The sequence below is a fragment of the Leopardus geoffroyi genome, chromosome B2 (genome assembly GCF_018350155.1).
Source record: "Leopardus geoffroyi isolate Oge1 chromosome B2, O.geoffroyi_Oge1_pat1.0, whole genome shotgun sequence".
NCBI lineage: Eukaryota > Metazoa > Chordata > Mammalia > Carnivora > Felidae > Leopardus > Leopardus geoffroyi.
In genome coordinates, this window is record NC_059332.1 from 89,496,955 (window position 1) to 89,618,850 (window position 121,896).

General features: G+C 43.5%; 1 protein-coding gene and 1 pseudogene across 6 annotated transcripts; one reads left to right on the forward strand and one right to left on the reverse strand.

The window, feature by feature from the left end:
* Positions 1-35,817: 35,817 nt before the first annotated feature.
* On the forward strand, positions 35,818-35,906 carry LOC123610026 (annotated as a pseudogene).
* An 11,314-nt stretch (positions 35,907-47,220) lies between these two features.
* Positions 47,221-119,761, reverse strand: FAXC (failed axon connections homolog, metaxin like GST domain containing). 6 transcript variants are annotated; one of them, XM_045499107.1, is made up of 8 exons: positions 119,687-119,702; positions 118,783-118,904; positions 112,888-113,023; positions 108,400-108,480; positions 98,435-98,631; positions 89,436-89,659; positions 56,733-56,849; positions 47,221-48,625 (listed from the first exon to the last, which is right to left on the reverse strand). In XM_045499107.1, the coding sequence occupies exons 2-8, from the start codon at positions 118,887-118,889 to the stop codon at positions 48,336-48,338; spliced, it is 1,152 nt and encodes a 383-aa protein (XP_045355063.1). In that variant the 5' UTR covers positions 118,890-118,904; positions 119,687-119,702; the 3' UTR covers positions 47,221-48,335. The 6 variants fall into 6 exon arrangements, with proteins under 6 accessions (XP_045355063.1, XP_045355062.1, XP_045355065.1 ...); XM_045499106.1 differs by lacking the exon at positions 119,687-119,702 and adding an exon at positions 119,402-119,508; XM_045499109.1 differs by lacking the exon at positions 118,783-118,904 and having other exon boundaries at positions 119,687-119,761.
* Between the last annotated feature and the right edge of the window lie 2,135 nt (positions 119,762-121,896).

Sequence of the window (121,896 nt, forward strand, 5' to 3'; positions counted from 1 at the left end):
TGGGGTAAGAGAATGTGGGTGGGGTACCCAGCATATGCTATGCAAGTCTTCATGGAGAGTCAGTACTTGAGCAGGTCTGTCTTTAGTCCATTTGGGCCGCTATAACAGTTATACCACAAACCTGAGTGCCTTATAAACAACAAACATTTATTTCTCACAATTCTGCAGGCTGAGAAGTCCAAGATCAAGGTTGTCTGTAGATTTGATGCCTGGTGAGAGCTCACTTCCTGGCTCATTGGCAGCCATCTTTTTGCTGTGTCCTCACATGGGAAGGACAAGGGAGCTCCATCAGACCTCTTTCAGGAGGGCACTAATTCCATTCATGAGGGCTCCACCCTTGACCTATTCATCTCCCAAAGATCCCACCTCACAATACTGTCATGTTGGGCATTATGTTTCCACGTATGCAGTTGGGGATGACACAAATATTCAGCCCATAGCAGGGTCTTAAAAGAAAGATAAGATTTGGCTTGTGGAGATGCTATAAGATCAATATGCAGGATGGATGGTTTGAAATAATTTTTTAAATATGGATGACATTTTAAAGATTCAATCCCTGCTTGAAGAACCTTATTCTATCTCAGTGACGAACTACTTGACTTGACCAAGAGACTAGCTCAAATGGAATCTACTTGGTCTTTGTGTCTGTGGGTGGCCTCCAATATTGGTTGTGAAATGCTCCTGCTCCTCAGCTACAGTTATCTTTATGATCCACAAAAGATGCTTCAACTACGTCAGTGGCATGGCTCTCAGCATTGGTAAATAAGTACTTCAAAGCAATGAAAAGAGGTTGAATTTTATAGCCGAACAGTAAATAACCTGCCTCATCTCTTATATTTTAGAAATTCTCTTCCCTGGGTGTATCACCTTTCTACTGAGGACTTGCCTCTGCCTCTTGACTGCTCTGGAAGCAGATCATCTCCCAACAGCCCAAGCACACACAGGGACATTCAGCTCTCGTAGAGGAGAACGCTCGCACTGAGAATCACCGGGGCCTGAAAGCCAAGGACTCAGATACAGCACCACCTGCTGTCCAGGGACTGCCTGTCCCCACGACTGCTGTTCCGCTGCATGACCCAAGGCACAGAGACAAGTGGGTGAATTGGAGAAATGCTTCGAATTCTGGTCTTAGGAATTTAGGTTTTAGGTCCACAGCAAAATTAGGGAAGTTCTTCTCCTTCGGGGTCAGGGCACCACACATTTTCTGACACCTTAAGGAAAATCAAACTTTTTTTTTTAATGGCTTTACTAGAAACAGAAGTACCTGAGTTCCTTAGTTCATGAAACTAACATGTCCTTAAAAGAAACGTGAAGATGAATTGCCCAAAGTTAAATCTTATTTTTAATTCAACATGGGAGCTTCCTCTTTAAACACATTTTTACTATGTAAGTAAGAAACCATTCGTAGTCTGAATTTTAACTTCCCTCACATCCAAACCAGCCCCACCATCTTATATATCTGCTTCCTAAACCTCGATGGTCTTGGGCTCTCTTAATTTGCAGCACATTCAATTAAAACTGTTGTTTTTCAGGAAACTTTTGAAGGTGTGTTTATTACCTTGATTTGTGCTGAGGGCAACAAGTTGTATACATTAGATACGTGCAGTTTTTTGTATATCAATTATACCTCAATAAAGCTGTAAAATAAAATAAATATAAATAAGTGAAATTTAGTTAATTAAAAAGAATAAAAGAATGTCGTTTGTCACTTGGCTCAGCTCCACAACTCTTTACTGAAGGCCTGCTGGGAGGAGGGAAGCCCTAGGCTGAGACAGAGAGGCAGAGGGGAATATGGTTCACTTCCTGTAGGCTGCCATCAGTAGTTGGCATCATTCTTTTATTTTCACTGAATGTCACAGTGGGCATTATCTCAGGACTATAGAAAAGCTAGATATTTTTTTTTAACTAAAAAAATTTTTTTAATTTTTTTAATGTTTATTTATTTTTGAAGGAGAGAGAGAGAGAGTGGGGGGGGGGGGGTTGGGCAGAGAAAGAGGGAGACATAGAATCTGAAGCAGGTTCCAGGCTCTGAGCTGTCAGCACAGAGCCCGACGCAGGGCTCGAATCCATGAACCGCGAGATCGTGACCTGAGCCGAAGTCGGACGCTCAACCGACTGAGCCACCCAGGCACCCCTTTAAAAAAATTTTTTTAATGTTTATTTATTTTTGAGAGAGAGAGGGTGTGAGCAGGGGAGGGGTGTAGACAGAGGGGTACACAGAATCTGAAGCAGACTCCAGGCTCCAAGCTGTCAGCACAGAGCCCCATGCAGAGCTCGAACCCCACAAACCATGAGATCATGACCTAAGCTGAAGTCCAGTGTTTAACTGACTGAGCCACCCAGATGCCCCGAAAAGCTGGAATTTTTTAATGCAGTGCTGAAAGGGTTACAATGATAGTAATTCTACAAAGTAATGAAAAAAATATTGACCTCAATAAATCTTTTTAGATTATTTGCAAAGTGTCTAAAACCACAAGAATAGGCCCCTACTCATTTTCCTTAACTGAAATTAGAAGGCAATGTGTCAGATGAACAATAATCTTTACATTTTCATTGTCTCTCTCCATAGACATTTATAATTTTATTTATTTGCAAGAATTCCTGCCACATCTTAGAATTCTTTCCACAAGTCCAACTTCTGTTGGACAATCCTCATTCTTTTCTAATCATCTCAGACATAATCAGTCATATCAAAGTCCTTGACCTCGCACAGGGAAGTCATTAGAAAAGAATTTAGGAAACCCAGCAGGAACGCTTTCCTCAAACCCCTTCAACAGTGTGAGACCCAGGCTGGCTCTGGGCCTCAGCACAACAGGTCACCCCAGTTGGGCTACTTGTTCTCCATTTGCAAGCCCAGCCCCATTCCTGGTTCTAATTCCCAGATGGGGCAAAAGAGATCTAAGAAAGTCCCTTTGCACGTCTACTCTGTTCTGAATGCATTATACAATTTATTCAACGTATTTAATTGTTGCACCTCCCCCCCCCTCCCCCGCCGAGCTAGGTGGTGTTAGCTCTACTTGAAGGTAGAACAGACCTGGAGGCTTTTACCAACAGCACAAGCCAGTCAGCAGTGAGGCCAGGATCGAACTGAGGTCTGTCTGGCTCCAAAGCCTATGCCCCTCCAGCTGTACCACATGGCCAGTGCTAGACCCTTTCCATGCTCTTGTGCTGTATGTTCTAAGCATCCGGCATCTCTAAACCCTCACCCTCTGACACCCTGCTACCCACTGACTGGCTACTCACTGGAAATTCAGAACACTGAATAACTCTTTCTGCTGGGATCTGCCTCTCCGTTGGGGCCCCCAGCTACCTTTGTCTTGGATCCCCATTGCTGACTGCATGGCTGGGCTGGGCCGGACCATGCCCTGTTCCTTGGACTCTGTGCTGCTCTGGCCCGACCAGTCCTCTCGTGGCCTCTGCCGCTGACCGGGAGCTATTCCCAGCCTCTATCCAGTTCTCCTCAATCTGCCCCATCTGCATGTGAGCGTGTGACCCTGGGCGGTGTGAGTCTCAAACAAGGACAGGAGGGGCGCCTGGGTGGCTCAGTGGGTTAAGCATCCGACTTCGGCTCAGGTCATGATCTCACGGTTTGTGAGTTTGAGCCCTGTATCAGGTTTTTTGCTGACAGCTCGGAGCCTGGGGCCTGCTTCAGATTCCGTGTCTCCCTCTTGCTCTGCACCTCCCCCCCTCAAATAAATAAACAGTTTAAAAAATTTAAAAAAAAAAAAAAAAGGACAGGAAACACCAGGGCACCAGAGATGTCAGGTTAACAGCCTCCGTGATAGCACCATGTCAAGAGGCTAAGCAAAAGCCAACTTCCAAAAAAGTGAACGGGCTTTTGCCCAGAGCTTTCTGGATTTCTAGCCTCAGACTCAAGAAAAGTATTCAACTTTGTTCCAACTTTGCTTAGAATTTCACTGACCACAGACAGCCAGGGCCAGACTGGCAGTGAGGAGAACTAGAGAACGAAAGCAATTTTCTTGAGTAGCAGCCAGCAGGCTTTGCAAGTGAGGCCCCACACCAGGCTGCTCCCCGCTGACACTCAGGCATGGGTGAGGAGGCACCCCCTCATCTCAGGGGGTGGGGAAGCGCACCGACTCTCAATGGAAACCACATGCTGCAGGTCCTACCCCAATTTAGAAGATGCTTCTGTTCAAAGCTGACTCATTCCGTCTCAGAAGCACTCTGGCCTCGGATTGTCTCAAGCCGTGGCTATAGAATAAAGCGATCTGTTGAACTGAGGCAATTCTCTAAATACCTCAGAGCATCCCACAGTCTTGTCTTTAAGACCCAGATAAGGAAGACCAAAGCAGGATGTTCCTTTTCGAGCATGATCAGAAATCACACATTTTCTCGTGTATCAAGGACAGCAAAGCCCATGATTCACACAAAAAGTGGTTCAGAATGATTTTCTCCAAGTTGAAGAAGATAATGAGGACGATCATATGGTCCCTACTATAGCCGTGAGCACCCTCTAAGTACAATGTTTCCTCAGTCCTAATGTGCTTAATTTTCTTTTCTTATTGTTAATATTATATATTTATAGTAAAGAATTTAAAAAGTACAGAAAAGCACAAAAACCTGAAATCAATCATTATCCAGTAATTCAGAGATAACTGCTATTAGCATTTTAGTGAATATATTCCAGTCTTTTATATTATACGCATACACATTTCTCTCTTCTGTTTTTGTGGTTTTACAAAAATGGAAACATATTATATATGCTATTTGTATCCTGTTTATTTCTCTTAATGATCTATCTGAAATATTTTCCTATGACATTAATTTTTCTTCTATAAAATAATTATAAGGGTTACATAGTATTTACTGTCACATATTTAAGTTGTTTCTAATTTTCTCTGTTAAAAATAACATCAGTAGTAAAAGTTCTTCTGGGTAATTCTCCTTGTGCATCTCTACTTATTAGTTTCTTAAGATAAATTCCTTAAAGTAGACAAAGTCAGGAAATATGAATGTTTTTAAGCTTTTGACTTATATTCACAAGTTGCCAAACAAAAGTTGTACACATTTGTAGAATACACCCTATTCCTTTTTTTTTTTTTTTTTTAATATGCCCTGTCCCATATATCTTTGTCAATTGTGGACATTTCCCTTTTTTTGGCCAATTTAATATATGAAATTGAGAGCACTCTGTTTTGTTTTAATGTTTGTTTATTTTTGAGAGGGAGAGAGCCCGCTCATGGGGGAGGGACAGAGAAAGGAAGACAGAGGATCTGAAGCCACCTCTGCCCTGACAGCAGAAAGCCTGTCACAGGGCTCGAACTCATGAGCCATGAGCTCATGACCCGAGCCAAAGTTGGTTGCTTAACCGACTGAGCCACCCAGGCTCCCCAAAGAGCACGCTGTTCTAATTGGCATTTCTTTGTTTACTAGTGAGATTGAATATTTTATCGTATGCTCTTTGGACATTCACTTAAGTATGTATAACTTTTATCTATTTTTTTATATTGTAGTATTTATTTTTATTTATTTTGAAGAGCTCTTTATGCACTAAAAATATCCATCTTTGGTCTAGCATATTGTCACCAGTATTTCCCAGAGGCTATCTATCATTTGCTTCTTAATATCACTTAGGGCATTTTTTGTATTAGTTACAATTTATTTATTAGTTACAATTTAATTTGGAAAGTGTTCCAAGAAGGAGGTAAGAACCCTAACATCCACTGGTGGGAACAACTCCACCATGTCACCCAAGCGCATCCACGCTGAAAGCTATCTGAACAACACCCCCGGTATGCACAGGGGCATGCAGTCATCCTGGGTTGTCCATAGAGATTGCAAACAAACAAATGAAAAGGAGCTGAGACTTAGACTGAGATCCTACCTGAGTTGATTTCTGACCAACGATACAGGACACGGTGCAGCAAACTTTTTCTGTAAAAGGCCAGACAGTAAATATTTTAGGCTTTGCAGGCCATACAGTCTCTGTCACCACCATTCTTTTCTGCCACCGGAGCATGAAAGCAGCCGTAGACAATAAACAAATGAGTGCTTTTGTCCAAGTGAAACTTTATTTACAAAAACACGACAATCTGACTTTCATGTAATTTTCATGTATCACAGATATTTTTCTTTCAAGCTTTTTCAACCTTTTGCAAATCTAACCATTCTTAGCTTACAAGCCATGCAAAAACAAGCAGTGGCCCGTGAGCATTAGTCTGCCAACCCCTAATGCGGGATGAATATCTGGTTCATACGGATCTTCTAGAGAAGCCTGAGATAAAGGACATGTTTTGATTTGTGAGAAGAGATGTGTAGCACTTCCAAGTAGGATCTTTAAAACGCATCACATGACTGCACCATATTATCTTTTTCTCACTCCTAGCAATGTCCCTGCGGTCAGTCGGGATCCCAGAGGGAAAATATATGGAGCAGGACCAGAGTCAACATGCAATGAACATGGAACGTGATTGAGAAATAAACCTTTGCTGATACAAGCCACCAAGATTTGGGGATCGCTTTATTACTGCAAATACCTTAGTGTGTGCTGACTGATACATACCCGAAAAGATTAATTTGTATTTGTATTTACAGGCATTTGAGTTTAAAAGTCTGTTTTAAGCTATTTGAGCTTAAGTTTCTTCATCTATAAACTTGAAGTATTATTTACACTAGCAGGTTGTCGGGAGATAAGATGTGTGAAAAATGCTTTATAAATCACAAAGCACTATGGGAAGGTTGTTATTATTTTTATTATCAAAAAGCCACAAAATAAGGGGTGCCTGGGAGGCTCAGTCGGTTAAGCATCTGATTTTGGCTCAGGTCATGAACTCACAGTTTGTGAGTTTGAGTCCCACATCAGGCTCTGTGTTGACAGCTCAGAGCCTGGAGCCTGCTTCAGATTCTGTGTCTCCCTCTCTCTCTGCCTCTCTCTCTACCTCTCCCCCACTCACACTCTGTCTCTCTCCCTCTCTCTCAAAAATAAATAAACACTTTTTAAAAAGCTATAAAATAAGACAGATTTTACAGAGTTCTACTACAGAAGTAAAAGGGACTCTACCACAGAATCAGGGAGGGACTCAAGGTAATTCCAATCACAGAATTTTTTTTAAGAGAAAGTGACATTTGAATAAGATGTTGAAAGATCAGCAAGATTCTAGTAGAAACGTGCACATAGACAGGCGGGGACAGCTCTACCTTAGCACAGTCTTGAATTCCCTGTGTCTCTACCCTTGTTCTAGGTCCTAAGACTGGTCTCTGTTCATTAAATTTTGAGAAGGAAAAAAAGAAGTTACATGACAGGTAAACAGTGTGTAACAGAAGAATGTTCATTCTGAATGCTAGACTTTGGGGTTCAGAAGCCAATCTAGGTGTGAACGGCTAGTATGATCCTCTGCTTGGGTCTATAACAGAGATTAGTGGTTAAGACCTCAGCCTCAGTTTCTTAGCCTCTGAAATGGGGATAATACCAGTACCTACTTCATAGTATTGTTCCAAAACTAAAATGGATATGTATGTTTGTTTAGCTATAAAGCTCTCTCTCACATATGTATGAATATGTATACATATATATACTATATATATTCATTAGAACAGGGAACCTGGCAAATACTAAATTCTAGGTATGTGTCCGGTATTATTATTTTTTTGGGGGGGGGGTAATATTTCAGCATCCCTGTTGACGAGTTTCATGTCCTTTGGATATGGCTAAACAGTCATATTTAATTCATTCTTTGGATTTTATAGACTAAAAATAAGAATGATTCTCATTTCCCCCAACAGCTAGAGACCTGTTTCCTAACTGTACCCCAAACAGAAAGAAGGCATCGGGTGGAATAAAAGGTCCACAATCTGGGCTCCAGTAAGCACCTCCTCAAGAACGAAGCTTGTTTCTTCCATGGCCTTCCCCTGGCATCCAGGAACTGAGAATCTTGCCCATTAGAGCACCAGGAACAGTGATTAAGATGGACATCCTCTGAAACAAATCGGAAACTTTTTCTAAAGGGGAAAAAGGCTGAACTTCCACAGTATAAATATTACTAGATGGCCTCGGGCTCAGATGCCATTCACAAACTCCTCAAGCTGCGCTCTCGCAATTTCTGACATTTAACAGAGCCCCTGGAGAGAGCTTCAGTCCTGCCTTCGCTCTAGAGCCAAATATTAGCCTCCTTGTGTTAATGAGGCTGAGTCAGGGAAGAGTAAGAAGGGAGATCATTTGAGTGATTTTGCTTGTTAACTTTCAGGCCTGTCCTCTCTCCCGTGCTCCAGAGAGAATGCTGAAAGCTTTCAGGATGAGGACTCAGTGTCCCCCTTCACCAGGCGCCAATGCTCAGCCATAACAAAACTCATCGCCCCAAGTGTCCTGGGCTGCCGGAACCCCAAACCCCAGGTCACAGCTGGGAGGGGAAGAGGACAGGATGACACGCAGGGAAGAGGCAGGCACAGTGGGTGGCACAGGGCCACTGGCCTAACCAAGGCCTGCCCCTTCTAGCCCCTCTCGTGCGAGCACCTAAACAGGTGTGGCTCTGATATAAGCATGTAGGCCTACAGCAAAGGGAGGCTTTGTACTGTTATACAATGTAGGCGGCCAAGGTCCATTTCTGGGCGGGAGGCTATTCATTCAAATCAGCCCCATACCTCCTCCTACACCACAGCAGCCGTGACCTCCTCTTGAGTAGGGCAGCTATGCTCCCTAGGCCTAAGGTTGTCAGATTCAGTAAAGGTGAATAATATTTTTTAAATTTATTGTAATGTTTATTTCTAAGAGAGACGGAGAAAGAGCGCGAGCGGGGAAGGGGCAGACACAGGATCCGAAGCAGGCTCCAGGCTCTGAGCTGTCAGCACAGGGCCTGATGCGGGGCTCGAACTCACAAACCGTGAGATCATGACCTGAGCCGAAGTCAGACACCCAACCGACCGAGCCACCCAGGCGCCCCAAAAGTAAATAATTTTTAACATAAATATGTGCCGTGCAATATTTGAGATACACTAAAAAAAATTCTTCTTTGTTCATTTGAAATTCAAATTTGACTGGGTATCCTACATTTTATCTGGCAACCCTATCAAGGCCTCAGTTTCCCCATCTAAATGGAATATTAAGCCAGATCACTGATTTTCAAGCTCCTTTAAGGACAAAGTTCTTCTGTCAAAAGAACCCTTCCCCAGATGCACAATAAGAGAAATAGGTAAGAACAGAGCTGCCGTGGTTGGTGTGGAGGTGGGCAGCCAGAGCCCTCCTCCCACCTGTCCCTGAACTCAGATCTGCACTGGCTTCTGTTTCAAAACCAAGAGAGTCTGTCATCTTCCCCCCTCCCCTCTCTGACCCTCTGTTTCCACCAGCCCGGGTTTCCAGGGGCCTTCACAAACAAAGATCTTGCAAAATTTCGGGCCACTAGTGTCTGTTTGCCCCGGCACTAGAATCCTTCACATGTCCACGGTGGTGGGAGGTAAGAGGCTCGTCTTCAGATCTTTAGGTCATGATTCCAGGCTCACAAACCCATGAGACACGGGCTCGGCCCCTGCTCTTAGACTCGTGCCATGGCGACGTAGCACTTCAGAGACTGTGCGTGCTGTGAGGGTGTCCCAGCCAGGCTGTGCACGGCAATGGGGAAAGCCTGGGCTCCACTGCCACTGTTCAGCTGGGTGACCTTGAGACTTAGCCTCTCTGGATATCAGTTTCATGGTAATAGAGTTATCCACATAATAATTAGATAAGATAATGTATATAAAAGAGCTTCGTGAATGAAGACAAATTTCCTCCACAAAAGAATACAATATTGTATGATTCCATAGACATAAAACTAAAAAATACAAACTGGTCCACAGGAACAAAAAGCAGATGAGAGGTTGCCCAGGGAGGAGGTGCCAGAGAGGGACTCCCAGGAAGCATAAGAGGACATTTGGGGGTGATGGATATGTTCAGTATCTTGATTGTTGTGGTGTCGTGGTTGTATATACAGGTCAAAGCTTATGAAATGTATAGTCTTTAAATATATGCAGTGTACTGAATGTCATTTATATATTAATAAAGCTATGTCAAAATAAATAAGCACTAAATATTGAAAAAGTAATATACAAATGTTATTATCATCACTGTCATGCTTACTTTTCTGCTGGCTTTGAGAATTCCTCCAGGGTTGGAGGAGTGTCATTTTCTCCCTACAGCCAAGGGCATTTCTAACAAAAAGTTTTCAAGTTTGTGTGACCTTGTATATGCCCAAGGCTTATGGAATGTTATCACTTCAGAGGAGCAACGGACTCTGAATGTCATCTAGGCCAACCTTGTTTCAAACGCACCCGTTACTCTTCTCGCACCCCCGCATCCAAGTCCTGTTGGTTCTCTCTCCTGCCCGTCTCCCGTGTCTCTCCCCATTTCTCTACCTCCACTGTGCTCACCTGGTCCAGACACTACCCTGCCTTGCTAGACCATGGCAACAGCCTCCTGCTAAATTGCACACTCTAGTCTTGCTCATTTCCTACCCATTATCTGCACTTCAGCTGGAGGGGTCTTTTAAAATGCAAATATAGGGGCGCCTGGGTGGCTCAGCGGGGTAAGCATCCCACTCTTGGTTTCAGCTCAAGTCACGACCTCACGGGTTCGTGAGTTAGAGCCCCGCTTCGGGCTGGCACTGACAATGCGGAGCCTGCTTAGGATTCTTTCTCTCCCTCTTTCTCTTCCCACCGCCTCCCCCCCCCCACCACCTCATGCTGTCTCTGTCTCTCTCAAAATAAATAAATAAACTTAAAAAATAATAATACATAAGAATAAATAAATAAAATGTATTATAATCGTGTCACTTTGCTGCTGGAAACCTTTCCCCATGCCTTTAGAAAAAGACTCAAACTGTCTAGCATGGCCCACAAGGCCTACAGGATCTGGCCCCTGCCTAACCGTCTGGCAACAACCTGTACCACTCTTGTTTCGTCTGTACCAGCCAAACTGGGTTTCTTTAAATGGGTCCTTCTCAGTTCAAGTCCTCCCCATGTTTCCCATAAGCTACTTCTCCTGCCTGGAATATTCTCTGTCCTTGCTCCTATAGCCAACTTATCCTTTGGGTTTCAATAGGAATGTCACTTTCTCAAACAAGCTTAATTAATTCTCCAGACAAGCCCTGGTCCCCCTATTTTAAATACCAATGCATCCTATTTTCCTTTTGGTAATCAATTGTTCAATATCCATTGTCCTTCCTGAAGGAAAAGGACAGGAATCATATCTACCTTAATCACTTCTACACCTTTACTACTGAACATAGTGGCTTACACATTGTAGGTTCTCAATAAATTGTTGCTGAATGAATTAATAAATGCAGAAATGTCTGCTACATGCTACAGTCATGTACTATTCTGTTGTGACTCATGTGCAAACCTTCAAAATCCTTAAAATGTTACCATATTAACCCAAATTTGCGTGAAATTACAGAAGTGATCATTGGCCCTATAAGCCAGGATCACCTTGTGGCAAGACTTGAAGAAAAATTGAAGAACTTGGTCAATAGTGATTATGATTATAACATGAAAATATATTTTATCTCTTGGATTGGCAGAAATTAAGAAAATAGACACGCCTCTTGTTGATGAAGTTGTAGGGAAGCAAGCCCTCTCAATCACTGCCAGAGGGAATATAAACTCGTACAACTTTTTGATGAGTCACTTGACATCATATATTTATATTTGAAATGAATATACCCTTTGTTATGGACTGAATGCTTGTGTTCTCCCAAAAGTCCTATTTTGAAATCCTAACCTCTAATGTGACTGTATTAGGAGGAGGGGCTTTGAGGTGATTACGGTAGGTGATTAGGTCATAAGGATGGAGCCCTTATGAATGGGATTAGTGCTTTTTACATAAAGGAGGCTCCAGAAAGATCCCTAGATCCCTTCCACCATATGAGGATACAATGAAAAATCTGCAACCCAGAAGAGGGCCCTCCCCAGACCATGCTGACACCTGATCTTGGACTTCCAGCCCCCCAGAACTATAAGCAGTACATTTCTGTTCTTTATATTATTTCATTATAACAGCTCAACAGTAGATAGAATTTTATGAAACAAATATTGGGGAAGAAAGCCTAGAAGATATCTACTAAATTGGAGATTAGGTAAAACCTTCCCTCTTTTACATCATAAATTTGTGTATTGTTTTAATTTTTACACCAACATATATTACTTTGGGAATCAGGTAAGTCAATACAGTTTTGTTTTGTTTGTTTGTTTGTTTGTGTTCTTTTTTTTAATATTTATTTATTCTTGAAAGAGAGACAGAGTGCACAAGTGGGGGAGGGACAGAGAGAGGGGACAGAGGACCCAAAGCAAGTTCTGTGCTAACAGTAGAAAGCCCAACATGGGGCTTGAACTCACAAACCATGAGATCATGACCTGAGCTGAAGTCAGACTCTTAACAGACTGAGCCACCCAGGTGTGTCCCCAGTTTTATTTTTTTTATTTAGAGATTTTTTTCATCCAATTTCTTTGTCTTACTATTGAAGAAACTGGAGCCCAGAGAGTCAAGGAATGATTTCTGTCTTCCACATTTACTTTTTTGTCTGTCCAGCTTTTTCTTTGGGTAGCTTCCCTTCTGTCTGATGGAATTTTCAAACCCAGAAATGGGCACATGGTTCTGGCTGGCCAATCAGAATATACATCGCCCAGGACATAGAGTTTGACTCATGGGTGGAAATATGACATAAACACAATCAATTAGAATCATTTTCAGGAATTGGTGTGGATATGGAGGGAAGAAGATTTCACGTCTTTCACCCTAGATTATTATTCATGAAAAATATTAAACAGTAATTTTAAAAATCTGTCGCATGTTTATGGTTTTTAATGACAGGAAAAATGCCAAGATTGAGTGAAAAGGTAACGTTTATTTTACCTCTTCCATTTTACTACATCTAACATAGCTCAGAAATGTTTCACTAAAACTATCTCTAACTTGGGAAGGAAACTGACACAAGATAGCCAAGAGTTAGATTTGTGGAAGAGAACTACAGTGGCAAATTATTATTATTTAGTTGAAATAATATCAGTACATGCAATATACATCAGTGAACACATTTTCAGTCATATCAAATATCCCTCACATCCTAGCTACTAGAGTCCCCATGAATTGTTTACACAAAATCTTCGAACGAGTAGCCCCAGAATGATGCCCTTGAGGCAAACGACTGAGCGAGATGACAAGAGTGTATGTCGAATTACGTGAAGCGTCCCCACAGGCGATTTTGGTTCTTCCAGACCAGTTACCCGAAGTCAGGCACACAGGAGCTCCCACATAACTAACTGAGGATATTTCCTCTTTAAAATGAATATTCAGTGTGTCCCTTGAGATGCACTCATAACCAACGGGGAATATTTCTGTCCTGCTTCCTGCCTTCTGCATCAGTGACTGACATACAACTCATCACCTTACTATGTTTCTCTGGCAAGAACTCCATGTTTCACCAGGCAATCTTACCTTTAATTCTGCTCTTGAGAAGTAGATTAAAGATGTCATTAGTAAGGTAAAGATTTAGGAAGTATTGTTTACTTGGTTTACTGTAGAAACTATCCAAGAGTTATACTTAGAAGCAGCTCGGTGCAGTGGGAAAAGCTTGTGTTTTAGAGTAACAGAAACCAGAGTTCAAATCCTGGCTGAGCCTCTTTTGAGATATTTAGCCTGACCACACCTCAGTTTCCTCACAATATAATGCTCAAATACCCCTTTGCTGGGTGGTGATGAATTTGAGCCCTGTGCAGTGCCTGGCACACTATGGAAGTCATCAATTGTGAATGAATCACCTTACGATGCTTCGTCAAGTGCCTTTCCGTGCCATTCAGTGCTTCCCAAATTTTAAAGTTCACGGTGAAGTATTTTGGGATCTTGATAAAATGCAGATCAAGTCTGGAATGGGGCCCAAGGGTTCTGCCTGGCTCCCAGGTGATACCAATACTGCTGGGATGCAGACCAAGACCTGAGTAGATTGTACACCACGGGCTCCCAAAGCTGACCCTGGAACCTTGCCAAGACACTTTTAAAAATACTAATGACTGGGCCCCACTCCCAGAGATTCTCACTTAATTGGTCTAGGGTGTGGCCTGGGCATTGGGATTTGTAAAAGCTCCCTTGGTAATTCTGAGGAGCACCCAAGTTTGAAAACCACTCTATGACCAATGGTAATTGTAAATTTGACAATTGTAAGTATTTGTAATTGTAAGTATGACCAATGGTAATTGTAAATTTGCTGAGGATCCAGATGATGGTGGTCACATTTAGGTAACATGTACTATAACACTTTTCTATAACAAATAATGTATATCATGGTGTAATAAAGAGCAGAGAGAGCCATATAACTTAGCAGGTAGGTCTTAGCTAAACAATTTGCCAAAAGAGCAGAAGAGGGTAAACCATTCAGAGTCTATGCGGACTTCAGAGTTTTCTAGACTTGAAATTAAACTACTTTAAATGAATAATATGCAATGCTCTAAAGAAGAGGGATTTTTTAAGGGTGCCTCATCAGATGAATTCCAGTGCATGGCACAAATAGGGAGGTTTCTGTCCTGTCTTATTAACTAAAATGTTTGGGTTTCTTTTCACTGTGCATTCTCCTTTCCAACAGAGAGCGGGAGCATGAGACACATGATACAATAGGGAAAATATCGAGGCCACGTTTTCAAACATAATCATCCAAATGTGAAGGGACACGCAGTTCAGAGGAAACAGAGAAAGATGATATAGCAAGGAGAGAAGAGAGCAGGTGACGCAATCTGATGTGACGCTGACATGCCAGATCAAAGACTCTGACGGGTAAGAAACATTTCATTTGGGAATCAAGTGAATTGTTATCAAGTTAACAGAGAGAAGGAGGACTGTGGAGATAATAGAACTGGCTTTCAGCCACCACATCTAAGGACTTTGCCCAGAGGAACTATTCAAGTACTTGTTCAGAACACACGGTCTGGAAGCTTAAATGAAAGTGCCCAGGATTCCAGTGGGGTCCACTTGCTTTAAATGTCTCCACCCTAATCCCCAGGACCTCTGACCTGCCAGAAAATGTCACCCATAGTCCAACAATCTTCCTTAGAAAGGACCAATCTCCTCACCTGAGATCTTTATGTATTCTACCAGTTCACTGAGTTTAGCACTTAATTTGCATGTTAGCACTTGCTATTGGACTAATTTGTTATACACGCCACTAATTTTTGTAACTTTAAAAAAAAAATTCCTTCACCACGTTTTCAGATTGTTAAGTGTCTTTTCCTGCTCCTTCAAACCAACTAATTTTGTTATGTCTCCTTAATTTCTTAACTCTTTTCTACCATTTGACTGTTTTGCAGAACAAATTTACCACTTCAAAGAAAATAATGTTAAACGATTGATTTGCAAAGCTGAACAATAATTACCTTTGAGGAGTCTGAAGAGAGAGCAGTGAATGGCTTTCTCTCTGATCTTGCTCTCTGAGGTTGCCTGAGTTGGGCAAGACACTCCTTTTCACCTTGTTTTTTTCTGTGTTTTCCACAACTTTTTCCGTAAGTGTCTTTAAAATATGAGAGATTTTGACAAAACGGTATAAAATTTCTCAGAAGGACACATTAAAATTTATCAAGGTGAAAGTAGGAGTGGAATTAATATGAACTAATTGCACAACTTAGAAGGAGTTTGAACATACCTGAAATAAGAGAATCATGTTTACATTGACCAGAGTCTGACTCTTAATAAACTTCAAGGCATACCACAGAGTTAGTAATAATTGAATTCAAAATGTTAAACTAAATATGTTTATATGGTGATCAGAATCATAAAGAAAGAATGAAAAAGCTGAATTGAAGGCCCTGTCATGAATGGTAAAATAAGAAATCTCACTAAAGTGGGGCACCTGGGTGGTTCAGTCAGGTTGAGCGTCCAGCTTCGGCTCAGGTCATGATCTCACAGTTTATGAGTTCAAGCCCCACGTCAGGCTCTGTGCTGACAGCTCGGAACCTGGATGGAGCCTGCTTCACATTCTGTGTCTCCCCGTCTCTCAGCCCCTCCCCTGCTCATGCTCTGTCTCTGTCTCTCAATAATAAATAAAGTTAAAAAAAATTTTTTTAAGAAATCTCAATAAAGTATAACTAGACAGAGCAGCTGGAGGGGCCTGACATCAGGGAAGAATGTCCCATGACTGAATCCCTATAATGGAAATGAAGGATAGACCTAGTTATAAGCACTGGAAGGAAATATGGCCCACTGGGTGCAATGTGTTCTTTAAAGAGTATAGTTACAGAAGATGAGGGGCACATGGGTGGTTCAGTCAGTTAAGCATCTGACTTCAGCTCAGGTCATGATCTCACGGTTCATAAGTTCAAGCCCCACATCAGGCTCTCTGCTGTTAACTCAGAGCCCACTTCATATCCTCTGTCCTCCTCTCCCTCTGCCCCTCTCCTCTCTCTCTCTCTCTCTCTCTCTCTCTCTCTCTCTCATCCTCTCTCTCTCTCTCTTTCTCTTGCATGGTCACAGAAAATGATGCCTGGCACACAGTAGACACTCAGTAACTCCTAGATGGATGGAGGAAGGAATGAGTGGATGGATGGATGGATGAGTGAGTGCATGGGTGGTTGGGTGGGTAGGTGGAAGGATGGATGGATGGGCATTTAGTCAGAGTCTGTAAAGAGATAGTATGCTACCAATAAAGGTACCCAATTAGGGGACATGAGGAACACAAAAGAAACTCAGCAGCTCCAACAGGCAGGCAGCACCAGAGCTATCCATCAGCAGGTAGAAGGTTTTTAGGGAGAAAGAACAGGGAGGCATCTAATAAGAGAAGAGCTCACATCCTGGAGAAACCAAAACAAATGGCAGATTGTCGACACAATAATTTGTAAGAGGCAAATAACACAAAAACTAAACTCTCCAATGAAAAAGCAACAACTACCAGACAGAAGATCAATTCTCAGACCTAGGGCACAGAGTGAGACGTTGTCTCTGGACCAGCATACAACTTCAGGTTATCAGAATTGGTCATGGCTGTACTCGCACCAAAGGCCACTCATGCTGAAACATGAAACTCATTAAATCTCTCCTACCTGGAAATGGGATTCGTCCTAGGGCCCAGGGGAGAGCTGAGACTACAGATGTGTTCAGGAAGATCCAGCCTGGGGGAGAGTAGCCAACAGAGGCTGGAAATTAAACAACGTGGAAAGCAAACAGGACCCTAATGACTCAAGTAAGAAGAAAGGAGAACTGAGATCAGGTTCCAGAAAAACGCAAACACCAACATCTCATGGGCAATTCCAACAAGCACCAACAAGCATCTGAAAACATATCCACCTGACAAATAGCTCTATAGTTGAGAAGCTTGAACCCTCATGTGGTCCCACTTCTATGTGCCCAATTACGTCAGTAACCTAGTGACATTAGTAACCTAATAACACAAGTGCCACCAGCCATCAACATTCCCTGACTCCCTTCCGTGCAAAGAGGCCCTGTCCCAGGCCTCTGTCAGAAAAGAGAATTCCTGTGATTTAGAATAAACTGCTGACAGGAATGCTAAGACTGAGCAAGGATTATGTGAAAGATATCCAAGGATTTCTCTTTTCCAAACTCGAGACATAGGCCATTCACTCAAGTAGCCGGGATTTCTGCCATCCATTGAAAGCAATGGGAAATGGTCCATTGGGCTCACAGGAATTCGGCTTGCTGAAATCAAGAAGCCAGAATGTACAGAAGGCATTTGCCTTTCCACTCAATAGTCCTCTTATACCCTCATCCAAGTTGGTCTCAGAGCCTGGGCCTCTCTCCAGCCACAAAGACAGAGCAGAAAAGCTGAAAGTCTGAGTCGGCGCCCCAGGATGTGAGCAATTTGCTCAGAGGGAAAGGAGCGCCTTCTCCTACTCCTCCAGCCTGCGGTTTCAAGACACCTTCCCCACATCAGTATTCTAAAGGGGTCCTCCAGACGCAGTGGCATTGAGGCTGAGCGGTTGTTTTGGTTTTAGTCCATTCCATATTTTTCGCCCTCAGCATTGCCTCCAGCCACTTGCACTTGCTTAAGAGGATCATTTGCTACTGATGTTTGCTCGGAGCATCAGCAAGATGTGATGGTGCTGCCTTTGCTTAGCAAATAATCCCAGTTTCAAAGGAGGGAGACAAGCTGCCTTGCAAACCCAGAGCCGCTATGGAGAATTCCAGAAGGAAGACTCGACTTTTCAGAACCAGGGTCTGTGGTGCCTCACCTCGCGGCTCCGTGAGGCACCGTGCAGCAGCACACTTCCCCCCGCCCCCCCCCCCCCGGGGCACACTGTAGATGTGACAAAGGAAAGGAAGGGCCTCCCCCAAAGTCTGGATCCCTGTATTGAAAACAAAGTGAAAAAACTATCTGAATTCTGAATGCTAATGAGATAGAAGCCACTGACCCAGAATTCAAGAATAGGAGAGTGCCCCCTACACTTATGCAAGATTCTTGTATCTTCCACCCCATAGCATCCTTGGTGCTGGCAATGATGCCAAAGACAGCTGGCCCCAGGGAGCCTCTCCTCCATTCCTGCCCTCCTGCCATTCACCAGGCAAAGAAGACTGGGTCTTCTTTGGCTGGGCCATTCGTGTCTCCTTCCTGTGAAAAAATGGGCCTAGAGGATCCAGATGGGGCAACTCTATTCCATTCATCTCCACTCTCAGTCTGTGCAGTCTTTTCTTAGCTTAAACCACTAACATCATTCTCTTTCTCTGCTCCTTCCCCCTCTTCAAATCTTGCCCTCCTTGCATTCCCCCAGGGAAAAAGCAGGGTCGGGTGGGTGGAGGGGAAGGCTCGAAGGCAGGACAAAGAAGCTGAAAGGATAGATGAGGCTGGAGGTGGAGACCGATCCAATTGCTATTTTGTCACTGTTAAAGCTAGCCATATTGACAAGACCTTCCATTGTCGTCCTGGCAGAAAGTTGAAGATCTCTCTTCTCCAGGCTGTAGCTTTCTCTATTGGGAAATGGGGATGATCATGCCTATCTTGCAGGGCTACTGAGGGAATGAAATGAGATGATGAGTACAAGGAGCCCAGCATTCAGTAAGCGTACAATAAATAGTAGCAGTTACCATTGATTTTCTCCCCAACAGGGCATGCACATCGGCGCTCTGTACGCCATTCTCCGTAACTGGCTACCACAACCACCCCACGCAGTTCAACTCAGCCAGATGAGGCAGATGTAGCATTACTTCAACCTGACTGCCTTCAGCTGTGGCCCCTGGAGCTGTGGCCCTGTTTCTCATCACGGCCGGGTGAGCCCCAGAGGACAAACTAAGCTTTGCCTTTGGAGAGGACTAACTTGAAGCTGAAATGGAAATTAAAGTTCCTTTTAGAGTTCAGAACATCCAGATATCTGTCCTTTCCATCTTATAACACTGCTCAGTATTTGCAATTACAGGCTGGCTTCAAGGAGCCACGCTGTAATTTGAAGGACAGGCTGTATCAATATTTTTGATCCACCTGAACCCATGTAAGTGCCTAAGAAGCTCCCGAACCCTGTAAGATTTACAGACCAATTTTCTCAACCAAAGTGGTTTGCATAGGCTTTGGATAAGAATCTGAAATCATGTTTCCTTATCTAAACTGGACCACTTTAAAAGAAGAAGATACAGAATCAGCTTTCTAGGGAGTGGTTTGTGGCAATACAAGACCAAGGAAAACAACTATCTGGAAAATGAGTGTCACAAATCAACAGTTCCTATACAGGAAAGACACAAGACCACATTTCATAGAGCTTGGGAGAGTACACGTGAAATAACTACTATGATAGAAAAATCACTAATTGAACTCAAGTGGTATTATTTATCTGGACCCAGGTCACTATCTCCCACGTTATAACAGAAGAGATGTGATAAGAAGAGATATTGTCTACCTGAACAGTAACTTGGGGTGGTTGGAGGTCATAAATCGGCACAGGTATTAACCTCCCATTACAGTCTATAACAGCCCGCACCATGGAAGTGATAATGGTGGCCATGCACCCATCCATCTCAGATAGAATAGAGACACAGAACTCCATGTAGCTACAGTGGAGGCCAGTGGTTTCTCGGGTATAATATCCCCTGTAGTCCATCAGTATTGAGTGCCCCTATGATCAACAGCATTGTATTGGGAGCCTAAAAGCATATTCTTAAAAGTAGAAGTATGGTAACTTCAAATGATTACCATACTGAACTGAAAAAAGTTAAAGTCTTGGGGCGCCTGGGTGGCGCAGTCGGTTAAGCGTCCGACCTCAGCCAGGTCACGATCTCGCGGTCCGGGAGTTCGAGCCCCGCGTCGGGCTCTGGGCTGATGGCTCAGAGCCTGGAGCCTGTTTCTGATTCTGTGTCTCCCTCTCTCTCTGCCCCTCCCCCGTTCATGCTCTGTCTCTCTCTGTCCCAAAAATAAATAAACATTGAAAAAAAAAATTTAAAAAAAAAAAAAAAGTTAAAGTCTTGCCATGCAGGAAAAATGAAAACAAATAATAACCTTAAATAGGAAATGGTCTTTCAATAGATTTTTCAAGCATTTCTCATCTTTTCGACCATCTGAGGTCTTGATACATCATTTTCATCTTCAAATGGATTTGGGGCTATCATAGGATCTGTCCATAATCTCTCAGCAGTACCAAAATTAGCAAATTCCCTATTGCCCCCCAGGAATGAATCCCTGAGACCATTTGACAGGTAATACGAGAAAAATCGAATCCCAATATACTGGGGAGTGCGGAGCAAGGAATATTTAAGAAAATATCTGAATTCAACTTGCTGGTGTTATACGAAATAAAAAGACAAAACTCGAGACAGTACTCTCCCATTCACTCCCACACAGCTTTCTTCCAGAAGGGTGTTGCCTCATGATGTCTCACAGTCCTGCTACAGAAGTGTTCCTAAGGTAAGAGCTGTCCACAGAAAAGTGATTCCATTAGCAGGATCCTCTAGCAACACCTCCAAACTTCACCTCCTTTTCTCCATCCTGAAAACTTTTCTGATTTTTCTTCTCTGCATCGATCCTTCTTGGCAGCATCAGCAAGAGCTGGGAACTTGTTCAAAATGCAGACTTTCGGACCCCACCCCACATGACTAAATAAGAATTTGTTTTTTATCAGGGCTTCCTCCCCATTTCCCTGCACACACAACTTGGAGAAGGCTGAGCCACGCTACATTCTCCCTATTCCTACACTCACTTGGCCCTCCTGAGTTCTCTCCCTTTTTACGAGCATCCCTGAAGATTTTCTTAGTGATCCTGTCCTGATTTCAGTCTCAAGTTTTTCCCTTGGGGCTATTTTGTCCTCTCATAGAATATGAAGCTGTGTGTAGGAAGACATTATGTTTTCTTTTGTCTCTTGTGCTTGTCATTATCCATGCTTGCCCAGGTTTGCCCTGTCTCATTCCTTATACTGGTGGCTCGGTGAAAACCAATTAACCGCTTGTCTACTCAGGAAGAGCCTGTGTCCGGGGCTATGGTTACAAGGGTAGGTGAGAGGCCCTGTCCTCTAGGAGATGCAGTCTAAATGGGGACAGCTAGACTCTCTCTTCTCATTCACCCCAGCGGAGGCTCTGCTGTGAGCTCTCCGAGGGCACCAACACTTGAGAAAAGGGCTTCACCAGCCAAAACACAGCAAAAATGACAAAAAAAAAATGATAGCTATTAGAGGTAAGATCTCATTGTCAATTAGGAAAAGTGCCTACGTTTCCTTTCTGTACTTAGATTAGATGGTCAATGCCCGAAGCAAAGAGACACGAAATATCCTTTTCACCCACTACACTTTCCTATTTCTTCTTAATAAAACATTTGCCAGTGGACACAGACCCATTTGGCATCTTTACCAAAGCAAGAATAGAGAAGCCATTCACACCCTAACATCCTTGGGGTCAGATCTATCTCTTGGCCTACGTTCACCCATATCACTACGCAAAGCGTGAACGTATGTGGTAGACTAAAGACAGCAGAAAGTGCTTTGTAACTCCCTCCATAAAAGTGTCATTTATTAACCACTCCTTGCATCTATACTGGCCCTCTAACTAACATTTCTAATGATTAGATATGACACTAGGCCAGTTCCAGGCCTAAGCCTTGAGAAAGCCAGGAACTTCCATCTTTGTTCTTTTGAGATCCCTGAGTCACCATGTAGGTAATCTGTCTACCCTGGTGGAGAATCTCCATGAACAGGTGAGGCTCTGAGACTATGGAGAGAGAGGGAAGGTCAGTCCTACCAGCTTCCAAGTCTAGCTTCAGATGACTCCAGTTCCATTTACCATCTGGCGACAGTCACAAGAGAGACTCCAAGTGACACATGCAGAACTGCTCAGCTGAGTCCAGTCAACGTACAAAACCAAACGAGAGCTAATAAATTGGCCTTTGTCTCAAGCTCCTAAATTTTGGGGGAGGGGAAGTTGTTATACAACAATAAATAACCCAAACAATGTATTTCTGCTAAATCAGGAATGGTCTTGGAATCTCAAGATGCTAGCCCTACCTATTAGTAATCTACTTCCTGTGAAAGAAAATAAGCAACACGTCCACGTGACCCACCAACAGTTGAATGATGTCTCAGTTGTGGTCCCAGTGCATGCGGGAAAATCCTGTAATACCCAGACCAACAGATGAGGATTGATAAAGGACAGGGAGGTTGGGGTCCAGCTACACTTACTTCAGAGTGAGGTACTGACTGTTTTCAGGTATGACCAACCAGACCCTCAAGCAGCTGAGATAACCTGCCACCTTCCCCCCTAAACTATAAACTTTGCCACTTTCATTAACGTCTGAACTCCCAGCCTTCAGAAGAGAAGGAAAGGCTCTACCAGAAACTGGTCAGGCTTCTTGTAGAAGTGCCAAGATCTGGGGGTGCCTGGGTGGCTCAGTCGGTTGGGCGGCCGACTTCGGCTCAGGTCATGATCTCACGGTCTGTGAGTTCGAGCCCCACGTCGGGCTCTGTGCTGGCAGCTCAGAGCCTGGAGCCTGTTTCAGATTCTGTGTCTCCCTCTCTCTGACCCTCCCCCATTCATGCTCTGTCTCTCTCTGTCTCAAAAATAAATAAACGTTAAAAAAATAAAAAATAAAAAATAAAAAAAAGAAGTGCCAAGATCTGATCAGGGATCATGCATGAGGAACATCTACAGATGTTTGCAGTGAAAACACTTGGCTCTGTCAGAATCAAAAAGCCCCAGCAACTGTTTCCTGATCACCAAGTGCGCCCAGCCTTCAGGTCACAACCATCCACTCACTTTCCGATGCTCGATGGGAAGCAATGCACCCGAGACCTGAATCACTATGCAACCAGTAGTCATTAGTCCCAGAGAGCGGCCGAGTGAGTGCAGAGCGGAGGACCATCCGAGGCCGGCCGACCTGAGACCTGACAGGCTGGACAAAGAAAGCAGCCATGTGCAGCCGATCGGCATCCCACCATCCACAGAGTTCATCATGAAGTGGTGAAATGCAAAAGCTCTACAAGAGGCCTGCGAGGTCGCAGCCTCAATCTCACACCGGACACATGAGAACCAGTGGGGGTGGTTTAACGGAATCACTGGCTGTAAAATAGTCAGCACCTAATGTATGGTTGGCAGTGCCCTGGGAAAAGGCACATATAAAAACCTGCATCAAGATATAATCAACTAAAATTAGGGGAGTAATTAAAGTAATTAGGGCATATTTATATGAAACTTAATCTTGCCATTACAAATTACATTGAGGCAGAATATTGACGGTACGGTAAACACTCATGTGCCTGCCTGCCTGGATGATCTTGGACACTCACCTTCCCTCGCCTCCATTTCCTCATCTATTAAGGGAAATAACAACACCATGCTTCATTAATTTTGAGATGCATGTTTTCTCACATTTTAACATCTCTGAAAAAAAAAAAACCATCATTTAAAGGGACGTACAACTAGTTGGTAGTGTTTTTTTTCTTTCTTTCTTAGCGTACATAAAATGATGGTGCATCTTAGAACCCACAGCATCTTAGACTCGATGAAGAGGTAGGGCCCTACTGTGTTAGCTTGTTGCAAGGATTAAAAGCGTTAATAATGGTCAAAATGTAAAACTGCCTTACAAGGGGCCAGTGCTTGAAAAGAATGTTATTGTCACTGTTACCAAAGGGGAGCTTTTTTTGCATGTAAGTACCCACCTCCACAGGAACAGTCAACTATCTGCTGGAGAGGGGTGTGCAACACCCCTGATCGCTACGTAAACAAGTGTACCCTTCTCTTCATTTGGCTGCCTGGACTTCACATCACCTATCCCTTCCTGTCCACAAGGGCTGGGCTTCTCAACTCTGGCTGCACACAGGACTCACCTGGGGAGCTTTTTTACATGTCAGTGCCTATGACATCACCCCGTCCACACACCTACACACACACACACACACACACACACACACCCCTTTAACTGGCCTGGGATAGGACCCTGGCCATTGGGATTTTTAAAAGCTCTCCAGGGGCGCCTGGGTGGCTCAGTCGGTTGAGCGTCCGACTTCGGCTCAGGTCACGATCTCGCGGTTCATGGATTCGAGCCCCACATCGGACTCTGTGCTGATGGCTCAGAGGCTGGAGCCTGCTTCGGATTCTGTGTCTCCCTCTCACTCTGCCCCTCCCCTGCTCACACCCTGTCTCTCTCTCTCTCTCTCTCTCTCAAAAATAAATAAACATTTAAAAAAAAACTTTTAAAAGCCCTCCAGATGATTCTGATGTGCACTCAAGTGGAAAACCACCACATTAAATTACAAGGTCTTTGAGACTAAAGGCCTTTCTAGGAAGAAAACCAATGGGCACCCCAGTTAGGGTACTGGAGTCAGCCACACGTAGGTTCGAATTCCTGCTCCTCCCCTGGGCTAGCTAAGTGACAAACTGCTTAACTTCTCACAGCCTCGATTCCTTCATCTATAAACTTAGAATAATACCTACCTCATAGGGTTGTTTAGGGGATTCATTAAACATCATGATATCAGCTGGGCATACACAAATGTGTATAAATAAATAAGTTGTTGTTATTAGTGTCATTTGAGCACCTACCCAGTGGAGGTGCTTAATAAATATTTGTTGGTTTGGACCCGGAGACCACAGAAAGCCCCTCTCATGAGAAAGAAGGGCAGAGAGAAGGAGGTGATCAAAGGATGCCGGGTTAGGCCATCTCACAACTGAACTGAGGCCTGAGTCTCACCCTGCGGGCACACGGGAATAATCACACTCCATTCACCAACAGGGCAGTATTCCTCATGATGACCAATGAGGGAAAGTCCTCTGGCCTGGAGACATCTCTACCTGTTCAGTCTCCTGTTTGGGCACATTGGCAACTGACCAGCATCTGATAATTTGGGCCGAAGCACAAACTGAGGAATCTTTCACAACAAGGAGGTTGAAACAAGAAAAATACCAAATGCAGGTCTGTGTTGTTCCTTTCCTCAGGAACAAATCCTGACCTTGAATGCTGAGCAGAGAGGAAGGCCAGGTCCCACAGGCCTCCCCATCCTGCCTGCTCGGGCCAGGAGACCACCAGCCGGGACTTGCCACACTCCAGCAGTAAGCCGTACTAACAAGGGTACATGAGAATTGTGCAAAAGCTGCACAGGGAAATGAACCCCGGGCCCCATTCCTCCCGTCAGCATCAAATTTTTATTTCTTGACTAAATAGAAGCTCTGTGGCAGAGAAACAAAACTGGAATGGAAATCATTTGCTGCCCTCTTGTGGGTGACTTGGTATCCTTTCCGCCTGGTTTCTGAGATTAGAGACCTGTAAAAGCAGGGGGTGGGGGGATAAATATGATGTCCAAAAGCCCTGCTCACCTCTTCAAAGGACTGGAAAAACTGCACGTCTGCCTGGTCCCCAACCATCCTGCGTGCCCAGAAATCGGCCTAGTTCTGGATGGGGCCTTGGGTACCCATAGGAAGTCTGGGTATATCCTTAGCTTTGGAGGAAAAGGGGAAGGAAGAGAAACAAAAACAAAACAAAACAAACAAACAGAAAAGCTCTGATTTGTCATGGTGTATAATTTTCCTATGGTACCGATCTGGATCTGGACTCTTGGCCTAACCCTAGGCCAGTCAAGGCGGCTGGGGGTTGGGACAGATAGCAGGATGAGGTATTCCACGACCGATTTCTGAGGGTTACATCTTCTCTAGAGTAGCGGAGATCAGGGGCTTAGGCCTGTCATGAAATCCTGAACTAGATCAACCAAACCAGGCTCCAGGGAACAGGAGGGGAGGTGAATTCACACTGTAGTCTGGGTGGGAAGTCGACACCATGCCCCCGCCGCAGCCCGAGTCCCACCCCATGTGGGCCAAACAAGACCTTAGCGCTTCAGGGGCTAAAAGGATTTCTTTGTTTTGTTTTTAGGAATGTTGAAAGATATCTTCCCTAGCTTGGAATATATCCAAAATGTGTGTTGAAGTCACAGTCTCTCTGGAGACTATCCTGTGCTAATGAAAGATTTAAGATTTCCCTGTTAGCCACCACGTAATTTGCAACTTAACTAGTGACAGATAAATGAACTAGGATGGATTTTTTTTAATTATTACATTCTTAATATATACATGAAATTTCAGAAACCTTACAGAAATGCAGCATTCTAACAATCTAAGGAAAGAAGGGGACCTTAATAAAACAGTGTTTATGGGGTAGCTGGCTGCCTCAGTCAGTAGAGCTTGCAATTCTTGATCTCAGGGTCATGAGTTCAAGCCCCATGTTGGACACGCAGCTTACTTTAGAAAAAAAATAATAACGTAAGTTTTAACAGTATTTTATGTGCCATTATCTTTTTATTGATATGTCACAATACAATGGCTACTAACACTATTACTGGAGCATTCCTTCTGATCCCAGGAGTATACGCATTAGAAGAGCCTATTTTTTGAGCTTCCTCCAAACCAAAATCATCATTGTTTTCATTTTAAGGCTAGTTGATACAAAAATCAATGAATTTATTTTTTCCTTATTTGATTGTCGTAGAATTGCATAAATATAGCTTCATGGTAATAATTCCTCCGTTGGAGGAATCATTAAACACATATCTAATTGTATCACTCACCTACCTAGAACTGCTTACGGCCCCACACGTTCTAAAGTTGCACTGTCTAATAGGATGGCCACTAACTGTGTGTGTCTATTAAAATTTACATTTTAATTCACTAAAATCAAAATCCCTCCAATGCACTGGTCACATTTCAAGCACTCAGTAGCTAAAAAGAAAAAAAAAAAAAAAACTCGAGGGCTCAGGAGCTACATGTGGCTGCCATATCGGACAGCACAAATATCAAACGTGTCCAAGATCACAGACAGTGATCAGTAGTTTTGAACAGCATTTTTCTATAGGATGGCTAAAAGCCTTTGGCAAAACAAACAAGGCTCTTAACACCCTAGTCCTATCTGCCTTCCTACTCTCCTGTCTGGCTTCTTTCTCCAAACTTCCCTAATACGTAGTCCCCTAACCCATCGCTTACACTAGTCTCTCCAGGATGCCTCTCCTGTACTTCCCACCTCCACTACATCAGTCAATTACTACTTTTCCTTTAAGACACAGGTTAATCATCAGCTCCTCCCTGCAGTTTCCCATGATCCACTTTCCCACTCCCCACCACTATAAAGTCAATTGGCCCTTTGAGTAATTCCGTAACTGTTTAATAGTTTTATAACATATTCGTCACTTATTAATTGTTCTCAATAATATATTTTACTGACCTATACAATATTTGATTATAAAACAGTTTCTTATCTAATACTAATTTCATCTTTAGAAGTTTTATGAAATAATTATTTTTAACACTAAATGTGAACCTGGATCCCACCCTAGTTTGAAATGCAGTTCTCAAAAAACACCCCTGTAGCTTCAGGGCCAGGGTGATCTGAAAGAATGAGGACTGAACCAGGGAACAGAAAACCTGAGTCAAATCCGCAGAGGAAGCCCTAACTACCTGTGTGATCTTAGACAAGGCAACTAACCTCTCAGTTTTCTCATTTATCAAATGCAGATTTTGGCAGGCTGATCTCTGAGAACTCTCTGAGTCCTTCCAGAACCTGTGTCTAAGGAGGGAGCCAATGGGAAAATGGAGGACAACGCAGGGCAGTGCAATTGAGGGGGGGTGGGATCAGAACTTCCCACTCTTCATTATGAAGCTTTGGGAAGCTAAATCTAAATTTCTGCCTATTCTTCATACATCCATACCAAGCTGGGTAACTCCAAGGACTACTGCCTCATTCACACCACCAAAGCCACCATGTTCTCAGAGCCACATCAAGAGTCATCACCTGATAGCGATGTACCTACAGCTGGGCCCTCAGACGTGCTGTGTTTATGATTCACTTTCAAATACTAGAATTACTGGGGAGGACTCAACACTAAACAAGTCAGATACCACTATTCCCCCCAAATCAATACATGGCAGTCTCCTGAGATGTTCAGACCTCGGCTCAACCGTCATCTTCTCAGAACGGCTTTCCCAGACCATGCGCCAGGCCAGTTGTCCTTCTTAACACTACCCCATTTTGTGTTCTTTATAACATTTACTGTTATCCGGTTTCCTTGTCTATTATATGCCCATACACACACTAAATGATAAGCCCCACCAGAGCAAGACTATATCTACCTTATTCACCATGGTTTTCCTAACCCTGTAGTAATGACTCACACATGGTAAACACATAATAAGCATTTGATGACTGTTTGCTGAGCGAATGAGGTCAGCAAAATTATGGCAGAATCACCCCTACAGTAAAACTCCATTTGGTAGCGTCTTTAAACCTGCCACTACTCCCACGTTTGCCCTCCAGCACTGCAGAGCTGTTTGCAAAAGTCTTTTTACTGTCCTGACCTTGCTGTGTTACACACTAATGAAGCTCCATTCTCATATATTCCAGTGAGCACACTCTCTTCCTTTGGCACTCTCTTTATACTTTGCTGTCCCCTTAGTAGGCCTCAGTGGGGCTTACCAGCCTATACTGTTCCCTCTTTGCTAGGAAGTCAAGGGCACAGGAGCTGGGTCCTGATAGCTCTGTGTATATGGAACACAATTTTGTACCTCTGACTCCATGACTCAGAGCATAGTGAGTCAACCAAGAGTGGGGGGTCCAGGGACCAAGACAGCTCCAGGGACCTCAATGGCACCCAAGTGGGATCAATTAGATGTTTTTCATGAAGACTTTTGAAAGATAAAATGAAAAAACCCAGAGACTAGGAGTCACCAATCTCTAGAAGACATCACAAACACTCACCTGTAGAATTGCCCATTCTGAGATTTGGTTGTCCCATTCTTCCTTTAACTCTGTGAGATATAATGGTTTTTCTAGTTGATTTCCATTGCTTATAATCAAATGAACCTTAACTGATACAGGCAAAGGAGTACTCCATTCCACTCTGTATCAAGTGACTCTGTCACCAACATCCTATCTGGCAGATATCACTGTTGTTAGAAATAAATTAATTGTAGTTAAAAATAAACTTACACCTTGATTGAAGTTGGCTGTTCAGCAGGAAGCTGCCAGCACACTGTAAAACGTGGGAATGTGGATGAAGGCTACCAATCCAGAAAGAACCGAGGTTGCTGGGGAAAATTGTACAAAACCAAAATGATCAAATTTGATGGGAATAGCGATTAAGACTTAATGTTATAATCATCTACATAATCAGATATGAGGAGCTGGAAAGATCTGGCTTGTTGGCTGTGTAAATGGAGAAGACATGAGGGTTTCAGCTGAGTCTAATCTCCCAATAAGCTAACATGATGAGCACTAATAAACTGATCAAATTTCCAGATCTTGATAGGTAATGATGACACTGCAGTCTGTGTGGATTAAATATTGTTTGAAGTATTGTGTCTAAATCTGTTGCCATTCTCTAAGGGTGACATTGACTAGAAATCACCAAGGGGAGGGCTCTAAAGCGGTAAGAGATAAAGCGTAACCCATGTGACAGGAGGAACCATTAACACAATCAGGGGTGTTTGGTTTACAGAAGATAAGGCTTACAAAGTGCAGTTCCTTCATCACAAATTTAAAGACCAAACACAGGAAAGGAAACCTTCATTGAAACTCAGTAGACAGAAGTAGGAACAGTGGAAGAAAATGGAAGGGAATCAGAATTTAATCTAAAGCATAGCTTTCTATCAGAATGTTCCAACAACAGAATAACATGTCTAACCAAGAAGTAGGCTACCTTCCCTGGAAATATTCTCCACCAGGCTAACTCTAGATATTTTAGAACATGCTCCTGCATTGGTTGGATGAGTGGCAAGGATGACATCCCAGGCCCTTTCGATACTGAAATGGGATGCTTCCCAGGCAGATGCTATCACTCATTGGCTGGCTTGAGTGAGGAAGTTAATTCCTCTTGGGCTTTTTAGCCTCATCTATGAGAAGGAGGAGACTAAATTAGATGGTCTCAAGGTCCCTCAAATTGCAAAACTCTGTAACTTACAACAGAGAGGGAATAGGACGGCTGAGGAGGGAAGGTAGGCTCGCAGGGTAGGAAAGATGAGAGAGAGGAGAGAGGACAGGCTGATGTTTACAACAGGAGAGAAAAGAAGGAATCAAAAATTGGAAGGAGAAGGATGAAAAGAAAATGGAGAGTTTCTGCCTTTCCCCAGCCCCTCCTCAGTCTATTTAATAGCTCCAGCTCCACCTTCATCATTGTTCAGCTATCTTGATAAATTTCAGCTGGCGTTAACATAAAGCATGTGGTTAATATCATAGTTTTAACTTCCAATTCAATTTTATTACTGAAAGCGTCTTTTTTTCCAAACAAGGATTTCTCTGAGACCCACTGCATTTTCCTTTTGTATTCATCACATATTAAAGGTTTCCAGGAGCCCCTAAATTTCCCATTTATGCTGATGCTCCCATTTGGTATGCTGAGGGTACTTCATCGCCATTCGTTATGAATGAGCTACAACAGTATTGCAACAGCGCTCAGCAAACAGCTCCTGACTTTCAGGTGTCATTACATGCAAGTTAAACTAAATGGATGAATTTTTAGCAGGAATAATGTAGTTCATGTTGACATTATTCACAGCTTTCCCAAGAAGACAGGTATTAATCAGACAACACTCGTGTAGGTCTCAGTATATAAATATTTGGGCGTCTGGCTAAACAGTGCCCTAACCTTTAAAAGGCATATAGACCTTATGCTTTAAATAGGATCATCAGTATAAAGGGCAATTTAGGACAAATAAAAGGAAGAATTTCTTTGCACAGGAGTATGGATGTATATGGAACCCATTATCTCAAGAGTTTAAACAGCATACAAATAAAAATAGGCCCCCAAGAAGGATCTCAATAACTCAGTAATCACAAAGTTCTGTGAATTCTTCCTTCAAAATCATTCATGCATCTGTATCTTCCCCTCTACTTCCACTGTCTTTACCTTGGACAACATACATTTACTGAGGCCTAGAGGAAAATTTTTTAAATATGGAAACTCAGGTGTCATCTCTGGAAGTTTATAATCTAGAATGTAGGACGTGGTATCCAACACGAGATAAATAGAAAAGCATATAGGCACATGCTAGGTGTGCTCAATGGACCGACAAACAGTGAGTACTTCAGAAATTAAAAAGAAGGAACCATTTCTCAAAGCAGGAAGACTTCCTGGAGAAGGATGAATTTGATATGGCCATAAGGCATGGAATGGAAACACACAAGCCATTAAGGATGAAAACTCTATAAACCAAGGCATGAAGGTAGCCAAGGATATGACACAATTTTGAATAATGCAGCTTTTTAGGTGGAGAATACAGTTCATATCAAAAAGCTTCACATAGAGGAGCACAAAAATAATAATTTAGGAACCAGATATCGGAAGCCTTTGACAATCAAGCTACTGAGTTGAGATAACTCTGTAGGGGGGTAAGGAATCATCAGAGCAAGAAATTCTGACAAGAAGCAATAAGGACCCAAGTTGAGAAGTTGAGAGCAACAATGTGAATAAAAAGGAAGGAACACTCTGCTCTATAAGACACTCTATTCTTCCCTTCTAAAACCCAGTGCTGCTGGATTAATCTTCCTTTATCGTTTTGCTGATCTTCCTTCCGCTTGAAAGTCCCCGTTGCATCCCACACCAAGTCCAAACTCCTCCTTTTGGCATCCACCATGCTCTAGTGTCTTTCACAGACCTGGTTACAAACCCATTTGCCACTTACTCTCACCAGGACCCCTCCACCGCATTCAACTAGTCAGGGGCACCACTATGGCACCCAGCACATAACACCCAGACTTTAAAAGCATCGATTTCTACTATTTTTATAAGTCTTAGATTAACCTTCATCTAATACATAGGCATAATTAAAACACAAATCATTTCAATTTCCCCGAATCACAATTTGGGAATAAACCTCTATGAAAAATTTGTCCTTCATTCTTGGCTTTAGATGAGAAATTTTAATAACGAATCTTTCCCATCAAATTCCACCAGCTTTCCATAAGGCCAAGGGCTCCTACTAGTCACCAACCCAGGCCCCCCGACAGCCCCCCTTGCCCACTTGCCAGATACTTTTCACATATACATAGTTTATATTCTCATATATATTTAGCCCCTCCAAATCACTAGCACAGAACAAAGCACAAGGTGAACAATAGATACCCATAGATTGATTATATGATTAATTTTTATATATGGTTGTTAATTTCATTCTAAGTTACTGAAAGAAAAGGACACTTGGAAATATGCCTGTATACCAAGGGGATACATAGCTTCAGAGTTCCTCAGGATCTGAGAGCAAGATCAACCAGTTCACTGGACTAACAGAGAATATTTCATTCTCTTATTTTGCAGTGATTCTCTTATTTTGCAGGAGCCCATGAGAAGGAACAGGAAAGGTGCAGCTGCTTGGAGCACAGCCATTGTGATAAAAGCCTCCTACATCCAGCCTGAGGAGAGACACCAAAGTCCTGCCCATTTAGGTGAGGACATCGGTGGCTTATGACTAGCAAGCCCACATAAAAATTATTTGATTCTCTTTCACACGTACATGCCACGTTTTACAGGACGTAAAATTGGGAGCATACCCTCACTTTCTACTGAGGCCCCAGGACAGTAGGCTCCAACGAATCCCACTCTGCAGTGGAGTCTCAAACCACGTAAGCAGGTCTAGCAGAGGTGGGGGAAGGGTGGGAGTAGTTTCCAATCACCCTTGGGGTTTGGTAGAGAGCTCAACATTTTAGTGGAGATGTCTACATTTTAGTATAAAGAGAGACAGAGATAATGGCACCATCTTCAAGGCACTTTGCTCAAGACACTTTTGGAAAAGCGGTAGAGTTCCAACCAAGGGGAGATGAATTTGCCTGTCATGGGAACTGCCAGATGAAAGATTCCCAGTACCAGGGAGGTCTCCAAAATTTCTGTGAAAGTGCCCACCACAGAGGCATCTTTACACATCTACAAATATCTGCAACCATTTTGGTGGCAGTCAAGTTAGACATGTTTTCCTCTGCATTCCTCTGCTCTAACCCTAGAATGGTCAGAAGTTATGGCTAACCAATGCACGTATGGGGTGGGAAAGGGGTCAGGAGGTACAGGTCGACAGAAGACGCAAAATAAAAGTACCATGCTCTCTTCTGGTGGAGATTTGAGCAAAGCAAGGGAGCAGCTTCAGTGTTGAATGCAATTCAGAGTTTTGATTATTACACAACTACACATATCCATAACAGAACTGCACCTGTTTTGAGAGACTAAAGAGACCCCCAACTTTTCACCATGCAAGAGTAAGCAGATAAACAATGACACTTGCCTAAAATTTCACCCAGTGTTAGGGGGGCAACTAGTCCTACTGTGGCTAACTTTGCAAGGCCAGTTTAAAAAAAAAAAAAACAATAAGTTGCTTTATAACTGTACCTGACATGTCTGCTTTTAAACTACTAGCTGCATATGTATAAAACCATCTATAGGAAAGAGAGCTAACAACAATAGCTATTCAATTACAATGAATTCAAATTCCTCATATCAGCGAAGGCTTGAAGCAGGAGAGGAAAAAAGTAAAGAAGAAGGCTTATCTCCTACCTACCAGGGATTTCTCCCTCTATTTTTGTGTGCAGAGATCAGGTTAAGTCCATACATGCTAATACTTGAGCAAAGAAAGCACCACTAACATCACTCTGCTTCCTATAGGATTCAAAAGCTGGTAGCTAAAAGGAATAAACTTCCAAGACCCCATAAGAAAGCCAGTTTTATTGGATGTAGTCTCCTTAATAAGTTAAATACACTATAATACAGAAAAACAATATAAGACAAAGAGGAGGTGAATGTACCTCACACTCGAGAGGTACATACAAAAGATTTTGTTGGGCAGCATAAGACTGCAAGGGTGGAGAAAAACGCAGTATACCAACCATGGCAGGATTTGGGATTCAGATCCATGGTCTGTGTGTCAAGGAAATGGGAGCTATTTGAATTACGGGGCTATAATTCCATCGAGAGATCCTGAGGACTGCATAAACCACTTGAGCTTACAAAAATTACTACCCCATATTTCAGTCACTTGTGGTTTGTTCTATGAGTAATTTACTGGCTGCCTCTGCACAGTATGTCATTGCAAACTTCAAACTTTGGATATTTCTTAGCAATTTGATTTGTCTTTTACCCGAGGATGTGTCCATTCCTGTAACCAGTCTTTATTGAGCATTTACTATGTGTATCATGGGCCTCCACCTACTGCACACGAATCTTAAAGTTATCCAACACCCGAAATTGGACACTCTACAACCACTGGAGAGCCCTGCCTGGGGAATAAATACCCAGCAACAGCAAGTAAAGCGAATGTTTGCTAAGGATGCAACCGCAAGCGTTTGTGGGCGGCGCTCCGTCCTAAGAGTGTCCCAAAGCGAATATGCACTCATAGGAAAAGCTTCGGGACAGTGACTTGCAAAAGCTGCTTTTAAGGAGAAGGGGTTGATCTAGCTGATGCTAAGACATAGGGCACATCCACCCAGTCAGCCCACACCACCTGCCTCCGAGCAGCTGGTGTAATGCCCTGTCCTTCCCTGCCACAGATGTGTTCCACGTCCACTTTCACTCTTTAAAGACACCTCTTTGCCTCCTTTATCCCTTCAGCACTAATGTCATCTACCTGTCTGAGATGCTAATGGTGGAGAGAGGGTCCTTGACAGTGGGAGTTGTCTCAGAAAGATGAGGATCCAGCCGTACTGGTGCTCCTTACGCCTATTACAACTCAGATCACACGGTCTGTGGACCACCATTTTTAAGCCCCCAGATTCCTGAAAGCGTTGTTAGCCAAAGAAAGACACTGTGTCCTCCTTTCTGTGCTGGGAAGAGGGCCCCTCGGGAAGTGTCGTGACTTGGAAAAGTGAGTTACCTTCAGGACTGCGAGAGCAGGGGACAGTGGAGAGAGGCACAGTGGGCTCCATCTCTTGCATTCCTGGGCCGGAAGGACTCTCCCCACCACAGGGTCCAAGCCATCTTATTTGTCCCTCTCTTGGGGTATTTATCAGCATTTATCTTTTACCCGAGCTTTTATGTGTTCATGTCTCACCTACCGCTGAGGGTAGCGTCAGTGTCTGATTTATCATTCTATCCCCCACCACGTCGGGAGACGAAAGAGAACACCTTTCTCCTTGGCTGTCTCTCCTTGGGGAAAGTCTGGCAAAAGGAAGCACTCAGCAGAGAAAACAGAAAAAAATCAACTACAGTCAACCATTTATTATCAGTGTAAAGAGACAAAAGATGCCAGTAAAAATTTTTTTTGACACAGCGTCATTCCCTCAGTGGTGGGATGACAGGTAAAACAAAGTGGCAATTTCATATCTTGGTAGATCTGGAGTTTGGTGTGTGAAGATGGGAAGGGCAGCGGCGGGAAATACGGCGGGTGAGGGAGGCGGGTTCCAGGTCACGGAGAGCCATTTGTGCCCGTACTTCGTCCTGAATGCTACAGAAGCAACACGGACAGTTTCCCTTTTTGAGTAGCTTGACGGCGTTGGCTTCGGCGGCACACGTACTAAAATTGGAAGGATACAGAGAAGACTAGCACGGCCCCTGCACAAGGATGACGCCCAAATTCTCGACTCGCCTGGCAGCAAGGTGGAGAATGGGTACGGGGGAAGCAGGCCAGAAGGAAGGAACCTAGTGGGAGGCCGCAGCCCCGGAAGTTCAGGCCGAGCTGAGGAAGGAGATGCATTTAAACTGTTTTCAGGAAGCAGAAGCCACAGGACTGGGTGACTACAGGGGTCTTGCTTAGACATTCGGTGGCTTGGAAACACTGAGAAATGGTAGACTGGGAGAAAGAGAGTTGACAGCTCACATCTGGACACGTGGAGACACCCACAGGCAGCGTCCCACGGGCATATGTGTACGTGGGTCTGGAGAATGAGGAGCAAGGTCTGGGGTGAGAGGTGGAGACGTGTGCAGCATCTGCTTATAGGCAGTGGAGAACAATGTGCGCGGTGAGCTCCTCTGGGCAGCAGGCAGTAGGCACCCTAAGAATCCTGCCTTTTTCAGTCATTTGCCCAGGAATCCCCTCTGTGAGGACTCAAGGTGAACGAGGTGTGTGGGGCCAATGGCCATGACCACCAGAAGCAATGCGAATTGACCAGGGAAACCAGACAGCTCCCCACAGAGAACCGAAGTCTGTCTGAACATGGATCAGGGACCTGATGACAGGGTCTGTGTGTGTTCTGTAAGAAGGCAAACCCCACAGGGCTGGCTGGGAATGATTCGGGAGAAGTGAGTTAAGTCAAGCCATTTCTGGTTCAACACAAGCACCCTGCATCTTCACAGCCTTGTACTCGAGAGGTTGTGTGGTCTGGGGGTGCAAATGCTAGAATGGTGTAGAGCTAGCGGGGCACAGCGGTGTCATAGCCAGGCTCTTAAACACAGACCGTGCACTTGAACCCCAGCTCTGCTGTTCACTTGGCAGAGATCCGGGGTTAAGTTACTTAAACCCCTCTTTGCTTCAGTTCCTCATCTATAAACTACAGATGGTGATGATGGTGACACTGAGGAGGAAGGTGGTGGCAGTTATTATGATGGCGGCAGTGGTGACAGTGACAGTACCTATCTCACCAGGCTGCCGTGAAGGTTAAATGAGTTGCTGCACATAGGTTGCCAAGAACACAGTGCTTGGCACATAGTAAGTGATCTGTAAATGTCAGCTATTGCTGGCTGACTTGGTCACTAAATTCGTCTTTCCAACACTATGAGAATCAACAAAGCAGGAGGTGGAATCGGTGTTTATTGGTATTAAGTGGTATTCAGCCATCGGGAACAATGAAAGGAGGTTTGAGCGAGGAGGGGCTTGAAGATCAAACTGCAAGACCCCTCATCTTATATACGAGGACACCAGGGGACATGGTCAAGGAGTTACTGAGAGACTAACCCTAAAGACAGTGGAACATACAAATGCAGGGTGCTAAAGACTTTTGTTTCAAGTTACTTACTTATTTTGAGAGAGAAACAGAGCACACAACAGAAGAGGGGCGGAGGGAGAGGGGGAGAGAGAATCCCAAGCAGGCTTCATGCTGTCAGCTCAAAGCCCAAGGCGGGGCTCCAATTCACAAACCACGAGATCATGACCTAAGCCCAAATCGAGAGTCCAACACTTAACTGACTGAGCCACCCAGGCGCCCCAGGTGCTAAAGACTTTCACTCTCTCTCTCCAGCCCATTTGCTTCCACTTTTACCCCCTTCACAAGTTCCAGCCCTGCACCCCCTACTGGTTCCTCACATTCAGCACGGCTAAAATCAAACACAGCTTTTCCCCGGACCCGTGTCCCTTTTCCGCATTTCCTACACCTGGCAGCCCCCAGCTCCCAGCAAGACCTCATTACCTTGGCCCTCTCCCTCCCTGCATCCAAGACTCGGCATGTCCTTGTGCTCTGTGGCTGGCATCTCCCCCTCCCCGCTCCCCCTGCGCCCCCTGCCCCACTTCTGACTTCTCTGGGAACCACTGAGATTGCCCAGCTGCTCTGTTGCGGCCTCCTCTCTGAGGTGTACTGTGTCCAGGTTGTCATCAGATAAACCTGAATTAAATATCCTCTCCTCGTGTGAGTCCCCTGCTCAGAAAACCTCCTCACCCTTATAGGGATGACTTCCACACAGTGTGGCCCAGGCTGCCTCCCCACTTACCTCCCGTCTTACACTTGTACCACTGGTGAATCTGGACTATTTGACATCCCTGAGCAGCCCTAAGATTTCCACTATTTGCCTTTAAATGCACCAGCTAGTTGGAGGGAGATGTGTGAGGGTGGAGAAGGAAGCAGCAGCACACAATAAACGTGTGGATACAGTAGGGCTGGGGAAGGGGTCCGGGGCTGCTCCCTGCCACCCACAGCCCTTCCCTCAACTCTCCTCCTCCCTTTCGAGGCTCCCTGTGATGCTGTTTCAATCAGGGTTTACCTGGATACATGTTGAGCATGAGTCACTTAGGGTCCCATCCTGGGTAAGGTGAACCTTCAATTCTAACAGGCCCTCAACTGGAGAGGACCCCTAAGCCTTCACAATGAGTGCACCACCATGAAAACAGACCAGGTACCTCTTGGACACACAAGGCAGCCACACTGTGAGGGAGGACGCTGGTTCTCTTCCCTTCGTTTTCCAGAGTTTGCTTTCATCCACAGCATAAGCGACTTTAACCTTGGTAGGTTTCAAAAGAAGAGTCTGTTGCTAATGGGAACGAGCCCAGGCTGGGAAGTGTTTAATGGGTGCTGACAGTGGCATCCTGTGCAAACAAAACAGGCGGCCCCTGAGAGAGCCAGGACACCAACTGCTCTGCCTCTCCTCTAAAAGGAAAGGAGGACAAAAATATGAAAAATCAAGTCATGGAATATTCAGGACAACTGGCAACAAGATACTTCTCTTAACACTTCTGAGCACAGCATGTTGGAAAGGCAAACACCCCCCTTCCCTCTGATGCCTCTGAAAGCAAGGAGAGCAAGCTTCCCTAGTGGGACAGACACCAGGCTTGAGTCCAAAGCCCCCATACAAGTTCTAGAAGGGTCCGGAGCTCATTTAAGTTGAAGTGGATACACATTGTCTCAAAGCATTTTCAATTATGGGCCTATGTAATAAGGGTCTATGTTAATAAGCAGTGCTGAATGGTTGGGATTTATTAGTCAAGAGAGAATGGGGGTCTGAAAGCCAAACTGTTACCTCTAGAATGTGGGATTAGGGGGTTCTCTCATCTTCCACTTAATAGATAGTCCCATGGTTTGGGAAGTTTGGGATTTTAGATGTTACCTTATTGCAATCTGCCCTAAATGCTAAGAAGCTAATGTTTGGATAATAGTTGCTCAAATTTCTAGATAGGATTTCAAACACCCTAAATGTCTCCATCAATCCTGACATGCCTTTAGATCCAGCTGTCTTTCATGGTTCATCGCCAGGCACATATGGACAGAACACTAGGAAGTAAGATTTGTATTTCTAAAACCTCACTGCAAATCAATGACTTGAGCATGTCTTAGCCACTGTACCCTAATTTACCCCCCAAGCCTCTTTCCTCATCTACAAAACGGACATCACAATTACTTCACTGGAGAGGTACAAAAACTAATTTAGACACTATTAACAGAAGGGGAAGTTGCTCTATCATCAGGCCTCATACCCACAGCAAAGGTCTTAGCGTGTGTCCTGCTCCCCTCCCCCTTTTCTTCTCTCTAATAGTGGGTATCACTCCCCAAAAGCTCTGAGGGGCACACTGGGCAAGAACTAAAAGGCAGGAGAGGGTAGGAGAGCATATTCAAAGACCTGTTTTCTACTTAAAAAACATTCCGTTGAATTTCTATCTGAAAATTATATGCCTAAAAAATTAATTACCTCTGCTTTAATTATACAAGAACCTTACAAGAAAAATATCTTCCCGATCATCTAAGAGACTACCACTTAACAGTATGTTCGATGCAAAGATTTCAGATTTCCCTCATGAGTGTAAAGTTAAAACATTCAAATCTGCAAAGAGAGAAGCAAATTGGAATAAAGACATTCACAGCAAGCTATTTCATAACCATTAGTTATCATTTACACATCAAATACATACAGCATGAAGACCAAATGTACAGAATTTCCACATTTATATACAGTAATCAACATAGTGCACAATTCAAATCTATCTTACAATCAAGTATACAAGTTTAAATATGGCTTTATAAACTACTAACAATAACTGTGCTAAAGTAACTCATAGGTCCAGAAATAAACACTGGAATGCCACCTCGACACTGAGGCCCTTGTTCAGCAAGATGCTATTCATGGTGTTTGCAAAACAGGTGGTGCAGGTAAATGCTTCCGGGCAGTGTCCATCCATCAGCCCCCAAGCAGCTGAAATGTGGGTTCAAATTATACCAACATTGGTCCTTCCCATCTCGGATCTCTGAAAATAAATCTGTGCACCTCCCACACATTTGGTGACATTGGATTATAAACAAACAGAAGAGAGATTTATAATCAGTGAGATGTTGGTTACCAGGAATTATCAAAACATGCTTTTCCGATTGGTATTGAAATTCTGAAGCAATGCATCCCGTATTTGCATTATTTGCTTTTTCCCCTCCTATCTTTTCTTATTTTGCTTAAGTCCATGTACTGTGAAATCTTTCAGAAATTTTCAAAACATTCTAGATCATGTGGTCCCAAAAACAGAATTAAAATAGCTCTTGTAAAGGGGACATCTATTTATTCACCATTCTCTTCCCCAACCGCAAATGCCCATTTTAAGTAAAAATACTTACATACATACACACATACATACATACATACATACATACATTCGTTGACCTAAAATCATGCGCCCATGCCTATTTTACATCCACTTTGCCACAAATGTTACATACACATTCTTTAATCAGTTGCAGCTTTCTAGGTGCTGCCTGTAAGTACTCCTTGCCCCATTCCCTAAACTCTACTGAGTCCAGAACAACAGCCTTTGAAAATTTCTATGTTTGCCATGGTTTTTAATGTACACATCAGTACTGCAGTATGAGCACTCTGTGTGTGTGTGTGTGTGTGTGTGTGTGTGTTTATAAATAAATATGCTAAAGGGCATGCTCAGAAAGTTTTACTGATGAGGTGAATGAGCACAAAGGTTTGGAGACCACTACCTAAATACGAATGATTTGGGGTGTCTCCACTTAAAGGGCATCTATAAAACAAATATACGTTACTTTGTACATTTTATATTCATGAGATGGAAACCATATGCCACGAACCCTTTTGAGAGAATAGAAGGAAGTTCCAGAATCAAAGGAACTGAGCAGAGGCCATCGCTGTCAGCTGCTCTCCCATTTCCCAGGCTTGGCTTCAGATGGCACAATCCCAGCACTTGAGCATATAAATTAAGACAAAGATCAACATTATTTCAGTGCTTCCTGCACCGGTCTTTCATACATCCACAAACAATCCTTCCCTACAAATTGCATTTGTTTTTGATTTGTAAACCTGGATTTTGTATTATGTTACTGACGCCACCCCTTAGACAACTTGCGAGGTGCCTGACACGTCTCCAACACAGCCGTACCACGTGCTGCCTGAAGAGGCCACCTTTGTCACCCTTTCCTTCTCTCCTCCCACTCAGTGAAATCTTAGCATCGCCAAATGAAGGATTCAGACCCTCCTCTTCCCAGCCATCATTACCGTTTGAGTCGTGAGACACGCTGCATGATGCACATTCCTGGGGAAAACACATGTTTACAATAAGCACGATCCCATGAGACTGATCACATGAGGTAATCATTTTGACAGGAGTAACACAAACATGTCGCCCCTACTGAAGCAGAGATTCCTTGAAAATTTGATACCGTTTTTAATCTTATTGCTGCAAAAGAATTCAGATACAATTTGTTTAAGGTAAAAATACAATCATCTGGACATGGTTTGTGTTTGAATAAGCCAAATGCGATCTCTTGTGGAGAGACAGAAGCAAATATGACAGAACACTTTCAATTCTGAACAACTGTTGAAGGGAAAAGTCCACAGATTGTTGTTTGGGGTTTGTTTTGTTTTTTAAGAGGAGGGGGATGGTAAATATCCAAAGCAGTTCTCTTTCCTAGCCCTCCACTGAACAACTGTACTCCCTCTGCTACCTGTTCAGTCACAGCTAATTAACATGGCAATTCAGCAGCTGACTCCTATTGGTTTTAAAGACATAGGTAGGTGTATGAAATACTAAAGAAAGACCAAAGGTTTAAATATTATTGATAAATGAAAGTTATTCTATTCCAGAGTCATAAAGTAAAAAAAAAAAAAATTGCTTGCTATGGGGAGGGAGGGAGGTGAATGGTCATATGTAGCAATACTACTCTTTATAAAATTAACCAGTATCATAAATATATATTGCTCTACAATTAGTGGATTGTTTCAAAATATAAAGTTGTAATTAGGGACAACCAGAATTTTTTAAACTTCATGAAGGCCATCACTTTCATTGATGACATTATTTAATTGTGTACAGAACACCAAAGCACTGTATCAATCTTTTACTCTAACTTGTTTCTTCCACTAAAATGATCAGGAGTGTGAGTGCTGGCTAGACCACATTCATAAGTTACTTTATTACTGTGATGGGACCCTTTATCTATCTACACGTTTTACAATTTGGGGCATGATCTTCTTGAAATTTGAACATCACCACTTTGTCATAATCTAGCCAACAACAGAAACTTCAGAGAGCCTTGCTGTGGGGACAGGTTCCCTGCCTTGGCAGGAGCCAGCATGGTTAAGGAGGTCCCACTGTCAGCCCCAAAAGAGCTGAGTCACTTTCCTTTTAAGCGTTTTTTTAGTTTCCTCTGTAACCATGTCTAAGGAGCAAGGCCAGTAAGTTATCCATTCCAGTTATCTTATCCTAAACATTAAGGAACTGTAAATATCTTTTTTTTTTTTTTAATGTTTATTTTTGAGAGACAGAGAGTGAGCAGGGGAGGGGCATAGAGAGAGGAAGACACAGAATCCAAAGCAGGCTCCAGGCTCTGAGCAGTCAGCACAGAGCCTGACCCAGGGCTTGAACTCAGGAACAGCGAAATCATGACCTGAGCTGACACTGGACGCTTAACCGACTGAGCCACCCAGGCGCCCCTGGAACTTTAAATGTCTTTAGGATATCCTTTAAATTCAGGGACTAAAAACTCAAGTTTCTTGTAAGGAATTCAAATGAAGAAAATATTCATCATCTGTTGACATTTACTGGTACTAGCAAAAGAACTCTGGGAAAGAGGGACCTCCTGCCCCACCTACCAAGGGGATCCTTTCAAACTTCACCCAGTTTCACCACTGGAAGCAATTGAAAAAAGGTCAAGCACTCCACAATCACACATTAATTGATGGCCGGACCCATTAAAGATGTGTTGCCAGAGTTCAGCATTCAGACTTGGAAGTATCTGTCATCGAATGTATTTTCACTGGTTCTTGTTCAACTTAAACAGCACTGCACATAAAGGAGAACAAAGGATCCTGGATCATAGTCAGGAGCAATAAAAATAACTTCACCCTGTAAAAAAACAAAAAGAAGAAGAAGAAGACGACGACGACGACAAAGAAGAACCTGAGTAGTTACCTATCAACAAAGGCACCATCCTTTTATTGAAAATACACTCAACAGTTATCCTATGAATGAATTAATGAATGATGAATACAGGAAAACTTGACTGTGCCGATCTTTTTCCTACAAGGAAAAATCCAGCCTCTTCTCTCCTACCTTAATAACCCTAGGCCAAAGCCTACTCATGCAGAAGTGGTGGGTTTGAGGCCTGAAATGAAGCTTACCTGGCTCTGAATTAATTTTGATAAATCAACTTTTTGGATGGTTAACAGATAACCAAGAACAATAACAATAAAACCTTGTCAGTTTCAAAATGCCAAGCCTGTCAAAACAAAGATATTCTCTCAATTAACGTAAGACAGCTCTTCTTCCTTCCTTCCCTGTCACTCAACACACACCCAACACGGATAATAACAGAGATTGCTTTTGCATGCACATCCCATACCAATTTTCTACTCTCTGCATATGTCAAAGGCAAGAAAGAATGAACACTAACAACAGTAGCTTTTAAAGACTCTTTAGAAGGCTTCTTCCACTGGGGTCCATGAGCCCCCTAAAGAATCCATGGATGATTTCAGGTCTCTAAATCCGAAGTTACATGTAAAATTTTGTATATTTGCATATATGTATTTTTCTGGTAATAAGGTATAGGACTTTCATTAGATTATCAAAGGAATCCCTGACGCAAACAGTTTAAAAGCACTACTTTCTAGTGTGTGGCCTGCTTTCTAGGCATACCTTTCCCATGCAGCCAGCAGGGAAGCCAACGATGTGTGCTGTGTTTCTAGAGGAAGGGGAGATTATAATGAGCTGGGAAGTCTTCTTGCAGAACTGATGAAGTGGGGCCTTGGGAGGTGGGCATGAGTTGGGCCAGTGGACAGGAAGGGCAGGGCTTTCAGGAGGGAGGCTAGCATAAGCAAAAGCAGAGTGGGGATATGAGGCATGTTTAGGCAATGGCAAGGAGACCAACCAGGATGCACTGGATGGCTCATATGGAGAAGCCCTGGGAGACGTCCCAGGAAACAAGATGAAGGAAGAGCTGAGAATACCACGGCCCAGAGAGTGACCCTCATCCTGAGGCAATATGGCACCCCATCAGGGCCAGAAATTCTTTTAAAAATTAATGGTGTAGGGTGGAATGGATCAGGGAAGTGACCAAGCATTTAGAAGAGGCCATTGCATTAGTCTGGGCAAAAGCGGATGCCCTAAAATCAGGGTGCCATGTCTGTTCTGTTCACCCTCTAGATCTCCTGTGGATCTCAGGGCCAGGAACAGGATAGGTGCTCAGTAAATACGCAAGGAGTGATAATATGGCATAGATTCTTTAAAAGATAAAAAACAAAGAATATGGAGTCTTGGTGACTTGGTATCATTCAGAGTCTAGCAGTGCCTTGCACAGAGTAAATTCTTGAATTGGTCTGGACTGGGCTGAACAGACATGGAGAGCAAGAGTGGGAGATTCCAAGCACTCTTTGAGAGAGGCTGGGGATGTGCTGATGGACACATGGACTGATTTCTCAGGGAATGTGGGTTTTAAAAAGAAACAAAGTCAAAGTAACGTAACGGCAAGAACCATCTAAGGCAAGGTGAAAGACTTCAGTTCAGGTCTTGCCTACAAATGAATATGCATGTGATATGGAGCCAATAAGAACCTCAGAGGCTCTCTTGTAAGGGGCTTTTTACAACTAATCCATTACCCAGCTATATACATTCTTATGATTTTATGTTTTCTCTTAAACAACCTAGGCAAGACCCATGAAGCTAAAATTCCTAGCTCTTCCCTTCCTTGAACTCTATTTCAAGCAAACGTATCCTAATACCTAATGCCACAGTATACACAGGCCGGGCTCACTGGAGAGCCAGACTACAGCTATGATTCAAGTTCTTGTGTCTGTGGTCAGTCACCAGGGTAGCTAGCTCATGGCCTCAACAATAGCATCACTGTTCACAATTCATTATGTCACAACAACAAAATGGTCAACTCTGACAATATAGCTTACCTCTGCCTAGCTGACATAGGCAGATTAAATCACACTGCTGCTGCTCCTTAATCCTGATGAGTGGGGACGAGGGGCGAAGGGAAGTGGATAGAGGGGCAGAATTTATTTTTACACTGAGAGGTAAAAAATAAAACAAACACACAAACAAAAAAACCGGACAGCTAGTGGGGCTTCTGTCCAACCAAAAAACATCTGTTAACATTAAAGATCACACCTCCTTAAGTCACTTTCCAGGAAAAAAAGAAACACAACTTGAATAAGTAAGCCAGATGACCAAAATGTCCCCTAATTTCTTGTTATATTTTCTTTTAAGTAGCACCTGTTCACCGTATTGGAGAACACTTCAAATCTGGGGAACTTAGGAACAAACCAGGTAAAATTAAAGCCCTTCCAATAAAGACTACCTAGGTCATCCACCCAACAGTGATTTTGTCTTGGTCATTTTGTGTCCATAACCCACATTGGGAAGGTAAAACCTGGGTGTATTCCAGGGTTCCAAATCAAGTTACACCTTCGGAATGTTGAGTGCCCAGTCATGAGCTGGCAGGCTAGTACCCAAGACTCCAAGTGGTAATGTCCATTTAAGCCTCTGTGAGAGGCACCTGGAAAGAATGACTTATTTTACAACTTCACGATGAACACTGGCTCTCTATGTACTTGCCCTGCAAGCAATGCACAGTAAAACGATATGTGACTCTGCACAGCCATAACTTAAATCCTTCTTGACGCGAGGACACAACACCCTTTGTGCTATACAGTGAGAATAAATTGCAGGCAAGATTGCAAACACAACTTTTTCCAGCTATGGATGGGGATAGGTCAACTCGGTCTTTGTGTGGCCGGGTCCACAGCCTAGCTGGTTATGACATTCACATTTGCAAGCCAGAAGTTTCCCTAGTCACACAGAACTACCACCAGCTGACCTTGGAACACACGTGTTAGAGACAGGCGAGGTGAAGAGTCCTCCCAAGTGTCGCCGGAGATACAACACGCTCATCCATTCATATCTTCTCCCCCACATTTTCATTAGGCACCAAACGGTCCTCTCAAAGATGAATGCTTTTAATAAGAAACTAACGACTGAGTTTCCTGTGCAATGAGAATCTCTAACTGAGGGTATCTCAGCATCTGTCCCCAGTTACACAGGTCCTACACTGTGGCTCCAATGGTAAACAGCCTCAGCAATTCTCCCCCTTTACCTCTTTGTGAATCCGCAGCATTTTAGGATTGTTTTGCAAAAGCCATATTCAAAGAGAGTCTTTTTCAAGCAAATACACGAACTTCTCAGCAGAAATTGCTGTCTCTTTTGAAAAATGCCTCTTTGGCCCCACCACGAATAACCATTACCCAGTGAATCCGTTGAGATCAGAAGCAAAGCAGCTCTGCTTGCGGTTGTAAATCGTAACACCGACTCTCCTAGCCCAAATCCATGGCCGTCACCCCAGCATCTTCACCCCATATTTCACTGGAAAATGTTCTAAGTCAACAAAAAGGATGTCTTCAGAGATAGAGCGCTTTAGTAAGTACAGTAACCCCAAGGGTCCGTGTGCTCTACAGGGACAGAGAGGGAGCACAGGGCAGCTACGGGAGATCCTTAAGAAACATTAAGATTTGTCCCCAGCATTGCCTTCCTCTCACGGGGCAATGGCTGAGAACGCCAGAAAAGTTGCATTAGTAAAACTGCATAGAGTCTACACTGCACAAAGTGCTTTGATACCTGTCACGTGATCCTCTTCAGACTTCATCTTTTCGACACGTCTTGCAAGATTTGTTTTCAAAAAGATATTACGCGTTGGCAAGCATCTGCTTAAAAAACTCAGTCAAATCCTTTCCCCTTCACCTCTACGAAACCCATCATATTCCTGAGCTTTATTCCCTTCAAATAAATCAAACACAGGCAACTTAACACTCGGGAGTCTACAAAGGACAACATTCCAGCGTGCGGTCAGGCAACGGAAGAAAGACGTCTGCAAATACACAGAACTGAAGACTGTGTGTAGCTGTCGATGCTCTGTGAAAGCATTTTCAACGGTCTTTCAGCAAAAGATTTCCATTCAGGCAAGATCACAAAGAAGAATGGTGACAGAATCCTAACTGCGCCTTTGCGTGTGTTTCGTCTGCTCGGCTTTGGCGAGTGACTGTGGCTGCTGTTGGCTGGATATGGAATTCCTCTGCCCTCAAATGTTCATACGCAGGAAGCACAATAAAGAATAAAATGTTGTGTTTATGTCACACCTCTTCCAAGAGGTGCTACCACATGAATCCTCACAACACCCCTGTGAGGTAGGTAGGTGGAGAGTATCGTTATCCCCACCTTACAGGTGGGGGAATGAGGCACACAAGAATTAAGGGACTCGCCCGAAATCACACAGCTAGTCACTGGCAGGACTGAGAATAAATCTTATACTGATTAGCACCTAGCACAGTGCTTTGCACATAGTAGGTGTTCACTGAATATCTATGGATTTTTATTTGAATTATCTCAACATACAATATACACACATAAAATACAAGCAGCCACCATAGGATATTTGTCTCCTGGACATTTCCCCCGATGATTTCTCTCATTACTTGGAACCCCGGTGGGTGAAGGACGTTCGAGAATCCGGCTCACAAATAAGCCCTCGGGTTGAAGACGATCTACATAGACACAATCCGCAGACAATCTGCTCTTGCCCCTGCTCTGCCACACAGTGTTAGTTTTCTAATGAAAACAAAAATGGATTTCAGGAACCATGCTGACTTTTTTTTTTTTTTCCTTTTTGCCTGTTTGTTTTAAATGGAGCCATCCGAATGGTTCTGTGTCTCGTTTGTACAAAAAGAAATAAGGCTGCTATCGTCCAGTTAGCTCGTGAGAACTGTGTCGAGCACGAAGATCTCCTCCCAGCTCAGATGGATTTCCACCTGGGAAATCGGACCAACCCCAGGGAGTGGCCGCTCCGGCAGAAGAGGGTCAGCAAGGCTGAACGTCACTTGCACTGTTCGTGGTCTGTGTAGTCCTCCATGTCCACGTCAGAATCAAAGAGCGAGTGTCCGGTGAAATCCGTGTCTGGGGTTCTGGAAAAACTGTTCTCTGCTCCCTCATCTTCAAAGGTCTCTGTCCTTGAGTAAAAGCTGAAATCCAGCAGGGGCGTGTGGGTTTTGCTCCCTTCGCTGCTCTCCTCAGACTCATAGATGGTGTTGTCATCATCATGGTGCCACTCAGGCCAGAATTTCCTCCTTATCCTCTCACAGTACATGGCAAGGTTGATGAGCTCACCTGCGGGATGGTAAGGAAAGCCAGGGTTAATTCTCAAAGGCAGCAATCTGCCAGCAGCTTGGCCTTCTGCGGGGTTGGGAAGAACACGGTGGGGTAGACCTTAACAGTGTTTTTCCAAAGACTATCAGATATTTAGATTTTCACGTGCAGAAGAAAGGCGAGTGGAAAAAGTTAAGTGTGAGTGGGCTGGGTGAGTGAAGTGTGAGTGGGCAGGGAGTCGTAGGGTGATGGTGGGGGTGGGGGTGGCGGTGGTAATTTATCCAGAATGGCAGCTCAACTACCATCATTGGGCGTTGTCAAGCATTTTAGTATTTTGTGTTTGCTTATCAAAAGAACTGGAACTTCCACTGGTTCATATTTAAATTAAGTTATGCCCCATGTAAATCCACCAACTGTCAGCGAGGTCAGCCAGCCAGAAGTAATTCCTCATTCCACAAATATTGGTGGTGCTATTAAGGGCTGGGTTCTATGCCACGTCCTTGAAGAAAGTTATGTTAAGATGCAAATTTTGCCCTAAATGATCCTAAATAAAATGGATAATTCAGAATTGTCTACGGATGAGTGTGCCCCCCCAGGCACATTTAGTAAAACAGATTTTTTTTTTTTAAATAAAATTGAATGGCTATACTTATAATTAGGTTCCCAACTCAGTTACTGGGCTACTTCTTTTTCCTGTGAATCAAAGGAACACTTCTGTTAAGTTGCTAAAATTGTCCCGGCATTTGTCTGAAACGTGACACAGAACTGACTTTCATTTCCAAATTCCAAATGAAAAATAAAGAGGGTGAGTTTTTGCCTTTGATCCACCAGATGGCACTATTGCTTACGAATACATGATCTGGCACTCCCTTACCGGACTTCATTGCCCTAAGAATATTCCTTGGACTTTTTTTTTTTTTTAAGTTATATAAACATCTACTTATTATAGAGGTAACCCAGGTTTTATTGAAGAATATTAGAAAATACCAACACACAGAAAACAAAAGAATTACCAATAATCACATTCACCATATTAACATTCCCATTTATATTCTTGGATATACATTTACATATATTTACATTTGCTATTTAGCATTTACTATATATTGTCCCTTATGCTACTTTTTTCCACTTAACAACATATAATGAAAAACTCAATTTCACACTATCACCTTGATAACTGCACAGCAGTTCATTATTCAGATGTACCATAGTTTCATTTTGTTTTTACCACACCCCCTTCAAGGCCATTTAGGTTGTTTCTACATTAACAGGTCTACTGACTATAGTCTTTACTCTATTTTATTTTCTATCAAAGAAGATAATACATTCTCATTTGGGAAGATTAGAAGTTTGTATATAGAAACACCATAAAGAAGAAAACAAAAGCCCCCTATAATCTCGTCAATCCAAGGTAATCACAGTAGCGTTTTGATGTAATTTCTTTCAGTACGTTTTCTATTTATTGCCATTATTAATGTTTCCTGTTACTTCGTATGATGTTGTTATATACATTTTCCCATGAAAATTTTTCAAAACTTGATCGCTGTTCTGCTTACATAAGCACATCTCCTGTAAAATATAACGAAGCAAATCCCCCTTACTTCACAGATCCTATCAAGCAGTGAGCCAGGATTGGTTGCAGGTCACCATTTTCAGTTGTCTCAGATCATAACAGTTCAACTCATACCATATATGCGCCCATTCTGATTGCCCCTTCCTCGAAGAGTTTACACACACGCCCCGGAGCCAGAAGCCAAGGAGCCACAGGATTGCTCCTTAAAAAGATGCATGCCAAACCTTCACTTAGATCCTCCCTCAGGAAAGCAGTCATGAAACACCACAGCAGGTATGGCTCCCAGTCACGGGTAACCAAGAATCGGATAAAGATGTGGAGGCGGCAGCAAGGTTTGGTGGGAGGTGGTAATCAGAGATGGATTATGGTCACTTCATAGCAGGGTCTGGGGACAGCCGTGTTTGCCTCAATCACGTCCATTCCCTATGAGCTGTTTAGGGAGCAGCTAGAAAGTCAGAATCTATTCCCGATAGCCACAGGCTCTACACCATATACGATTCTATCCACTTCTTTTGTGGCTGTTTTTTCTACCACCTGTTTCTTCACTTTCCTTCCAGGAGAGCCGCCCTGCCTTTGTACTATGTGACATTAATACCACTTCAGCGTGCAATAATAAAAAGTAATAATAGCAAACATACAAATAGCCCTTACTGTGTACCGGGCGCTGTTTGAAGTGCTTTTATGCATCTGTTGAATTAGTCCTCGCAACAATCCTATGAGGCAGAAACTATCATTATCCCCATCTGTCATGAGAACACTGAAGCAACAGAGAGGTTAATTAACTTGCCTAAGGTCACACAGTAAGAAAGTGGCAGAGCCAAGATTTAAACACCAGCAGTCTCCAGACTCCATGCCCTTCACCACGAACCACCTCTCTCTCTCTCTCTCTCTCTCTCTCTCTCTCTCTCTCTCTCTCTCTCCCCCCTCCCCCTCTCCCCCCCGCCCCTTACTCGTGATCTCACAGCCTGACTTGAGAATTCATAGATGCACACTCCCTGTCACAGATTATTTTTCTCAAATTCTCTCTGGGATACTAAGAATTATGAGGGGATAGGTGCTGCCCCTCAAAGATAATGAGTTGTCAAGAAGTGATCATTCTATCATGCAGTCCAGAAAGAGTTTGCTTTGATAAGCAAAAACTAGGAGCTCACATACCCATCCTCATTTCCTGCCACTGATAAAAAAGAGTAGAACGAAGAATGAAATTTTATGTTTGACTTTGCCAATTCTGTCTGGCTTTGCCAATTCCTTCTGTGCCTAGATTCTCCATCAGCGGACTCAACATGTCCCAGCCAAAAGAATAGAAAAAAGTTGGCGTAGAAAATGGCTTTGTGTGTGTGTGCGAGATATTCCTTTGTCAACACAAATGCCTACGCTGAGGATGTAAACTTTGTGAAATAATGGAAAAACTGCATTTTTTACAGTGTACTCAATAATCAGGTAACAATTTCATCCACCAAACTGGTAAAAATTAAGATTTGATAACATCCAATGTGGAGGGTCAGGCATTGTAAGCACATGTCTGGTGGAATTATAAGATTGCTATAACCTTTTCTGGAAAGTAATCTGATGTCATCTATTGAAATTTTAAATGTACCTGTTGGCCCAAAACTCCACTTTTAGTTCTCTATTCTACTAAAATAAAAGCACTAGTATTATAAACATATATGTATACCAACGTCGACAGCATTATGTCAGTAAAAAAGAAAGAAATATGGAAACAGCCTGAATATCCATCAATAGGGACTGATTGAATAAATTATGGTGTATCAATTCTATATAATATTTTGCAGATCTTAAAAAGACACGATATTCTATTAAGTGAAAAAAGCAGGGCACCTGGGTGGCTCAGTCGGTTAAACACCTGACTTTGGCTCAGGTCATGATCTCACAGTTCACGGGTTTGAGCCCTGCATCGGGCTCTATGCTGACAGCTCAGAGCCTGGAGCCTGCTTCAGATTCTGTGTGTTCCTCTTTCTCTACCCCTCCCGTGCATTCTCTCTCTCTCTCCCTCTCTCTCTCAAAAATAAACATTAAAAAACAATTAAAAAAAAAAAGCAAGTTACAAAGTAATGTGTATAAAGCAATTCTACTGTTTGGTTTAAAAGTACTAAAAACAGAGGTGTCTGGGTGTTTCAGTCAGCTAAGTGTCTGACTTCAGCTCAGGTCATGATCTCGAGGTTGGTGGGTTCAAGCCCCTCATTAGGCTCTGTGCTGACAGCTGAGAGCTTGGAGCCTGCTTTGGATCCTGTGTCTCCCTCTTTCTGCCCCTCCTCCACTCATGCTCTGTCTCTCTAAGATAAACATTTAAAAATATTTAATAAAAAAATTTTTTTTAAGTTCAAAACAAACTTGAATGCTGTGATGAGGACACCACCTTCCCCTCATCTCCTTGAAGCTAAAGGATACAAATTCGTAGATCTCAAAATACAAATACCCACAAAAGTCATCTGAGCCATCCCCTTCCTGAGACCAGACCTCTTGCTGAACACTTCCAGACGGAGAACAGTAAGTGTGTGTGTGTGGGGGGGGGGGGGGGGGGGGGGGGGACAGACTCAGCTATTTCTCAAGGATATCCAGCATTTCTTCCACCTTTCAATTAATCAAATAAGAAGCAAAAAGTCACCCCAACAGTAACAAATGACTGCTGGTAAAAGAGCTAATGAATAAAGTGTTTCTCAGCACAAGAAGGTTGTGGTTCTCACACATCCAGAAAAATAGCATCGTGCTGTGGGCCTGCTACATGCTACAAGGCGGGCAGACAGGTCGCAGAACTCCTTCCCTTCTGGCACTTCTGTCCACTTTTCCACACTCTGTAGTGCTCCATGTCTGTTTCAAAGAGTGCCCAGATCCACGTGCAATTCCCTAATAAGGACACTCTGAACAAAAGGTCAAATGGGACTCTACAGGAGGAATTTGCTGAGAGTAAAACTGAGAGTCTTTACTGGAAAAATGGCAAAAATTTCAACATAAATTATATACAATCTTAATTGGGGAACAAAATTTGAGGTACTTTCAGACGGTACTCATAAGAATATAAACTGCTACAGTCTTTCTAGAAAACAGTTTAGCCATACAGACCAAGGGCTTATACCTTTTGAGACAGAAGTTCCCCAACTACAAATTTAGCTTAAGGAAATAACCAGAGATAAGCAAGAATATATATTTATACAATAGTCACTTCGGAATATTGGTAAACAAGTATGTGAAATAACCCATGAGACCAGAAAAAGATTAATCACATAAATTACACTGTAGCCATAGGATACAGGATATTATGCAACTACTAAACATATTGTTTTAAGGTATATTGAATGACAAGAGAAATGAAGACACAGTTAATTAAAATTTATAGGTTTATAACTGTATCAATACCATGATCCTGATTTTTAAAAATATATACATACATGTACTTGATGAAAGATGAGGATACATACCACAATATTAACAGTTGTCTGTGGGTGACAGGGACACAAGTTATTTTTTTTTAACTTTTCTATTTTTTCTAGATTCTCTCCAGCAAGGAAATAATATTTCATATATCTACATCTATATATATGCAAACACATACTTATGTATATTTTGAGAACTGTTGAATATTCAAAGTCTGTCCTCCTACTCACCTAAATTAAGGCAAGTTTCTCCCTACTTTAGATGGCTCCAGAAGCAGCCTCTGTGGCTCCCTACTGTAATTAATATCTAGGACCAAAAGCTAATATTTATGCATGTACACTCACACATTCACACATGTAGCAAGGCCAAAAGTGCCCTGGCTGTTCCAAAGCTAGGCAGAAAACTGCCTGATCTAAGTCATTCACATTCCTGGATTTGAGCCAGTTCTAAATCATACAGGTTCTTAGTTGTTTCTGCTTCTCCTTCCTCTTGTTACTTCTTGGGAAAGTCTCCACCACAGAAAGAACAAAGGCAGAGAAAGAAGTTGAGACCAAAATATTAGTCTATTAGCAGCTCCAATCAGAAGATTTAGAAGGGCATGAAATCAATGACCAAAATGAGATTTAAAGACCCTTTGTGGACTTTTTTTTAATGTTTATTCATTTTTGAGAGAGACAGACACCGAGCATGAGCAGAGTAGGGGCAGAGAGAGAGGGAGACACAGAATTTGAAGCAGGCTCTAGGCTCTGAGCTGTCAGCACAGAGCCGGATGCAGGGCTCGAACCCACGAACTATGAGATTATGACCTGAGCTGAAGTTGAATCCTTAACCAGACTCCCAGGTGCCCCTAGAGACCCTCTGTGGACTTTAATGACTCATGCTATACCAGTCCCCAGGGAGAATTGGAAGCTGCTACCTTATTTAAGAATCAAAGTACATGAAACTGTGTGCCAAAGTCCCTCACAGACGATGGTGTCAGATTCCCCCAGATGTGTGGGTCTTGGGTGGGACTCAAAATCAATCCTCTAATCTTCCAATCCTCCAAAAAGGCTGGCCATTTCTTTAAAAATAACATTAAATGTTTCAAGTCCTTCCAGGAAGTAAAAGAGAAAAGGGCCAAGTCACAAATAATTTAACATAAAGATGCTTCCTTCCTACAAGAAGGGATTCTATAGAATTTGAGAGTTCTACTGATAGTGAATACCTAAATGCTCTGACTAAATACCAGATGACCTCAGCCGCGCGCAAGCGCGCATATGTGTGTGTGTGTGTGTGTGTGTGCGCGTGCGCATGCACGCTTGGGTACAAATGTAAGTCTATGTGTACAAGTGTATGGGATATGTGTGTATAAAAGTATGTGAGCAGAGGTGGTGATGTGTGTACATAGGTGTGTAAGAGTGGTGTGCTAGGGAAATGGAGAGAGGGAGCAGGAAGTAATAGGAACAGAAAGTAGATATAAAACAAACCTCTAAATTAACTAAAGGGAACCAATATATTTTAGGTGACCTTGGAAAATCTGATTAAAATAAAGGGAAATTATTTTAAATACTATAAGTATCATTAAGTTCCAACACATCACAAGACAAGGAATATCTCCATGTTGATCATTTAGGAAATTAAGTATCAGTCCATACTATTCCTACCCTCACTCAGCTGAAGTTCTGGAAAACCTTCAGTCAATGCTTCCTCCATTTCAACCACGTTTGGTAATGTATCTAAAGCCTCACCACCACCAATATGAGGATCTGGAGAATGACTCCTGCTGTCCATGCCCTGGTCTGGGCTTCTGGGCCTCACATGAATAAACACACACACACACGCAGAACTTCAGCCTTCACCAACCTTCCTATCCACTCACCTATGACCACCACAGATGAGTGTTTACCTGCCTTAGTTTCTTATATGATTCTGCCTTGCTTGGTTCCAACCATCCATCCACCCAACATTAAAAGCATTCTATATACTATTCACTGGTGATCTCATCTATACCCCCAACCTACTCAGTTGGGGTATAAATACCTTGGTCAACTCTGTCACACCCTTTCCCAAACCCAAATATCGGACTTTGATCCCCACATCCCCGGGCCCGAGGCACTTAAGTGGAGATGACTCCAAACAGCTCCCATCTACCAACACAGGGGAAGACTCTCCCAGATGGCCCAGCTGCCATGTGCATCCCCCCACTTCAGTCTGCACCGCCCTCCCAACACACACATCAAGATCTGGTCCCTTGACATCAAACCACGTTGAGCTCACTTTCCCTGCTCCCTTGCTAACGTGAATTTTACTCCTGGCTTAACACCCCTACCTTCACCTCCACACATACATTCATCCTCTAGGCTGGTCCCATTCATCCTCACTTCCACCCCTCCAACTATAAGTTAACTCTGGTAGGCCTTACAGCCAAGATCACACAGCAGAGACACAAGGCTGTGTTTCTCTGGCTAAAATGTACTACTACTAGGGCTGCGGCTACTACTAACTACTACTAATAATAATAATAACAATATTTTGCATAGAACCAAGCTTACAAAACATTGGTTAACATTGCCTCCATTTTTACCACTTGAACTTACTAGCTCTACTGCTCTCAATGGATCATCTACAGACACCCACTGGAAGGGGAGAAAAGAATGTTTTGAAGTCAAATGACACAGAAACATATGTTCCTATACCTACATGCGAGATATGTGAGACCAGTTCAGACTCAAAAGGAGCCTCGAGATGGGCGGTGAGCCCCATCAGCCCCACCCCACCATGGTTACTGCAGCACTGGATATACCAGAAAGTGGTGAGCCACCACTGTCCAAAGGAAATTAAGGAAGACCAACAAGACAAGTGCATGAGGTGGAACACAAGCCCTGTTTCAACAAGTGTTAAGTCCACCATGTAAGGAGCTGAAAGAAAAACCCTGGTGTAAAACACGGTACGATTTGTGTCAACCTTGTTGACGCAAGATGGCAGGTAAGAAGCCCAGCGTCTCCTCAACCCCTACATATCCTAAGCACAATAAACTGACCCTGGCCCTGGACACGACAGCCTGATGTCTCCATAAAGCACAGTCAAGCTCACAGGCAATGGCCCAGAATTCTCTGTTGTGTTACCCCTGCCTTCACCCCACAGCGACTCCCAAGACCTGAAGAGGTTTGTAGGGCTTGCCTTTGATCAGCCGCTCAGGTCTTGTCCCAGGTAAGGTCCACATTGCCTGTGCCAAGTGTCCAAAGACAGTGGCATCGAGAGTAGAAAGCTTGGGCCCCATGATGTACTTCTTATCACCTGCAACAGACAGAGCACAGAGGTCATTGGGCTGGCCCACACTGCCCTACACAGTCACCATGGCATTCAGCACACATGAATTATAGGTTCATTTAACTGCATGTCAAAAGCTTTGCAGAGTCAAAATGCATGCACCCCCTTTCTCTTAAAAAAATTAGAAACAAAAGTAAAACAAATTAAATAATTTTATGATATGTCAACCCATACAATAGCAAAACAGGGAAGTAACTGGGAACATATCAAGAGAAGCAGATGAGGGAGGAGGTTCATGGGCAAAAGGGAGATCTGATCACCCCCAGCCCTCTGGAGCCACCTCCTTGTCTCAAACGCTAGAACTGAAAGCCTGAGATGCTTGAGAACACCTGGAAGTTTGCTTACATGGTCTCAAAAGTAACTCAAACCAAGAACACCAACCTCAGCACTTGCTTTTTTAGATTAATAATACATTTCCTCAGGAAAAACAAGAAGCCTAAAATAAGTTACTTAGGAAGTTTGGAGGCGAGGTTGTCCATGCTGCCCCACGTCTCGGCAACGCTCTCGCCACTGAGCACCAGCCTCCGCGAAAATTACAGAAAATAAACAGAAGCCATGAAGTTACAGGTCCAGCCCTGGGATCAGGCTCACATACGATGGTGTTTCGCACTGCTGCTCCCATCTCTCCTATTCCATCACTACTGAACTCGTTCAGTCCTCGCCACCTGGACTATCACACATAACCTGTTAAAATGGCCCCCGGACGTCTCCTCAGGTGCTGTGGCATACAGAGGCAGCACAGGTGGTTTATATGCTGGCAACATCATTATTCACTGTGGTAGGCTGGTCAGTACTTAACCTCTCAATGCCTCAGTTTGCCCACCTGGAAAATGGGGATATTACCAGTGCCCATCCCTTAGGGGTATTGTGAGGCTGAATGGCATAATGCACCGTATCTATGTACCTCACACATTAGCTTCCACAACAGCAGCCCCTCTGTTTCTCCAGCCCGTTCCATATCCCACCTGAACTTAAGTCACCATGACAAGACTTTTCACCATGTCACTCCCTTTCACAAATACCTTCAATAGGCTGTAAAATGGGTTATGAAATAAAGCCCGAACTCAGAATTCCAGGCTCAGGATGCTCTGCCTCCAACCCATGTTCCAGCTTTATCTGTCACTCCTCCCTTATTCTAGCACACCTGGGGAACACCTGCCATTCCCAAGCACGCTTCGTGCTTCCCAAGCCTACACTTTTGCCCATGCTGTGCCCACCCCTTTCCCTGCCCCCTACAACCTGTATGTGCCCCCCACTTCTCTCCATTTGGTAAATTCTATCCATCCTTCAAGGTCCAGCACCAGCCTCCTTTCAAAGCTTTCTCTATTCTTTCTGGTGGTAATGGGAGTTTTCAGTTCACACAGCTCTGTGTTCAAATCTCGCTATTACACACATGACCTTATAGGACTTTAAGGCCTTTTGCGCCTATTGACTTCAATTTATGAACCACAAAATGGGAGGAATTGCTGGTTGTTTAGACGAATAAATGAGGTGACCTGAGGAGAGCACACAGAAGATAGTTCTTCGGGCGCTTGGGTGGCTCAGTCAGTTAAGCGTCTTTTTTTTTTTTTTTTTTTTGAATGTTTATTTTGAGAGAGAGCACACATGTGCCAGCAGGAGAGGGGCAGACAGAGAGGGAGAGAGAGAGTCCCAAGCTGGCTTGTGCTGTCAGCGCAGAGCCTGAACCAGGGCTCAATTTCATGAACCATGAGATCATGACCCGAGCCAAATCAAGTTGGATGTTTAACCAACTGAGACACCCAGGCACCCCTAGCATCCTACTCTTGATTTTGGTTCAAGTCATGATCCGAAGTCATGAGATGGAGCCCCACATTGGGTTCTGTGCTGAGTGTGCAGCCTGCTTAAGATTCTGCTGCTGGGGCGCCTGGGTGGCTCAGTCGGTTGAGTGTCCGACTTCAGCTCAGGTCACAATCCCATGGTTTGTGAGTTCGAGCCCCATGTCAGGCTCTGTGCTGACAACTCAGAGCCTGGAGCCTGCTTTGGATTCTCTCTCTCTCTCTCTCTCTCTCTCTCTGCCCCTTCCCCACTAGTGCTCTGTCTCTCAAAAATAAATAAATGTAAAAAAAAAATTTTTTTTTAAAGATTCTCTCTCTCTTTCTCCTTCTGCCCCTCTCCCCCACTCACATGCTTGCTCTCTAGAGTAAAAAAATAAAAAACATTAAAAAAAGAAGAAGATAGGGTCTTGCCTCTTCTCACCCTGCCTCTTGAGTAGCATTTTTTTTTCCATAGTGTGCTCTGTGCTGGTGGGTTTTTATCTTTCCAACTATATGGTAAGTTCTTTGAAAGTAGGAAAAACTTCTTATTTTTATGAAACAAACTCAAATACAACGTTTACTACATGCCAGCATGGTTCTAGATGCTGTACTCTAAAAATATCCAACCACTTCACTGTTCTTGAGCAGCAAGCTGACAACACTAAGTATCCAATGACAGTAAACAAATTGGGAAGAGAAATGGCTGGAGGTGGGAATGTGACTTAACAGGCCAACATGGCACAAGTAAAGCTGGAGGCTAATGCTATGGCGCTACCCATAGGTAAATGTATCCAATCAACACTTTGTACACCTGACACAATGTTTCATGTCAATTACATCTCAATTTTAAAAGGAAGTTAAAAACAACAACACAAGGACCAAGGAAAGCCCTACAATTTGCTGAACATGCCCAAATTGTCTTTTCTGGTGAGGACGAGCAAGCTGTTCAGGCCAGAGCCCTCAGGGGTTTCCCACTGCCAACCAACGTCTCCCTTATTTGGGTCTTACCCTGGGATCTAAAAGCCCACTACCTGTATGCTGGGAACACACGGAAAAAATACTGTCTGGGCAAAAATAGCAAACCTGGGTAAATCATTTGTTCTCAAGAGTGTCAGTTATTTCTTAAATGGCGCTCCCTGCTGACTCCATGCCTTGGCATTAGTGCTGGCATGAGAGACGCAGGTTGGCCAAAGCACCCTGGCCCCAGAGCTCTCATGCCACTGTGCAGGGGCAAGAGAGGTGTGCCAGCCAATGGTCCCTCCAGGATTGTGCCAGGGCTCAGCCCATTCAAGGCCCTAACATAAGAAAACTCTTCTTCCCTCCAGAAAGAAGAAAAACAAGATAGAGGACAACTACAGTAGCTTCCTGATCAAAAGAAAGAAAAGAAACTGTGGATCCCCTTAGTTTGATTAAAAAAGAGAGAGAGAGAGAGTCTAAGGGAAATGCCAGAATGAAGTCAGTAAATTGTGATGGCTGTTGTAGAATCCAAAGACTCTGGGGGCAAGAGGCAAAAATGCATATGGATAAACAAAAAAAAAATTGGGGGGGCACCTGGGTGGCTCAGTGAGTTAGGCATCCAAGTCTTGATCTCAGCTCGTCATGATCTCATGGTTCGTGAGTTCAAGCCCCGCATCAGGCTCTGTGGTGACAGTGTGGAGCCTGAAGCCTGGTTGGAATTGTCTCTGTCCTTCTTTCCGCCCCTCACCTGTTTGTGCTCTCTCTCTCTCTCTCTCAAAATAGATAAATAAACTTAAAAAAAAAAAAACAAAAAACCTTGGGAAACCTAAAAACAGAGCACATGGGACCTTGATAAAAACAAAAAATTAATAAAAAAACTATAATCATTTGAGGGCGCCTGGGTGGCTCAGTTAAGCATCTGACTTCAGCTCAGGTCATGATCTCATGGTTTGTGTGTTCAAACCCTGTGTCAGGCTCTGTGCTGACAGCTCAGAGCCTGGAGCCTGCTTCTGATTCTGTGTCTCTGTCTCTCTCTGCCCCTCTCCTGTTTGTTCTCTGTCTCTCTCTCTCAAAAATAAACATTAAAAATTAAAAAGAATATATACATATAAAATCATTTGAATCCGTACATCAAGTAGTACATATAGTATTCAGCCCAAATTTCCCATTTAGTGTCAGAGCATTAAAACTAAAAGTTCACAGAGTTAGTAATAGAACCAGACTAATAAGGCTGGCATCAGATCTTTTTTTTTTTTTTTAATGTTTATTCACTTTTGAGAGACAGAGAGAGACAGAGCATGAGTGAGGGAGGAGCAGAGAGAGAGGGAGACACAGAATCTGAAGCAGGCTCCAGGCTCTAAGCTGTCAGCACAGAGCCCAACGCGGGGCCCAAACTCACTGACAGCAAGATCATGACCTGAGCTGAAGTCAGACATCCAACCGACTGAGCCACCCAGGTGCCCCTGACATTCAGATCTTCTGATCTCTGGCCTCATACTCTTTGCTCCCTGCAACATGCCTCATATACACAGATCATAGTCTCAGGGATGTTCCTTCTGGAACAGAAGGAGGGTTGAGCTGTGATCATTTACAAAAAAAAAAAAAGGCTTTAGTTAGGAATACAGAATATAGAAAAAACAAAAAAGGAAAGAAAAGAAGTCTAGGATTTTTAAAGGTGCCTCCAAAAAAAACGGATGGAGTTTACCATTTGTGGAAAATGCTGACTGACAGATACAACATTACAAGTGTATGCACACACACACACGTTATAAATTTAGAGAATATTAAAATATACTTTGCTATTAAAAAGTCCTCAAGTACCAAATGGCAGGAAGCTTTTTAAAACCTTTTTATTTTGAGGGGCACCTGGGTGGCTCAATCGGTTAAGCATCCAACCTTGGCTCAGGTCATGATCTCGTGGTTTGTGAGTTCAAGCCCCATGTCGGGCTCCGTACTCACAGTACAGAGCCTGCCTGGGATTCTCTCTCTCCTTCTCTCTGCCCCTCGCCCACTTGCTCTTTCTCTAAAAATAAATAAATAAACTTTTTAAAAAAATACTTAAACACCTTTTTATTTTGAAATGATTTTAGACTTACAGAAAAGTTACAAAAATAGAGTTCCTGTTTACCTCTTAATCAGCTTCCGCTTATATCAACATCTTATATAACCACAGCACATTTATCAAAACTAAGAAATTAACACGAATACAGAACTATTAACTGCACTATAGACTCCATTCAAATTTTATTAGTTTTCCAACTAACGTCCCCTTGTGTTCCAGGAGCCAGTCTAGGATCCCACACTACATTTAGGTGTCCTGTATCCTTAACTCCTCCAAACTGAAACTTCCTCACTCTCCTGGTCTTTCGTAACCTCAACATTTTTAAACAATACTAGTCAGTTATTTTGCACCATGTTCATCAATTTGAGTTTGTCTAAGGTTTTTTATGATTAGATTGGGTCATGCAGGGATGCCTGGGTGGCTCAGTCAGTTAAGCATCTGACTTAGTTTCCGTTCGGGTCATGATCTCACGGTTGATGGCTGCAAGCCCCATGTCAGCACAGAGACTGCTTGGGATTCTCTCTCTGCCTCTCTTTCTTCCTTTCTTTCTCTCTCTCTCACCATCTCTCTTAAAAATAAATAAACAAATTTTTAAAAATAGATTAGGTCATACATTTTTGGCAAGAATTCCATGGAAGTAATAACGTACCCTTCTGTGATAGGTAATTTTATGTGTCAACGTGACTAGGCCACAGAGTGCTAAATTATTTGGTCAAACATTTTGGACATTTTTGTGGGGGTGTTTTGGATGAGGTTAATATTTAAGTGGAGACTGAGTATAGCAAATTACCTTCTCAAATATGGGTGGGCCTCATCCAATCAGTGGAAGAATAAACAAAAGTTCTGACTCTCCCCAGAGTTAAGAGAGAATTCCTTCTGCCTGACTGCCTTCAAATGGGGATGTGGGCTTTTTTCCTGACTTTGGACTCAAATTGAAACATTGGCTTATCCTGGGTCTTGAGCCTGCTGACGTTTGGATTGGAACCACTCCAACAGCAATCCTGGGTCTCTAGCTTGCCGACTCACCCAGCTTATCTTGTGACATCAGCCTCTATAACTGCACGAGCCAATGCCTTATACTAAAACTTTATACTAAATACACATATACCAAATATATTTATTTATTTACATACAGCTTATTGGTCTGTTTCTCTGAAGAACCCCCAACTAATATGCCTTCTCAGGGCATCATAATAGAGGGTCCATAATGTCTATGTGTCTTATCATTGGTAAGGTTAACCTTGACTATGTGGTAAAGATGGCACCTGTGAGATTTCTTCACTGTAGTGGTACTGTTTTTCCTTTTGCAATTAAGAATCTTGGGAGAGCTATTTTGAAACTACATAAATAGCATGTTTCTCTGCAAACTTTGGCCCACTGATTTCAGCATTACTACTATGACGTTTGCCTCATCAGGATTTTCTGTTTCTCTCACTCCTTCTACCTGTATTGATTAGTATTTTACTATTCCCTACATCCCCCATCTACTAATGTATTCAATTATTTATTTATGTAAGTATGTATTCATCAATACTTATCTTATTCTATGGCTTATAATCCAGTACTTTCATTATATATTTTATTGCTCAAATTGCTCTAGTTGTGGCCTTTTGGACGTTGGCAGGAAGTAATTTTAAGAGGGAAATTGAATTTAGATTTGACTCTGCTTAGAGACAAAGAGGCCGAGCTAAGGTCTCAAGACTTCAGCACTACCAGCTTTCACCAAGCAGTTCCAGATCTTGCAGCCAGACATTGCAAAAACAAAACACTAAGGGCATTTTTGAAGGGTACTAAAGGAACAGGCTTCGGGGATGAGGCAACTCGAGCTTTATCTTCAGTAGGTAAACTACCCCCACCAGCTTCTGTAGGGAGGGACAGAAGCAGCTAAGAGATATCTGAGCACCCACAATTCCCTGCCAGCCTCCAGGCTGGGAGCGTGGACCAGAACCACTGTTTAGGGCAAATGAAGGCTGAACATATCAGAAACCCTGGGAGGTGAGGGATATCAGACTCCCTGAGGGATACTCCACCAGAGGCCAGTCTCCAAGCACCTGGAACACCTCTCGCTTGCAGAGCGCTCCTGACTATAAGGGTGAGCCCCCGTCACAAAAGAGTGTGGAGTATATCCAGCAAATGATGGCAGGGTGACTTCAGGTGCTCAGGGTGATTTCACAGAACTCCATGCCCTGATCTTCCAGTGGTCTTCTTGAGAGACCAGTGAAGAAATGCAAGTACAGGGACCAAACAGTCAGAGGGAAGGAGCCATGGAGAAGAAAAGCCCACAGCAGGGGCAAAAGGAATTGGCTCCACTGAGGGCTAGGGAATGCTAGCTGGTCCTGGGTGTTTCTAGAATCTGATCTTACCTTTCTTGAGTGGTTTGGGCAGCTCCTCTCCATGACAAACGCCATGATGCAGATGCAGTAACCATTGGGGCACCCAAGGATGACCAGAAATTGAGTGGGGGTGCTAAGTTAAGAATAACAAAAATGTTCTGGGACCCTAGAGGATATTTGCTCTCTGTACCTCAGACTTGAGCTGTGATTGGACTTTATCAAGATCACTGGTCAAAATCTTGTGGTCCCATTAATATAAGGCTGCTTATCCTGACGTCCAAGCCTGACCTCTGGCTCCTTCCACAGTATCTTCCACTTCTCCTGTCATAGACAGCAACACAGGGCTGACCAGGAGACACCAGAACACAACAAAGATGAGAGTATATGGAAGAAGACTGAGCATGTTGGCCAGGTTCCTCACCCCCATTAGGACGGACTGAGATGATGGGTAGAAATGAGGGGGAAGGGTGAATATGGAGAACGAAGCCACAGAGTTGTCCAGGGAGAACTAAACCAACATGGAGTCTGAGAAGAATGGTCAGAATCCAAGCCTGAAGATTCAGACCAAACTGAGAGAACAAGCTGCAGAGTTGAAGCAAGCTAGGTTTGGTGAGCAGGGGAATCAAGGGAAGAGGAGAAAAGCAGAGAACTTTTCTAAGTGGGTCTTAAAAGTCTCACTTAGAGGTAGGACCACATAATGGCGCAACTAAGAAAGAACCCCGGGTCCTAGGCTGTTTGCCTGCTGCCTGGCTCTCAGCCTCCACCTTGGGGAGAACGGGTGACAGCTGACAGCTGCTAACTTTCCTGAGTCCCCGGCTGGGCACACCAAGGTCTAGCTAGTATGCATGCTCTACTTCAGTCAAACATGCTGAGTGTTCATCCTATTCCCCCAGCCTCAAACAACTTCTTATCTGACCTAAGTCTTCCCATCAGACCCAGATCAGGTCCTCCCTCTTCTACTCGGTGAAGACCACCCTCACTGTCCTGGTCCCACAGAGTACCTCTCATTTCCCACTCCTCTGCTAAACCCCAGAGGTATAACGGCTTAGAGCAGGGCTATTCAAAGAATAATCTGAGACCATGAGCATCACAAATTCTCACATCCCATCTACTGAATTAGAATGTCTGGGAGTGAGACTAGAAAAATCTGTGCTTCAATAAGCTTTCAGGTCAGCCAAAATCACCTGGAGGGCCTGCAGAGCTTGGGCCACACTTTGAATGACACTGTTTTAGGTGATTCTTATCGTGCTAGAGTTTGAGAAGTATTGGTCTGGACGAGATCAATGATCTTCAACTCAAGGACACATCATAATCACCTGGAGGCCTTTTAAAAAAACACTGATTGATGCCCTTACCCCCACACCAGGAGTTTCTGATTCAGTAGGTATGGAGTGGGACTCAAGAATCTGCATTTCTAACAGATCTCAGGTAATGCTGATGTTGCTGGTCCAGGGACCACACTTCGAGAACCACTGATCTAGCTCTCTCATCAGGTAATTCATGCATGCCATCTCATAGTCTTATTTACGTGCATGTCCTGTCTCCTCACGTAGTTTTTAAGCTGTTTGAGGACATATAACCCTCTGGTTTACTTTTCTGTCCACCAGGTACCTATCACAATAGAAACTGTCAATTAGATGATAATAGCTGTAATTATGTTTGTTCTCTGCCCTTTCTTAGAATGGAGAGCTATTGTAAGGATTAAAAGATAAAATAATCTGAAAGTACTTTGCAAACTAGAAGTGCTATTTTTTTTTAATTTTTATTCATTTTTGAGAGACAGAGACAGAGTGTGAGTAGGGGAGGGGCAAAGAGAGAGGGGGACATAGAATCCAAAGTAGGCTCCAGGCTCTGAGCTGTCAGCACAGGGCCCAACGCGGGGCTCGAACTCACAAACCGTGAGATCATGACCTGAGCCGGAGTCGGACACCCAACTGACTGAGCCACCCAAGTGCCCCTAGCAGTGCTATTTTTTTATTTAAATTTTTGTTAATGTTTATTTATTTTTGAGAGACAGAGGGAAACAGAGCATGAGTGGGAGGAGGGGCAGAGAGAGATGGAGAAGCAGGCTCCAGGCTCTGAGCTGTCAGCACAGAGACCGACACAGGGCTTGAACTCACAGACCGCAAGATCATGACTGGAGATGAAGCCAGACACTTAACTGACTGAGCTACCCAGGCACCCCTAGAACTGCTATTTTAACCCCAGTAGTCACAACAAGTCCTGCCTGTGGACAGAACCAGTCCAACATCTATCCCAGTGTAGAAATCCCTTCTCCCACTTTCCCACCACCTATTTCCCAACCCAATCCTGCTGGGGACTTCTCCATCACTTCTCAGGCAGGACAGACTATTCTATGGTTAGACAGTTCCAAACACTGGACAAAAATATGACTCCTTAGAACTTCCATCATTCATCCCAGCTCTTTCCTTTGGAATCACAACAGAAATTATGGCCATATTTACTCTACCCATTCCTAGGAAAATAAATCTCCACTAACATATTTCCAAGTAAAAGCTGACCACCTGTACATATATCAGTATGGAATAGTGGGTAGTAAGTTTACTTCAGGGCATTGGAAATAGCTACAGAAATGAACCTCTGACTCATGCCTGTTCCCTCCCTTACTAATTGTGCTCCCGTTTTCCACTGGTCATGACCAACTCTGCTTCTGCCATTTAGTTTAAGACAAAGAGCTCTGCGGGGCACCTGCATGGCTCAGTCAGCTAAACGTCTGACTTCGACTCAGGTCATGATCTTGCCACTCCTGAGTTCGAGCCCCGTGTCAGGCTCTGTGCTGACAGGCTGGAGCCTGTTTCAGATTCTGTGTCTCCCTCTCTCTCTGCCCCTCCCCTGCTTGCACTCTGTCTTTCTCTCTTAAAAATAAACATTAAAAAAGTTAAAAAGAGAGAGAGAGAAAGGGCTTTGCTAGAAAATATAAGTTCAAGAGAGAAATTAAAGTCAAAAAAATTTCAAGCATGCATTTTTCTGTTAGTCTAAGAAATAAAGAGAAATTGTGAATTTCCTTCTACTTGAGCATTGATATGACTTATAAGCAGATAATTCCAGTGAAGTCAATGTGGACACCACCAACATTTCTATTTGTCCTTCTCTCACCTTTAATTAGGAATTTGAGGAAAATTGAGAAATAAAAATTACTGAATACTTTCCCCAAGGATACCACATGTCACAGAATCTTGCCAGCCAACTTCAAGAAGACACATTAAGCTCTTTTTCCGCATATGAATCGCCAACAGAGCAAAGCTACAAGGAAAAATAAAATCTACTTTCTGTTCTCTCTTACACTCCTGACCAGACCCTCTTTGTTGGGCTACTTCCTTTAAAGAGCTCTTGTCCATATTCCCAGCATACTCTAAAATCGCTGTGTATGTGATTCTTTCCATTACGGGGGAGAAAGGAGTTGCTATCTTATATGTGAAGTTATTAATCAAGAACACCAGAGGAAGAACCTAAATTTAATGCCTCCTCAGATTTAATTCTAGAAAGCAACTAGCTAGCCCTGCAATTTTCTGTAAGATTCTCTGAAAGAACACCCAAAAAGAATTTTTCTCAGCTTGTATGAATCATCTTGACCGAGTCCCCACTGACCAAAACCAATCATCTCGCCTCTCCCTCCCCATCGCCTCTTTGCTGATGTCCCGGCTCTTCAGATTCTCTATGGATGAGACCAGGAAGTATATACCATCCCCACTATAAGGAATGAGTTGCATTTGTTCTTCTATACTTCAGTCCTCATAATGTGTCCTCATAATGTGTTCATAATGTGTCCGACCTTATGAACGTCACACACCCAAAGCCTCCATGGGCATATAACTGTAACTTTAGAAAACTTGGAGAAAGGATTTGCACCAAGTGGAAAAACTTCACACATGGTAAATCTAGATTAGGAAAGTACTCCTCAGAATGAGGCAAATGCCTGCTAAAACTCACGTATTATTATAATTTAATATCATTAAACAGTAGCTCCTGGAAATCACAAAGAACTACAACTAACCTCTCAAATGATGACGTAATGTTACTGACTCACTGATGATTGGCCTTATATATCTCTCTTCTTCTTCTTCTTCTTTTTTTTTAATTTTAGAGATGGGGAGACAGAGAGCGAGAGGGAGAGACAGGCAGAGGGAGGGAGGGAGGGAGGGAGGGAGAGAGGGGGAGAGAGAGAGAGAGAGAGAGAGAGAGAGAGAGAGAGAGAGAGAATGCTAAGCAGTCTCCATGCTCAGCACGGAGCCCAAGGTGGGGCTCAATCCCACGACCCTGGGATTATGACCTCAGCTGAAATCAAAAGCTGGATACTCAACCAACTAAGCCACCCACGTACCCCTATTCATCTCTCTTCTTAAAGTTGCTACAATACTGTTGCTTCTGAGTCTGACTACACATTGGACTGAAATCTGAAGGGTTTAAAAATCACATGGGTCTCCCCAATCTCACCTCACCTTCCCAAGTACACCTTCTTTTTTCTTCTTTTTTAAGTTTGTTTATTTTGAGAGAAAGAGAGAGAGAGAGCACAATCAGAGAAGGGGCAGAGAAAGATGGAGAGAGAATCCCAAGCAGGCTCCACACTGTCACCACAGAGCCCAATGCAGGGCTTGAACTCACAAACCGTAAGATCATGACCTGAGCCAAAACCAAGAGTGAGACACTTAACCAACTGAGACACCCAGGCTCCCCCACCAAGTACACCTTCTGAGGGTAAAGAATACATATCACTCAACTCAAACTACATCCCAGGAGAGGCTTTCCCCTTAATTTCATTTCTGTCTTGGCTGCCCTGTATTCGGGCAAAGGAACCTGCTGTTCCATCTCTGTATTCAAGAAGGACTATCTGGTAGCCCCGACATTCTGGTTTGGTCAGTGAAACAACACATCAGACAGAACTCAATGTCACATTGAATTTAAGTTCAAATCCTTTTATAAGGAACTTACCCTTTTAAGAAGACTGACTAGTAGTGGATTCCCATGGGAGGTTTTGTGTTTGGCCATCAAGGCCATGCAAGCAGTCTCCACAGCCCTCAAGGACTTTTATTCATTTTACAGATCTCAGGTTTCACCTTAGTCAGAACCCAGGATCCTCAACCATTTTCGAACATTGAAGCAAGCACCAAAAACTGGTAAAGATCTTTCACCACCAGAACTGTTTAGGGCCTGCCCAGAGTGATGGATCTTACTCAGATTCACTCAACGGGCACAGGTCCCTTGGGGTAAAATCAAAGCTATCGATTTTATCTTTAAACATGGAAATCCTATATGTTCTTAAATGCTATGCCCATGACCATGCTAAATATCACATTAGAGTTCTGTGTAAAGCTTCTTCTTAAGTGCAGGACGGAATTCTTATCCTACTTTATAGGAGACCTCATTACTCCTGTACTGAATGCTTTTGTCCATGTATCCTGACCATTACACGGTTTAAAACGTGCCACATTACTCTCTCCCCAGTGCAGACTGCTTTCTCCAAGATCGCTGAATCCTGAGACAGAAACCTCCCACGTGCCAAGCTCTATTGCTTTGGAAAAGATACAGATTTCTTCAGAGCCAAGACAAAAATAACCCTTTAAGAATCAGAATGGGTAATCATAATAGTATCTTGAGAGACGGGAAGATAAGATTCTACTTCTGAAAGATGTAAAACCTTTTACTGAAAAACTTGAGGCAAATGAGATCTGATGCCTGCCACCCACCACAGCAGGATAAGCACTCTTCGGTCTGCTGACAGCCTGGCATCACTCTTCACAACTCAGCAGTCACTAAGTCTCCTGCCGGGATTAACAGGACAGGAGCCATGTAGGTGTATTTCTTATTGCCGAATAACAAAGCACCCAAAACTCAGCAGCTTAAAACAACAAACATTTATTGCCTCACAGTTTCTGCGGGTCCAGAATCCAGGCAGCCTTAGCTGGGTGCCTCAGGCTCAGGGTTTCTCACAGGCTATAATGAAGAAGTTGGCCAGGGTTGCAGTTAACTCAAGACTTGACTCAGGGAGGCTGTTTCCAAACTCATTCACAGGCCTCGGGTACTTGCTGGCTCTTGACCAGAGATATGCATTCCCTGCCACATGGACGTCTCCATAGAGCAGCTCACAACAGTGCTGGCTTCCGTCAAAGCAAGCAAGTGACAGCAAGAGCAAGAGAGAGGAGATGCCCAAAATGGAAGCCACAGTCTTTTTATAACCTCACCTTGGAAAGGATATCCCATCGCTTCTGCCATATTCTATTTCTTGGAAGCAAATCAATAAATCTAGCTTACACTCAAGGGGAGGGGATTATACAAAAGGATGAACACCAGGAGGCAGGAATCACTGGGGGCCATCTTGGAGGCTGCCTACTACAGGAGGAATCTATCAGGACTACATTCAAAAGCATTTGGAAGTTTAATGTCATGATACCTGTAGTTTACTCTAAAATACTAGCACACACACACACAAATAGTGAAAGCAAATATAGCAAAATGTTAACAATCATTAAATCAAGATGGTGATTATAAAGCTATTCATTGGACTACTATTCTACTTTTCTGTGTCTGGAAAATTTCCTAATTAAAAAAATCAAAACCACCTGACCTTATTCAGTAATAATGGATCAAGGAGGAAAATTGTATCAACTAGACTGAATCTTATAACATTATAACATTTGGCAGAAAACCTCAATGTTTACATAGACTATACTAAACCACCCTCATCTAACAGGTTATTGAACTGAACTACTTGGGGTTTATTTGGTACCCAGATGCTCTGACAGTCTCATCAGAATGGTTCCTTGTGACTCTGTCTAGATTGTGAAATCAATGAAGAAAGAAATCACACTAGATGATGAGCACTACTTGAGTGCTAACACAGTACCCCCAGTACCCAGCCCCATGCCCCACACCTAATAGGTACTCAGTAAACATATCAAATCTTTTAGACCAAAGTTATCCCTCCCATACGTGATGGCATAGAACTCTTGGATCTAGAACTCTGGGGCACAACCAAAGGCTTGTATAGGTGCTTGAGCTAATAGTTCATGAAGAACTATTTGGCCCTGTCCTAGACAGCTACAGCTCACTGTTCCACGGAGGCAAGATGGCCTTCTAACCAGGTAACACAATGAGTCAGGACCTTAAGTTCTCATGAGAGAACATCAAAGCCTGGACCACCTGGTTTCTAATGCAAGGAGAACTGTCTTAAACCAATAACATGGAAGAGCTCTACCTCTGGTAGTCACCAAAAGAATTAAACATAAAAGAGCTGACTCAGGGCTAGCTAAAACTTTCCCTCAACTTCTGCCCCCAAAACTATCTTATATTAAACGGTGGGTCTATGAGATGCCTGTGCTATGGCTATAGGGTAAGTTATCAAAACCTTTAGGCTCTCTAACCTCCAAGTCTATAATAACTTATATCAGAAAAAAAATATATAGGAACTACATTAAAGTAGGTCTCCAGAAATATGCCTTTGGAACAGCAATTCAATGCTAGACCTTGAGCTTTCACTAAGGAAAACTTTTATAAATGTTTACATTCAAAAACACTATCTAGGGGTGCCTGGGTGGCTCAGTCGGTTGAGCATCCAACTTCGGCCCAGGTCATGATCCCACGCTTTGGGGGTTCAAGTCCCGTGTCGGGCTCTGTGCTGACAGCTTGGAGACTGGAGCCTGCTTCGATTCTGTGTTTCCTTCTCTCTCTGCCCCTCCCCCACTCTCTCTGTCTCCCCAAAATAAGTAAACATTAAAAAAAAATTAAAAAAACAAAACAAAACACTGTCTATATGGGCCACCTGACTGGTTCAGTCCATAGAGCATGTGACTCTTGATCTCAGATCTTATTTATTTTGAGAGAAAGAGAGCAGGGGAGAGGAAGAGAGGGAAGGAGACAGAAAGAATCCCAAGCAGGCTCTACACTGTCAGCACTGTGAACTCACAAACTGTGAGATCATAACTGAGCCAAAACCAAGAGTCAGAAGCTTAACCAACTGAGCCACCCAGGTACCCCTCAAGTTTCCCTTCTTACCTTGGTGGCCAAAAAAACTTAAACTGTGCCCGATTCCAGGAATACACTCATTCCAAGTACATGATTTTTTCACTCAGTTTCTGAAAGTTTTGTATTATGGTTCCATATGTTATATTCCCCTCCCTTACATGTGGATTGCCTCAAATTCCTTTTGGAAGTTAGTATTCATTCAGCACACAGTTACTGAGTGCCTACTATTTTTCCAGACCTTCTGTTAGGTATGAGGGTTAGAGGGAAGCCAGTCAGTCAATTCCTTCAAAATAATAAATAATGTTCTCAGGCAAGGTTTGGGGAAAGTTGGGGTGGGGGGGTGGGAGGCACAGAAAGAGGCCAGACAAGTACAATATGGTACTCCATGATGGAAGTCATTACAAAATGAAACAGGAGAGAAGAGCAACATACAATGTAGGCAGCCCCATGGGGCTGGAGGAGGTTGAGAACATCAAGAAAGTGTCCAAGTAGAAATAAAACTTACACACCTGTGGAATTAAGCAAGGCAAGGGAGACTGCCTATGTGAAGACATGAAACTGTCCGACAGCACAGTGTGCTTCAGGAATCCAAGGGTAATTTGCTGTGGTAGAAAGCAATGTGCATGAGAGGGAGAAGTAGGAAATGAGGATTGAGATGTGAGCAGAATTCAAGTTGTAAAGAAAAGGAGTTTGGATGTTAGTCTAAAAGACTGAGAGCCTACAGTTCAGATTTACATCTTAAATAGTTAGATTAAACACGCTAAGAGCCTACATCTTAAACACACTAAGAGCCTACATCTTAGATTAAACACGCTAGCAGAATTAAAAAGCAGACCTGGAGATTGGGACATCAGCTAAGAAGCTGTGGCAAAATCTAAGCAAGAAACATTGGGTGCCCCTCCTATAGCAATGGGGCAGAAAGGAAGTAGGAGATGAAGGCATTTGGTGAGCACCCTGGTGATGAGGTAGGTGTATCCATTCCTTTGGTGAGCAAGCACTGATAGAGCCCTCAGCTCTAGAGACCAACTCCTGGGTCCAAGCCTGACCCCACCCCACCGCTTATTAGCTATGTGCTCTTAGGTCAGTTAGTAAACCACTCTGTACCTCAGTTTCCTCACTTACAAACCAGGCATAATACTACTGATAATAATAACAATGTACCTACCCTCATATACCTTTCGTGAGGATGAATGAGAATAGTTCCTGTCTCATTTAATTCTCACCAAAATCATATGAGAATAGGTATTGTTATTATATCACCGTGAGGATACACACACACACACATATATACATACACCTATATGTACGTGTCATATATTTATAGTAGATATTTCATATCATATATAAGTATAATGTTAAAGATTATACAATCAATGTATAATATGCATTATGTATTATGTATATTATGAAATTATTATGCATATTATGAAATTATGAATTATTATGAAAGTAGGGACTACCAAATGAGGGTATTATATACTGTATTACTATTTGCTTATGCACACTGGCAATGCTCCACAAATATCAGCTCCTGTCAATATTATTTTGGTTATATGCAAGACAGCTCTGGAGGCTTGGGATACAGGGACTAACAGAACAGACAAGGTCACTGGTCTTGTGGAGTTTACATCACATGGAGTGACGATAAACAAGCCAATCAATAAGTGATAAGTGCCACGCAGAGAATAAAAGTAAGGTGACATGACAGCGGGTGGCTGACAGCTACACTAAACAGTTCTGTGAGTCAGGGAAGGCCTCTCTGTGGAGGTGATATTTACCCAGAGGTATGAATGTCCAGGAGGATCTAGCAATGCAAACATCTTGAGGGCGAGAATTTTAGGCACAAGGAACAGCTAAGACAAATGCCCTAGATGGGAAACAAGCTTGGTGGGTTTACGAAACAGAGAGAAGACCAGTGCAGCTGGCATATAACGGACAAGTAGGATTAAGAAGTGAGACTGGAGGGGCGCCTGGGTGGCTCAGTCGGTTAAGCGGTCAACTTCGGCTCAGGTCATGATCTCACGGCCCGTGAGTTCGAGCCCCGCGTCGAGCTCTGTGCTGACAGCTCAGAGCCTGGAGCCTGCTTCAGATTCTGTCTCCCTCTCTCTGACCCTCCCCTGTTCATGCTCTGTCTCTCCCTGTCTCAAAAATAAAAATAAAGGGGCGCCTGGGTGGCGCAGTCGGTTAAGCGTCCGACTTCAGCCAGGTCACGATCTCGCGGTCCGTGAGTTCGAGCCCCGCGTCGGGCTCTGGGCTGATGGCTCAGAGCCTGGAGCCTGTTTCCGATTCTGTGTCTCCCTCTCTCTCTGCCCCTCCCCCGTTCATGCTCTGTCTCTCTCTGTCCCCAAAATAAATAAACGTTGAAAAAAATAAATAAATAAATAAAAATAAAAATAAAATGTTAAAAAAAAAAATTAAAAAAAAAAAAAAAAGAAGTGAGACTGGAAAGCAGGCAGGGCTCTGGCAATATAGGGATTTGAAAGCCAGGTAAAAGATAACGGAAAAGGAGAAATCTAGAATGACTTTTTAGCATCTGACCTGAATAACTGAATGGATGCTGATCCCATTCGCAGAGAAGTCACAGGTTTGGTGGGAGGGTAAGGAGTTCTTTGGGGAGGTGCTGAATTTGAGATGGCTGTGGGACACCTACGTGAAGGTAACAGCTGGACTCGAGATGACCAGAATGAGGGGAAGGGAATCTGAGGAACCACTGTAGGGGCCAATGGCAGGCTGTCCCCAAAATGTGCCACTTTGGCATATTATTTTACATAAAAGTTACTTAAGAGAAGCCTGTGCAAGGACACTCAGACCATCCTCCACCCCCTGAAAGCAGGAAATAAATCTCCCATGTGAAAGGTGTCCTCCCTGTACCAGGAGACAAGAGACAATCTTACCACCAGAAACCGGAAATTTAGAGCCGAGAAGGCCGTATAAACAACCTGTGCTACCTTTACTAATTTATTACTGCGGCCCAAATACTGCTTAGAATTCCTTACTAACTGAAGCTCCCAAAGTTTTCTTTTTTCTATCAATTCCTCATAGATCTATTGTCTCTTTGTCCAAAAAATATACAATCTGCCTGCCTTGGTCATTTCTTTAGGTCTCAATCTCATTATGGGGCCTCTGCATGTGTGTAATAAAACTGTTTTTTTTTTCCTCCTGTTAATCTATCTCAAGTAAATTTAATTTTTAGTCCAGCTGGAAGACCTTAAAAGATAGAAAAGAATTTTTCATTCCCTTCACCATCAGTATTTAAGGAACTTGCAAAGCAAAAGTAGGAAAGAAAGGTCAGACAGATCCAGTAAGTAAGATAAAGGCTAAAAAGTGTTCTGCAAAAACTTCTGGCTTCTCCCAGACCATTTGGGTTCAAATCTAAGCTCCGCCATTTACTAACTGGGTGTCCCTGGGCAGGGGACTTCTTTGTGCCTAAATTTCTTCATGGGAAGGATCACTGTGAGCACTAATGAGTTCATACAAACTAAGTGCCCGCATTGGGTTGGTAGGTTATAGCCAATTAGGACACGGCCTGAAACAGCAAACTACTAATGCCTCCTCAGGGGATGCCCAGAAATCTGTGACTTGAAAATGGAGGATGAAGCCTCCAGAGAAAGAGAAAGCCTGAATCCTTTGTTCTTCAGCACATCCAAAAAACCTCATTTCCATTAGCCTTACAGCAGGAGACACTCCTCAGAGTCTCTCCCTCAGGTAGACATTTCCTACTTCCAAATGAAGCCTGAAATAAGGCTTTTATGCAGATCTGGTGAACAGGCAGGTTGCCATTTATCCTTCCAAGAGCACCTGAGGGCAGGGTGGGGGGGGGGGGGCTGGGTGGGGGGGGGGGCTAGGAGTCTGGATACAGTGGTGCAAAGAGTGAATGGGAGGTGAGTATGACAATCGCTGCTTTTCAGATAAGCTTTGTGAAGGGAAGTCAAGGGATCGGACAGAAGGGAGAGACTTCTATGTAAGTAGGAGGAGCCTGTAAAGAAATACAGGGTGACGGGGCGCCTGGGTGGCGCAGTCGGTTAAACGTCCGACTTCAGCCAGGTCACGATCTCGCGGTCCGTGAGTTCGAGCCCCGCGTCAGGCTCTGGGCTGATGGCTCAGAGCCTGGAGCCTGTTTCCGATTCTGTGTCTCCCTCTCTCTCTGCCCCTCCCCCATTCATACTCTGTCTCTCTCTGTCCCAAAAAATAAATAAACGTTGAAAAAAAAAAAATTTTAAAAAGAAATACAGGGTGAAGAGAGGAAAGGGAGAATTTGAACTCAGACTCCTAAAGAGGGAAGGATGGGAAGGGGCGGGACTCCTCAGAATGACGAGGCTGAAGCTGACCAGGCTGACTGGGGCACTGCAGGATGGGAAAGGCGGAGGAGAGCTGGGCAAGGGGATGAGAACAGCGTCCGTCATGGATCTCGGGCTAGGCTGAGTGACAGTGAAGTGAATAGGGGAAGGGGGGGCTAACAAAATGGCAGGGGTGGGGGGGAGAAGGTGAAGGAGAAAGGAGCCTGAGGTTGAGAGACAGTCAGTGATCAAGTGTGGAAGTGAGGTGGCTACTCAGGGTGCACCGACAGGCTCTGAGGCCCTGGTCAGGAGTCAACAGCGCCAGATGCCCTCTGAGTCTGGAGCTGGCCCAGGGGAGAAGGCAGGCAGCTCTGTGGAAGGAGCAGAGGTCGGTGCAGGGTTCGGGGTGGAGGCTGGGAGGTGTTGGACAAAGGCCCACACAAGCGCTGTGGATGCCTACGGTGGGGTCAGGACTGAAACCTTGGTCAGGATAACCTTGGATCTGGCTGTCCACCTGCATAAATCTTTAAGATTCCAAGTGAGATTGAGAAAATACTTGCCTCAAACATCACTGAGCATAGATCTGTGAGATATAAATAGATCAGTTACATTTTAAAGGAAACCTCAAGTTCGATAAATGGACAAAGGATTGGAACAGCGAATTCACGTAAGAAACAAGAAAATTAAAAAGGAAAAAAAGATTCTTGGAGGTGATTAAAGAATCGGAGCACAAAGTAACCTTAAGGTAACAGTCTATAATGAATAAAGTGGTCAGCTTTTTTTTTTTTTTTTTAGTCATCAGACCTGTTACTCATAAGCCTTCAGTGAAACTGAAGAGAAACCTCTATCTTTTATTGGTTACTTTGCAAATCTGTGCTTGTCTTTTGGAAAACACCATAGCAATGCCTAGGAACAGACCTAATGATGTTCATAACCTTTCACCCAGAAATTTCACTCCTCTGAGTCTACTACTCCAAAATAAAGTATATTTAATTTTAGCATTTGCTTTAAAAAATGAACAGAATACAAAGATACGTGTACATCACATAGATTTCCTAAAAATTTGCATGTGGAAGATAGAGGAAGATAGAAAATTGTTAGAGTTACATAACAGAATGACGGTATCTAAAATTTTTTCCTTTGTTTTAAATGTTGTTTAGTCTTTTTTTTTAAGTTTATTTATTTTTGAGAGAGAGAGAATATGTATGAGCAGGGGAGGGGCAGAGAGGCAGAGAGAGAGGCAGAGAGAGGGAGGGGCAGAGAGGCAGAGAGAGAGGCAGAGAGAGAGAGAGAGAGAGAGAGAGAGAGAAAATCCCAAGCAGACCCCACGCTGTCAGCACAGAACCTGATGCAGGGACTGATCTCAGGATCGATCAGTCATGACCTGAGCCAAAATCAAAAGTCAAATGCTCAGCCCACTGAGCCACCCAGGCACCCCTACTGATTAGTCTTTTTAATGCAAACTGAAAATTCTAAATAAAAATGATGTATTACCATATATCAGGTCATCATTTATCTATAATTCCTCCCCGGGTTAGGCAGTCTACCCAGTGAATTTTATCCAGGCAACTCACCCCACCAGAACACAAATGCAGAGGGGCTTCCATATCTGGCAACAGGAAAGGATGTGTACTGGCAAAGACTTTAAGTGTATTATCTGCACGGTGCTATCTTGTGAATTTTTCATTCTTTTATTCTAATCATTCAGGAATTGGAATCCTGAAATTTTAAACATAAAGTCAAAGACACACTTTTCTCAGAGGAAGAAATAGCTAGAACGTTCCCAGGGTAAAGTAGAGACCAGATCACTGCTGTCAGAATTATACCAACCAATCTGTGTTGCTAAATAAGCCGCAAAGATTTCTAAAAACTTGGTAGTCATTAGCATTTGATTTTATTCTGCTAAAAGTCATTTTTTTGGTTGTTTTCATGAATAGCCAATATATTTGGACCCACTGAGTTAGCAACAATGAAAATGCAAAAGAAACAAGCCACAGTCTGGGCCCCAACTGCCTAGTCCCCATGAGGGCGCAAACACCTTGAGCAGGGCCTGGCCCTGCCAGCCCCTGGCTATTTAAGGATACCCCAGCCCCCTGGCCATGCATTCCTCCCTCCTCCCTCTGGAAGTCCAGACTTCCTGAAAACAAGCGTTGATGCCCATTAGTGGCCTGCAAGCAATTTAGAGTTATTGAAGAATATGTATAGACCTGTCAGAGTAAATCACTTCCACTTCAGGAGGTGAGTACAGGACTCCAGCAGGAACTTGCAAAAAAGCTTAGGCACTCCCTGGAACCCAATCAATAGAGGTAAAAACAGAATTTATGATTTTCAACTCAAATTATTACTATCCCTGCATGTGATTTTAACAAGCCACCAATGCAAACATACGGAAGTTGTACTAGAGCCAAAGAAAAGCGTTACTGTTATCTGAGCAGCCTGAGACCTACTCCTTCGCCTCTCTGACCCTCACTGGGCTTTCTCATCTGTAAAATAACTAGCTCCCAGGGGTGTGGTAAGATACAACATCTTGAAGATGCTGTTAAAATGTTTAAATGTACCTATGGGGCACCTGGGAGGCTGAGTCAGTTAAGCATCCAACTCTCGACTTTGGCTCAGGTCATGATCTCAGTTTGTAGGTTCGAGCCCACCTTCAGGCTCTGCGCTGACAGAGCAGAGCCTGCTTGGGATTCTCTCTCTCTGCCCCTACCCCACTCTCACACAAGTGCACGTGCACACTCTCTCAAAAATAAATAAACATTTAAAAATATTTTTAATGTATCTAAATGTCTAAAATTTATCCACACAAAAAATCAGCCTACTAGATTTTCAACATGGAAAGAAGGAAAGACTGTGCGAGGCACCATACGCACACCCTACTGAATGAAGTAGGCTCAGTTTGTTCTGAATTTTCTCCCTTTTGATAGCTGCCCAAAGCAAGGCCCAGGCCCCTCTTGGGGCCTCTACCCACCCAGTCCCTCCTCCCAGCACCCAGGTCGGCCTTTCTAACCTCCCTGGCTGCCCAAGATTAGATTACAGGCACATTTTAGTCACTTGCTAAGTTTAAAAAACACCTTTCCCCAGACCCCCTCCCAGAGATCTGAATTATTTGGCCTGTGCAGCTGTGTTTTATAAGGTCCTGACGTGATTCTAATGCATAATCAGTGCTGAGAACCACTATTATGCTGAATAAGTGACAGTAATTTGGAAAGGATTTGGAAACTGCATTAGGAAACACTAATGCTTTGAGGTTCCAAAACATTCCCTTTAGTGTCTATTATTTTCTTCTTTTATCTGTGTGTTTCATCTTTCTAGCTAGATTGACAGACATAATTACTTCTTTTTCTTTTTAAAGCTTTTATTTAACTTTATTTATTTCAGGAGACAGAGCACGCAAGGGAGGGGTAGAGGGAGAGGGAGAATCCCTCTTAGCATGGAGCCCAGTGTGGGCCTCAAACCTACAAACAGTGAGATCATGACCTGAGCCAAAAACAAGAGTTGGACTAACCAATTGAGCCACCCAGGCACCCCAGGCATAATTACTTCTATGTCTTTATTCCTCTGGCCTCAACATATGCTACATGTGTTCGTGTGTGATATATAACCTAATGCTTCTCATCTTTTTCTCATACCTGGTCCAGAAGGCTTCTCTAACCCATCACCTTCACTGGGAGGTATCATGTGTGGCTGCTGTGTCCCAGGTGGCTCCCAGCCTAGGCCTAAATGCCTAATGTGAATGGAGTGTTGTTTGCATAATATAATTAAACAGGGTAGGAAGAGCAGCTATTAAAATAGCCTATTCCCAAGCTCACTTAAAAACAAAATTTCCCTGTTCATAAACCTTTGAGTAAAAATAACTTCCAAAGAAGTGGAGGTTTACTGAAAACCAACCACTGTTTATAAAGTAGATTTAATAGCAAGACATATAAACACAGATCATTTAAGGGACCAGACCTTCAGAAGGCAGGAGAGACAGCCAACCATAAATCACACACAGTCCAAGAGATCAACCAAAACTTGAGTGATCTCTATTTTGGCCTCTGCCTTGTTTTGTAGCTTGGAAAGTCACCTCTGCTCTCCCTTGTTTTGTAGCTTAGAAAGTCACCTCTGTTCTCCTCTCTAGAGAACCAATATAAAATCATGAAACCATCAGAACCAGAAGGACCCCCCCCCCCACAAACCATCTCTAGTTAGAGATCTCACCGCCTATAAAAAGACTCCTCAGCTATCCTGATGGTGGTCAGCAAGCTCACCTTGGAATAATTCCAAAGAACAGCCACTCCTACCACATCACAAGACAAGCCCTTCCAATTCAGGACAGGTCGTTTTAAAGAGCCGCCTCACCCTGACTTGTAATCTGTGGTCGTTCCCCCACGTACACACTCCACCTTCTCCTCTGTCCTCCTCCCCTCTCCCCAAACATGTCCATCATCTGTTGCAACACCTAAGTCACTACCCATTTCCAATATTTGAAAAAAGCTGCTATATGACCCATACATCTTGGCTTCTGCAGACCATCCTTCCCCAGGATCCTCAAATTCCTTGCATGAAATTATTTTGAGACTAACCACCTTCCTAACCATCCTTCTCTGGATACACCCTAGTTTGACCAAGTTCCTTTAAAAGATGGATCCCAGGGGCACCTGGGTGGTTCAGTCGGTGAAGCGTCAGACTCTTGATTTCGGCTCAGGTCATGATCTCACAGTTCGTGAGCTGGAGCCCCGTCCGGGCACCGTGCAGACAAGGCACACCTGCTTGGGATTCAAAAAAAAAAAAAAAAAAAAAAAAAAGATGGATCCCAGAACTGAACATTGAAACTCTCTGTTCAACAAACACTTGTTGAATGCCTAGTGGGTGCCAGGCACTCAGGCCCTAGAAACAGAAATAAAAACACCAGTGGAGCTGAGGAGACAGTCAAACCAAATCATTAAAACATTAAAAGAAGGTGCAGGGAGTGCTCTGAGGAAGAAAGCACCAAGTGCCTGGAAGCACTGAGAGGAAGAAAGCACCAAGTGCCCGACACACTGAGAGAAAGACCCAGAAAGGTTTCCTTAAGGAAACAACTTTTAAGCTGAAACACTGGGTGGCATTTAAAAGGCTAGGTTTTTATTGGCTTCTTTGACAGTCCATCATACCTGCGGTATACTGAGAATGAAATCCACAAAAATCCTGAAGTCTCTTTTTCACACGTTTCTCTCCACCCTATATTTGTGGAATTCAATTTGGTGACCTAAGTACAGAATTTGACATTTATCCCTATTAGACTTCCCGTTAAGGTTCAAAGCTTTGATTCCTGGGGTTTTTTTTTTATTATTTAATAAATAAATATGTGAAATGGTATGACTTTTGAAACTGTGGGACTCAACTCCAGAAAGTAGGTACTAGTTTTTATTTCTATCAGAATATGTCAGCACCTCCTTCCCACCCCCGCCAATATGCCACATTAAAAAACAAAACAAAACAAAACAAAACAGGGGCGCCTGGGTGGCTCAGTTGGTTAAGTGTCTGACTTCAGCTCACCTCATGATCTCACATTTCCTGAGTTTGAGCCCCATGTCAGCTCTGTGCTAACAGCTTGAAGCCTGGAGCCTGCTTCGGATTCTTGGGCTCCCTCTCTCTCTGCCCCTCCCCTGCTCATTCTCTCTCGAAAATAAACAAACATTAAAAAAACTAACAGAAAAAAAAAAAACTTTGCCAATTTGATTGACAGGGCGGTGCCTCATTTGTTAACTTAAATTGTTCTGATTACCAGAGGTTGAATGCTCTTCATGTATTCATCATTTGTATTGTTTTTACAAATTCTCTTTTTATGTCTTCTACCCAGTTTTCTCCTTCAAATATTCACTTTTCTTACTGATTTGTACAAGTTCTTCAAATAGTAACATTAATTCCTTGTCACATGTTGCAAACATTTTTCCAGGTTTTCATTTCAATTTTAACTTTGTTTATTGACATCCAAGAGGTTTTATTTTGCTCAAGAAACCTAGCGATTCAACTTTTCTTTTGTTACTTTTCCCTTTGGTACCATATTTAGAAACACTTTCCCAAGTTCAAGATTATATTAAAGTTTCCCATATTTTATCCTGACGCCTTGATGGTTTCATTTTTTGCATTTAAATGCTTAATCTCTTTGGAATTTATTCATGCAGGGTACCCCTGCATGAAATAAAGGCAGGGGTACCATGCTTATTTTGTTCCACATGGTTAGCCAGCTGTCCCAACACCATTTACTGAATTAATTTGTGTTTTTTTACCGATTCAAAAGGGCGCCTTTATCATATGCTTTGTCTCCACTTGTGTCCACCTCATACGCATCTGAGACTCAGCATACCCACACCTGAAATTCATGACCTTCCCCTTTTCTCCAGCGTTCTCCAACTCCGAATGGTTATTTGTTCACTAAGTTTTCACGTCAAGAACATGGTTACTCCTTACCCCTGCCCTCTCCATCACCATCTCTCTCCCCTCCCACACACATATCAAGTCCCCAAATTGTAATCAACCCTGTCTCTAGAATATAGCTCTAATCCATCATTTTATGTCCAACTCTACACCACAGCTGTAATCCACAATGCCATCTTATTCTTCCTGGACCTCAACAGCCTCCTCACTGGGCCCCCAAATAAATCCACTCTTGGTTCCTCTGGCACATTAAATATAAGTAAGGTCAAGCCACCTCCCTACTTTCAACTTGTGTTAGAACACAACCCAAGATTATGTAAGTGATATGAAGACCATGTGATCTAGCTCCTTCCTACCTCTACCTCATGCCACACTTTGGTTCTCACACAGTTTCTAACACACCCGCCATCTTTTCACTCCTTGAAGGCTCCCAGCTGCTCTTCGTGTCAGAGCCTTCACATGTGAAGTCCCTTCTGTATTCCATGCTAGCCTCCCATCCCACCCCTCACACACATGCCTGCCTAACTCTGGCTTATCTTTCAGAGTCCAGCTGAAGTATCACCTCCTCAAAGAATCCTGGAGGAGGGGCGCCCTTGTGGCTCAGTAAAGCATCCAGCTTTGGCTCAGGTCATTATCTTGGGGTTTGTGGGTTCGAGTCCCACATCAGGTCCTGTGCCGACAGTGCAGAGCCTGTTTGGGATTCTCTCTCTCTGTTCCTCCTCTGCTCATGCTCTCGCTCTCCCTCTCAAAATAAATTTTTTAAAACTTACAAAAAAAAAAAGAAATATAAAAGAGGCAGAAGGTGGGGTTTTGATGAGTTTTATGTCATTTTTATAACATCAAGTGCAATACCAGGCACATAGAATTGTACGGTACAGAAAAAAATACTTGCAGTATATTAGGTGAGGAAAAGACAGGTTGGAAAATTATGTGCGTGTATGTGTGTGTTTTCAAAAATACATATACGTGACTCAAAATTACACGCATATATACTGGAAAGACATGCACCAAAATGACAACTGTGGTTAGCAGTAAGTAATAAGATCACAGTGACGTAGTTTCCTTCTCAGTGTTCTTCTGAACCTTCTCAACTTTCTTTTTTTTTTTTTTTTTTAACGTTTATTTATTTTTGGGACAGAGAGAGACAGAGCATGAACGGGGGAGGGGCAGAGAGAGAGGGAGACACAGAATCGGAAACAGGCTCCAGGCTCTGAGCCATCAGCCCAGAGCCTGACGCGGGGCTCGAACTCCGGGACCGCGAGATCGTGACCTGGCTGAAGTCGGACGCTTAACCGACTGCGCCACCCAGGCGCCCCCCTTCTCAACTTTCTACAATTACTACTAAATTTAAAACTCAGAGGAAAGGTTTTTTTAGACTTGTTTCCCCAAAAACAGTGCTCTTTTTTTTAATATATGAGATTTATTATCAAATTGGTTTCCATACAACATCCAGTGCTCATCCCAAAAGGTGCCCTCCTCAATACCCATCCCTCCCACCCCCCAACAACCCTCAGTTTGTTCTCAGTTTTTAAGAGTCTCTTATGCTTTGGCTCTCTCCCACTCTAACCTCATTTTTTTTTCCTTCCCCTCCCCATGGGTTTCTGTTAAGTTTATCAGGATCCACATAAGAGTGAAAACATATGGTATCTGTCTTTCTCCAAAACCAGTGCTCTTAATGGAGTTGTGTTACATACAAAATCTGTGGCAGTGATAATGATAATAGCTAATACTTATTTAGCATTTTTATGTGCCAAACGCTATAGAAAGTACATTACATAAATGCTTATTGAGTCCTCGTACTCTATGATGAAGGCATTGTCCTGACCCCCCTTCTGTAGATGAAAAAGTTCAAGTTGTTCATGGGAAGTCACACAGCTGCTAAGTGTGTGGAGTCCAAGATGCAAACCCCGGGGATCTGACTCCAGAAATCCTTCTCTCATAAACTACTTCCCAAAAACCTAACCTTTCTGCTCTTGATTTTTACATCTTCCATGCTTTGTTAATTCTCACCCTTTGGGGAGGGGATAGAAACAGACAATATATGCACTTCTTGCATGAGATGAAAATCAGGCATCTTCTACATGTGGTATCTCCGCTTCAAACACACCCACCTTCCCAAAGGGGACATGGGAACAAGCAGAACCGAATGGAGATTAGCACTGACCACTAGGCAATCCTCCCCCCATTACTGGCTCTCACAACACCACAAGCCTCTCTTTCCAGCCCTCATCACAGTTGCGTTTTACATTTGCTTGTTACTTGACTGCTTACTATGTGCCAGCTGCAATTCTGAGCACTTTACATGTGCTTCTTTTCACCATTATGGTCCCCATTTTATACATAAGGAAACTAAAGCCTAGAGAAGTTAAGAAACTGGCCCAAGGTCACAAAGCTAAGAGGTGATGGAGGTTAGGTTTGACCTCTGGCTCTAGAGGCATTGCTCTCAAATGAATGAATGAAGGTATGTTCTCCATTTTCTAAAAAACCCTCTATCTCTTATTAGGATGGCTTAATTTTATTTCTGTAGGTCCTGAATATTTCTCATATATCATATTTCTAGTATTTTCATTTTTTATTATTGTAAATGGAAATTTTAAATATTTTCTAATTGGTTATTTGAGATATCAAGATGTTTATATGCTTATTACTTTGTAAACTTTTTATCATTTTATTTTATTTCATCATGGTAAGTGTACTCTTTAATCCCTATTCCCTATTTCCCCCATACCCCCACCCACTTCCCCTCTGGTAACCATCAGTTTGTTCTCTATAATTAAGAGTATGTTTCTTGGTCTGTCTCTCTCTCTTTTTATTTCCTTTGCTCGTTTGTTTTGTTTCTTAAATTCCACGAGTGAGATCATATGGTATTCATCTTTTTCTGACTTATTTCACTTAACACAATACTCTCTAGCTCTATCTATGTTGTTGCAAATGGCAAGATTTCATTCTTTTTGTGGCTGAATAATGTTCCATTATATTATGGAATCTTCTTTATCCATTCATCTACTGATGGACACCTGGGCTGCTTCCATAGTTTAGTTATTATAAATAATGCTGCAATAAACATAGGGGTGCATGTATCCCTTTGAGTTAGTGCTTTTGCATATTTTGGATAAATACCCAGCAGTGCAGTTCCTAGATCACAGGCTAGTTCTATTTTTAATTTTTTTGAGGAACCTCCATACCGATTTACACCAATTTGCATTCCCACCGACAGTGCAAGAGTTCCCCTTTCTCCACATCCTCACCAATGCTTATTGTTTCCTGTGTTGCTAATTTTAGCCATTCTGACAGGTGTGAGGTGATATCTCATTGTAGTTTTCATTTGTATTTCCCTGAGGATGAGTGATGTGGAGCATCTTTTCATGTGTCTGTTAGCCATCTGTATACCTGTAACTTTGTAAACTTGTCGAACTCTTTCCATTAACTGTAATTTTAATTGATTCTCCATTATTTTAGCTATATAATCTCTTCATTTCTAGAAATAAAAATTCTGTCTCCTCCTTCCCAACATGAAGACATCATCTTTTCTCAACTAATTTTTATCGTTTAAATTTTTTATTTTTATTTGAATTTAATCAATTTTTAAAACTACATCCGTAGATATGTACTGCCTAATTTTAGTCTCTCTCTACCACCTACCCCCTCAGGCCCAATCCATTCACTATGACACCAACAGAGCCACTTTTCTAAATCACAAATATGGCTCTTTCTCTCTTATACTCGGAAGTCTGTACCACCTCCATGTTTTCTGTATGATAAAGTCTCTCAGCATCATTATTACTTTTTATAAGATGACCTCAAACTACTTTTTAATCTTCATTTAGACCATGATTCCAAAATCCCCCTCATTCATGATCCCTTTTCTCATGATTTCCCCAAATGGTCCTTCCTTATTTTCTTCCTTGGGACAACCATTTACTTTCTGGGGCCAACATGACTGCCACCTCTACTCTGGCTTCCCAAGCTTCCCTGTCATTTCATCCCTGCTCTTGCCATGTCTTCAGAGCACCACACATAGACCTCTGTCATGGGACTTGTCACAGCCCAACTTGAACATGGGTACTTATTTAGAGCAGAGGTCAGCAAATTTTCATGGAGCATCAGATGGTAAATATTTTAGGCCTTCTGGGCCATATTTGATCTCTGTTGCATTTTTCCCCCCTCACATTTTAATAGTAAAACCGAGTCTTAGCTCAGAGATGATTAAATAAATAAATAAACAGGCCACCAGCTATGGGCCATAATTTGCTTATTTCTAGTTATAAGTTCATCTCTCCTAGTTATAAGTTCATCTCTCCCACTGAACAGGTATCAGCTATCTGAGAAAGGGGACAATCTCTTACTCATTTTTGTATTCCCCAGCTCCTGCCACATAGAAGGCGTTCAATCCTTGAAGTCAATTGAACTGAAACATCAATAATTAATTTCTCCTGATGAGTCAAATACATCCCTGGACAATTTCCCCAAATCTTGAACTACCTTAACAAAAGTCATTATGCATTTTCAGTCTCTTAGGCATCTTAAAAGTCAGCTATATCCCCAGGGGAGGGGGGAGGTAATGCTTTTTGCCTTGTTTAGTAAGAAAAACTCTGATGTTGAGCCAAAGAACCTCTCCCTCCCCAAAGGCAGCAAAAGTGCTTCTCCTATAGAGACTAGGCTGCTCCCGGGGCCCCCACACAGAATAGAACTCCAGCAAACTCCTTCTTTTCAAGTAACTGAATCAATTTCTCATTTCAGGAAATCATCTAGACTTGATGCTGTCTGGAATACTTGCCAGGTACCCACCCTAGCCATCAACAATAGACCTACCTCCCATCTCACCATAATTGGGGAAGAAGGATTTTGCTAACTCATTAAGTGCCAGAGAAACATAGATAGTTACCATTACTCTTTTTATTTTATTTTATTTTATTTTTGAAAGAGAGAGAAAGAGACAGAACATGAGCGGGGGAGGGGCAGAGACAGGGGGAGACACAGAATCCAAAGCAGGCTCCAGGCTCTGAGCTGTCAGCACAGAGCCCAACATGGGGCTCGAACCCATGAACTGTGAGATCATGACCTAAGCCAAAGTCGGACACTTAACCGACTGAGCCACCCAGGTGCCCCTGGTTATTATTATTCTTATTGCTATCACCCTGCTCCCCTGGTTCTCCCAACCAGACAAAGTTCTCCAGAAACTGATGATCACCACCTCCCTGGTTAAGAAACCAACACTGTTAAGTTTTTCTTGAAGAGCAGCACTTTATCGGCATAATCTCTGTCTTAACTTTGAGAGCTCAATGCCTGGCTTGCTGGGGCTCCCACAGCATGAGCTAGAAAGGAAGCTGAGAACAGGGAGAGCCATTACTAAGGAGAAAATGGCCCACTGCATGTCTGCTCTGTGAGGCTGAGAGTCCAGTACTGTTTCCAAGGGAACAAGGCAAACTTGAGGCTAATCGCTTCATACCTACAACAGGCAAGCCCCTCTGGGCCCAGAAAAGCAAAGAACCAGAGGATACAGGCAGCGTCAGTCTTCAACCCAGGCAGTGCTTTTGAACGTCTGTATAGAGCAAGAGCCAACAGCAACCCCCCCACAAGACAAAGGTGGCAGAGAGCTGGCCATGCTGTTGGGATTCTCCCCCTGCAGGCCAGGGTTCAAGGGAGGACTCCAGGTCTTATAAACATCTGGAGTGCAGAGCAGGGAAGGAGCCAGAGTGAGTCACCCTGTAGGGGGCAGGTTATACCCAGCAAAGGTATATTGCTGGAGCACCAGATGGGTTTCAACAAAACAAGCCCCAAACCCCACTTCCTAGAGGAGATGAGGAACCCAATGTGCTCTAGAATGGAGGGGGCCAAAAGACAGTTAATAAAAACCCACGTCCCCCAGGCAAAATAAGCAGTCGCATAAGACTAGGTCCCATGACTAGTCACACAGAGGGCTTGGCTCCCTATATGCACTAGTTGTCTCCAGGAGAAACCATCATTTCACACACAGGAGCTTCTGAATTCAAATGACGTGTTTACTAGCTGACATAGTTAAGACTCAAGCTCTGCCCAGTACAGAATCGCATCGGCCCAGCCACCTCCAGTGTCCAGCGAGGTGACAAAGGACACATAACTCCACTCTCGGTAGCCTCAGCTGCCCAGACCTACGCTGCTCCGGGCTTCTCTCTGAGGGGCTTCCCCAGCACAGTTCAACCCACTGTGCGCAGTGAACGCAAACTCAGAAGAGTTACGACATGCTGGTAAGAGGAGGCCTGAGATTGCAAACGCGAAACGTGAAAAAGGACTCGGGGCACGTGCACGAACCTGCGCCGCCGGCCTTTCTAGTAGCTTGAGGTCCCCCGGATACACAGTTGACGCTTCAAGCACGCGTGCTTACAAGCAGTCCTTTCACCCTGGCCTGTGTACACGTGAACGAGCTTCCCTGCCCAGAACCGCCCTCCGCTCACAACAGCGCCGAGACGCCAGCGGCATTTCCGGCCAGGCAGCCGGGCCGCGCCACGTGCTACGTTCTCTGCTCGCGGGGGTCCCCCGGGCCCGCCCCCCCCCCCCCCCCCCCGCACGAGACTGTCTCGCCCTAACGACTGGGAAGAGAGACACTCGCTCCTGGAAATGAGGCGATCTGGTTAAATGGGGGGGGGGGGGGGGGGGCTGCAGCCTCCAGGTGGAAGCAAAGAAACCAACCAACCAAAATAAAACTTTAAATCAGTATGCTAACAGTGCTTTACTAATCATGCAAAAAGCAAGGATAGAAAACATAGAATATAGAAGGTGTGGTACGTTACCCAAGAGCCCTGCCAAGGACCGCATGTCCTTCTCCATCAGCATGTAAATCTCCTCCTCCGAGAAGCGGCCAATGCCGTGGCCGTGCATCTCGCGCTTCACAATTCCTTTCGTTATGTGGCACACGACCCACCTCAGCAGGTTACTGAAGGGACCGCCACCACTAAGAGAGAGCATCTTCCGGGTCTCATTGAGATTGTCCACCCACTGGCAATAAGCTAACGTCCTGGAATTGTGTGGAAACAGGTTACTACCGGGCATTAGATACATGTCAGCTCCACAGAGTCCATTTCCAGGGAGTGCGTCAGAAGTTCGCACGCTCCGGAGGAAATGAGTCAGCGCAGCTTTTACAAAGAGCAGCGTGCATGGCAGATATTACCACAGTTTCTGGTCAGGGCCTAGACCTCGGGTCTGGAAGAGAAACTAAAACAAATCCAGGTAACGATGCCATGCTACAATGCCACCAAACCTCTCTTGGCACCCGCCCTCAGATCCACGCCCCTCACCCCCCGCCCCCCAACACCTCCCAAGGCACGCTTCTGCTTCCTCTGAGGCAACCCCTCAGAAAATACTAGAAATCCACTACAACAGGCTTTTAGGTGCGTACCTACGGGGACCCCAGGAAGGAGGCACAGTGACTGCGGTGCTGGCTTCACTCTCTTTCTTGATCTAAGTAATGGATATGCAGGTATATGCTCTGTGGTAATTAATTAAGCTGCACTTTTGTAATTTGGTGCAATTTGGGAGTGCATTTTATATTCTACAGAGTCAAAGAGTTTTTTTAAAAAGGAAAACTTTTGCCTTTTTGACAGAGGGTTAGGGAGTAGGTAGACCTGTCCATGTTTATTATAAACTATATAAATTATAAATATTACGTATAGGATTTGCTCTCCATAAAGTCAACTCTGCTTCAGTTTGTTTCTCCAGGGCTGTTAAAGCGAACACAAACACCAAAGGAACTTAGTTGAGTTGTTTTTCCCATCTGGGTGATGCTCGTGGCCAAACGCTCCCGTCCAGGAGTTCCCATGTTCTGTGCACAGACAGCTAAGCAGCTACCCGCTGTCGGTGCGGTGTGCTGGCTGCAATACTCAGGCCGACACTGATTTTGTTCTCGGAACTTGTGCAATTGCAGGACTGTTTCTACGGCTAATAAAGCTGGTAGATAGAAATTAAAACGGTTTCCTGCTGAAGGCTGAGAAAAGTATAGCTGTGAGAGTAGAGACATAAGATACTTTAGTTTTTCCCTATAATGAGCAATAAAAGATATACTGGTAGTCATCTCTACTCCTAGTGTTAGTTGACAGAGCAATGATGGCCACTTTGGAAAAATATGTTTGCAGAGAGAACACAAGGAATCGTAATAAATTATAGCTACTTTTCTACCTCGTCTTTTTAAAAGAAAAACAGAGTCCCTGAAATGTTGATCATTTTATATAATTCTATTCTTTCCCATCTTCTTTTCTCTACAAAAGGAAGAAACAGAAGATTTCTGTAAAAAACTTTAAGCATTCCTGATTTTTACTGGAAAAGTCCTACAGCCAATTTCAACATACCCTTTGTACTGTAACCGTAACTCTTCTTTAGTACCTTTTTAAAAGTGTTTAGAAATCTTGTTAGAAAGCTTTGGGTACTTCTTTTTGTAAATTTCTCAAAATAAAGTATTGAGTCAGGGAATGGATTTTGCTGAAAATAGGAAAAAGTACATTGCAATGGTAAGTAACAAATATGTACAGTCAGAGCAGTCAATGGATCCTTTGACATAAAAGAATCTCACATTCACTCTAGTACACTCTTTATAAAACATGAAAACTAAATGCTTTCCTATTTGCTCTTCTTTTTACACCTGCAGTTATTAATGTATACATTCTCACATTCCATTAGAATAACTCAGCACTGTGATTCTAATTGTACTAGATTGAAATGCAATAAAAGGGCTATGGCATCCTTGATTATTTTGCAAGTCCATGATCTGAGAATAAAACTAAATTATCCCAAAAAGTGTGACCAGGTAATAGCATCCAGGAAGCATCTAAAGAGTAAAAATGAGGCATATGGTGGCTCTACACTGACGGGTTGATCTGGAAAAAAAAAAGTACCTTCTTTGTAGACAAATTACACAGGTTTTATGATAAGCATAATTGGTCCTGAAGGATGAGCAGAAGCTCACCAGGCAGAGCAGAGGGAGAGGGAGAGAAGGAGTGTGTATGAAGAGCACTGGCCAGGGGATACAGGAGGCCTAGGGAAGCCTGTAAGAGTAGAGGCTGGAAGGGTGGGCCAGGACCAGATATGGACAGGCCTGAGACAAAGGGTGCTGAACTTTATTTTGGAAGCAAAGTTTATCCACCGAAAATTTTAAGCAGACAAGAAACGTAATCGATGTGTCAATGGAAGTGGAGAAACCATCGGTAGGAAGGCTGGTTAGAAGACTATGGCAAGACCCAAGAACTAGAGCAACGGCAGGGGTGGTGGGGCGGGTGTGGGGGGTGTACAGGGAATGCAGAGGAGAAACCCTGAGATATGAGAAAAAGAGTCTGTTGACCAATGGATTAGGTAAAAGGAGAGATTAGGTATTTTCTCTCAGGCTGATGGTTTGAGAGGATGATAATGCCATTAACCTTTATAGGCAGGCACACATCAGGTACAGATTTAGGTGATGAAAGATGCATTAAGCTGTTGCATTTGAAGGTCCCATGGAACCCCCACATGAGAATATCCAGAGGTTGAGAACTCAGGAGACAGGTTTGGATTCAAGATAGAGAATTTGTGGGTGAGGGCATATCAGTGAGAGTTCTAAAGCCGTCAGAGGAAAAGGGGTCACCTAAGGAAGTTTCTAGGGTAAGGAGTGGTAATAGGGCATCCACAGTTCAAGGACCAAGATAGAAGGTGAAAACGCCAGGCTGGAAAAACGTCAGCTTGGTGAGAAGTAGAGACACTGCTTTCTTGGAGATGGAGAGAAGGGAAGTGTCGCAAGACGTGAGGGGCTGCAGAGAGGTTCAGAGTTCCTGCCTAGTGACTTCACTTTCCTCCATAGAGCAGGAAATGGGGGCATGGGCACAGGATGAGGATGCAGCGATGGAGAGAGAGCTTTGGATGACTACTGGGTTCGAGTAGCAGATGGGGTTGGAAGAGGCAGCCGTTCTAGGTCACACATCTAAGCTGGTAGGAAACTCTACCAATGCAATGGTGTAAGGTTCTCTTCCTGCCTTAGCGTGTTGAATGCAGGGCACAGTAAAAGGAACAATGGGTTGATTTGGAAGTCTATAGCTAGAGGTAACCCGAGAAACTGTCTGGTCTTCCTCTGTTCTCTTTCCCACCCTGCTCTTGGTTTCTTTCCTCATTCACTCCCTGTGCCCAATACTGTGGGCCAGTGTCAGGGAAGAGAAGCAGAGGGCCAGGCAGGCTCTATAAGGGTCAACCCCTGTGAAGTGGGGACAAACTTTGAATACAAAGAAAATGGGTAACTCACGGATTCCTGAATCAATCACTGCAGGCAACAGACCTCATTTACACATGCTTCCATGTCATTACAACCAAGAATCCACCTCCTCCCATAACCAAGCTTCTGGCAAACTATTGACACTTGACGGAAACCACTCTCCTCCAAATCAACGATACCTCCTTCTTGCAAAATCCAAATAAAGACTCTTTCTATATTTATCTTTCTTGAGCTTTCTGCAACATCTGGCACTATCGGTGTCTTTCATAGAAGAGCCCTCCCTCAGCTTACGTCGGTCTCTACTGCTTTTCCTGCCCCCTCGTGCATATTCCTGAGATTTTCATCGCTATTCCTCCTACCTCTTACTCCACACTTGTGGGGTGACCTAATCCACACCCCGATTTCAAACTGATGACTCCCAAACCCATACCCAGCCCAGACCTTTGTCCTGACACCCAGGGATCCATGTGAGGCGTCCTCAGGAGCTGCAAACCCACATTTCCAAAATCAGACTCATCAGCTTCCTTCCCTTCAAATCTGCTTCTCCTCGCCCAAACCTGAAAGAATCCCAGGTGTTGTTCCTTACTGCTCTCTGTCCCTCACTCCTGACAGCCAGTCCCCCCTGTGAATTTGCCCTTTTCTCCAACTCAATTAGCACATCATCCACCACAGGTCTCCTGACATCCCTTCAAGGCCCTTCAGAAACCCAATTGCCCCAAGGCAGCCACAATGAGCTCCTAAAACACAAATCTAGTCATATCAGGCTGCTTCTCAGAGTCCTTCATGAACTCCCCATTCCTGAGCTTGCACACCAGCCCTGCTCCCACAGTCTGACCCAGGCCTGGTCTGGCCATTCTCTGGCCTCATCCTGTTGGGGATGCTGCTACTCTGCCTGGATATCCTAATCTTCCCCTGCCACCCAGCCCCTTCACCCACCACTCTGACTGTCCCTAGCTTCTGTTGTGACACCGTGTCCTCTGGGAAGCCTTCCCCTCATCACTCCAGCAAGTGCTGGCTGCCTTTCCTCAGTTCTTCAAATTCTACCCCAGCACCAACCATTAGGATGGCTCAACGTCTCCCCCAGCCTAAGAGTCACCTGAGGACAGAGATAGCATCTGATCACCTTGCTTCCCCACCACCCCCTCCAGCATGGAGCCCGGCCACAAGTAGTCATTCATTAAGTTTACTGAAAGAATGAACTATTGATTGAAATGTAAAAAAGCTTCACTTCGGGGCGCCTGGGTGGCGCAGTGGGTTAAGCATCCGACTTCAGCCAGGTCACGATCTCGCGGTCCGTGAGTTCGAGCCCCGCGTCGGGCTCTGGGCTGATGGCTCAGAGCCTGGAGCCTGTTTCCGATTCTGTGTCTCCCTCTCTCTCTGCCCCTCCCCCATTCATGCTCTGTCTCTCTCTGTCCCAAAAATAAATAAACGTTGAAAAAAAAAAAAATTTAAAAAAGCTTCACTTCTGAGCCAGCTACTACCAAGTAGTGTTTCTATGGGGTGACGATATTTAAACAGAAAGATGGAAAAAGAGAAATGCCTTTGAAGAATGAAGAAGGGGCTGACATGTTCCCTTCTGAGGTCTGCGTCACTCTCTACTGGGAAGAAGCCCACTGCACAAGGATTCATGAGTCATTAACTGGAGAGGGCAGGGAGGGCCAATGTGGAAACTAGACTAGGCTGAACAATTAAAATAATTCATCATTCTGAGAACCTCTTTCAGGAAGTTGATACTCATTTTCTTTATCGCAACTGATATATGTGATCTCTTCTGCAAAATGGGGTCAAGGTTTCTTTTGAAGATTGATTAGCTTAGTCGGAACAGAAGAATAAACACTGTTCAACACTTTTAAAGGAGCTCAAGAGGCCAGGAAAGAAGAACTGACCCTGCTGTTTCCATGAAGATATCTCTCGTTATAACCTAACATGAGGCCTTGCCCATAGCAGAAACGATATTAGCCTGTGGGAAACTACACACCATGGCAAACTACCGTTTGATGAGTGAGTCTTTACATGTGCCCTTCCTGACCAAGAGGATGCCTTTCTCCATGTCCTGCTACATCCCTGTCATCTTTTGCTTGTCTTCTGCATGCATGAGGGTGCAGGAGCATACGACCAGCTTCTGTGGCTTCACCGAGTTGCATAGGCACTAGACTCTAAGCTCCTCCAAACAGGACCTCTCCCTACATCTAAAATGGGGGTAAGGGGAACAGGGAAGAGGGGGACACATCAACCCAGTTGTAATCAGAGAGAGAGACTCCTGGCTTTTAGACAAGATCTTGGGTAAGTCATTTTCGTAAGGATCCTACCTCCCCCAATCAGTGAAACTATACCAAAAGCCAAACTCAGAATTTAAAAATCATGGCCAACCTAGAAGAAAAACTGAAATCCCTGTTCTAATGCCTCTATCTTAATGGGTCAAAGTGGGATGACTAGATGGCTTGACCACAGTGCCCTGCACACTTCCCTGTGGGTCTGGAAGACTCTTAACACACTAGTGTCTCATACAAAAGCAGCTGCAGTGTCTGTTACCAAAACTCAATGCCATTCCACTGATTTGACCACGTGTCTCTCATAATTCCCTTTATACCAACTTCCTTGCGTTGGATCTAACGTATGCATCCAGTGGAACGAAGAGGATAAAAACCTGTCTTCTTCATGTCCAGTAATAGTTTTATAATGCAAGTTGGACATGCTTGTATGGATTTCAAGTGCAAGAAAGCCCTCTTTTATAGCAGAGTGTGCTTACTTGAGCAACGCTGAAGCAGAGCCTCAGAATTATGTGATGGTATTTACATAACAATGCCAGCTTGCCATTGTCTTTGCTTTTCAGAACATCATACCTGGAGTACTTTTATAGTTTCCGACCAAAATAAACGTATCTGAAAACTTCAGATAGTTTGAATCAATTGGGTCAAACAATTGATTTCCTTCCCTCCACTGCTGTAAATACAGACACAGCCTTGGAGCTTGCTGAGTGTCAGGATGTATCAAGTTCTCATGAAAAGCTCATACTTGCAGTATTGTCCTACATACTATGGGCCATTCCTTAGGCCGGCCCTGGTTTCTACGGGTGCACATCTTGTGTGTGGCCCTCAGACAAGACAGGGGAAAGAGAGGAGCCTGAGGAAGAATGTCCACAGACTCTCTGCCTCAGGCATGTTCTTACGAGAGTGACAGGGGTCTCTTCTCCATTGGGATTTAGAGCTCACGGGAAAGCCCATTCGAGGTCTCCTCAAGGCGAGAACATGGCTAAAGGTTAAGAGACCTTATGAAACAGAGGAAGGCTTGTTTTTCCTTCTGCTGCTAGGGACCAAAGGGGATTAAAGGAATTAGGCATTTGTCTTCGCAAGTTCACTGGCTATTTGTATCTCAGTCAAGACCTGACCTTCCACCTTCACTATTTCTTCCTCAAATTAACCTTTGAGGAGGCACACAGGAGAAATAGTAGCTAACCTCCTCCCCTCCCCCCCCCCCAAAAAATACACTGTAATTAAAGAGTGGATTAGAAAAGCAAAAGTATCCTTAGAAGAGTCTACGTATGACCTAAGCAACTCCCCAAGCATTTGGGTGTTTATGGTCCATAAAATTCAGATTCGTCCCCACCAGGGTACCACCTCCCAGCCCACACCCAACCCTCCCCTACCGGGAGAGAGCTGCCTCCCGTCAAGTATTAGCTGGCGCCTGTGCAGGGAGAGAAGGGGAGGGAAGAGCAGAAGGTGAACTTCTACCGGGGAGCAAACATATAAAACATCTGCACACCCAGAGCAAAAAGCAGTGACAGGTGGTACTTGGGAATCTCGCTGGATCAAAGCCTTTCTAACTGGAATATACACTTTATGAACCACTACAAAAATCAAACGGTTGTAGCAAAAGTACCAATAAAAATGTAAGGTGACTTTCAGCCTCTTTTCAGGCAGCTCACAAAGCGACAGCTCTCCGCATTAATGGGACGTCAATCAAATGAGATGCTCTGGGGGCTGCATCAAAAGAGGGCACAGAGGGTCAGGGTGGCCCTGTGCTGTTTCTTCATTTCCCTCAACTGCTGCAAAGTGGGGACCAGAACCTGGCAAGCAAGTGACACGGGCTCTGTGCCACAGGCTTTTCCCTGAGGCTAAGCACATCGCATGCAGTCATCCATTTGGCCCATCCTGCAACCCCTGCACTCTTTAAGAGGGGAAGTCCAACGGTTCTTCACAGATTTCAAAAGAAAAACACCTGAGTTCATTCCGGGAGAGGAGTCTATGATGACTTCCATGCTAATCGGCACCCCTGCCTCCACTCTCTGCCTGGTTCCCCCTTGCTCCCACCCCTTTCACCTCCACAGGAGAGGGGGAAGAGAAGTGGTTGTTTCGGGTCTGCCCTGGAATCAACCAGGCAGGAACTGCAAGCAGAAAGAGGAAAAGAGAAGTAGAGAGTCACTTAAAATCCAAGACAGGGGACCGGAAGTTTCCATTTAGAAGGAGAGCTGAATTGATGAAATAGGAAGGTAATGGGGAAGAACTTCTCTAATCAGCTCCACGCTGAGTGTATCTCTCAGTGGAGGACGTAAAAACTACTGCGTGAGCAAGTGACCCAGGAGTAACAATTAATGCCAAAAAAAAAGTGGGCTTCGTGATTCTTAATTAAACCTTTGGAACAAGGTAAGTTTACAGAAATCAGAGAGAAAACTTCTCTTATCCACTGGAGTGTACAGAAAGGTACAAAAACTCCAGAAAATGGATGAAGGGAAAAGAAAAAAAAACCCGCATGACCATGACTTTGTAAACCAAGAGGAACCGCATCTATTTAACTCACGTGTCATAGCCAGCACAATGCCACATGCAGAACACAGACAACTCATCAACACAGACAAGGAAGGCAACCTAGGAGCCAGCCAGTTGGGGCAAAGACACCCAGAGAGCAGTACTGCAGTTTATTTCTGGAACACAAGAGAAGCTCTTGTCGTCTCAGGAAAACTGGCAATAATTTTACAAAGCTTGAATAATTTACTTCACCTGAGACTTCTATCCTGACTTAGTCTTCTGTTCCCTCCTCTGGGTATCTGATGTAACTTTGTTTTAATTCGGCAGTTTGTGGTAGTAAAGGGCAGAATCCATTGAAATCCCTTCCTCACCTCAATGAGATCAGGAGTCAGCAAACCACAGCTAGGAAGATTTTACGTTTTTAAATAGTGGGGGGAGGGGGGGGGCTCCAAAAGAATAACATTTTGTATTAAATGAAACTTCAAATGTCAGTGTTTTCACTGCTTTAGCAAAACAGAGTCACGTTCGTCATTTCCACGTCGTCCATGACTTGCATTACAGTGACAGAGTTTAAGCAGCTGCAATAGAGCCACGGCCTGCTCAGCCTAAAAGAGGTGCTAGCTGGGCCTCTACAGAAAATGTCTACCCCTGGTCTAGAGACCTAGACACTTAATGGTCACAGCTTTGACCCCAAGTCAGTCAGAATGTAGAGAACTTTGAAAAGGCTGGGGAGTATCTGAGAAGTGCAACAGAACGTGGGCTTCCTCCAAAGGCTGGGGACAGGCCCTGGGCTCTCACCCAGCACGCCCGGGGGACTCACCAGTAGAAGTGCTCCTCCACCATCTTGGTCACTGCTCTGGAGATGGCTCTTTCATGAGGGCCAAGGTTTTTGTTTAAATTCACTCCAAGTTTCTCTTCCAGAAAGTCAATTATGAATTCTGTGCCAGAAACTTTCTCATGATTATATTCAATCCAAGGCATTTTCCCTTGAGCAGAGAGTTTTCCACCAAAATAATTCTGGGCAGAGTAAATTTGAAAAAGAGAAAAGCAATGTTTTGTTTAAATTTCACTGTATGATTAACAGAAACAAACATTCCAACCCTATATTGGTTGGAATATATATTGGTCTAGTGATTAGACCGTTTAAGTAAATGAACTCAGCACATAAACTCTTTAAGGCAATAAATAGTTACTCTTGGAGGAAAAAAAAAAAAAAAAGGATTTACCTCACATGAAGATACTACTTTACTCCCACAGATTTTATCCAGGGCTCTGGTATATTGTTACAAAAAAGACCAGAGAGCAGAGGTAGTGTTGAAATGATCCTGGTAACAGTTGTCCAGTTACAATGCATGAACAATCCACAAATGCCAAAACGAGTAAATAAACCATAATGAGGCTGGCACTGACCAGGCTGATAACCAAAGACCTCATCTGAAACCCAGCAGCTCAGGCCTGAATAATGCTTAATACAACTACACTGCAAACAAGTGGTCCCAGAAATTATAACACTTGGGTATAATAATGTGTATCCAATTTACTCGACTCAACTCCTGTGCGGGTTAAAATGTAGATTCCTGGGTCCCAGCCCAGACCTCTGCAGCAGAATCCTGGGAATGGGGCCCAGAAATCTGTGTTTGTGATAAGCTCCCCTTTGATTCACACCCATGCTAGAATCTTACAGCATCTGGCAGGATGTAGTCCCAGATAGGGGTGGAGTGGGCGGGAGGGGGGGAGTCATACACTTTATGAACACTGGGAATTACAGTGACATTTGCTGCCCGCCATATAAAAAGTCAAGATCTTAACCATGCTGGTGGAAAGGATTCTGTGGTAATGATGGCATTTATTCTATCAGTTTTGTCAGTAAATCTGGGTCATTTAAGACCTCAAAGTTAATTTTTATTTTTTTATTTTTTTTTCAAGGTTAATTTTTAAATCTGAATCAATTTTTTGGTTGTCTACAGAGCCTAAATTAATCAGATTATTACAAACTCTTCCTCATACTTCATGCAAGTCAATAGTTCAGATACTATTGGCTAATAGCAATGTTAGCTCCTGCAGAGGAACAGAACTCTCAAAACACTGTGCGTGGGAAAGTAAAGTGCTATAACCACTTTGAAACCATTTGACAATTTCTTTAGAAGTTAAATATACACCGGCCATATGATCTAGCCATGTCACTCTTAGGTAGTTACCCAAAAGAAAAGAAAGCATATACCCATGCAAATGGGTGTACGTAAATGTTCATAGAAGGTTGATTTGTACTTCAAAACAAAAACAAAAACCAGAAATGCCCTTGAGAAGTACATGAATAAACAAATTCTGGTATATTCTTACAATGGAATATCACTCAGCAATGAAGAGGAATGAACTATTGATACACTCAATAACACAGATGAATCTCAAAACAATGTTGCTACGTGAGATAAGCCAGACAAAGAAAGAGTACTTGCTGTAGGATTCCACTCATATAAAACAAACCCCAAATAAAACAAACTCATCTATAGTGACAGAAAGCCAACCCATATTTGCTAGGGATGATGGGAGACAGGCAGGGACAGGATTACAAAGGAGCACAGAAATCTGAGGGGTGAGGGATACTTGCTATCCTGACTATAGTGATGTTTACTTGAGTATTTACATGTCAAGATTTACCAAGTTATACATTTTAAATATGGGCAACTTATTATATGTCCATTATATCTCAATAAAGCTTTTTCTTTAAAAAGATAGCATGAGATAAATTTTAAATGTATCAACCCTCTACATCTTTAAACTTTTCTCTGAAATAGAGGTCAGCAAACGTTTTCTGTGAAAGACCAGCCAGTACATTTCAGGCAGGCCATGGGGGCCTCTGTCACAACTCAACTTCACAGTTGTAGCATAAAAGCAGCCACAAACAATATAGAAACGAACGAGTGTGGCAGTAAAGGGTTGTTTGGGGGCAATGAAGTTTTCATTTCCTTTTTGACTTTTTTCAACTACTTAAAAATATAAAAGTCCTTCCTAGCTCACAGGCCCGACTTGATCCACAAACCTATAGCCTGCTGACCTCTGCTCAAGGGGTATCCAGTAACCCTCATCGCATCCTCGAGAAACAAAATAATCTTAAATTACCATTTGCATCAAGCCCTGGACAAGTAGATACCTCCTTGCAAAGATGACAGAAAACTCTGCCAGGGCCCCACTCAAGAAGACACCTGGTCAAATCCTCCTTTTGGGCTCAAAACCAAAATTTACTGAGAAATGAAAAAACGACTGTTTTTTGTGGGAAACCATTGGGTTTAACAATGGTAACTATCATTCTAGTTCTCATCCAAATCACAGCAAGGTTTGCGCATGAATTTCCCCCAAAACCAAACCATATATCTCACCACAAGGGATAAAAACATAGAATGTTGCCAGTTTTCTAAGTCAAGTCTCTCTGTGTCTAGAAATTTTGCTTGCCAATTGCACGTGGTATATACTAAGCATACCTGAAGACTATGTTGGCCTCCAGCAAGATAACAGGGTTATAGCTGGATACCATAGCCCTTCAAGGCAATTCTCTATTTAAGCCCACAGAACTGAGCTTAGACTATGAAGGTCCTGGGCTTCTCAAACCTTTGAAGGTCCTGGGCTTCTCAAACCTTTGAGGTAATATCACTTTTCTGCAGAGTTGAGCAGGTACTAGTTAAATGTTGCCACTCCTGTCTTTGGTAGAGAATAATGGGGACTTTAACTGGTCCCTGTCTCTTGGTATGCTGTATCTCATTGCTTATTCTAAAGAAATTCATTCTGTGCCTAGCCTAGAAAAGGGAGTTATTGGGGCTGCTGTTAGCCATATGTTTTTGTTGCGATTTGGAAAACAGAACATCCTCTGGGTAAATAGAGTCTATGCCAGGGTTCACAGCTTGGCAAGCAGAAGTGGGTTCAGATGTCGCCCCTACTCCCTAGCCAGGCTCTGTTGTGCAGCGAACAACCTGCACAACAATACATGGCAACCCTAGACATTTCCCTTGATGTTGACCAGGAGAAATGTCACATACCTCTAAAAGTTGCTATTACATCAGACATACTCATGTGTACACTAAAGATCTAGATTTACCATATAACCTAGCACCTCTTTCAGATCACCCTTGATAGCACCCATATCCTCCTAACACAGCCCCTTCAGGATTCTTGTCATTTGCAGATGGATTCTATCCTGCACACTGACACCAGAGGAAACTGCAATGCAAACAGCAGAGAGAGAAATTTCTGTGCTGCTCAAAATTATCCAGTGGTTTTACATGGGGCTATTCTAACCCTTTCCACATAGCAGTTTAGGCCTATGCCCTCTAGCTGCTGCCCACCTGCCCAGCCCCCTTGCTATCAACCCCTCCGGTTTCCTGAATTTCAAACTGCCCACATCCGTGTCAAGGTCTTTGCCACCCCTCTGACTTTGCAAAATCTTTACCTTTTACGGGAATCCTTTTCCCCAACCTCTGCCAAGTCGTATCTATCCTAAAATGTTTAGTTCAAATTTCACCTTGTTGGTGAACTATTTCTCCCAGGTGCAACCATCATCTCCTTTCCTCCATGCTTCTGTCATGCAGCGTACGCTCCCCTCTTCTTATAATATTACTGTTTGTACCTCTGCCTTTCCTTCTGAACCAGCCCCTCCCTGAGTATTTGGTACATTTTTACCTAGATCGCTTTTAAAAACTGGATTAGCAAAAATTAGTGGCTGACTCTTATGGAAATGAAAGTTCTAGTAGGTCATTATCATCAAAAATTTTATTTTTAGAAACAGAAAAAGCATTTGACAAAATTTAACATCGATTCATGGTAAAAAGTCTCAACAAAGTGGGTATAGAGAGAACACACCTCAAGAGAATAAAGACCATATGTGAAAAACACACAGCTAACATCATAGTCAATGGTGAAAAGCTGAAAGCTTTTCCTCTAAGATCAGGAACAAGGCAAGGATGCCCACTCTTGTCACTTTTATCCAACATAGTACTGGAAATCCTAGCTGTAGCAATCAACCAAGGAAAATAAATCAAAGGCATCCAAATTGTTAAGAAATAAACTGTCACTATTTGTGGATGACATGATACTAAATATAGAAAACCCTAAAGACTCCACCAAAAATCTATTCAAATAAATTCAGTAAAGTTGCAGAATACAAAATTAATATACAGAAATCTGTTGCATCTCTATACATTAACAATGAACTAGCAGAAAGAGAAATTAAGAAAACAGTCCCATTTACAATTGCATCAAAAAGAAAAAAATACCTAGGAATAAATTTAACCAAGGAGGTAACAGACCAATACTCTGAAAACTAGAAGACACTGAGGAAAGAAACTGAAAGGCAACACAAATGAATAGAAAGATATCATCTTGCTCATTGATTAGAAGAATTAATACTGTTAAAATGTCCACTCTACCCATAGCAATCTACAGATTCAATGCAATTCCTATCAAAATACCATTAATATTTATCAAAGAACTAGAATGAATAATCCTAAAATTTGTGTAGAACCACAGAAGACCCTGAATACCAAAGCAATCTTGAGAAAGAAGAACAAAGGCATCACACTCCCTGATTTCAAACTATACTACAAAGCTACAGTAATCAAAACACTATGGGTACTGGCACAAAAACAGACACATAGATCAAGATCAACAGAACAGAATAGAGAGCCCAGAAATAAAACCCATGCTTATACCGTTAATTACATGAGAAAGGAGGCAAGAATATATGAAGGAAAAAAGACAGTCTCTTCAATAAATGGCACTGGAAACCTAGAGACCTACATGCAAAAGAATGAAACTGGACAGCTTTCTTACATGATACACAAAAACAAACTCAAAATAGATTAAATATCTAAATGTAAGACCTGAGACCATAAGACTTCTAAAAGAAAACACAGGCAGTAATCTCTTGGACATCAGCCTTGCCAATATTTTTCTGGATCTGTTTCCTCAGGCAAGGGAAACAAAGGCAAAAATAAGCAACTGAGAGTACATCAAACTAAGAAGCTTTTGCACAGCAAAGGAAACCATCAACAAAACAAAAGGGCAACCAACCGAATGGGAAAAAATATTTGCAAATGATATATCCAATAAGGAGTCATATATAAACATATAAAGAACTCCTACAATTCAACACTAAAAAAATTTTAAAAACTGATTCTAAAAAGGTCAGAGGACCTGTACAGGCATTTTTCCAAAGAAGACGCTTACATGGCCAACAGATGCATGAAAAGAAGCACAACATCACTAATCATCAGGAAAATACAAATCAAAACCACAATGAGATATGACCAGTCAGAATGGCTAGTATCAAAAAGTCAAGAAACAACAGATGTTGGCGAGAACATAGAAAAAAGGAAACCCTCATGCACTGTTGGCAGGAATGTCAATTTGTGCAACTACTATGACAAACAGTTTGGAGGTTCCTCCAAATTAAAGACAGAACATACACTCCAGTGATTCCACTACTAGGTATTTACCCGTAGAAAACAAAAACACTAATTTGAAAAGACATATGCTCCTCTAGGTTTACTGCAGCATTATTTACAATAGCCAAGGTATGGAAGCAACCTAAGGGTCCATCAATAGGTAAATGGATAAAGAAGATGTGGGATAGATACACCGATAGATACATAGATACATAGATACATAAATAGATACATAGATAGAGAGACTGAGAGACAGTGGAATATTACTCAGCCATAAAAAAGAATGAAATTTGCAATCTGAACAATATTGATAGACCTACAGGGTATTATGCCAAGTGAAATAAATCAGACAGAAAAGACAAATACCGTATCATTTCACTTATCGGTGGAATCTAAAAAACTAACCCAAACACACAAACCAGAAACAGACTCATAAAAACAGAAAACAAACTGGTGATTGCCAGGGGGAAGGGATGTAGGGGTCAGGCAAAGTAGGTAAAGGGGATTAAGAAGCACAAACTTCCAGTTATAAAATAAATAAATCATAGTGATGAAAAGTACAGCTGGGGAATATAGTCAATAGTATTGTAGTAACTTTGTATGGTCACAGACGGTAACTACACCTACTGTGGGATTTTATGATGTGTAGAATTGTCAATCACTAGGCTGTACACCTGAAACTAACGTAACGTTGTATGTCAACTATACTCCAATAAAAATAAAAATAACAAAATACCAGCTAAAAAGAAATGTATTTTGCTTACTAGGTAAAAAAGCAGAAAATAATACTTTAGAGACACTATGATCGTACCTAATTAAAAATGAGATGAATTCTATTTTTTCAAAGAACATTTAAAAGAGACAAAAATGTCTAAAGTAACTGGCAAGACTATGAGATGCAGATGATCTTTCCATGAATTTCAATTCTTCAGAATGTGGTTTTGTTACTTTTAAAATAAAAGTGTTTATTTTAAAAAGAATACTTAATTTTCTTTAACTTCTTTAAATATATTAAAGAACGCCTGGTCTGTTTTATTTAAGCAATTGGAGTCTGACTGGGCCCATTGAGGGGAGTTTCTGAAAGTAATTCTGAGAAGAAAAATGAAGAGGTAAAACCTCTGTATTATTTCTGAGCTGAAGTTTCCCCCTGTAAGTCTGCCCTGGGTGAGATTAATCTATACTTACACTACATTATTAGCAAAGCAGTGAAAACCATAGACTTTGGGTTTAAAAGTCTGGTTCCATCATTTATTCAGTGTGACCCTGGTCCCTCTCTGAGTCTCCCTTAATCTCCCCTGGGCCTCAACTTCCTCAACTACATAATGGGGATATCAAGAATCATAGGAGTAAATGAGAAAATGCACAATGAAGTGTTTGACAAGTGCCTTCATCAGAAGTATTAACATCACCATCACCATTGGGAAATGCAGAATGTGAAACCTTAAAAGAAATCCCAAAGTCTTGGGACACTGACTTGCGACATTAGCCATGGTACCCCAACTTTTCAGCTAAATATATATCCATTACATTCACTGCACCCCTGGAGCCATCTTGAAAGGTCTCCCACTGGCTAAATTTCAGATATTTGAGAAATTCTGTGGATTATACCACATTGGAAAAAAAAAAGTCCATGCATCCACTGTCACGAAATAATAAGAAATATATACGTTGGTCTCTGCTCCCAGTTCTCAGAACTGAGTTCCTAAAAGCCTTATAAAAATTCATAAATGATAAAAGCACCAGGACAAGAGCTCCTAGAAGCATCTTTCGTGTTAATGAGGTGACTCTGGGTGGGCTTCTTGGATGGCTTTTAGATGGTGGCAGGTCACCACAAAGACCAAACCTTTTGATTAGAAGCCAGGAATTTTCAGCCCCACCCCCTCCTCCATCCTCTCTGGGACTGGAAATAGAGTTAATAATTGATCACGTCTATGTGAGGAAGCCATAAAATCCCAAAAGCATGGGGTTCAGAGAGCTTCCAGTGGGCAAAAACACCCATAGAGGGAGGGTGACCCACCCCAACTCCACAAGGACAGAAGCTTCTACACTGGGACCCTCCCACACCTCCCCCTAAGTATGACTTCATCTGGCTGTTCATTTGTTGTTGTTGCTGTTGTTTTTAATGTTTGTTTATTTATTTATTTCTGAGACAGGGAGACAGAGAATCCCATGCTGCTGGCACAGAGCCCGACGTGGGGCTTGATCTCACGAAACCCGGGATCATGATCCAAGACGAAATCAAGAGTCAGACACTAAACAGACTCAGCCACCCAAGCACCTCAATTCATTTGTATCTTTTACTGTAATCTTTAATAAACTGATAAACAGAAGTGTTTCCCTGAGTTCTGTAGAGGGGGAGGGATACAGTCTGTGAGACTGAGCCTTTAAAGTGTGGGATCTGACAGTGCATCCAGGTAGGGTATCAGAATTGAATTAGATTGTAGGACACCCAGAGGGTGTCACAGAGAGTTGCCTGGTGTGGGGGAAGAACCTCCTCACATCTGTCAGAAGTGTCAGAAATGAAGGGTTTTATGTTAGTAGTAAAGGAGACTCACAAGAAACACACAATAGGGAAAAACTGGGTTTTCCCCTGTGTAAGAAGGAAAAAACTTGAGTACTTCTCCTTACAACTATGTATTGTAGCTTTGTAAACAAAATATCCATATTTTTTTATGTTTTTCTTTATTTTGAGAGAGAGAGAGCATGCAAGCAGGGGAGGGGCAGAGAGAGAGGGAGGAAGAGAATCCCAAGCAGGCTCCACGCTGTTGCACAGAGCCTGATGCGGGCATGACCTGAGCTGAAATTGAGGTCAGATGCTTAACCAACTGAGCCACCCAGGTGCCCCAATGTCCTTATTTTTTGGAGATGCCTACTGAAGTACTGAAGAGTGAAGTGTCATGATGCCTGCAGCTTACTTTCAAATGGTTCATAAAAAATTGTTCACAAAGGTATACATAAAGAGAAATAAAGCAAAAATAGGCAATAACTGGTGAATCTAGGTGAAGGTCATATGGGTATTATAGTACTATTCTTTTAGCTTGTCTTTAGAAAATTTCAAAACAAAAAGATGGTGGGGGAAAACAGACAGGATCAGCAAGTAAACAGAACCATCAAAAGTTAGGGCTGAAAGCCAAAGCAAGAGTTCTTAAGGAGTCATTTTCTTTCTTTCTCTTTCTCCTATTTAAAAAGAATTATTGTGTGAAATACATGCTTCCTCTACAACCAGTTATGGCAAATGATGTAGGTGTCCTTATCCATGTCCAGAGAAATGTACGGAAGGGAGACCAAAGTATCAGTGATGGTAACCTCCAACCTCCAGGATGGCAGGTGACTTTCATTTTCCACTTACACTTTTGTGTAAGTATTGTTTGAAATTCTTATCAGGACTATATGGCATCTATGTGTAATTAGAACAACACCAGTAAAGCTATTTTCGTTCTGGAAAAAAAAAAAATTAACCATATCTGCAGGACCCCAATATGAATCTGTAATTATTACAAAATGAAAAGTTTTTGAAATTGACCTACCAATATTTATAACCTGATTTTTTTTTTTAATTTTTTTTTTCAACGTTTATTTATTTTTGGGACAGAGAGAGACAGAGCATGAACGGGGGAGGGGCAGAGAGAGAGGGAGACACAGAATCGGAAACAGGCTCCAGGCTCTGAGCCATCAGCCCAGAGCCTGACGCGGGGCTCGAACTCACGGACCGCGAGATCGTGACCTGGCTGAAGTCGGACGCCCAACCGACTGCGCCACCCAGGCGCCCCTATAACCTGATTTTTAGAAGATAATAACTGTAGCCAATAGATCAGGCTTTTAAAAAAAAAAAAAAAGGCCTTGTGAGTTCCTACTAATGGTCATCAAATATTTATTCCAGTCCCTCTTAGGTTACAAAATAAAGAAGCTTCAACTATAAAGTCGTGCTCTTAGGAATATGGCATCTTAACCTTTTTTTTCTTTTTTTTAAGGCACAGCACAAAGAAGGGGCAGAGAGTAGAGCTCTCTGGATCTCTGACAAAATGCCTCTGCACAGACGAGTCCAGGCGCTGAGCCCTCCAGCACCTCCCAGGCACCACTTACATGAGCACAAACCCTCACTGATGGCACACAGGTCCCCAGGCACCTGGGACAGGCACGGAGCATCCCTTTCTAAACCACAGAACCATTTTTCTGTTACCTAAATCTCTGCCCGAACTGACCATCCCCTCCATTTATTTTCCATAGAGACCTCACAGAAGAAAAAGCACACCTACACCTTTCTTTAAAAGAAAAAAAAAATTATACACACACACACACACACACACACACACAGAGGAAATAATAATTTTGCAAGGGGGTAAGCGGTCACCTCCTCGAAGGCCTCTGTAACAGCTTCAGGCTTCATGGTGAGATGTGTGCCCGCTGCTCCAGACACACTAACTAAAAGCAGCTGCAACATGAACAAAGGTAGTCAGGCTACTGGTAAGGACAGGGCCACAGCAGTCAGTACCTGCAGGCGTGAAGACAAGAAGGGAAAGGGGAGCACGCCCTGGCAGCTGCCACAGCCCCGCAAACAGCAGAACCGCTTCATCAATGGCGGGGGCGGGGGCGGGGCGCAAGAGACCCAGGAGCCACGAGAGGCTACCGAGCACAACGTTTGGTATTGGCACCCTGACTGCCCCAAAGCTGCCAAGGCTGATGGATATGATTTAGTCAAGAGTGATGATGGGACAGAGACAGGCAGCTGCTGGGTAGCAGTTCCTTCCTTCAGTGTGAGCCCCTCAGTGACATATGCTTTCCAGTGCCGACTGCCAACACCAAGCTGAACAGTGATCTTTGAACTCTGATCCACTGCCTTTAGATGGTTCAAGATTTGTCTGTCTTTAGTGCTATTTTATCCTCTATTCCTGCTTTGAAAGTCCTGAATGATCCCTCTGTTCCTCTCTCCAGACTCAGCCCTTGCATTCCAGTTCCCAGTCATAAAGAACCTCCTTCTGTCCCCCAAATACCACATGCCCTCCCAGGGCCCCTCACCCAAAGCCAGGTCAGGTGCCGCTCCAACACACCCCCAGTGGGGCCCCCAAGCCAAGAGGATGCCACGCCTCTCATCCCAGCCCCGCCTTAGGAGAATCACTACCACCCCACCCCTTCTCTTCTGTAGAGAAACTGGCTCAGAAAGCAGAGGCCTGGGGGCGTCAGCAGTTGGAGGGGTAACGTCACTATCAGGGAAGCCAAAAGCTTGGCTCCCGCTGTTACCGGCTAAGGAGACCACCTCCTCCCAATGCTGCTACTCTGTAAGACCAGTAGGAGGCATCTGGAGGAGTGGTTTGGGGATGCCTGGGGCTCACCTCCTTACTTTTCCTACATCCCCTCAGAGGCTAAGCTTTCGCCCTTGCCCCCTACAAATTCCCAGGCAGGGAAGCTGACATCTCTGGTAAAAGGAAATCACAAACAAAAATAGACACCTGAGGCATACAACCACTGTAACAGAAGAACAACAGACTGAATAAATACAACATGACGCAGGATTATGGGGACAGACCAAACAGTTTTAATTAGCATAATAAATGTCATCTAAGGTATAAGAGAAGAAGTTGTAATACAAACACAGGAGAAGTATTACGAAGAAAAATAAAAGTGGACCTCAATAGATAAATAGTATGACAGATACAAGAAGAGAACAGAGTGGTACAATGGCTCAGAAAGGTGAAATCACCCAGAAGAAAGAAGAATGAAGGAGTATGTTCAAAAATACAGAAAATAAAGGCAGAGATTTCAGTATCTGGATAATCAGGCACAAGAAAGAAGGGTAGAGGTGCCTGGGTGGCTCATTCGGTGAAGCATCTGACTCCTGATCGGCTCAGGTCATGATCTCACCATTCGTGAGATCGAGCCTCATGTTACGCTCTGTGCAGACAGCATGGAACCTGCTTGGGATTCTCTCTCCTTCTCTCTCTGCCCCTCCCTTGCTCTCTCTCACACTCTCACTTTCTCTCTCTCAAATAAACTTAAAAGAAAAAAACTTACAAAAAAGAAGGGTAAAACCAATTAAAAAAGGAAGAAGAATGTGAAGAAGATTAGTAATTCCCCAGAATTAAAAAAAAAAAGATTAAGGACTTCAGACTAAAAGAGTTTAGAAAGGACCAAACAAGATGCATAAAGACCCATACCAAGGCACATCATAGTGAAATTTAAGTATGTCAAGATTAAATGCAAATTCTAAAAGCTTCCAGAGAGAAAGAGAAAAAGAATCAGACTGACATCATATTTTTCAATAGCAATATCAATGCAGAAAGACAAAGGAATAATACTTCTACAGCCCTGAAGGAAAAGAACTTTGAACGTATCTGTGTCAAATGTGAGGGCATAATGAAGACGTCGTCAGGCACACAGAGCCACTAGAAGTTCACTGCATAATAAGCCTCACTGGAGGCTCAATCGGAAAATATCAAGGACTTGCTCTAATAAAAAGAAATAATCCTGGCAGAGGAGATATATGGGAAATAAGGCTGGTCAGAAACTTAGTAAGGTTTATTGCTAAAAAAGAGCCAGGATTTCCAAAATCCCAGAATTAAAACATTAGACAACAACACACTTGGGATCAGGGCTGGGAAAAGTGAGACCCAAGAATCATGTGAACCTGTAACACACTCGTATCATCAGAGGACCAACACAGCATTTGAGATATGGGGAGAGATAAGTAAACTCAAATTTGGATCTTCAGAGAAACCACCAGAATGACATAAATAGAATTTGCTTTAAATGACAAAGTTTTTCTTTTATCTATCCGTTACAAAGCAGGAAATGAGAAAAAAAAAAAAAGTATGATAAGGAGAAAAATACTAAATAATATGTTAGAGGGGTACCTGGGTGGCTCAATTGGTTACATGTCCAACTCCTGATTTTGGCTCAAGTAACGACCCTATGGCTCATGAGTTTGAACCCTGCGTTGGGCTCTGCTCTAACAGCACAGAACCTGCTTAGGATTCTCTCTCTCTCCCTCTTTCTCTGCCTCTCTTTCTCTCTCTCCCTCTCTCTCTCAAAATAAATAAATAAACTTTAAGCAAGATGTTAGAAATAAGTCATAGTAAGAGAATAATTCAAGCATAAATGGAAAAACTCACCAGTTAAGGAGTCTTAGATTGACTATAAGTAATACATTGCCCATGAAAGACAATACACAAAAAATAAAGAGGATGGGGAAGGATATACCAAGCAATTATGAACAAAAAGAGCTAGAGAATCAATCTCAATATCTGATAATATAAAATTCAAGATTACAAAAAGAGGGGAGGGGCGCCTGGGTGGCTCAGTCGGTTAAACGACCGACTTCAGCTCAGGTTATGATCTCACGGTTCGTGAGTTTGAGCCCCACATCAGGCTCTGTGCTGACAGCTCAGAGCCTGGAGCCTGCTTCAGATTCTGTGTCTCGCTCTCTCTCTCTGCCCCTCCCCTGCTCATGCTCTGTCTCTCTCTGTCTCAAAAATAAATAAAAACATTTAAAAAAAATTTTTTTTAAAGGGGGGACTCAGCTGAGTGCTATATACTGGGAAAAGAAACAAGAGAGTACAAATGTGTTCTTTCATATGATGTGTACCTAAACATATAACCTCTTGCGTAAAGCAAGAAGCGAGAGAATGGCAGGAAGAAAAGATAAATCAACAAATACCATTGGATATTTTAACCCACTCCTTTTGGAAACTGCTAGAACAGGCTAAAAAAATAAGCAGAGATATACAAGATCTAAAAAATACACTAACCACACTCAAGTAAATCTAGGGAGCTCTTCACCCAAACAGAGAATATGTAATTATTTTCAACATTTATAAAAACCAGCCACACATTAGGCTAAAGCCTCAGCAAATTCCAAAGAATCACTATCACAGAGACTATCTGCTCTGAACATAAAGTTAAAAAACAATAACAAAAACCAAAGCATTAAAATATTGTATGTGGCTAGATCTCAGCTGAAAAAGAAAAAGGGAAAATTTTTCTTAAAATACATAGAATTGAATGACAACAAAAATCAACCTGTCAAATTTGTGAGACACAACTCACAGAAAAATGTATACCTTTAACTGCGTTCCTCTGTTCATTCTTTAATGCTGAAATGAGCAAATGTTTCACTGAAAGTCATCGGAACACAACATGGAGCCCCATGGAAAAGCTCTCACAAAATCCACAACTATCTCCCTGGTGGCCTGCTGGGTGCTCTGCCCCCAGGATTCATGAGAGACAAAAATATAATGCCGTCAAACAGAAATCTAAAGGAAAAAACCACGTGGGGCAAAAGTGGGCACCCACCTTTATTAGTAGCTGCCCAGGAGGCCTATGCAAGCTTAACCAAAGCCTACTCTATGTCAGAAAAGCAATACCATGACCCTGAACCCTACAAAAGTCCATACCCTTTGGATCCCTCATTAAATTCAATGTAAAAATCAACAGACGCTAGAATCAAGTCTCTCCTAAGTATCTAGTAAGGACTGGGCCCTGCTAATTTCACACCCACCCCTTCAGCACCAAGAGCAAGTCCTTCCCACAGTGTGAGATTAGGAACTCCCCCTCTGACATGACTGTCATGAAAATAAAACATGTTTAGGGGCTGCTGGGTGGCTCAGTCGGCGGGGTGCCCGACTTCTGCTCAGGTCATGATCTCACGATTCGTGGGTTCGAGCCCTGCATTGGGCTCTGTGTTGACAGCTCGGAGCCTGGAGCCTGCTTTGGATTCTGCGTCTCCCTCTCTCTCTGCCCCTCCCCCGCTCATTCTTGCTCTCTCTCTCTCTCAAAAAAAAAAAAAAAAAAAATTAAATAAAACTTAAAAAATTTTAAAAAAAAAGATACATTTGTTCACAAGTACCTGATAGGGTAAGTCAGCCATCCTTAAGTAAGTTTCCATTTTCAAACAGAAAGGAGACAAACTGGGGACACCATTGTTAGGTCTTGCAAACTGATGCAAAATAATAGCATCTTTGGAGTCAATCTCTTGCTGTTTCCTGCCAAAACCAAAACAGAAATAAAGAACAATCCACATGTTATACATACAATTCCCTTAGCTCCTCAGAGGTCCCTGGTGGGTTGTAGCTCCTCAATGAACAAGCAGATCTCTTTGTCATAGGGGCTTACCTCACCCAGAAGCATTTAGAGTAGAAGCTTAGCCAAAACACGGGAGAACCTTACAAACTATCACCATGATCCCGAGGACTTAGTTAGTAACTATATATCAACCTCCTTCTGATGATAACTATGCCCTATGAGCGGGAAGAGTGCTTTCTATAAGAGGCCCACCTCTTCTCCAGCTGGCTAGGTTTACTTGCCAGGGACAAACAAGTTGGATTGGTAAAAATGATTCTGTGTGCTTACTAGGTGTCAAGCATTCTTCTAAGGGGTTCACAGGTATTATTTCACTTAATTTTCACAATAACTTTATGAGGGAGGTACTACTATTATCCGTGTTTTATAGATGAGGAAACTGAGGCAGAAAGGATTAACTTGCCCAAGGTCACATTGCTAGATGCCAGAACCTGGACTGAACCAGGCAATCAGAGTCTATGTTCTTGACCCCTAGACTATATCATGAAACTGTCCATAGAACCCAAGAATAACAGCACAGATTTACTCTGCTATGAACCAGTCTGTAGGGAATCTGAGACCTTGAATATTCTGGTCCCTCTTCCAAACTCTGTGTGCCCTCACCTGGCCTCTCACCTGTGGGATACCAAGGAACCTGGCCTCTGAGCTCTCTTTCACCTTCTCCAGTTTCCCAGGGTCCCCACTCTCACCACAGGCACAGATCTTAATACCCCTGCCTCTTCCCTTCCTCCAGCCTCAGCCACATGTCTATCTTCCCCTTGGCTACTTTTTTCGGTGGGAGGATTTCCCTGGTACAGCTTTTCAACAGACACAGTATATTAGAGAAAACGTTAGATTCCAAGGGTGGACACCTGGGTACACCATGTGTACCTACTGGCCATGTTACCCTAGGCCTCTCTTCCTCTCACACATGGAAAGTGCACACAGTATGAGTTCTGCACCAATTATCATGAGGATTAAATTTTAAAAATCTGTAAACATTGGTCAAGCTCTCAAACACCGTAGAGGGGTCATAGCATCTATTCTCATTCACAGAGTTTTAATCCCCTTAAACTACAACATCTCCCACACAGCTTCCCTCTTACGCCACCCTCAGGAACCTTTTGCAATTCCCTCGCTTCTTTCCCTCCACCCAAGCACTTCCCAGTCAGATAAGCCTGTTTCTTCTCCTTGGCCTTCCCTGGGCCTCTGCTTCCCTCACATCATTCCCAGCCTAATCCCACACCCACTTTCACCCAAGCAAGAGACAAGCTCTTTGTAACATCATCCATGGATGCTCACTTACTATAGTATCTGCGTTCGGCGAAACAAACTCTTTTGGAGAAGTTTACTGGCAAAGCGTCCATTCCACTCAAAGAGTTGAGAATGACTCATTTTGAAAATACTGGTCAGGTCAAAAGAATAAAAATATTTGCTGTTTTCTGGCAATATTTGCTGTATAAAACAAAGATTTTCGTCTAGATGAAAGGCAGGGGAGGTCAGATACTAAAATCAAGGAGCCACTTAGACTATTCCTAGAGAGCGTGAACTAGATTTGACAATTAGCTGATTTTGTCCAGGCGAATAATTCAAGTCACAGAGTGGTATTTTCATGTAAATTAGCCAGGCAAAATTTAAGAATTGTTAAGAGGGGAGATAAATATAAAATCTTCTGCTCCACTGGCCAGAAACATCTAATTCTAATGGTTAACTTGGGCCATCTCATAATAAGAATGGATGTGACAAGCATATGGCGATGACTTTGTATACATCATACACATTATTTTATTTCATGTTGACAGTAACACCACCGAGTGCATATTGTTAGGGTTTAAATTTAGTGTATCATACAGTAGATAAAGAAACTGAAGCTTAACAGAGGTTAAATAACTTGTCCAAGGAATATCATTTTAAGATCAGGTCATTAATAGCTCCAGATCCCAAGGTCTTAATTTTTTTTTTTAATGTTTATTTTTGAGAGAGAGACATAGAGTGTGAGCAGGGGAAGGACAGAGAAAGGGAGACACAGAATCTGAAGCAGGCTCCAGGCTCTGAACTGTCAGCACAGAGCCCAACATGGGGTTCGAACTCACGAACCACAAGATCATGACCTGGGCTGAAAGCGGAAGCCGAACCGACTGAGCCACCCAGGCACCCCTCCAGATCCCAAGGTCTTAAGCAGTACACTGAAATGGGCAATTTCTTAGTTAATTTGACCAAAACAGCCAGTTTGACTCAGGTCGCTCAAGCCTGGAACTTTCTAATAAAAGTTATAATAGCTAATGATGGCCAACTTTTACAGAATGCTTTCTTACATGTCTAACTCTGTTCTAAGCATTTCACGTTCAACTCAATTAACTCTATAAGGAAGGCTACTGTTATTATCCCCATTTTACAGATGAGAAAACCATGTAGCCCAGAAGCTTACTCTCATATTCAAGGTTACATGGTTAAAAGCAAAGTTAGTTTTAACCCACTCTGGCTCCAGAGCCCTTCTTCCACACAGCAGGAACTACTCTCTAACTTAGGATCAGAGGAGCAGGTATTTCATAGAACACCTACATAGCTGTATTTTCTAAAGCGGCTTTATAATGAGAGCTGTATAAGAGGTCATCTACAGGAGCCTGGGTGGCTCAGTCGGTTAAGCATCCGACTCTTGACTGCGGCTCAGGTCATGATCTCACGGTTTCGTGAGTTAGAGCCCTGTGTGGGGAGTTTCTCTCTCTTTCTCTCTCTCTCTCCACTCCTCTCCACTGCTTGCGCTCACAAATAAACATACAAACAAACAAACAAGCTTTAAAAAATAAATAAAATACAATATCTTAAAAAAGAAAGAATACCCACAGAGCAGCAAAACTAGCCCCTCCTCCCAACATGAAGGCTGTCTGTCACAGATGACAATGCCTCTCTGTACAGCTGATGAGCGGTTTGTTTATGGAGGTCAGGTGTTGGTGGACCTGTGGGCTGCTGTCATTCCCTAAGTTCTCTAGGGCAGGCTGAGCCCAAGTGCCCAACGTGCAAATGAGCTACCAACAACGAAATCATCACTTAGTCATTCGCTTTACACACAACACATTTCCAAATGGATTGAATTTAAGATAACTGCTAGGCTATCCCCACTCAAGGAAATAAAGTAGAGGGTTGAGACAATATTTGTTTAAAAATACTGCAGCGGGAAAAGCATGCACAAAATCCAAACTACTCCTTTGGTTTTATACTCATGAATTTAACTCCCTAAATAATTCTCACTGGCCAGCTTTCCTTTAGACACTGGAGACCTGGCCATACACTGGGGTTAAGTCCATGCAGCAGACAATTCAAGTGGTCACGACTTTACCGTTGCCCATGACCTCAGACATTGTGATCTTTTCCAGGTGTATTTTCCATCCTGCATATTCTGGATTGTTTGGTTTTGCTTAAACTGAGACAACTGAAACTTAAAGTTCATTCTAAATGGAAGTTTCTGTCTTGTGACCTCCGATGGTCAGTTCCAGACTTTGCTCCGTCTTTCTCCCCTATCTTTTTGTGCCACTAGAGGCTGTCAAAAACTCTGGTCCCCGCCACAGGCCTCGCTTGCCTGAGCAATGCCCCAGTTCTCTACATTTCTCCTCCTCTACCCCCATCCAAGTTTATTTCACATCGGCACTTTCTAGGAGCCAGTGGTCAAAAAGTACAGACTCCACAGACACACATTCCCAGGTCTGGATTCTACTACTCTTACCGTGTGATCTTGGGCAAGTGTTTTAACCTCCCTCAGCTGTACTCTCCTTATCTACGAAATGGGAATCAAACATCCAACGAGAGCTGTGAGGGATAAATAAGGGCAAGGAAAGCACTTCTATGAAGAGTCCCTACTAAGGGATCAAAAACAGGCAGCCATTTTTGTTATGTGCATAATAACAGGGTTGTCTACCCCGTTATAACATATTTCCTACCCAGGGTTTAAACATTTGTCAAGAAACAAAAGTGAATCAACCAAGGATTAAACATGCCTCGATCGAAGTAAGTATCCAAGTAGTCCACTAAGTGGGGAAGGACACTTCTGTGGGCAGAAAGTCTTCCTTGTCCAGCAACCACACCTGCCAGGGCGTGGCCTGCTCCCAGGATGAGCTCTGGGCTACTCCCTATTTCTGCAAGGTCATTAAAGCAAGGTTTAGAGCTGGTCCTATGAAGCTGTGCCTTCACCCCCTCCACAAAGTGTTAAACCGGTGAGAAGTCACACAGTTCTGGATCCTGAAAAGGCTTTGGGCTGGAAGATAACTGAGAAACAACTGGGTTACTGTTTCAAGTACTGCACAAATGTTTTAGTTGTTCATACAGCTTGCCTCCTAACTTGGAATAGAGTTCTAAAACTAGCAAAAGTAGGAAATAATCCAGAGAAATAATCCACTTACAATTTTTTTACTTGGTTCAACTAGATGATTCAAGGCACTGTGCTGAGAGAATTCAATGTATATAATACGTTCAAGATAAAACTTCTCAATTATAGCCAAATAATAGTGAAAGCCAGTACTTCCCTCAGACCTAAATGATTTCCCACCCTCTCAAAGACTAGAAATATTCAAAATACCTACGTTAGCCTGTCACCATGCCCAGGAATCCCCACAGGCCTGTTAAAGGTCACCTGTCACTGTCTTTGTTTATAGCCTATTGTGTAGGATTCCCCCGCTGGAAAAGGGCAATGTGAACACATTTCTCACTATTTAAAAAATACTGGCCGAAGGATTTTCTGAGCTACTGAGAACCGCTTGCTTCTGGCCTTCTCCCGGGGACAGAGGGCTCAAACGCATGGAAATTTTAACCATAAATCGATGTATCCACAAGCCAAAGGACCATCCCAGGAGCCTATGGTATTACCCTACACAAAGATCTCATGTCGTTCTGGATGTACCAACAGTAGGGGCCTCCATTTCCTGGTATTTCCGAGTCAGTCCTGTAAACATTCTGCGGCAGGGGATGAAACTGTTTACGGCACTGGGTGACTCCCGTGTTCCTGTCAAACACGCCCATGTGCTAGTGCTGTCCTCGGATCTTCTACTGTTCACACAACAATGGCACTGAATCCGGAATATGGTGCTTAGCGTTAAATACCTGATCAGCAGATAACCAGGTTAAGGCTGCATCAAACCTGCACACCACTACAATTGACCATGCCTCTTTAACAGGGACCCGGAGGTCTCTGGAAGGTTTTGCAATTTCAGCCTTTTGATGATGTTGACAGATGGGGAAGGATAGTGGAGAACTAGTAAAAGATAAGGTTAGTGGTTAACATTCCAGCATTATTACCTATAAACAAATAAGGCATTTATAAAAGTGTAACTTAATATTTCTACAAGGCCTAGTTCTATTGTTGCAAACATTGCACTTAGGATCTTACTAAGGGCATTTCATAACAGACTATTTTGCTCCACAACAACCCAGAGAATTTTTGCTTTTAGCGCCGAAGGATTGGGAGACCAATGTTTTTCCCTCCCAGTACCGGGTTAATTCTCCCGTTAACTCCGAACTGCCCCTCAGGGCAGGTGACCACGGACTGCCTCTAGGGAAAGGTAAGGGCAGGATTCTTGGGCATTTTGGGCGGCGTGACCGAGAGGCTGGCACGGTCCCCCCTCGCGTCAGTCAGCCCTGCCCTGGCCAGGTGCCCCTCTCGGCGCCCCTGCGCGGGGCCCTCTCTCCGGCTCACCTAATGACCAGGAGTTCGTGGAGCAGATACGCAGCTGCGGCCAGCAAAGCTCCCCCGGTCAAGTAAAGTGTTTTCTTCCACCAGGGATCGGAGCCCAGCCCTGCCATGATCCCACCGTAATCCTGCAAAGGGAAAGCGATGATGTCCCCATAAAAGGAGAAGGGCTCCTCGGACCCGGCCCACCAGCCGAAGAAGGAGACGCTCTGGTTCCAGCTCAGATCCACCACGCACGGCCTGGACGAGGCAAAGCCAACCCCCCAGTGCATGCTGCGCGGCTGGCTGCGGGCGCCCCTCCCAGGGCCCGCGCCGCCCGCATGGGAAGAGGCCGGCGCGGCCCGGCGCGGGCTCAGCGGCGCGCTGGGGGCGCGGGCGGCGCGGGCGGAGGCGACCGAGGCGGCGGCGGCGGTGGCGGCGGCGGCGGCGGCGAAGGAGCAGGAAGGACGAGGGCCGCGGGCGGCGGGCCTGGCCGGCGGGGCCCCGGGGCCCTGGGCGGCAGCGGCGGCCGCCGGCTCCCCCCGCAGCGGCCTCTCCGCGCCGCTCTTTGTGTCGGCGCCTGGAGAAGGCCGCGTGATGTCATTGCTCCCCGGGGCAGGGAAACAGGCGGGATAAAGTCACCTACCCCGCGCCCTGCCCCCGCCCCGCATCTCCGCGGTCCGGCGGCCTCCGCCCCGGCCGGAGCTGCAGGGCTGGGCGCGCCCGGCGGGTTCCGCGCCTCCAGGCGGCACGGCCGGGAACGGCTCGGCGCGCGAGGGCTAGGGCTGCGGAGGTGCCTGGAAATGCGGCTCCGCCGGGAGGAAGCTGCAGTCAGGGCCCGGATCTCGGTCCCCCCCAAGCCCCGGCCCGCCCTCCGCCGTCGCTCCAGCCCCTCCCGCAGGCCGGAGAGCGGGGAGCGCGCGGGACTCACCTGAGGCCGCGCCGAGTGGCAGGCAGGAGACGCCACCCGGCGGGGGCTGGAAACGAACGCCCGGATTAAGGTCGGGAATTAAGATTGTTCTGGCCATCAGGAAGGCGCTGTGTATTTGCATAATTTATAAAAACACTCTTATTACAGGGCACAGTTACCTAGGCTTTGGCCATGTGCTCACGGAGAGGAGAGCTTGTCTGGTTTGACAAGTAACAGCAACAATGCACCCTAGAGAGATTTCCCCTCTGGCAGACCCAGCTCAAGTCTTTCCCCCTGTGAAGTCATTATGGGGAGAACCCGCAGAGGTGGGGTGTTTTGGTTTGTTTTCCTTTTCTTTTCGGTGCAGAAAATCTCGCAAACTCTGTGTGTGTGTGTGTGTGTGTGTGTGTGTGTGTGTGTGTGTGTGTGTGTGTGTTTTCAATTTTTTTCCATTAACTTCATGGTTAATTTCATTTTTAAAAGTTCCTAAGTCTAGGGGCACCTGGGTGGCTCAGTCAATGCAGCGTGGGACTCTTGGGCTCAGGTCAAGATCTCACAGTTTGCGGGTTTGAGCCCTGCATCAGGCTCTGATTTGACAGCGTGGAGCCTGCTTGGGATTCTCTCTCTCCCTGTCTCTGTGCGCTTCCTCTCTCTCTCTCTCTCTCTCTCTCTCTCTCTTTCAAAAAAAATAAATAAACTTAAAAAGATCATAAGTCCAAACAATAGGGTCATGTTTCATGGTTTTATGATATACAATGAACTTTAGCAAGAGCATGGATAGCTTAAAATTGTTTGGAGGAACTGAAAAAGAAATTCAAGTCAGGGATTTATCTATCACTCCCAAGGTGAAAGGATGGATGTGGGAACCCTCCAAGCTTTTTCCTGAGAGGGCGGACACTGGAGTGAAGGAAAGCTCCCCCTTCCCTTCTACTTCCGCTGCCACATCAGCCCTTTAGAAGAGCAGGGGATGCTGTCATATTCCTAAAACATGGACTTTTTGCCAGCCTGAAGGAGATATGGGAGGTACTAACCAGGATTGGGGAGGGGTCCCATACAGCAGTGTGTAGGTACCCCTGACCTCTCCGGAAGAAGGAGTGTGTGTACTCAGAAGTGGAACTCCTTTGAGCAGGTTGTGGGAGTGAAACCCAAGGGCCTGCTGGAGTGACACAGGTGGTCACCAGATTCCTCCAGGGAGAAGGACCAGAAGGCTTCGGGGCCTCGTTCACAAGAAGCAGAGTGGGCAGGTTCGGGATCAGAGCAGAAATGCTCTGTGCCCAGATGGGACAAGGAGCTGACACCAGCCATTCTTCATTCTTCTTCTGTGACCTTCCACAGAGCACTCAGCCTTTGCTTCCATTAAATGTTGAGCCAATATTTAAAAAGTAACCGTTTGTTTTTCGGTACTGAGCTCTATGACTGAGTGTCTAGGTTCAGTCACGGGGATGAGCATAAGTTACCTTCAGTGAAGCCTTCATGGAAGGCAAAAGAGAGAATCAATACTGGCAAAATCTGTGTCTGGGAAACAAGTTAGAAACCAGACGAAGTTGAATGGTCTGATCCCAAGAGCCACTTACTGCATTTTACTGTCATAGCTCTTCTGGTAGGCCAACCTACCCCACTCACTCTTGGGGGCCTGTGGACATTCCTGGACTTGTCAGATCCTCTCTGAACATTATGTGGCCTTTGGTTCAAGTGTGGTTTACATTTTCAGAGACACCATGAGGTGAACTATTTTTAGATGCGTGTGTAAATAAATTCTGTGAGAAAAACTAGAATATAATCTTAATCTGATGCAGATTAAAAGTTAGCTTTTAGACCTGTGACAGAGAAGAAAGATTATTAAAACTCAGCTTGTATAAAAGTGAAAGGAGGCAGGGGCACCTGGGTGGCACAAAGTGGTGGGCTCTTGATCTTGGCTCAGGTCGTGATATCACAGTTCTTGAGTTCGAGCCCTGAATCAGGCTCTCCCATGATGGCGACTCAGAGCTTGCTTTGGATTCTATCTCTCCTTCTCTCTGCTCCTGCCCCACGTGTGCGTGTCTGTTTGTGTGTGGGGGTGTGTGTAAGCACACACACATACACACGCACATGCTCTCTCTTTCTGTCTCAAAATAAATAAACTTTAAAAAAATTTTAAGGGGCTCCTGGGTGGCTCCGTCGGTTAAGCGTCCGACTTCAGCTCAGGTCATGATCTCAAGGCTTGTGGGTTTAAGCCCTGCATCGGGCTCTGG

What these genes read in the sequence shown, in the direction of transcription:
- FAXC (XM_045499104.1), bottom strand. Translation starts at nt 119,048, where the DNA reads ATGCACTGGGGGGTTGGCTTTGCCTCGTCCAGGCCGTGCGTGGTGGAT. An exon ending in TGGCTGACTTACCCTATCAG is followed by an intron (nt 108,481 to 112,887) that starts GTACTTGTGAAC and finishes TTCATGTTGCAG; the next exon opens with CTGCTTTTAGTTAGTGTGTC. An exon ending in GTCCTTGGCAGGGCTCTTGG is followed by an intron (nt 56,850 to 89,435) that starts GTAACGTACCAC and finishes TGTCTGTTGCAG; the next exon opens with GTGATAAGAAGTACATCATG.